The sequence below is a fragment of the Hippoglossus stenolepis genome, chromosome 7 (assembly GCF_022539355.2).
Source record: "Hippoglossus stenolepis isolate QCI-W04-F060 chromosome 7, HSTE1.2, whole genome shotgun sequence".
Classification (NCBI taxonomy): domain Eukaryota; kingdom Metazoa; phylum Chordata; class Actinopteri; order Pleuronectiformes; family Pleuronectidae; genus Hippoglossus; species Hippoglossus stenolepis.
Window position 1 is genome coordinate 16460581 of NC_061489.1, and position 122927 is coordinate 16583507.

At 41.4% G+C, this 122927-nt stretch overlaps 1 protein-coding gene across 1 annotated transcript; it reads left to right on the forward strand.

Annotated features, from left to right (window-relative positions):
* Positions 1–25570: 25570 nt before the first annotated feature.
* spock1 (SPARC (osteonectin), cwcv and kazal like domains proteoglycan 1) lies at positions 25571–120836 on the forward strand (the record flags this gene model as incomplete). Its single annotated transcript, XM_047340694.1, is given in 14 exon segments — positions 25571–25690; positions 25692–25769; positions 26327–26467; positions 69433–69441; positions 71994–72039; positions 83714–83794; positions 94724–94838; positions 97808–97940; positions 101514–101651; positions 114880–114982; positions 115291–115512; positions 116296–116358; positions 116904–117041; positions 119335–120836. Coding segments are annotated over 14 exon segments (1584 nt in total), but the record flags the coding sequence as incomplete, so codon positions are not given.
* Positions 120837–122927: the final 2091 nt, after the last annotated feature.

Genomic DNA, 122927 nt, shown 5'->3' on the forward strand with positions numbered 1-122927 from the left:
TAGATTCACTCCAAAACCATGCATATATTTCAATTTAAACTGGGGGAGAGTTATTATGCACCAGGAGCTAAACCTGAGAATGCTCAAATGTGGGTCCAAACTAAATGTTACAATAACCACAACATTCACATCAATTCCTCCAATTAGCTGCAACTGTGTATTATAAGAAACTGTTGGGCATGTTGTACTTTAACACAAAGTTTTCTCGACATTACAGATCTGCCAACTCCCTCACTGCCATCTGTGCTCATCCACTCAGCCATTACATCACCGCAGGGCTGTCAATCACCTAATCAACCTGCTAAAGGACACTGGTCAAAAAGCTGTGTGTGTGTGTGTGTGTGTGTGTGTGTGTGTGTGTGTGTGTGTGTGTGTGTGTGTGTGTGTGTGTGTGTGTGTGTGTGTGTGTGTGTGTGTGTCATACCATCATGTGATGATGTGTCTTTCACACAGACACATACTTTTCAGTCCACATCATTGACACTGTGTTTCTTCACCAAAAACTCATCATATTCATTACACACGTTCGCACATGAACAAATACACAAACACTCCACGGTTCAATTAAACACTCGGATATCGTAGCCAAGACAACCACAACTGAGAACACAAGGAGCTATGAAATCAATGTGAAGTAATGAAAATCGATTTTCGATCATTTGTGGGCTATTCTCAGATGTGTGCAAATTTGAACAATGCAATATTGTACATATCAGCTTGTACTTTAAATTATACCAGACAAGCATTTATTGACCTTTTTTGAGCAAACTTGAAGAAAAGCTGTCATAGGTACAGTATAAAACAACTCTAAATGAACATCCCAGTTCAGTGGTGAAACATTATATGACTCTTTGACTCTCTACACATCCGGGAATAACAATTCCAACACCTGGACTTTGTGTAATGGCCAATATCAGGTACTGATGCGGTACCAGTGCATTTAAAGAATATGTAGAAATGTATTTTAACAGCTGTATGCTACTAATCCTGTAAGAAAGTGGTTCTTCAAATGCTTTATGAGATCACTCGTGTTGCATTATGCAACACTAGTGCTACCCCTTGAAACTTAACTCGTGCATATGGTACATGTTGTTGTTTTACTTGTGAGGCTGCTCAGCATGAATTATTGCCTAATTTCTGACAGTTTAGTGAGCTCTGGCGAACACTACACTACTGGAAAATCACTTCCTGTTTGCCGCTCTAAAAACAGTACTGGCCAGTTTTTGTAGAGCGCGACTGCGGTTTTGGAGCAGTGAAGAAGAAGTGAATTGCTGCTCTATCTGGGAGAAACTGATACACTTTAAAGGTGTGATGTCAGACTCGCGGATTCCCGACCCGGCAATTCCCGAGGCTGGTGTCAGTGTTTGGGAGATCTCTTGAAGTGTTCCCATAAACCAACTGATCAACACTGATTTCCCTGCATGACATTTTAGAATGAATTCAGGACCAGTCTATTCCTTCATAACCTCTCTCTGTCAATTATAAATAGTGATTTACAATATCTTAAAATTTCAGCATTAGGGATTTTAACCTTGTTTAATAGTAAAAGTAAATTCTCTGAGTTAAACTGAAAGTCTAATCCCTAACTTTACTTCATGTGGAAGAACTGCCACTTCTTTCTTCTTTCACTCAATTTCACTTGTGAGCGAAAGAAACACCATCTCTGTGATTCTATTACATACCATCTACACAAGACATCTTCTTCTTTGTTCGGTTTATTGGGGGGTGGCAACAAACATCAAGCTGCATTACGGCCATCTACTGCAGCAGATGGCTTTTACACCAGTATATAGAGGCTTGATTAAATTTGACTTTGAGGTTGTTTTTAAACCTTTTATAGTAAAGTAATCTGTGCACACAGACAGATCTGATTGTCTTTAAAGTTTCATGATGCCATCTTGACTCTGTGTTTTTTTTTTTTTTTAATGGAGATGTCTTTCCTTTCCCTCTCACACTTGACTTAGCCCTTGAAACTGACATGTTCACCAGAACCAGCGATCCAATGCTCACCGCCTGACGTCTGCTTCATCTCCAGCTCCAGTTCTCTTTTCATGTTACCATCATCTGTAGTAGTTGTACTATTGTCTTACGCTCACTCTCGAGTTTGTGTTCTCAGCCTCTGGTGAAATGACACAATGCTCAAAGTCAATAAGCGGCTTTGAACTCTCTTTGGATACCTGCCAGTGGTGCCAAAGAGAAAATAAAGTCATTAAGCTGTTCCTACTTAAAAAGTGACATGCCCCCCCTTTCAGATACTTGTTTCTGTCCTCTTCATTGTGTGCGATCGACAATAAGAGTGAACTCTACTGGGAAAAAACTGAGAATTGGCCTCATCTAAAAGTGGAAGCTTAAATGACATGTTTACCTTGTGAATGAGAGTAGATGGTCCCTCTCCTGCAGTGTGATTTAATAAAGCCCTCCCCATCCTTAGCATTTCATTAAGTGTGACACCATTTACCTAAATGAACAAAGTGTTCTACATAAGGAGACAGAGTTAGGGGAGAAGATGTAAAGTTTTAAGGTTGTAAGGATTGACGTTGCTACCTTCACCAAAGAGGTTTGTGGTTAGTTTGTTGGTTAGTTTATTTGGTGGAAGACCGGAACATGTGGCAAAAGAAATAAAAACAATTTTTAGGGCAGATGCAGGATTTCATTTTTAAACCTTGTTAAAAATTACGTTGTTTGATGTTTTCACCGATTTACAAAGGAATAATTAATGGATCTTAATGGAAATATGAAGCGATATTAAGGGGACATCTGCTAGTGAGTGAAATTTGGTGCCGATCCAATTAAAAAAGCCAGATCTAGCGTATTTAAATGTGGTTTCATAGGGGGACTATTAGGCCATGGCAGATATATGGGCTCTACTGAGTGCCATTATATTTTATAATATCATACGGGACAGGGACATCAATATTATTATAGAATTTGTTTGTATACTCTCATTCAGCTATTTGAGGACTTTTTTCCAGCTGACAGGGTTGCTTGAGCTTTTTAATTTCTTGCTTAGTCTTTTGTGTAATTACTTACAATCTTGTAAATGCATTGATTCAGAACAGATGTTTAACATTTTAACTGTTTTTCTTTGGATTATTCAAGTCACAGCTTAATGACTTCTTATTCATTTTGACATTCATTTAAACTGAGCTCTCTTTGCTGATAATTCCAACAAATAAATGATTCGCTTGGAAACTTTCTTTCCCACCTATATCACACACACTCAGGCTTTTTAGAAATGAAGAACAACGATTCACTGAATGACTCTCAGATGGAAGGTTGTATCTAATTAAATCTGTAAACTAATGTAGAAGTATTTTTCTAACCGGATCTTTAAAAATCCTATTTATAAAATAAATGTGGATCCAACAGTGAGTAAAGGGTAAAACCTGTTAAATAATTCTGTTAGATTTATTTGCTACCTAGTTGAAATAGCCCTAAAATAACCTTACTGTAGTATTTGAAGGGGCAGTGTGTAGAATTTAGGGGGATCTTTTGGCACAAATAGTATATATATATAATTATGTTTTCATTACTGTATATTCACATGAAACTAAGAATTTGTTTGTTTTCGCTAGATTGGAATGAGCCTTTCATATCTGCATCATATACGTAAATCATATCTACATCATATACGTACATCTAGAGAGGGACCTTTGATGTTTTTACGTCACCTGAAGGTCATTCTCCAACATATTTGGAAGAGAGGGTGAGGCGAGGGGGGGATTCAGTTGGTTGCAATTTCCCACCTCAACACTAGAAGCCACTAAATCCTTCACACTGGTCCATTAATAACCCAGGAGACTTGCACGATAGCACAGAATGGTTTTCATCAAAGAAATCAGTCAAATTGGAATTTAAAGTGGTAAAAATATGCCAGGAGTTTCTCAGTGAAAGTGGCAGCTGGTTTTGACAGCCACACAGCATGGTAGCATTTAACACATGACTAATATAGTGCAGAGTTATATACACAAAGGGTGATACGAAAGCCTTATGCAGCTTTTGACTGTGATGTATGTGTGTATCTATTAAAGTTCTTCTGCTGGTATTGATTAAACCCATAAAAAAATGAATCTCTCTTCTTCACAATTATATATATATAAAAAAATGGTGAGAAATCTTCCCATTGAGAAAATGGCCTTGAGGGAACTTTTGATCAGTTGCCGCTTGGACTCAAAGATGAACTGATTAGATTGAAGTGGTCAAAGGTAAAGGTCACAGTGACCTGATATGAATCTACAAAAAATAAATCTATAGACGGAAACTGCACTGGTTGGCGGAGGCATACAACCACGGTGAAGTATTTCTAGTTGCAAATTACTTTGTTTGATTGCTTAATTCCAATATTTTTGAAGATCAAGTTTTAGGATCCATTGACACGTGCTAAAAACTGCTGCTCATGGGAAATTTAGGTCATTTTATTCTCTAGCCAACACCCCCCTCCTCATTTCTCTTTCCATGCCTCTCATTTTGTCTTGTCTCATTGCACAAAGCTCCTGTGCTGCTGCCCACTTACTTTCCCCTTGTGTCACTTTTATTATGATAAAATGACAGAGGAATCTCAGCCCAACAGTAAATGTGCCTCCTCTCTTACCAGGACAATCCCTCATATATCTTAACATGACCTCGTCCATTCTGGGAGGGGAAAGTCAAATGCAGTTTAATTGTATATTACGAATTGATTGTAATTATCTGTGTCGGTTGGTTGTTGCTTTGCCTCTGAAGATATAATGTTTGAAGGACGAGTTCAATCATTTTGCTGTTCGTAAAACCATCATGATATTAAAATGGGAATATATTGAACCTTTTTGTTCATTTTCTTCATTCAAACACAAAGACTGCTGTTTTCTATGCACTTTTCAAAAACAGTTGACGTAAGACACCAATCCATGTAAAAACCAATCCATGTCAAGTATAGGTAGATGCACCCTGTGTAGGTGATGATGAAAGTATAGGCGTATACCATAAAAAACTATTGGTTCCGCTCCCTAAATTGCAATGTGAAACCAAAACTAACGGAATCAAATGTAACAAACAAATGATCCATGGTCTGGATATTTAGATGTGAAAGAAGTCTGTATTCCCCTCAATGCCAAAGCTTCTTTGTTCAGTTCACTGGTGTTTCCTCGTGCTTGTATCTTCTTTAACCTTGGTTTCTGTTATCTTTTGATCTTTTTCTAGAGTTTTAGATTTCCTTTTCTTTTATTCCCTTGACTGGAGTTCTTTGCCTTTTCATGCCCTCATCATTAAGTCTGGTTTTGACCCTTGTTGTGAATAAATCTTTGAACTGCTGTCTGCTGTTTGTGGTAATAACAACCTGGTGATTCAGTCTCTTATTACTTCCCTTTACCAGTTAAAACAAAGATGGGCAGCAGGACGAGGGTCACTGTGGTATTACAGTATTCTCGTGGAATCGTCAGTGGGGAAAAGCAAAAGAATAAATAGCGCAAGAAGGGTCGAGAGTCTAACCAACGATAAAAGCCTTAATCAATGCAAATCCAATGGAGGGGTTCAGTTCCCCTCTATACTAATGAGTCCCTCTGGCCCAGACTAAAATCACATGTGGACTCACTAGCAAGCTGTTCCTTATGAATTAGTCAAAGACGGACCAAGATTTATTTTAACATCTTTGATTATATACACACACATGACCTTGACCCTTTCTGCTCCAGATCTTATTAGCATCAAAGTGCTCCCATCTCATGAGAGTTGATGGACTGGGTCCAGTGCCTTCCTCCTCCTTTTTAACCATCATTCTTTCCCTCTCCCCTCCTCCTCCCCTTTGTCCTGAACAATTCTACTTTTTATTTGATGCTTTCCCAAACCATTTCGACCGGATCTCTCTCTGGTGCTTTCTCTCAAAGTTTATTCTCCAGTCCTAGTCCCCCCCACCCCCATTCTTGCTGTTTCTATCTCTCACATCCTTGCCTCATATTTCATTCTTAATCTGCTTCTCATTAGGGCCTCTCTCTCTCTCTCTCCCCATTTCTCACTCTCCTCTTCCTCTTTCCCTTCACCCCCCTTCTGTTTTCACTGTTTATCCACTGCCTATCCCCAGTGCCCTCTCTCACACTCACCTCTTCCCCCTCTTTCTTCACTCTTCCATTTTCATGCAGCATTAAGTCAGTGAGCAGCACATAGAAACCATATTAACCAAGAAAAGAGGGAGGGCTGGGGAGAGTAAGATTGAGGCAGGGGGACCTTAAGAGATTGTAAGAAGTTTTCTGTGTGCCGACAGTGAGGGGAGGAAGTCATCTATCTCTTGGGTTCTCTCGCTCTCTCTCTCGCCTCCTCCCTCCCCAGACAGATAATTCAATATGTTGAGAACAGGACAGAGCGCTGTTCCTTTGTCAACAAATTTCATTAAGCAACATTAGCAGTGCTATCAGTGAGGTGACAGGGAGGAAATGATGGATTCAGATTAGAATATGGAAAATGAAAGTGTTGGAGAAGCAAAACGGCTAATGTGCGTCTGTGTGCATGTGCACAGCCTCGTACTTGCCACACTTGTCCCCAGCCACTTAACAGGCAGAATTTACATAACCCATTTGAATTTTCATTATTTCTCTTGGAGGGACTTTGTAATTGGATTTTCTTCCCGCAGAATTTCTTAGCCCACACCCACACACAGGCACCATCAGAGAGGAGAGGAACACTATTAAATTACCGTACCTTTTGAAGTAGTTAAAGCTGGGTGTGGTTTCCAAATTCCCCGGCTTGATAGTGGTATTAAAATTTTGTGTGTAACCAATTTTGTAATACTTTCCTTACAGTCACTTCTGGAAATTAATTCATCGGGGGGGGGGGGAACGTAAAATTGAAATGATTTGCCGTCACATTTGTCATATGAAAATGTGGATTTACAATCCATTAAACGATTGTTGGAAAAGGCGCGCAGAGGGATGGATGTCATGGTGAGTAATGTTTAACATTTTTTATTCTGTATTGTAGAGAAAATAAGTTTCTGTCTGAGATGAGTAGGTCACAATGAGCCATCTCAGCAGGAGATTAATTTTGTATGATTATGCTTGTTCTTTTTTCGGGAAGTGAGCTGACACAGCGGCTCAAAAAAGGGAAGAGGCATCAGAAGAAGGCGATGGAGAGGAAACTTAAGAGGAGTTCATCTAAGAAATCGGTTCAATACTCAAAGGCATCATCACAGATTCGGTAAAAATGTCATGAAAGTGCCGACTCAAGAGGAAATCAGATCCACGAACTGTCACGTTGCGGATAATTGAGGACAAAGAGGCACAAACTATAAAAACATATTTTCTTAGTCTGATTAAATGCAGTCACTGTGAGAGGAGGAAGAAAAAAACAGCAGAACTCATTAGAGGCAGCAACATCTGCTGACACTTTTCCACAGACTTGGATTAATTATTTGAAACCAGCCATTAAGTTTATCCGAGTCCAATTTTATAGTCAAGTGGGCGAGGTTTGACTTTTGGAACATTTTCTTAGAAACGGGGCCATTTTTAAAAGCTCTCAGACAATCACTCTCTCAATTGGAACCAGAGACTAATATAAAATCAGACCGACTAAATTCAACTGTTTGAATAATGATGGCAGAATAAAGGGTTAGTTAAAACAATGCATCCGTTCTGCAACTTAAATGCCACTTAATGCTGTATGCATACATTATTTCATCAGGCCTCATATTAAATCATTTGGACAGCATCTATGACAAGTAATCAGTTTCTGTAACAGGCTTTTTTGTCCATGACAACCTGAAGGTGTCTGTTGGGAAACTATTCGACCTATTGCACTGATTCTCTCCCAGTGAATTCAGAAATACACTTCACCTTCAAAAACCCTAAACAGAGGATATGTAACACTAATAAAAGAGAAGCGAGAAAGAACGAGGACATGTAGTTGTTGAATAATGACCTTGTTTTTATAACCTATTACAATATTGGAATATTTTTTTAACTGACTAGAAATGTTTACCCGTGATATACAGTTAAACTCAAAGTTGTTTGCACACTTGATTAGAATTAATTGAATGTTTCCGCTCAACATGGAGCTTATGTAAACTTGACCTTTAAGGAGCAGAGGTGTTGGCAGCCTGCGCCACAGGAGTGCTCTACTGCAGCCACCTTCTGCTTAACTGTTTCCTAGCCATAGCAACAGAAAGGGACAAAAAAGAAAAGTCTGACCCAATTAGGCTTGGGCCGACATTTTCTGTGGACATCCGTCCGACCCAAACCCAACAGGCGTCTGTTTTTTGATTCCAAACTCGATCCAACAATGTTTTCCACCAATACAGGCACACATAAATAAAAATGACATAACCCAAATATAATATCTAAATTTTTATCCAAGCCCGGCTTAACTCGTCCCGGCAGGCTGGCCATACACTGGGCCACACACATTTGCACTCGTACAGGTAAGTTTTAATTCAAACACAAATAGACAGAAACACCGGAACAATGTGTCATCGACACTTGCATGTGCACACACAAAGAGTTAGTTAGGTGGATTCTGATCCCAATTCTGAACCCAATGATCAAATACAGTCCACTGAAGTATAGACTAGTTGGCGGATCAACATTACATTATATTATAGTTAAACCTACTAAGCTACTCATACATGCAGTACCTCAAATTGTCGTGATTCAAATGGTGTCTTGTGATATCCAAACGTTTCACTCCCCCCTCCCTCCTTTCTGAGCTGCAGCTGGTGAGTGGTGAAGCGATGGAGTGACTGCAGGCGCCTTATTGTTCGTCATTAAAATAGAATTTCAGCAGATTCTGGAGGAGAAACACAATCTGAGAGAACGTATGCAAAGACAGAATGGATTGTTCCTTTGCGTGTTGTGTGTGTGTGTGTGTTGTGTGTGTGTGTGTGTGTGTGTGTGTGTGTGTGTGTGTGTGTGAGGTGAAATTGGGTGACAGAAGAAATTCATTCCTGTATCGACAAAGGAAAATAAGAACATGTGCAGGAATTAACCTTAATCTGATATTTGCAATCAAATGCACCCTGCTCTGCCTACACACTAATGCTGATGGACTATATTGTTTAGTGGATGCACAACTGATTTGCATTCCACCCTCTGAATGTAAGATATTTAAACCGACTTTCAGTGACAGGCAGGGAATTACAGAGTATGTTTCTTATATTAATGCTCCTCTCCCCTGAGTGATGCAGAGATGTCGAGCCAAAGTCCCCCCCGGGGGATTATGAACAATTCATTGTATTTTATCTATATTCATATTATTTCATCTTTTCTTATTATGAGTCCATGAATATGGATGATATTTTGATAGGGATGTTTTATGTCTTCTTTCTATTTGTCTATCCATCCATCCATCTATGGTGGGTTTTTGTATTGTGGAATAATCAAAGGAATTCGTGGAATTATTTGCGATAAAGCTAATTACCCAGAGGTAGTGGTGTCATATGTGAGAGATGGGTGAGGTCGGAAAAGACTTGTGATTGGAAAATGTAGAAGTTCAGGAGACAGAAGTTCAAGCGGCTGTTCTTGTCTCATCATCCAATGGAATCTGCCCCATTAGGTCCAATCACACTTTTTGATTGGACAACGTGTTCTTCAACTGGCAAAATGTCAGCCATACCTGCTGATGGCAAATTGAGGTCATGAGCAAGCGATGGAACTACTTCATGTTCAGGACACCGATCCTCTCCTGTGAAAAAGGTCTATGTGGATCTAAAGCTTGGAGATGTTGTTAAAAAGCAAACCTTGGTTAAGATGTTAAGTTATATTTTTGTCTTGCCCTGGTTCCTTCCAGGGATTAGTCCGTCCATCCATTATCTATACCGCTTATCCTTTGAGGGCTTGATTTACACCTACAGACAATTTAGAGTCTCCAACCCCAACCTGCATGTCTTTGGACTGCGGGAGGAAACCAGAGAACCCTGTGGAAAACCCTTGCAGACATTGGGAGAGATTTGCATACAGTGCTAACCACTGCACCACCGTGCCGCCCTTTTGATGAACTGAATAAGTGATGAACTGACTTGCGTCTGTCTCATGAGTACTCGGGAGTACAAGCATGAAACAGGCGCACCCCTACAGCGACAATATAGCACAAACACACATCATTTATCAATGGACTTGTATTTTAGTCTTGAATGAGATCTGTCATTCTGGATAAATAGAGACTCTGTTTGTGTCTTCGAAACAATAGAATGTCTGACAAAACCCTCTCAGACATTTTGATCCATTATCTTGAATAGATACATCGTCAATATTTCAATGAAGATGTGCAGTGTTTACACAATAAACTGTGACTCTGAGCTGTTTCAGTATGATTGTGCGTTTGTCATTAACTGGTTCACTATTACCTAACTCTGATGTGTCAATACTTCTGATGTTCAGGGAAAGTGATATTGATTCAGAAACACAGCACTGAGGTTATTAAAACCTGTTAATGGTGTGGTAAAGTAATTATAATCCAACACCATGTTTGGCTCAGATTCCAAACACCATACATATACACATAATGGCAAACTGCACACAAAGCTCTTTTTCTAATAACTCTCTGATAAGAAAGGGTTTCTATGGATCCTGAAGTTCGTCAGATATGTTTAATACAAAAGAAAAACTTTAAAAATGAATGAGTGTCTCTTGATCTAATCCACTCCTTCATTAGTTGAAGACTGATTGATAATGGGAACAGAGCGATGCTGTTAAAGTGTTTTACCAACTCGACTGCTGCCTCACAGATGTTCCTGAGCCCTGTTCTACAGAGTTTTCATTTTCGAACGTTTCCTTTTTGAAACACATTCAATGATGGGGTCAAAGCTACAGATGCATCAGCAAACAAGGAATCACCTTCCACACAAAGAAATTTGCATGGATTTGCGGCCCCCTGTGTGAAATGTGCCCCCTTGATCCGTCCCTGTTTCACCTATAACATCATCTGACTTGTTGTCAAATAATAGCCTTCCAAACAAATACAAACAAGGCACGGCGCTAAATTATGACATATTGTTTGTTGTATTGTTCTGTGCCCTGAATTCCATTTAACTTCTTCCTCAAAATGGAATTGTTCAACATATGCAATTCAATGTTGGCCACAAACACACACACACACACACACACACACACACACACACAAAACCTTGAAAATACACCGATGCATGAGAAGTAGAAAGTTGCAGGAAACAGCAACAGAACAATGAAGGTATCCACAAACCTAATGAAGCTGTAACACAGACAGAGCCAGAGGTGCGGAGGCAAGAACATGCTGGATCAATGAAGGACACTGTGGGACAACATGGCAGGAAAATGAAGTCAGTGGCTGGTTAGGCTTTGGCTGCCATGCCGGATTGACTCCTAAATGTAGAGTGATGGCCACCAGTATTTGATATGAACTGCCTCCACTTACAGTCACAGCCTACACTGACCAAACAACCATTACAGCATATACAGTTAAGTTATGCTGAATGAAAGCCAACGGTCTGAATCATTGACAGAACTGTCACAGAAACAGCAAGAGAAGGAGAAGAAATACAAAACACAACATGATCCACTGACCTGCTCCACACACACACCAGTAGGTAACTCAGGTCCTCTAACTGGGCTAACTGGTCATCACACATACCCCTTTGAAAACTCTGAAGCCACAGTTTGTCTCAACAGCAGCTGAGTAGCCACAGACGCACATCTACTGACACACAGCCACACAACCACAGACACACAGCTACTGACACACACCCACAGCCACACAGCCACACAGCTACTGACACAGCCACATCCATACAGACACACAGCTACTGACACACAGCCACAGACACAGCCACTGACACACAGCTACAGACACATAGACAGCCACTGACACACAGCTACAGACACAGAGACAGCCACAGACACACATCTACAGACACACAGCGCCTGACACACAGCTACAGACACAGAGACAGCCACAGACACACATCTACAGACACAGTCACTGAAACACAGCCACAGACACACATCTACAGACACAGCTACAGACACTGACACACAGCTACTGACACACACAGCTACAGACACACAGCCAGATGGAGCAACAACACCGCAGCAGCACAACACGTGGATGAAGAGTGATCAGCTCTCACCGTCTGTCTGTCTGTCGGTCGGTCGGTCGGTCCGTGTGTGTGCGTCCTTCACCGTCCACACTCCAGCGGTGAGGAATCACACACGTGTCCAGCTGTTTTGGCCACGTGTGTTTGTCCGCGGAGCAACACTGCGAGGTAAGAGCTCATATATGAAATTCACGCTTGCTTCTTCTTCTTCGTCACCTCTTTTCCTGCTCGTCGTGTTGTTCTCTTCACGAACTTGTGAAAAAAGTAGTTTTTTGTTAGTTGAAGTGTGTTTCCACGCGGAGGAGCCTCGTGGAACTGCAGTTAGTTTGTGTGAGTGGTTCGGTTTGGTTTTACAAATACATCCATGTTTTCTCGTAGCTGGTCCGTGGACTCATTCAGAAACAGTGGGGCCCCGCAGGCACGGACAAAGCTGTCCGGACGAGGTTTGGATCAGTGAAGGCAACACACGTCAGCTGCGTTTCCACGTAACTTTTTTAGAAGTTGCAAAAAATACAAAATGAATGCTAATGATATGCGTTTTCATCAAGTGGTTTGAATATGAAACTTCAATAATAATCATCACCTTTTCATCACTTGTAACGAGACAGAGAGATGCTGACCGTTGGATGATGCTGGAATTCTTTGCAATGATTTGACAGGTTATCAGGTTACTCTTCCCAAAAGGCAGTAAAAGGTATCACCCTAAAACATCTGATTTCAGCTACTTCAATACTGTAGATCGGTAATATTGTAGAATCAATTCACAAGTAATATCAGCACATATGTACGAACTACTTGTTTGACACCCAGTCAACTATAAAAGTATTTTTTGATGTATGTACAAAAAAAGGTAGTGTACATTTTTTATTTATCGATATGTCACATGGCATACGTCCCTAAACATGTTGTGTGCAGCCAGATTGCCTTACGAGATTTAATACAACATGATAACTGACTGTTTCCCCCGTAGAGGCATCTCAACAGGCTACAACACTCGCGGTACAACATAAATAAATGCACATAGTCCTGTTGCTGTGGGTCAAAAGTTGTTGTGCTCCAGGTCGACATAATAAATCATCGTAATCCAACGAGGGTTGTTGAGTTGTAACAGTTGTAACAGTTGTCACGTCTTCTCAGCAGAATTCCCAGGTGACACAGTCTTCATTATAAGTCTGCCTGGAGAACAAAGCAACACGTCATAATAAATCGGAGTCATGCACGAGCATAATTAGATGCACCTCACCTCAGTTGATATCATTATCTTTGCTGTCACTTCAGTGTTTTCTGAGTGTCTCGGAAACACCGATGGCCATTATGTGTTTTTTTCTCTACTGTCATTTTAAATTGATTTCAGTTAAACATGATCAAGTGTTTGATATTTGACCGATGGCTCGGATCAATAAAGTCTCTCCTGAGCTGTTCCTTGTGAGCACACACACACACACACACTCACACACACACGTACCAGGACTTTAGATGTAATTTCGCAGCCTTGCGCTCTGTCTATCACATCAACGATAAAGAATTGACTGAAGATCATATTGTTTTCAAAGTCCGAATTCAACCCTCAGCCCCAATCCATTTACGCTGACTTGTTCAGTGCCATCCAATAGATCCACTTTTAATGGTTTACCATGTATTCAAGTTTGGCCATGACTGGCTAAGGTGCCCTGCCATCACCAATCTTATATTGGTTTAAAAAAGATCAGACTCTTTTCTCCCTTGACAAGGCCAGAAACAATTTGATCGAGGATGACTCAATTCAAATCCTTCAAAAGAGATTTCATCCACTACTGTGGTCTGGATTTCTTCACCTCCTTGTCAGTCATTTGGTAGACCTCTGCTGCACTTTCCCCTGACGCTGCAGCCGGACCCTTTTCCACTAATGCATACTTGTGGGTGCAGTAGCAGCCTCCCTGTGAGAAGCTTGTTTTTTGTCCTTAGTGCTAATTGCTCTTTATTACCCACTTTATGGCCACTGCCTTCATGGGTGTAAACACTGTTTAATTTGAGTTACAGAAACGCCCCCACCGCATGTTGCGATTTTATATTTCTTCTAACTTTCCAGTTACCAACTTGTGTCTTCAGTTCTTCACATTCTTGACATTTATGTTGTAACATTGATTATATTTTCAACTTTAGGTTATAAGCTGTTTTACTGCAGTTTGAGCTCTAGAAGGGCCATAACCCCACCTTTTACTTGTGTTGTAACCACAGTGGTCGCAAGTGAGTTGTCATAGTGGAGCAGCTACTTTCAGACATGCACTGAACTCCGGAGAATATCCTGAAATTTTACATATTTCAGGTATGTCAGAACACAAATGACCAATCACTTTGCAGATATTCTCCAGAGTTTGTGCTCCCATCCACCGATTTAAAAACTCTGGAGAATGTCGCTGTGAGCCTTTGTGAGTGTACAGAGGATTCACCCCAAGTGAGTGGACATTTCTAACACAATGGGAAAAAAACTAAAAGATTACAAATATCTCAGGATGAGATGCTTAATTTATTTACTAGATTCTGATGAGCTCCCAGCATGACACACCTACTGATGTTTCTTTTGTTTTCCTCCGTTTCCCTCCTCTAATTTCTCCTCCCTTTGCCAGTGATTCATTTGTTTCTCTGCTGAAAGAGCTGAGGACAGGAGGAAGGCGTCTTCACAGGTGGCTGCTGTGGCAACAGAAGGTGTGGATTACATTTCACACTGTCTGTGTTTGCACGCGTACAGAAAGTTATTTCCAAGTGTGTGACAGGGGAATAAAGTCAGCACCCCAGATAGAGCAAATGATAGCAGGAGGGGTGTGTTTGTGTGGCCTGCATCGTTGCAGCTGGACACTTCACTGACACTGACGGAGAGATGAAGCTGCCGTGTCAGTTGATGCACATGTGAGCTCTGTGTACTGTCCTCACTCCAGAAACATTTGAACGCTACCTGTTTTCTTTTTTGTTCTTGTCTGACAAAATGGCTTCATAGGCTTGTTTGGCTCAATAAGCAAAGGTTTGTGATTAGGATCGGGCGTATCAGCTATTTTACAGTTGTGACCCCTCGAGAATCTCCATCCCAACTTTTTGCTGATTCTTTTATCCTTTCGATAACATATTAAACATGATATTCTGTGTTTCAGGATCCCTCAAGATCCTGTTGTTTTCTCATTTTAAAATAATGAGAAAAGTAGTTGAGCTTTTTTCAGTATTATTCAGGGATGTTTCAAACCCTGACAACAGCAGCATCCGTGTTTCCCACAGGCTGAGAATTTATTTGTGGTGGTGGGTGCCGCAGCGTGTGATGGATGGGGCATGCAGGGACTCATGCAGTTAAGAGGGGGGGAGTGTAAACCAGGCTGTTTTCTGTAGCTACATTTCACAGATGTCGCCTCACATGCAGGCTATTGTTAGACCCTCGGGAGTCGCACACAGAGTCGCCTGTTGTTCCCGCGCTGCTGCAACACACACGACTCAGACAGGTGTGTGGCCAGAATGGGTTGATTTGGGCTGAAATGAATGGATTATACCTGTGTGGGTGTCACCGCTCTGTTTTGATTGGCCATTGTGCTGGTTCTATCGCACAGACCTGGCCGCCTGGCGTAATGGAAATGCTTCTGTAACTGTGCAACCCATTTAACCTCTCCACTGCCCTTGGAGAGGCTTTGATGTTGTTTGTGTACCTGACGTCTGATGTATAAACCTGCCTGCCCCGGCCTCAGAGCTCCAGGAGAGATGGTTAACAGTCCACGTTGTCTCCCTGTGTTGTATCCTCCTAGCTGCGTACTTCTCAGTGCATGACTGAAGCATTCTGAGTCATTGCCCGACATAAGGACCTCTGGCACAGGCAGCTAAGTTGTGTGTGTCCTAAACAATTTGGAGAGGGGGCACGCTAACACTCATCCTGAGCCATGATGCAAAGTCTACAGGGAGTAGAGGGGCTGCGATTGAGAGACGGGGGGCAGCAGGGGCGATGTAAAGTCAGAGGATGAAAAAGTGCAGGCTACCTAAAGCTGTAGGGAAAGAGAGGAGATTGATGGGAGAGGAAGTGTGCAGTCAGAACTGTTTTAGGTTGCGGGAGCAGGAAAAAATGAGAAAGACTGACAAAGACAGAAAAAGCCAAACAAAGTAAAAGAAAAGCGAGAGGGAGGATGACAAGACGGATGATGAGAGTTTTCAGAGAATTGAGTCCAAGTAAGACAGAGTGAGGAGTTTTAGAAAAAGTGATGTTTGTGTGGGAATAGTTCACAGTTATTGATGTGACGCTGCAGTCGCAATAAACCCAGGACCATTGCTCCTCAATAGAACCACCATGACCCAATGGTTTTAGTTTTGAACAAAGAGAGAACAGTCTGACATCTTGGAGGGAATCTTAACCTTAATGCAGTGCATTATGGGAAGTGTATTTAAATTCTAACTAAGCTTTTTTCCCCCCAAAATTAAAAGCTCGTAAACACAGAAGTAAATTCGATCTGTTGTGTTAAATTAGAAGAACGTAGATTGAGCATGTTATTCTGAAGACGGCATCAGAAACGATGCTGAGCTGTGGATATATGTTTAAAACAAGGAAGATGAGATTCTTCTAACAGAAACTCTGTTACATTGAAAACAAGCTGAGTTTTACACACAACAGAAGTTGTTTTTAATTACTGTTATTACAAATAGAAATAACAGTGACGAAAGTTAGAATATCTCTTATTTATTGATTCTAAAGTCTGAAAATAAGAAAGTCTAAATTTAATTTATTTTAAATGAGCAAAACAAATTACATATTCACATGAAGCTAGAAGGAAGAGACAAGTTGATTTCACTAAATCTCCGTATGATTAGTTTTTTTCCCTTTTTTACAAATTTAAAGACAATCAGTAAAGTATAATAACAAAGCTGAGCCAATGTTTAATCACTAAAACTGTTCCTTTCCTGCTTCCAACTTAATCAGCTGACATGACACGGCTTTCCAAGAGCCCTATAACATGAATCATCAATCATCAAAGATTCCTTACATATCACAATTCCGACTGTGCACACTACGACAGATGTATTAATTTAACTGCCCCCTCTTGGTGTATCCTAATTGATTGTATGGTGAGAAAACTCAAGCCCACAGACTAATTTGCCAGAATTATCTTCAATAAGAAGCTGCTGAGTCGGCAGCAGAGACAACTGAATACCCTGTGGTTCAAATTTATGCAGCAAAACTCAGACATTAATCAATAACACTTACACGAACAAGTTTTCCCCTCTCCTGCTCATTGTCTGCAAATTACAAAGAGGAAGCAGAAGGTCCCTTATCCCTCGTGCAAAAGAGCTCCTCAAGGAAACTGAGATCTTTAACAGTTTTACATGCTGAATTTACTTTGGGTGTTGTATTTAGTGTCAATCGTCATTTTCAAACCTGGTCAACCACCAAAAAGGGGATCAATCTCCTCTGTACTAATTCAATTAAAGTACTCGCATACTGATTGCCTGTTGCCTCCTTCGTCGCTTCAGAGCCAATCATTCCTCTTATATTGTGTTCTTTTATTTCACACGTTCTGCCGATTGATTGATGTGTCAGGCTGCACTTGAACTTTACGGAAGCCGTCAGTTGAATGTTAAATGCCTTCTTGTGGAATGTTAATACATTTTTTTCGATCAGGCATGTCAAGAATCTCGGTCTCGGTATGAGGCGGAGCGCGGTCTTCGGGAATTAGCTTGACCTGCCTGAAAGAGAATGAAGGAAACACAGGTGAAGATAGATTGATAGACAGTGAGGGAGAAAAGTCTTCGTAATTGGCAGTCAGACCCTGTCAGAGTCAAATGTTTTTGAAGTGACGAGTGATTTGTTCAGGGGCGAGAGAGATTGATTCGGACTGACAGGATCCACAAACATGAGACAGGTCTGAGGGAGTTGAGGGAGCCGTTTCCGAGCATTAATTTGATCATGGTAAAGCGTCTCTCTGCAGGGATAATGTGTGGACAAAACTGTCTTGTCACACACTGGGAACCTCCTTCACCTCCTCGTCTTCCTTCAGTCTCCATGGGTGGTAAGAGCTCTGAATCCACAATAACACCCCTACATCCTTGGCCTGAAGCAGAATTTGCAGGGAAGAAATAGTGAATAGACTGTCACACAATATACGGTTACACAAAAAACATAGAATGCTGAGTAAGAATCTGCGCACAAATACCTCACAGCAAAGTTCAGAGATAATAAAATGTGAGGGATCAGTGGGCTTTATTATAGCTGTTCTCCGCAGATCCAGAGTGTAATTAGCTTTCACGGCTGCAACTTTCCTTTGGAGAAAACCGTGATAAGGGTAATCTATTTCCTCCCACTCTGAGGCAGCTGCCGGCCCACCGCCGTGGTCATTTACAGCATTTCCTTTCTGTCGCTGTGGGTAAAGAAGGCCCTGTATCTTTTCAACCTGGGAAGCAGGAAATATGGCCGAGGACATGTTCACATGTACCATTTTTTTTCTAGATCATCCTCCAGAACAAAAAATCACTGTGGCATCATTTGTGTCCTCGTCTGTTTGCACAGACTCGTTACAAAAGAAAGGCTGGGATTTATTCACGACCGGATTGGTGTCAGTGACCCATCATCCTTCCTCATCAGCACCAAAAACTCAGCAGCGAAGTGTTTTCTTTTTTAATTCTGCAAAAACAGGACTGTGATTTTTCTTCTCTGATGGTCTGCGGAGCAAAAAATAAAGATTCAAGGCTGAATCTTCTTCTATCAGAGACAAGGACAACTCTGAAGGTTTTCATATCATTTGAAGTTTTGGCCATTGCTGTTAGAAAAATCTGACAAACATTGCCAATTTAGTGCTGAATTCAAGTAGCTTGTGTCCGTGTGACATAACCCGGGGACTGATCAAGGCTGTGTTCACACCTTAAAGACCACGGGTCGCTGCTTGGTTAGCATCTCAGTATAAATGGCATCATCCACAATACTGTTTATGGACAAACAAATCTGGCCACATGTGGACGTCCTTAATCTAAGCCCACAACTAGCTATGGTTGGGCATCGTTTGGGTTTTTGTTGATACCTGTGAGAAATTGATACTTTTAAAATGGTACCGCTGCCAGAACAGGTTTTTCTTAAAAAAAGCACAAAACGATGGTCAACGATAAAAACTTCTTTTTTTATTGCTAAGGCAAATTGGAAGTTAAAATTTCACACGGATGCATATATATAAGTTAGTGAAAACACTTTTAACAAACTAAATAACATAATAGATTAAATCTAACCCAACGTCAACAATTTAATAACAGTTTCAGTGCTTAGTACAGCCAAACTAATGCAGCTCCAGACTCATCAACCCCAGACAGCCGGCTGACGTGCTCAGCATGGGGTCTCGCAAGCAGTCAAAAACGGAGCATCCTTCTGCTTTCAAATGTATCCTGTGCTAACATTAAGATTGTCTTGTCCCTTCCTCCCTCTGCTTCTCTCGGTTTATTGGCAGACCGCAAAATACAAGGTGCATACACCCACCAACTATACAAGCTAATGCAGCAGCTAGGTCCAAGCTCTCGACTCCCTGCTCTTGGCTATTGCTCAGACATTTGCTGCATGTCATGGTGTCTTTTCACGTGAAATACAGCCACACTTTTTACCATTGAGTTTTAGGTCATTTGTTGTCATGTCCACTTTAGGTTGAGGTAACTACTAGCTAATTGTATACTAACGTTAGGTGCTGCCAGACCCATGTAGAGAGTGTGTTGCCACCTGTACTATGTTTAATGTTAACTACACACATGTGGTGATGTTTATGTTGCCTGTAAGCAGGGAAACTTGTTCAGTACAGAGCTCAGGCACGGAAATATGGAAATTTGGTCTGCTAGGTATTGGCCGTGTAGGAACTAGAACCTGATTGGCCCTGGATTCTGGTACCCAACCCTACCATTACATTACATATTACATTTAGCTGACGCTTTTATCCAAAGCGACTAACAATAAGTGCATTCAACCATGAGGGTATAAACCCACAACAACAAGAATCAAGAAAGTACAATTTTCTGCAAGAAAGCCAAACTACAAAGTGCTATATGTAAGTGCCATATAAGTGCTACGAAAGTGCAATTAAGCAGGTTTTGCTCATTTATCTCTTACTTAATGCCTTCCCTTGTTGTTTCATTGTCTGTGACACACAAACCATAAAACACACAGGAGTATGATCTTACGAAGTAAACTCAAATAGTACAATTAGCAGAAGTGCTTTCCCTGATGGGAGAAAATAGCCCGCAAAGTTGTGGACATGAGAAGCAGGTGAGGCGAAGGGACTCTGCTCTGCTTCATTGCAGATAATTGCCCTGACATCGTGTCGAGCATCCCTCCCTGGGTTTCTGTTATTTTTGGTGAGAAACTCCGCCTGAGAAAGCCTCTCCTACACCTGCACGAGTCCAGAAACCTCGGCGACCTTGCATGTTGCCTCTTCACTGCTGCCCTGGAGGGAGGCGCAGCAGCTTTTGGTGCTATATGCTGCATTGCAGTGCGTTGCTCTTTTTTGTTGTGTGTCCTCTCTAACAGTGGGCTGCTGTAAGAAGATAACCTCTCAGTGGTGTTGCTGGTTTATAACAGTGAACTGTTTTCTCCTCTTCTGTATCCTCCGCTCTTCTGGAATATCGACTCTAACACTTGGGCAGCAGAGTGCAGAGCTCCCTGAAATGCTTTCCTGTGTTGCTGATCTACACCATCATGTAGGCTAACTCCTTTTCAAAATATATCTATTCACAGCTGTCCTTGGCTGTAACCACGCTGTCTACCTTACTGTGTCTGTGTCTCGTCTGCAAAGGAAGAGATGACGTCAACTGTATGAAAATATATCAAACTTAGTTTTACTGCTGACTATACTTTGTATTTTGCTTCCCTCTCCTTGTCTTTATTTACAATGTATCTGTAAATGTCAGAGACTTTGCTCAGTATGTTGGGCCCCAGACTTTGTCTATTTTGCTTTATGTACAAAGCTCATATTCGGAATTATGCTCCTTGTGTTTTTCTATCAAAGGTCCAATTTAATCCTGTGTGTTCAATTGCTGGGTTTTTCCCTAAAGCTTTTTCGAGGTTTCAAGGTGTAGAGAAGAAGGAGTGTACATTATTTACCTAAAGATCTTTGATGATTAGAAAGTAGAGGATATTCTGACGTATCTGGGAAGTTTTGCTGCTCCCCATTGTTTTCCTAGCAGAGAGATGTGAGAGTGGTTTCCTGCTTTCGGGTATGAATGTTCTGCCTCCTCATTTCAAGTCAAAGGTCAGACAAAAGTCACTCTGTTTCTCAATTGTTAGTTAACTGCCTTTCAGTTTTTGAAATGTGGCAAGTAGCAAAACTTTCAGCTCCGTGAATAGCTCCTGTGCCTGGAGTGTTTACTTGCTTCATTAAACCTCACAGGCCTGCAGGGAGGGGGATCCTGATTTGTATATTTTAAAAGCTCAGACACCAAAATACTGACAAAGCTTCTACTGCGATGCAGGTTAAGAGTAAGAAATAGCACGTCGCTTTGTGGATATTTGAATAGTTTCATTCAAGTGAGCACATCACCACTCAAATACACTCCACTAAGTGCAGCCACTGTGCAACAGCATTATGACACCATAGAAGTATATGTGGCTCAACAGGGGGTATTCATGGCTGAGTAGATCGCTCAGCTCCGTCAGCATTGAGAAGCCGAACTGCTAAAACCTGCAGATTCATTCTGACAGTGGAGATTGGATGTATTTCATTCTGTTTGTTTGTACGGTGACACCTTTACTACAAATACTGGTAACTCAGGCCTTTCCTGATGATACTCCTGTCGTTGAGGGTCAAACAAAAAATCGGTTATGTCACCGGGTCAACTTATCCAGACATGACCTTTCCGACAAGCACTTTGCCTTTTACTTATGAAGAATGCAGCAGCAGATTTTCTGGGTCAGATGTGTTCACAAAGTAGAAAAATGTCCGGAACATTTGGGCGATGGGTTGTGCCTGAGTTGAGCATGCAGGAGGCAGGACATTACATATATATTACGCTGCAGAAATCACAAGTTTTGGTTTTCTTGACATCGAATCTGGCCTCGGCCCTTAAAGCTCTTAAATCAAATCTCGTCTTTCCAAGTCGACATTTTTGTCTGGTTCTCCTACGTGTTCCTCATTTTGATCCTGAGATGTTCTTTTTCTCCAGTTTGCATTCGTCTTATGTTAGAAATGTCATCAGCACGCCCACTCACATTGGCTCTCTCAGTTCAGTGCATGTCTGAAAACAGCCCCTGTAACATATATCTCATTTAAAAAAATATATATTGGGCTTGTATATCATCTGTGGCTGTAACAGCATCACATATGCCAATGATGTCTCGGTGGAAGGAAAATCAAGACCTAGTTGACACACTTTGAAAGTAATAAGTAATTCCCTTTTATATCATTTTATTTAGGGCAGGTTCATACTTTGTTTGTCTGTGTCATTTTTTTATTCTAAAACTTGGTCTTTAGCTCAACAAAGAAAAGCTATGATGATTTCAAACTTTACCAAACATTGACAAACCTGCTTTTTACATAAACATTAAGGAAATGACAAAAAACAATGCTGTAGTGCCCGAACCACAGAGAAAACATCAAAACCCATTGACGTCAGAGATCTGTCATGATTTAATGTGTTTACATGCTCAGCATCATCCCGGTATTATTCAGATACTAAATTCGCCCCTTTTTTCAGATCGGGCATGTCAATAACATTTTCTGTTTCCTGCCACTGAGGTCCTTGATGAGGAACTGATTAGGATATGTACCCTGCGTATAGAGCCATCTGTCGGGATGCTGCGACATTTATACACTTTATCCCATTTGCTGGTGGGTTTCATGCTCTCTGACTTTTCTCTTTTCATCCTATGTGGAACGTCAGAGGTGTGATTGGATTTGCAAATGCCCCCAAGAGCACCGAGCAGTAATGTGAATTGTTGTGTGATGGAAATGGTACATTTTGCATCATTTTGCATCATTTCGCAGCGGTGGGACAGCCCGGGCAGATATCATCTCAGATGCTGATGTGGTTTATGCTCGTGGTCGGCTCTTAGGCAGACTGAGTGAGCTGTTGGAGCCGCTCAAGTGGAACTGAAGTTCTCATGCACAAGTTAAGTTGGAGATAAGCTCATTGGGAAACAGTCTATCACACCCTCGCTGCTCACTTTCAAACATCTCCCTCACACTTCCCTCTTTCACACCTGCCTCACACACCTACACACACACACGCAGGCACACACAACTTTCATTAGGCTTCTTCATTACTTTTTCCCCCCTTCATTCCCACTTCCCTCTTTTCATTTCACCATCTGCTCCTGTAAAGCAGGGGAGGCCTGAATGTACATTTACTGCCAAGACAAAGAACAGAAATATATATATATATATATATATATATATATATATTTGTTTTGAATTCTCAAGTTTGAGCTATTTGATTAATTGATTTACACCTAAAATAAGGTTTTAAATTATACTCGAAAGGATATGTCATTGAAGAGTCAGCCATATTGAAAATATTTGTTTTGAATTCTCCTGTTTGAGCTATTTGATTAATTAATTTACTCTTAAAATAATGTTTTAAATTATACTCGATAGGATATGTGGTTACATCCCACCAGCTGCCTGAAGAAATTAATTGAAATTATATATCAGCTGGTGTTATCCACATGGATCTCTCTCTAAATTTCATTGTAAATGTAAAGACGTCATTCGGCAGCAGCTGAAGGACAAACGCTTGATCTCCTTTTCCAACCGTCCTAACCTTATCCAGGTTTACTGTAAATGTCACAGGACCCGTTTAACACAGGCTGCAAAACTATTTACATATGCTGCATATAAATGTCATGTCAGCACTCCTGAATGTCAAAATCAAGTGTCTCATAATCACTCAGAGTATAAGCTGCTCATGAGCTTAATTCCACCACTTACCCAGCACTTCCTCTACAAGATGGCACAGTGAGAAATATCCTCATCAGGTCTCATCATAGCCGATGTTGTGCAGACTTCAAACTCCATCCTGTAAATATGAAGTTGATGTGTGTTGTGTATTTCACGACACAACGGGGGAATTGTTCTATCTTTCTTCGATTAAAAATGTCATGTTGGTTGTAAAAACTGCAAACACACGCTAAAGTCCAAATGAAACCTAAATACTTTTCTTATTAAATGACAGATTGGGACATGCAAAGCCAGTTTATTATACAATACTTAAATTTCAGAATTTCTCAAAGTCCAATCTGCAAGACTTTTACAATGTGAGTTAAAGTATATAACTGAAACTACATCATATAACTTATCGTTGGCTTAATTTGTTTTGATTCTCTCAGTCTCATTTTATGTTGACCAATGACCAAAGAAAATGTGTATTGTATGAAAACATATACAGAAAATGTATATTGTGTTTGCTGCAATACCCATAGTTTAAGTACAATTACTACAAAGCTAATAATTATATTGTTTTTGATCCAGTAGATAAAGTGTCAGCCATCGTGATACTGAAAAGAAAAGTGGTGCCATCGGTGAATCATCAGGAAAAAAGTCTTTTCACTTATTCTTTTATTATTATTATTTTTACTCAATAAAACCTGGACCTCACATTTCCCCACTAAAAAAACCACACTTACAAACTAGTGTGTATAACTTTTCTTTGTGTTTACCCTGTTACATTATTAATGAGATTTGACTCTGGCTTGAAATCTATAGGGTTTAATTTTCTTGCACGAAATACCACTCAAAAAGCACAGAACTATGACTGAAAGAAAGAATTCAGGTTCATTAAATTATGAGGAAAATATAAATGTACAATAAAATGTTGGCAAAAACAAAAACCAACAGTGCTCATGCAGTGCGAGCTGTCTTCATATCACTCCTGGTGAAACTTCCCAAAAGTGCAAGCGGTACTAAAGGGAATTGTCTTTATTAGAATAGAGAAGCATTTTAATGAGAAACTGTGGGAGATAAGGAGCCGTATCGGTCTCCTGGCTGCTTTTGTGCCAAAACAGGTCAATAAAACAGACTTGAACTGTACCACACAGGCGCCAAAGCAGAAAGTATCTTCTCCACTCCGCTCTCATCCAGACACACACCCTGCAAAGAGAAGGGGGAGGAAAAGACTGAGACAAGAGTGTTGCCAAGGCCAACAAAAAAAAAAACAGTGAGAGTCAAAGCAGAGAGTCACAGATTAAATATTTAAACAAACTGCATATAGTTATAACCCCCCCCCAAGAAAAATGAACGGCCTACTTACACGGCCCATTTAAGAAATGTGTTTTCATATAAATACAAGAACAGCCTGTCTCTGTCCATGGTGCTGAAAAAGACCAACATCTCACTGAGGCACCAAAACAAAACATATAATATAACTTCATTGTATTCACCATGATGGACACACAACAGCAGAGATGTGTGACTAAAATGATTTGTGTTGTGCACCCTGAACAACACGACTTTCTCTGACACGGCTCCCGAATGTGTGCACCCTGGTGTGAACGTAAAAGAAACATGCATAAACCCCCCTGCTGAAAATCAATGACACGGTTAGTGCGTTGGTAGGAGAGAGAGAGAGGGAAGTGGAGGGAGGGAAGGAGAGAGAGAGGCGGTGTCTGGTGACCGAGGAGGAGGAGGAGGAGGAGGAGGAGAAAACTCCCGGTCCGCTCTTCGTCCTCTCAGCTCCCTCACGCCGTCAGTCCTATAAGCAGTCGGGTGAAACCGGACGGAGTGCCCGGGGCCGTGGGTTTATTTTCCCCCGGGAATCGGAATAGGACACAGACGAACTATCCCAGGTAAGTACACGCACTCGTATTAACCGTGCGCGCGCTTTGTCCGAAAAGGAGAAAGAATTAGAAATTGGAAATGAAAGTCAATAGTCGACTCTTGCGGTGCTGGTGCTTTTGCTGGATGGATGAGTGGATGGAGAAGAAGAAGAAGAAGAATAAGCCAAGACAATGCTCCGTCTCCGTGGGGGTTGAAATTAGTGCTGACGCCGCTAATTGCTTTTTAAATTGGAGGATGGGGAAGCTCGTGAGCCGGTGGTTTCGCCTGCGCCCCATCTGCCGCGGTGACAACTCTCCAATGTTTATAATCCGATTAGAAGACGGATGAGCCGTTCGGTAAAGTGAGCGCTCTCCACACACTCCGAACGTAAACAGCGTGTGTTGTGTTTTCGGCTCGTGTTCGGTGGTGACATCCTGACCCGCTCTGCGTCACAGCGCGCAGAGTTCTGTGTTTCTGCAAAGTGCTCACTTCATCCAACACTTTGCTGCAGCAGCAGCAGCAGCAGCATCCTCTGTTCTCCTCTCCTCTGTCCACTCTCACGCCCTCTCTCCGTCTTTACTTCCAGAAGATGTTCCTCTCTCTGCTCCTACCGGCCGTGGCTCTCTTGCTGAGCGGAGAAACGGCGGTCTCCGGTGACAGTAACGACAAATGGCTGAGCACCGTGGCTCAATTCAACAAGGACAGATCCTGGAACAGATTCAGAGACGTGAGTTGCGCTGAGCGACACAACATCCACAGCCAAAAGGGACATTATAATTAGCTTCATAGTGTGTGTTGTGTGTGTGTGTCCGTGTGCGTGTGTGTGACGGTGTGGGAGCGCACTACGCCCTTGCTACAACACCCTGTGAGTACTTGAGCACTTGCCAGCAGGCTTAATCCACCTTGTAGAAACTCAGCAGGTTCTAAACCTGGTGGAAACAAAGTCAGACTCAGAGAATCAAATCTCTGCATGAGATGGAAAATGTTTTTCTTATGATTTGACTTTGGCTTTTTTTCTCTGATTACTCATTCTGTCTATTTGAGTCAGGTGTTTGGTGTTTCTACTTTTAAGCCTGCAGTACTTTTTGATGTTTTTGAAAAAGAATGAACATGTTAATCTACTTACCTACTGTGTCTGGAGGTATGTGTGTAGTTCACTGTCAATCCATTGTCCAGATTCACCAAGGCTCATTTCTTCAGATGACTGTGAACCAGCGTGGCTCCATGTGCGGTCAGATGCAAACAGATGCATTTATGTACAACTCTGTATAAATTGCCTCGATTGATTGACCCAGATTTGGTTCATGCTTTGAAACTCAGACTTTGAAACTGTTTAAACGATTAAATGCTCTTATGAATCACTTTAAGCCTTGACCGATGAATGACTTGTAGAATAAAGTATCTGCTTTAGAGGAGGACACTCTAATTCAGAAGTGCTGCAGTGGTACTGAAACACAGGATCAGCCTGTTGCTGCAGCCTCATTGTTCAAACCCCACACAGCTGTGAATATTTGGAGAGATTGTAGAGATCCGCAAGTTTTCCAAGTCTCACGCTGAGTTTTGAGGAAAGGTGTTCAAAATGCTGCACAGAGTCTTTCCATTTGAAGGAACAGTGCAGCCATAAAACCATTCTGTCATGGGTTGGATATTTCACTCTGTATAAACATCATACAGATTTAATAAAGACCTGGGGAAAACTTTGAGGTGCTCCTTGACGATGTGACCTACTTTAAGAGGTTCTGCGTGTGGTGTGTTGCTACATAAGCGACATTAGCATTAGCTATTACCATTCTAGCAGAAACATTGCATGGTCTCCGTGTAACTCGCTAAGAGATGTCTTCTACCATGGAAGATGACTGTTTGTCTGTCTTTCTTCTATTTCTATCACTTTTTGCCTTTTTGTGTAACATCATGCTAACCGGCTAGCTGCAAGTCTTCGTAGGGTCAATTCTGCCCATTAGAAGTAGCACTGCAGAGGGGACATAGAATAACCTCTCATTGTTGTCATTGCAAAAATGGCTGAAGCTCCTGGCAAGAGACCATCACAACCAAATTAAATGAACTGTTTTCATTTATTCCAACATGTCATGAAGATGGTGACTTAGAAAGTCTCTATTTTACAATATAGGACTAGATGGTGAATATCTCTTTTCCATTTGAAGGTCTTCTGCACGATTTAGGTTAATTGTACAGGTTAATTGTTAAGGTTACCGAAATGCTAACGTCCGCTAGCTTAGCCACTTCCTGTGGACTTTTGTGAATTGAACATTTGCATAGTGATTTAGAGGAGATTTCATAATATTGCGATATATTTTGTGTATATATCGATATAGCCTAAAAATATTGCGATATTTGTTTTAGGCCATATCGCCCAGCCCTTCCTCTATGCCTTTTTAAACTAAACGCTGTCCCATAGGAACATAGGACGAGATGGAGAATATCCCTTGTAGGTTCTACTGCGCTAATTAATGCCTACCGCCAGTTGATGTTAGCGGATGTGCGTGACCACCAGCGGATGTTAGGGACATGTCTTAATACAACACATATAACGACATATTTAATCTACTTTGTGTGATCGTTCACTTCCAAAACTGCTCTCCATTTTTGCAAAGTGAAACAGCCATCTGCTGGTGACTTGTAAATGGGTTAGGATACCTCAAGAGCTCTCTTAAGTACGTTGAGACAAAATGTGACCAAATCTTGACACCCAGAAACTTTTATAGATGTCAGAATTAGGACAAGCTCGTGTTCTTCATATGTAGAGTATTCTCAACACCAAGATATCACTCCAGGAGCTTTAGTACCAGAGCTAACACACTCTCTAGTCTGACCAGTTGTTTCCAGGCCTATGCTGACAGTTGTGTTACCACTGGCATTGCATTTGATATCGTCTTCGATGTCTTTTGTTGCCTGCTAACGTATTCGCCAGGGATTTCAGCAGACAGCAGGCTAACGTCAGCCTAATTAGCCGAACTGGTCTTCCCTGTACAGCACTGAAGCCATGATTTGAAAGCTAGTATTAGTCATCTCTCTATACACTCGGCCAGGGCTTGACTACCTGCAGTGTGTGTGTGTGTGTGTGTGTGTGTGTGTGTGTGTGTGTGTGTGTGTGTGTGTGTGTGTGTGTGTGTGTGTGTGTGTGTGTGTGTGTGTGTGTGTGTGTGTGTGTGTGTGTGTGTCCACTCTTTACTCCTCTTCGTGGTCTGCTGTGCAAATGAAACTCATTAACAGGAAACTGTCAGTGGAGGATGGAGGACAGGAGCGGAGTGGAGGGAGGTGGGAGGAGGAGGAGCAATAGATAGAGGGAAAGGTGGTGACATTTATGTTTAATATTTCAAGCCATGCTACCAACCAAACGCAGGTGCTGCTGTTGTGTGCGTGTGTTGTTCACACAGGAAAACCCGCTGGTCGTAATTTGTCTGCTGAGACATTTGCTGTCTTTTGTCCCACTGTGTCTTTTTTTTTTCCTATGCCAACCTTTCCCTGTTATTTCTTTCCTCGTCTCTCCGGCGCCACACAGTTTAATATCCCAGATAGCTCAACCTTAGATTAGGAAAATGTGTCTCTGTATCAATATCAAACAGGGAAACTGTTCTTGCAACCAGCTTAATGTGACGAGTCAGGGAAAGCGTGATCTTGATGTACTGCCAGTTTGATCATGGTGTGTTCAAAGCCACATTTAAACTGTGAAGAATTTAATTTTCTGAAACCAAAAAACTGTTGGCCAAGTCGTGGTGGTTGGAGCTGACCTAGACATTTGGTGACCAATGTTGAGCAGTTTCAGACTCATTAAAATCTATGTCCGATAATGTGACCGCTGCTATGATCCACGTTTAGTAATTTAGTAAATGTAAATTAGTATCAGTGTCATCATTATAGGTTTTCATGTTGGGATGAAAAAGCTTCCAGTTTCATGGTTTACTCTGGTAAAATGTCTGATGGTTATTTGTACCGTTTCTATTGAGTTGGTTGGTAAAGTAACAGCATGAGTTGCTAGTGCTTTGTCCATAGCTAGCAACTGTTAGCATCCAGTGTCCACCTGACATCAGATTTGTTGACATATGGTTGTATTGTTCTTACATGCACATACTCTTGTCTTAATGGTTGTTTTTATACACATATTTTATTTTATTATTTAAGGTTTAATTTAAACCTGCATTTCGGGAAGTTTTCATCGTAAGCCCTCCCTTCTTTGATGTTAATGTTGCATATTTGATATGGTATTGGTGCTATATTATTATTTTTATTGATAGTAAATATACTATTTAAATCTAAACCTTGCGGAAATTACTTCAGTTTGTATGTCAGTACTTTTGAACATTTTCGGCACAGTCTAAAAATACAGCGGTAATACTCATCATGATAATTTTGGTTACTGTAATCGTGGTACGAAATTTTCACACTCTTTCATCTTTATCGTCAACTAAATGATTTGATGTCATAGTTTTAATCCTTTATTCTCCTCCACAAACATGTGAAGTACAGTAGCAGCGTCGAACAATCAGCCCCGCCCCCTCCTGTCCCTCCTCAGAGTCATGAACTCCACGTTTTCTCCTCTTTTTCCTCTTTCTTATTTTGTTCCTCTGTTGCCTCTGAGCAGCGAATGACCCTGTGCTTCCTCAACCATGGCCCCTCTCTATCTCCTCCTCCCGCTCCCTCTGCCCTCACCCATGACTCCTCCTCTCTGCCGCTCGCCTCTGCCTGCCATGTTTCACTTCGCATCCCTGCTGATGAGCCACTTGCTCCCTCCTGCATAATGTATGAGCGTCCGTATGTTGGCAGGGGAGCCGGTGCAATAGTTTAGCCGTCAGAGTTCAGGTGGCCTCATCTAGAAAAACATAAGGAAAAATGGGATGTGATTTATATGTTTACCCATATTTTCTAGTAAGTGAGCTTTAATGTGTTGGGACATTAGTGCAATGCAGATTGATGCAGTTTTATTCTACTTCGACTGAGGAAGGTCTGCAGCTGAAATTGAAACAATCCTCTCAGTTTAAAAACATAAAGCCAATGTCTTTGTCTGTTTTTGCTTATAAACCATCTGCAGGTGAATTCCAGCGGATTTTGTATTATATGACACACTATACTGGCATCACATTGAGGTGCATGGACAGGTTTGCTGGTTGAGCTGGTCCAATTGTTTACACCCCACGCCGCTGTGTAAATGTCTGGGTATAATTAGCTGAGTTGTCTTAGCAGAAAAGAGGTTTATCTTGGGTTCTAGCGCAGTGCCTTTGTTTCCGTAATGCTTCGTGAATGGCTCGGAGCCTGCTCAGCGTGTCTGTGGATACGCTAATGTTTACGACCAATTAAATTGTTTCTTAATCCTGAAACATTTTCTCCACCACATTTGTTTCCCATTTGCCAAATCACTTGTGATTTATGCCAGCGGTATTTCAGTTTTCCTTAGGATGCAATCAACACTTCAACTTTCATGAGCTTTCGTGGAAATAAAATGCAACTGAAGACACACACACACACACACACACACACACACACACACACACACACACACACACACACACACACACACACACACACACACACACACACACATTTGTATGCAGCAGTGAGTTTGACTGTGTTTTTGTTTCAGGCAGGGGTCAACTCTTGTTGTGAGCCTCGTGTTGTCGGTTACATCAAAGTTTTCCGGTCTTGACAGAAGTGGATATGAGGGCCCCAGCTGGAGCATTGATACAAGTAGCTTCATGGGGAATAACACAAAATCTTAATAATAGATCTAATCTCACAGGGCCGCACACTAACCCATGTAGCATGTAGCTCCAGTTCATTGTCTCTGGTTCTCTGAAGACAACTTTCTTAAGTGTTCTTAATAAACAGTCTATAATTATGGCCCTCCACTGTTTCTTAGTGATGTTTTTATCACTGCAGAGTTTGTGGAAAAGTAAAGTCATAACATTTGAGTGATGTAACACCGGTATTTATAGTTTCATATCCTGAGTGTATAATTGTGGAAAAGCTGTTTCCACTCCTCTCTGTACCTTGTTTGTTTATCTTAAAAGAAGCTTTCCCCTGTTTTCATCCTCCTTCCCCTGCTCTCCCTCTCTTTTCCCTCTTAAATCCCGTCTTCCTTCCTGTTTTCACGCTGTGAAGTGAACAAAATCGGATCATTTCCTCGTGTGTTTTGTGGAAATGCATGTCATCGCCAGGGTGTCTATTCATTAGCTGGTGATCCTGTTGGCAAGTCGAAAATCTTAAGAGGATGAAAACTGCTGTGTGTGTGTGTGTTGTGTGTATGCAGAGGCCTGTGTCAGCTCTGTCTGATGGTGAGAATTAAATGTTGTCATCTTTTAACGGTCTCTCTGGGGCCGCCAGTCACACACACCCCAGAACTCTGCATGTGTGTATGTGCAATCACTTTTTAGGGGCTACTACGTGGTCTTCACCATCATCTGCACTGACACTGTTATTTCCAATTCAAAGGTGGTTGGTCGGGTCGCTTGTACCACATGTTTTCCCATCTATAAAGGAAATGCTTTCGCTGACGGTGCATGTTCTTTTTCAGCTCCACTCCGCCTCACAGTATAAGCTTTCACACCTGGGAGCTTCCAACTGCATCCAAATTAACTGGCCGTCTTCTGTTATATCGGTGTGTCTGTGTGTCTGTGTGTGTGTGTGTGTGTGTTCTGATTGGTTGGTTGTACAGTCGAGGGGGAAGGGTGGGGTGTGGTTTAGAGAAGCAGCTTAGACAAGACGAACCCTAGAGTCACCTTCGTCTACCAACACACACACACACACAACCACACACACACACACAGTATACAGTTAAGACTTGACCAGACAGCCATCAGTCTTACTTATCATTCTTCTCCTACATTTCTCTTCCTCCTCTCAATGTCCCTCTATACCTCCTATTCATCCCTTTTTTGTATCGCCTTTTCTTTCTTCTGGCTCTTTCATCTCTCATTTTATACCTAATGAAAAAGTGCCCTTCAAAATAAACCTCCTCTCTCACGCTGTCTGCCCCTTTCATCCCTTTTGTCTTTTGCATGCTCTCCTCCTGCCTGCACATTTCTCACTGGGCTATTGATCTCAAATGAGAAAATGCTGATTCTAATCTCTGCGCTGAAGGATTGTGGTTGTATGTGTGAAGAGGGACAAGTGCATTTTTCTGTGTCAGGTAGTTCTCTTTAAACTGTGTATTGAACAATTTTCACATCTCTTCGCTGTTTTCTCTCCATGTGTATATGCTCACACTAGTACACACACACACACACACACACACACACACACACACACACACACACACACACACACACACACACACACACACACACACACAGAGACACACAGCTGCCCATCCACCCAGAGGCTCTTGCAGGTATCGATCAGTAAATTTACAGGGCCTGGTAACCCTGATTGGAGCCTTGGTATAATCAATGAGAGTGTGAAAAGGCAGGAAGACCCATGCCAACACACACACAAGCCCACACACAAACACAAATACACTAGAGGACAATTTGGTTGCAGGGTAGACAAAGGTCAGTGTCTCCTATGACCAGGATAAATACGTTGTGTGTGTGTGCGTGTGTGTGTGTGTGTGCATGCATGTGGGTGTGTGTTTGGCTGACGATATGAAACAGGAAAGGAAAAAAAGAGAGATGTAAGAGAAGGGAGGAAGAGGAGGAGCTTTAATGTGAAGCCCATAGAGACTGTGGACAGAACAGATAGACAGATGGAGAAATGTCGACTCCATCATCAATAGGTGTGTGTGTGTGTGTGTGTGTGTGTGTGTGTGTGTGTGTGTGTGTGTGTGTGTGTGTGTGTGTGTGTGTGTGTGTGTGTGTGTGTGTGTGTGTGTGTGTGTGTGTGTGTGTGTGTGTGTGTGTGTGTGTGTCAGCCAGCTTTGTCATGTCAGCCCCTGCACACTCCCTGCTCTCTCTCTGTGGGGAGAGTATTTGTATTAAATTGTCCTGTACATAAATTGTCCTGCTCAGCTGTCGATCCTTTTGAAGAGATGCTGTTGGATTTCGATTTGCCCAGACGCAGAAACCAACGATGGTCCTGAGAGCTCAACACACTGCAGCTGAAGAATCCACATTTAAATACACAAGTCACAAGCAAATTAAGAAAACACCTTCATTTTAATAAAATGTGCCACATTCATTAAAAAATGCTGCAAAGTAAAACACAAGTTCATTCACAGAAAACAACTAAATCAAGAAACAGTAGCTACAGAATCACTGCAGCGTTAACAGCAGATATCAGGAATAATGTCTGAATGGTGCAATCCCAATGTTTAATCTTAATGAATCACCATGGCAACAACAAGCATGTATTGTCCTATGTATTTGGTTGTGTGTCCAGGCATATGCTGTTAAGTTAATGAGTTTTTTGTTTGCTTGTGTTTTGTCTATTTGCAAAGAAATTTCAGTTTCAGTGAATTGAGCTCTCCCAGCCACCGTAGAAACACCTTCAGACTTATCACTATACTGTATCTGGACATCATTGCATTGCAGTAGTCAAACATATTCTTGAGAAACATACTCGACTACTATTAGTACTAAAATGCAACATGACAAATTCTTGTGGATAAAGCAGGATTGCATTAGATCACCTATGCTGCATATGGCTTCAGAAACCTACAGATGGTGAGATGACATATGCTATCACATCATTTAATGTGTTTTAGATTTGCCCATCAGTTGAGATTTTCACAAAATGTCGACAAATAGTGATAAAGAGCTCAGGGTGACATGTACAGGATTCTTTATTTGTCCCAATAACGGCCTCATACCAAAGATATTCATTTTACAATGATGTTAAACAAAACAAATCTTTACATTTTAAATTGTGGAACCTGCATCGAAAGTAAATGTCTGTCAATCATCTCTGATTAAACGACTAATCATTGCAGCAGAGTCACTCTAAATTTAATTTGCAGGTTTTATGTGCCATTACGCTGCACGTGGTTTTGATCCATATGGCTTCAAGCTGTCCTCGCTGCGTTTACACCATATTTCATCTTCATGGATGTCTGCCACCGTTGTTAGAAAATCTATTTATACTAATGACAGGCAGCCAGCTTTCTGCCAACATATGTCAATAATGTCGGATTTTTCGCTCGTGTCTGTAGCAGCTGGTTTTCAAGGAAGGGGGAGGAAAATATGTGTGAAGAAAACTGGAAAGTATTACATTATGCATGGCATGTTTTGTGCCTTAAAATATAGATGGATGTAATCATTTTGTATGTATTTGTTGTTTGCGTTGAGCCGTCCTCCCCACAGTGTGCAGGGTCTTGTGTGTGATCAGATGTTTCCTCCGGGGTTTTGGCTCCTTCCACTTCTCTCCATATGCCAGTGCTGGATTTGTCTTCCCCTAATCAGGTTTCTAAGTTGAATCCATGAGTGGAGATGAGCCATAGCAGCCTTATTTGCCTGCTTGTTGGGCTGCCAAATGTAAAGTCCCTGTACTGTTGGCACACACAAAGTATTGTTGTGCTGGGAGTGTGAGGTCTTGGGAGTGTGTGAGCTCATCTGAAATTAAAGCACATATATTTATTCAGCAATGAAGATAAACTCTCTAACTGTGATATCAAGGGGAAAGAGTGCAGGCCACATTTTTTTTGGAGTGTAGAATAATATCTTTGGGATGTAGATGCCATGATATGATTTTTTTTTTTACTGCAAAAAGAGATTAGTGCGGCTTATAATTTAGTGAACATAGAACTGGGACATGCAAAAAAATATATTTTCTTTGTTTATTGTTATCACATCTCCGCCTTTGATTCTTCCAGCTAAATTTGAACATCAGCTTGCTAACATGCTTTCGATGCGAACATGCTAATGTTTAGCACGTATACTGTTAAATATGTGTAAGTCTGCACAGTGTAAGTTAATGTCCTCAGTTTTTAATCCGTTATATTGCTCCATCATTGTCTTGTCGGTCCACTCGCCTCCCGTCATGTGATTAGACTCCACTTCTCTATGATGTGACTCTGCTCTGCAGGTCGGAGCAGACACCTTCTCTTTAGGTTTATAGCGTTCGACTAAGTACTCACTAGTTTTTCACAAATTGGGGTTTGTTGTTCGATGAACATGGGGGCTTCTGCTGATGCACAAAAGATCAGGTTTGTTGTCTATAGAAAAATGAATAGATGATGGGGCTTTCTACAACTCTAAAGTATTGGATAAAATGTTCAGCAAATGATGATGTTAGATTCAAAGTCAGGAGAAATAATGAATCCTTTGGGCACCATGGATGTCTGTGCCAATTCTCATCACAACCCACTCAATAGCTGTCAATACATTTTGCTCGAAACAAGATGGTGGCGCTAGCAGTAAAGTCAGGAGATCACCAACAAACCCAAGACTTATCCATGATGATGACTGTGATGTATTCAAAACTGGATAGAATTCCATTCAATGATTGATAAACTACAACATTCATGCGCTGCCTTTCACTCATCCTTCCTCTCTTTGAATAAAGTTTAATAAGTTGATAAGTAGTCAAGGCAGGTCTGTTAGTGTGTTAACCCAAACAGTTCTTTAAAAGAAGAACTAGTCATTGCTTGCTCTCTATTGATCAAACTGAACACATAGACACAACTATACACACACTGGACATTGTAAAAAGTAATGGTTTCGTCAATATAAATGTGGACATGAGATATAATCAGATATTTATTGGTGGTGTTCATTTTGTTTCGGTCACAATAGTTATTTCATTCCCTTTCGTGTCTTGTAACATGTTGCCTCCACACTCTTTGCTGGTTTCGCTGCCGTGTAATGAGGTTATATCTTTTGATTTATAAAGCAGCCTTGTGTTGTGATTGATTGCATGTGTCTGCCTCTGCTTGTTCCCTGTAATCAAAGCAGTTGTTATTGAGATGATGGACGCGGTCATCGCTTCATGCCCACGGGGATAGCCGATGCAGATGATCATACGAACAGCATTCAATTTACACAGTGTGCTTTGTCATAAATTATCTGGCAACGCATTTTGTTTTGGAGGCAGCTTAATCAATGATGTAATGCCGCTGATTTTATTTACAGGCGGGCCCTCTTGCTCCCATCACATGGGAAAGTAGCCTCCCCAGCCCAGAGTGTCACCATGTGAAATAAATCATGGGCATTCTGTTTCTCCTTTTCACACCTCTCCAGCCCTCCTTTCCATCAGTGTCAGCATCTCTCCCCTCCCCCTTCTGTTCCTCTCCTTCTCTCACTCTGATGTTTATGGTCTCTAAAACCATGTCAGATTGAATTCGTCATTATCGCATTTTCCCCCTGAGGGCAGATATACAGTTACTGTTTGTGTGCGAGTGTGTGTGTGTGTGTGGGTTTGAGAGATGTCTTGTCGGCTTCAATAATTCAGGGGTTTTTTGCTGCTGCAGCTCATGTGATGCTCCTGGGAGAGGAGGGAGAGAGAGGAGGGAGAGATTGACACAAAGATGTGTCAGATCTGTTCCATGTAACTTTTAGTGCCTTTCCATATTCCTTGCTGCATCATTTTGTCATTGTCTGCAGTTGAGTAACTCCCCTGTTGCACTCTTGTGTACGACATTCAAACATCTGGGAATTGTTGGTAATGGCAACGAATAGTTGAGTCCTGAGGGAATACAGCATAACAGCAACATAAGTTTTTATCAACTATTCTGAGGGACACATGAATGGCAGTGGCGTGTCACTAAAGAAGAAAAATGTCAACCTGCTGGTGGCAGTGGAATGATAATAAAAAAATTAATATAGGTCAGTTATTTTTTAGTGACAGTTAGAACTGCATTGTATTCACTGTTCAGTTTGCTCATCTCTTGAGCCACACCGGGTGCGTGCGCAGCTTCTTTGATAATCTGGTGCTTCTTGTTCACGTCTTTTGTTCACATGGGGAGTTTGTCCACTGTGGGGCCACTGCAGAGCTGCTACGTGAGGTTTCTGGTATATCTACTGTGTTTCCTTGAATAAAAGTAGCCTATGTACTAAATGCTAGGATTCTACTCTATGAAGCCATGCATCTTCCGGTCCTGCAATAACAATTAAAAACCTTGTTAAATCAAATGAATGGATTCAGTAAATAGAAATGCCAGAGTGCTTTTACTTTGAAATGGGTACAGGAATGTTTTCAAATATTTAGGTTGCACTGTAGCTGTTACTGGGAAGGAAGCAGGCTGTGATAAAAGCTAACCCAGCTTGGGCCGGAGAGAGTGAGGAAAGAGATGCATCAACTAACTGCCTGTCTGAGTAAGTCACCATGGTGTTGGAGTTGAGATTTTATTTCAGCAGAAATATTAATAAAATACTGGCAATGTGCTGCCACAGTTAGTGCATACTACAAGGTTTAGCTCTAAAAAGTCCCTGGCACCAAAAATGGCATCACAACTAGTTTTGTCTTGTGTTGAGATATAGTGAAATCAATCGAGTAGTGAAATAGGCTTATTTCAAATACTCACAAATGTTGACTGACATTATTTATTCGATTAAATTTGACAAGTGTCAGGTGCAAATGTTCGACTCTGGGGCAGTGTATAAAATGTTTTTCTTCTCCACCCCCACTGTACGAGTCCTTCAGCTATAATCCAGACTCTAGAATTCAGCACCACGGTCAGCACCACAGTGTTGCTCTCCACTTGTAGTGGAGAAGAATCCCGGTCACTGTGCGGCTCTGTGTTGGTGTGTCTCTGCTGTCAGGGTGTAGTTGGGAGAGTGAGTAATTTCTGCGGAGTGTTGAAGGTCAGAAAAGAAAAGTTCAAGTGGATAAAAACAGCATTGGACAGGGTGTTTTGCTTTCAGGACAGACTGCTGCTGAGCCCGAATGACGGTGCTGGGTGATGTTAGACTTGGTTGTAGCCCGTCATTGCCAACTTTGCACCCATTTTCTCTGGCGCTGCAACCGCTCTCCAATCAGATGCCACAGTGTTGTCAGGGTAACAGCTGGCTGGACGTCCTGTTTCAGGCTGACTTTCAAACACAAGAGAGACACGAGAATCAATCCAGATGGTGTTTTTATCCCTTTTATTCTGTTTAAAGTTTTTCTTTTAAAGTTTGAACACAAACAGGATATAAGTAGCTGGAAGGAGAAACTCTAATTTGAAAGTCAAATTCTAATAGCATTTCTATAGTAAATGTAGAAACAGTTGAATTTATGTACGAAAGTAATATTCAGAAATGGACTTAAAGCACAGTTTGCCTGGGCTTCTGTCTTGTGTACCTCAATAACACATGCATGGTGATCCACCAGCATCAGCTACTTCAGTATCCTCCACTGATACTAAGCCTGTATTTCCATTCAGCTGCAGAAGCTTTCACAACACAGTCTGCAAGGCAAACATTCACAAATCTCAGAGGATTTGGAAACTGATGAGGTTTGTTTTATTCAGAGTCATAATCCAGATAAATGATATTACACACGAGGGGATTGCAGATGGTTTGTTCACAGGTAAATGACAAACTCGTAAAAACAACAAACAGGATGAGATTACCTGAATCATATGAAATGTGTAATAACACAACCTAATTATATACAGTTCCTGCTACAAAGTGCCCCTGTTTGCACTTGGCACACATCTCAGCAAAGCCTGACATCAGATCAGATCATGCTTTACAAAAGATTTTTTTTTCTCCTTACTATACTAAATATGAAAGGATGTAATCACTAAACTCTTTACAGCAACACAAACAAGGTACCCTTTGTACTGTATGTGCTTTTTAGTTTTGAATGAATGATAATCTTGGAACATGGTGCTTGGCGCTGCTTACAGGGCACCCACGTGTGATTACAGTGATCTGACTACTGTATATTTCCTGCTGCAAATGTGGTTCGTTAAAAATAAAGGTGGAATCTTTCACTGTTGAGTTAAAGCTAGGGTTGGTAATCCTGGAAAGCAAGTGAAGGCCCCCATTGGACCTCGCGTCACAGTCACACCCCCAAAACACATGGGCGTGCACTGCCTGAGAACTGCTAGAACTTTCGGTGGCTCGCTCGCCAGCTTCTGACGCCTCTGCTCTCGTGGTGCCTTTAGATAGGTCTGTTAGTAAGAAACCGGTACGTCGGCCAATCATTTCATCCGGTCAGAATCAAATGATTGGTCACGTTTATTACAGACCTGCGACGGCTACCGACGGTGGCATTTTTTTTCTTCACGGCTATCTGGATGAGAAATGGATTTCAACAAATAAGACAAACCACGTTTCAGAAACACTGACCAACCTGACCTTTTAAGGGCCAAAAGCTTGATACTGTATTCAGTATACAATACTACAGTAAGTTTTATTCGAATAAGGTCCTTTGTCAACATAAGGCCTGGAAAACAGAAATTAAAACTTGTATTATAATAACAGTTGTATGTTAATAATATAAGTTACTGCGTCAATAACACATGCTACATCTATATAATCTGTACATGTCTAGGAGGAATGCATTGTATTTTTATGTCAAAGGTCTGGAGCAGAAATCCTCCCACTTAATGACAATCACTGATGGACTCACCCTCCTCATTTTCTCTGCTCTCCACGTTTCTGTGCTTTTGTAGCAATACGTGCACGTTTGCGTGTGTTGGCAAGGCCAGTCCCTGTGATCAGGCGGGGCGGGGGCGAAGGACACGGATTGAATAATGAAACCAAATGGCCAGTCATGTCTTTGCGATGAATAAAGGGAGATCGGTTATGCGAATGTTCCATTTTAATTGACGGGCGAGAGACGGAGGGAGATGGGAGTGGGTGTGGAAATGAATACATTTATGGATATGCATGTTGGAGGGTGACACAAGAATTGTTTGACAGCTTTAATTAAACTCCGCTGAGTCAGCCTCTGAGCCGCAGCTTCAATCACATTTTAATGAGCTACACCCCCAGCAGGCCACATGGAATAAAGTCCGTCTCTTTAAGCCTCTCTGCTTCTTTCTGTCTGCCTCTGCTTCCTGTGGGTTGTGTGTGGGGGGTTCTCTCTCTCTCTCTCTCTGTAAATATACCTCTAACCTTGAAAGAAGGGGTCAGCCTTTGACACATTCCCAGTAACTTTCTCATGGATCTTGAGTTGGATAATAAGGTGAACTGGGATGGTGCTGATCAATAGTAAAAGCTTCTTTTATCTGGAACTGACAGATAAAACTGTTCCTTCTCTGACAGCACTGACAGACCTGGCTTAACTTTGGATTCCGCCATTTCAAGGAGTTTACCAACATGTTTTTTCTTCAGGTCAAATACAGATACCGATTAATAGCAAGACTTTATCTAAATCACTAAAAGTTGGGTCGCAGTCTTTAGTTGGTTTTAATTATTCAAATGTTATATATAAGCAGCATGTGATAGCAGGTAACCAGACATTCAAAACTGAAGTAATAGTGATGACTATCACTGAATATTGGATATAAATAGTAATACAGGATAAAAAAAAGTCACTATTCAGCTGTACAACTGTCCATCTATGCAGTACATTGGGTGAACACAGACTCTTAGATGCAGTTCTAGTGTATCTAAACTCTCTAACAACAATATCCTGCACCTCTCTGCCAGAAACAGTCAAAGACAGCCTCAGGACAAACGTCAGTAATGTTACTTTTAGGGCTGCTGTGATTAGTGGTTTTAATCAAGTCCGTTTTTTTTACGGCTCCAGTCATTGGCTGCTACATTTTAAGAAGATGGTTGCTGCTGCAAAGGCCATCTTGGTCCAGTGTAAGAGTTTCCAAAGACTTTTAATGTTTGGGAGTTCTTCCAATTACATCAAAATGAGGGTTTTTTGGTAAACTGTGCAAAGTTCTGATGGCATCTGCAGCACTGTTGGACTATGCATGAGCGCAAGAAGAGGAAAAACAAGCGGTGCTATTGTTGATGATGGGAAAGGCAAAACCACCATCGTTCTCCTTGTAGATGCTAAATACACTCATAAAGAAATTACATTGAATAAGTATTTGCGTTGATCTCAGAAAATTGTACTCGGCGTCTCCTCATCCAGTCACATGGCCTGTTTGATACCAGAGGCAACAAGTGTCATCACTGAGCCATGTTACCTGTCATTATATCAACGATGACTGGGAGCTCATAAAATGTAGTTTGACTAAAGCGCCACTTGAAGAGCGACGCACTGCTATCAATATTGCATCGTAAAGTAGTGCTGCCCTCAGGTAGAGGAAAAATGTTAAACATATTTTATTTATTTTTCTTTATACAAACACACATCTGAAGAAGTTCATGACCCCTTGTATTAGCTCTTACTTTTATTGCAGCAGCTTTTCATACTGAACAGCACATACCAACCAACTCTGACTATCTCTGCCTGGCTTCTCTGAAAGAGAGAGTGGGTGAGAGTGTCTGCGCCTCACTTCCAGTGAAAGTATGTTTTTATCATTGTGTGTGTGTGTGTGTCTGTGTCTGTGTGTGTGCGTGCACCCGTATGGCACCCAGCATGCTGTTTGCCAGAGCTGAAATTCTGTTAGCTGAGCTTCAGTTGTTTCACTTCCTGGGATACAGGAACTACTCTACCTTCCCATAATGATGTGGGATCCCCGGAGAGTAATTTCGTTATAGACTTCGAGTCGTCCTGGCGATACCTGGGACCCTGCTTCCACTGAACCACCGTAACATACGCCATGTTTGCTCCAGTCTGGCAGAGTAATTAATGATCATTAATTAATTTGTTCAAAGAAACAGGAGGGTAATGGCTAATTCTAATGTTCGCACTGTGTCACTGACACCAAGAAAGTTTCTACTTGTTCAAACCCGATTGGGTTGATGAGAGTTGTGCGATAGATCTTAGAGCGAAGGTTTTCTGTCCTCGGAAAGTTACAGAAGTCCTAACTGCTTGTTTTAAGGCAGTGCTTTTATACAGTACAGAGAGCTTCCCTATTTATCTCTGTGTGTGTGCGTGTGCGTGTGTGTGCGTGTGCGTGTGTGTGTCTGTGCGTGTGTGTGTGCGCCTTATTGACATTTCTTACACTTCCTCCCCCATCCTGTTTCAACAAGGACACGCAGCAAGGGAGTGAGAAAGGGTCAGAATATCCAGGCTGTGATATTCCTGACTCAGATTTTAAGACTGGCCTCGTTTCATACTTTTGCAGCAAAGGTCAAAATAGAAGACAACATTTTGCGAAGTTGTGTGTGTGTGTACATTATACGTGTGAGAGTGGAATATACTTTTCCCTGACTGACATTTTCAATAGAGAATGTTCTGGATGAATAGAATGAGGTGTGGTGTGGAACGCGAGCCCAATAACTTTGGCAACAAAGTCTTTTGGGACACACACATAGCTGGAGCGAGACATACACACAAACTGAGCCTTTCCAGTTGGGTTTTAAGAGTTTTGAACAGAGCGTAAAAGTAAACATAACACTTTGGAATTTCTATTTATTCATGTTTTTATGTTTGAGCACTTTTTACAGCCGCGTCTCAGCAGCTCAATGCTTCTCTCTGGAACATAATCTGAACCAGCAGCCTATAAAGTTTATTTCTGAAGTGGAGCCTCTTTATTTTGCTCCTGTAAAAACCTCATCTTTGTATCATGGACGGATGCTATCTGTGTAATAGAAAGTCGCTGCTGATGCTCCGGGTGACTCTGGGTGCATAAAGTAGTAGTTTTCATGCAGTCCTGCTGTATAACAGAAACATCTGCTGCTGCGTTCTTGACACAGAATATAATAATATAGAGCAAATTTCCAACGTATTGATATGATTATTTCTTATTCAATATTACTCCTGCTGCAGAGGGGAGGATTTTTAAATCTTAGTTGATACTAAAATGTGAGCGCAATCATAATGAGAGACGATTTTCTTTTACTAGCGAGAACGCACACACTAGATGATCCAGCCAGGACGCAGGACCACACACTTTGGGCACAGAAAAAATAAACTCTCTGTGGTAAGTCCAGAGATGTGAGCCCACAGAAACTTGCATGATCAAATGTGTCTTCAGAATAGAAACAAACATTGAGGTGAACTACCGACCTTCGTCGGCTAGTTGCTCTTGTTTGTGTGAGTTTCTACTGTCCAACTGGTGCGGGACACAAAAGTTGTATTATCGCTGTAGGCAGCCACGTTTCGGTCCGGTTGGCGACACTTCCCGGTCAGCTCACTTGCTTTGGCTATGGCAATTTTCTCTATCAAACATATGATATTTCCAATTCAAAATCAGGGAGGCTCTGATTCATTCTGTGGTGTTAAGATTGTGTCTTTGAACCCCTCACACTACAGGATCATTTGGTCCTGATCAGTTCTGATTGTCAGGAGGCTTCAATCTGACCCGTAATCGGGCCGATCGTCCTCTCGTGTGCAGCCGGTGTTAGATAGCTCAAGTGGTTCAGTAATAATAGCTAGTTTTGTTGTTTGCTCCACATCAGTTATGATAACTGACCTCCAAAGTTCTTGAAAAATATAGTGGTTAAAACACAAGCTGTTTAGAGTGCGTGCCAGATAAATGGGTTGTAAACTGAAAGTGTCCTCTTAGCTGTACACCAGCACTGTCCCTAGTGTTTCTCACTGATTATGCTCAATTAAATATGGTTTGTTTACCTAACTCGGAAACAGCTTTATATTTAGCTCTGACAAAGGTTAACATCTGTAGCAAATGGCTGCTGCACAAACAAACCCATGCACCTCATTATTTTATTTTTTTACTAACTCCATCTTTTCAGTACAACGACTTCAGCAATAACACACATGTCAACACAGGTCTTTGATACAAACACTTTAAAGCTCACGCACATTCACCGAGGTTTGATGGAGATTTTCAAACCTGAAGCAAATATAGATGGTTGTCATGACGAAACCACAGTGTAAAGTTGCAGCCTCGTTGGTCTGATGCACCACAGGAAGTCATACTCGGTTTATGTGCTTGTTTAAGACAGTGTCTGATACAGGAAAAGGCCCAGCTATACATGAGTATAGTAGCAAAGAAGGAGTGAAATATTGATCTGACCATTTTCATTAAAGTGCACAAAGGAGCGGCAGGTACAGAAGTGAAGAGAACAGGAGGAAGTGAGAGAAGGAGCTAAACAGAAGAGTGTGAGTTTTGAAAGTGACAGCTCCATTACTACTATCATCCATTAATAAGCTGCCAGATCATTAGTGTGAGAAATGAATCCGGGCGCCGGCGGAGACAAACAAACACAATGCTAATCTGTGCTCTCAAACAGAGTGTCAACAGCCTGACATGAACGAGGGGAATGGAAAGTGAGCGGAGAGGTCAGGGCGGCGAGGAGGAGCGGAGGAGACGGCGAGGATGACACGGGGAAGAGAGATTGCGGCAGACAAATGAAAAGCTGACGGGGGAGGTTGACAGTGTTTGGTAGATGTGATGAATGGAAATTGATCCGCGAGATATCGAAATGGGGTAATGAAAGTAAGAGGGATGAGGGAGGAAGAAAGATTTCTCTTGGACGACTCTCTCTCTCTCTCTCTCTTTAAGTTTTGGGGGCAATGACAGCTCCATTATTTCCATCATCTGTGGAGAGCCTGCGCAGTCATTAAGTGCCAGAAGTGAGCAGCGCCGAGACAAACAAACGCCGCGCCGATCTCCAGCCTTCAACAGAATGCCAATCAACAGCCATTTGTGTTTGTAATGAATGGCAATTACAGTGCGAGAGGGCCAGAAAGAGAAAGAAGTGGTGTGTTCCACGAGTCTTATTGCTGCATCATTGCCACAGTGGAGTCAGCAAATTACATCTCAGGGAGAAAAGCCTGCTCTCTCTCTCTCTCTCTCTTCTTACTTTATAGCCTTTCGTTCAGTTGTGCACCTGCTTTTTTTTTTTTTAATCCATTCCTCTTTTTATATCTGCCTGTCACTGGCTTTTCTATTATATTAGTCCCATTCTATATAATTCCTCCATTATCAGCTCAGCCATGCTTACACACATCTCACAGGTCTGTCTTCCCTTTGAAAAGCAGCCTCATGGGATGGTTTTGATGTTTTTTTTGAAGTACAATAACAGATTTCCCGCTGATGGGCGAGGACACCATCTACAAATAGGCGTGTGTGTGTGTGTGTGTGTGTGTGTGTGTGTGTGTGTGTGTGTGTGTGTGTGTGTGTGTGTGTGTGTGTGTGTGTGTGTGTGTGTGTGTGTGTGTGTGTGTGTGTGTGTGTGTGTGTGTGTGTGTGTGTGTGTGGTTGTGCGTCTGCAGGCGAGCTATTTGGTTGGGTCGACGTGTACGTGGGAAGACGACAGTAAAATGGACAATGGCTCTGAGCTGAGTCCGCAGATGTCGCTTTATTAGACGAGATGAGACAAAATGAAACTTTATTGATCCTCGTGGCGACATTGCCTCTTTGCGGTATCTAAAGTAATATACCGTGGGATAGGGTTTAACCACACACGTTAAGATATAAAGCAATAAATACAGCAATATAATACATAAACAAAATTGAATATAAAATTTCATGTGAGAATTCATGCAAATGCAGCCAAGATATTCACCACATGTGAGTCAACTGTGTCCCTGCAGGGAATTCTGTTTAGATTGTACATTTTAGTTTGGGCTTATTGCTTGTTTTGCTGCCCAGAAAAATCCCCAATTCTAAGCCTGTAATTATTCTGTTTGTTAAAAATAAGAAATCCCTATAATTTCCTGCCATGATGCACATGCAGCATCGCAATAGTTAGCGTGCAGATTTGTCTAAAGGACCAGCTGAATGTGGCTAGTTGATAGCTTCAGACTAATTAGAGTCCCGGATTTGAAGATTTCCATACGACAGGGAGTGTTTAAAGACCCCAGGGCTTTAGAATGAATCTTCGACTTTATCCCTGGTATTATCAGTTGTTGACAGAATATGTAGGAGAACAAATTAAAATGTGTCTGAAAATTTTGACCTTGGATTTTGCAGTTTAATGAGTTTAGCTTTAATATATGATGTAAAAATGTCTTACGTGTTTGTGATCGTTAACATGAGAGGCCTACTACACACACACACACACACACACACACACACACACACACACACACACACACACACACACACACACACACACACAGCACACACAGCACAGACAAGAACAGAACGGCCTTTTTTGATATGATCAATTCTAATTTGTGGTGCAGAGTAGGTATTGGATTTGTGTTTGGAGCCAGCCGGCTGCCTTATTACTGCTTTGTCATCACACACACACACACACACACACATCATTTTAATTTTGGTGGGCAGAGTAAGAAGTATCTGAAGTCCTGCAGGATTAACTCAGAAAAACTTCTCCAGAAACAATGAGACTCAATTGCAGTAAACTGTGTGGATTTTTATTTTAAGACTATAAATATTCTCACTGACGATTTGAGTCTTTCACCCTCAATCGACATGGAAGCGCTTCCCAGCCTCTTGTGCAGAAATGCACAGCAGTTATTGAACCTATTTCATTCGATGTTGATCAGTGTTTACATGCTGTTTGACCCGTGTGCACTCGAGTACAAACTGCAGAGGGAAATGTCTCACTGCAGTATAATGGCTGCAGTATTCTACAGTATTTGAACAACTGAAAGAAAACCTGATAACAAAACTATGGATTCAATTATTTGTGAGAATAAATCATGAATCATAATCTGGCTAAGACTATCTGATCTTTGGACTTGTACCTTGCTGCCTAAAGTTTTGTATACATTTTTAACTATGATGGAAGAAGCAAAAGTTGAATTTTATATTATATCTATAAAAGTCTTCAAAACGTTTACTTTCAATCAATATTTCTCTCTGATCAACCAAGCCTGCGATGACCACATGCTGTTGGGGCCACTGCAGAAACACAACCTCCATCTACTCCTCTGTACTTTCCTGAGTTAGTGGTTTAGGAAATTCCGCAGTAAAACCCGGAACGGCTCATTTTTGTTGTATCTGTTTTTCGTTGTTTGAACTGGATTGAACTGAACTGTTGGGGAGAGTGAAACGGACTTTGTATATATAGGGATTGAACTCTGGGTGTTGGGACCCTTATCTCTTTAAAATTCTTTTGTTATTTTGTTTACGCAGTTTCATGTGAAGTCAAGTCCAACATGTTCTTTAGTGTTCTTCTCTTTATTGTTCCACATGTTTTGGAATGTATTTTCTTATGCACCCACTACTAAACAAAGAACCAGTGGATTCTGCGTATCGTTACAGCCCTAAAACCGACACATGCACAAAAGAACTGACTTTCATCCAATGAAACAGCAATGAATTTTACCTGGCTTTAGCCACTGCTACTCTCCAGTCCCAGTCTGCAGCTGTTCCTCTTTGAATGTATCACAGAGGCGCTTCAATCTGCTGCATTTCTTTATCCCGCTGTATATCTATTAGACAGGTGTTATCTGGATCTACGCCTTCTTGCTGTGATGCTCCCAGATTGAACTGCAGTTTCACTGGGGAGCCTGAGGTCCTGATGAAAAAATGATTTAATCGTGTTCTTCACTATGTGGGAGTGTGTGTGTGTGTGTGTGTGTGTGTGTGTGTGTGTGTGTGTGTGTGTGCGTGTGTGCGCATACCAGTGTCCTTTTCCGTCCTTTATTTTCAGTGGGAATGGGTATTGCTTCAATTTGAAATTCACAAATGGAAATAGATGGGTGGAAAATGGTGGGAAAAAAACTACCGTGAATAAAGGAACCTTGAAATTACAGTATTACTCAGTAAGATTCCCCTTTCAGCCCCTCCAGGCATTGTTCCTGCTCTCTTTCACTGGGAGAGCAGTTTTTTAACGTTGCCTTGATCTCTGACCTCATTTGACATTTTGCCGTGAGCCTCACTTTGATTTGTTTACTGTTCGTCTCTCGCTCTGTTCTTTCACGTGGAAAACTACAGCGCTGAAACACAACCACTCTGGTAGATCTGAGAAGGGAAGGAACATAGAGTCAAACATCTAAATTAGTGGATTACAGGGTTTGCAATCCTGCCTGTGTTTTGTCTAACTGGTGAATGTTTCCAGATGTGTTTCTTATTAACAACATGTAAAATGTCAGTTTGGTGATTATTTTCAGTTTCCATTTGCCCTTTTCTGACACTCGCACCAAATAAGGTTCTGGTATCATAGTGATTTGTTCTCCGGGCGGGTCAACATCTCGCCACCTTCGCGTCTCTTTCCTCTCACACCATCAGCCCCCCTGATTGGCTCGTATCGGCCTTCTTGACATCTGGCGGCCAATCAAAGTTACATATGACAACCTGTGATCATGACATTACTGCGACACGGTGTCTACACAGGCTGCATAATGAAATCAGCCCATTAGCAGCAGCAGCAGCAGCTTCAGTCCTCTGTCAGTGTCTAGACGGGATGCGTTCAGGCGCAGAGTTGAGTGTAGGTCGCCTTTTGGCAGCAATCAAAGACCAACACGGAATCACTGTAATTATGTCACGCAGCCTCTGCAGACAGCGATATTGGTTACAATGGTAGATTATCTGTTAAATCAGCTGCGCGGGAGATGGACGATTAGAAAAATGTGGCTTAAACGCCTCCTGTAGACACGAGCCTTGAGTTACAATGAGCTGGGCTGCCTCGGCTATAGAATTGCAAATGCACTTCAAGTACAAAACACATTGGTGGAAAGAAACACACTCATCATGTCGGCCTACTGTGAGGTCAGATGTAACATCCTATGCATGAGTCTCACAAGAAAGGTTGCAGACATGACAACAAACACTTTGTGCCGTCGTGACCACCGGCACCTACTTTGCTCCTTTTCTGTTACAAAAGATGAACTTGTTGTCATGGCAACGATTCTTGGCCACACTGCCCAAAGACATTAGTTTAGAAATATTAGGAGCATATTAGAAGAGGCAAGTAAAAGCATTTGTCATCATGATTGACGTTTTAAACTGAGTCGTTTCTACCAGTAGTTAATAATAACAGAGCTCAATGACTTTTAACAAGTGCACTCCAGAGAAATTACAAGCTTCCTTTTTGTCCCCACACAATTATCTCTCTCTCACACACACAATATACACTTACTGACAAAAACGGACTCTTTTCTTCCCCGCTCTTTGTTATTCAATAATTTAGTAGTTTCTTTACTTTGTAAAACAGACTGCCTGTGTATCTTTAACCTCTGTTTGCTGTTCTGATCCAAAGTCCTGTCTACAGTCAGGTTCAGGCAGCAGGAGCCTTTTTGTTAAAGATAAATAAAAGCGTTCTGAAGTTATACTCCCCACAGTAACCTTAACCAAACTGGATATTGACCCACAAAATCCTATATTTTGGCAGGAAACAATGATGTTGTATGTGAACATATGTGCAACTTGCCCAAAATGTACAATACCAGGCTTTAAAGTCAGCCTGTGACTGGGGTTGAACTGCGGTTTGGCAGCGAGTGAGGAATTACATTACTCTGGACTGGACATGGTGCGAGCTTCCATATGTCAGCTGTAGGCTGTGTAACATCACACCGATACACTTGGCAGCCTGGCCTGGACTCACCGTCGTGTTGTCAGCGGTGATGGAAAGGTCTTGAAGAATATGAGGCCCACCTGGGAAAAGAGCGATACTCTGTTCTGGCAGTCCAGTTCGGGAAGCCGTCCAGCCCAGCTCAAAATGTCACCCTAAGAGTGGGAGTCTACCTCATGAGCCAGAGAGTCTGGAGCAAAAATTAGGAAGACGTGCGTACCTCTTCCAAGGGCCTAACTTTCCCTTAAACTCATTCAAGCTGCAGCACATTTCACACACTCATAGATATCAGTTCTCAAAATGTGCTAGATTTTTTTTTTTTCATCTAGATCCATGCAATATCCCTCCGCCAACAAGGTTGTGTTATTGTTAGAAACCTCAAAATGTTGTTCTCCCATACAGAATCCTCCCACCAGGTTTTCTGGTCAATCAGTAGAAATTTAAAATGCAAAAAACTGATCATAGATTAATTGTATTTAGTAGAAAACTTAAAAAAAGCTTTTATCAAAAAAGCTTGTAAAATTAAAATCTTTCTGTGACAGTGTTGACTCATTAATGTTTTTATCATAGTGCCGTCACAATCGTCACACATCCCATCAATGCAGCAACACCTCTCCTCCCTCCCTCTTCCGACCTTTAACTTCCCTCTTTATTTCCAGCTCCTCACCCGCTTTTTTCTCAGCTCAGTGTGATAATTGACCCCCCCATCCCTCCTTACATCATATCTCCCCCTCCCATCCCCTGTGGAACCTTTCAGTCATAGCAATTTCCAACACCCGCTCTCGTTATTGACAACGTTTCTCTCCCTGCTGCACTGACACATATACTCACACACACATGCTCAGATGCACGTTACAAAGACGACAGCGTCGAGTCTCGCAGGTGCACAAAATGTAAAACAGGCTCCTTCCCTCGCTTCAGTCATGATTATATGTCCTGAAGTCGAGAAAACAAAACAAGCTTCCGCCTTTTAAAATGGAGATAAATATCTATGCATCCATTTCAATTACATTTCCACTTCACTGTCAGTATTTTGATTAGCGCCCCTGTCAGCTTTATGATTATGATGCAGATTACAGTGATCATAACTGTTGTGATGATGGTGATGATGATTGTGTTTGTAATTACTCTGCTTATTGACTGTGGCCATGTTACCGATGCAATCTTTCATCCGCTCAACGTGTTCTGTGTGGAATTTTCTGTCTGGGGTAGAGAAGGACGAGCGTTAACTGATCCAGAGAGAGAGAGAGAGAGAGAAGACGACATCTGTGTGAGAGACTTAAAACCAAAGAAAAATAAAATATTTTCATTTTGTAAGCGGTGGATAGATATGGAGGAGTTACAATTTAGTATAAACGTGATTTTTTTAAATTATAATAATATAAATTGAACACTGTTTATGCATAAATAGTATGAAAAACTTGAAAGTTGTACGTAAATAATTCTTGAAAAAATCATATCACTAATGAAAAGCATTTTTCAAAATATAAAATGCAATATACAATGGTATTAGAATTGCCTTGTTATATTTGTACCATAGAAGATATTAAGTAACATCCTCAACATCATCACTTTTTGTCCCTAATTTCCAGAAGAGGCATTGATTTTTTTTTTTCTGCTCTGCTCAGAAAGTTTGTTATTATAATTTAGCTGATATTTATATTTGAAAGTTTTACCGAACTATAGCAGAATCGATAATGTGATGAAATGCGCAAGTGGAGAAAAGTACGTTTTCATTGCTTTTGAATTTAACATTAAATATATATGTGCTATTACCTGTTGCACGTCCATGCAGGTTTTAATTCTTCAAAGCACGTTCACCATCATGCATAGTGTTCGGTGTAGAGGGAGTGACTCAGAAATAACAAAAGGCAAAGACAGAAAGGAAAGAGGAAAACGGAGAGAGTAGGAAAAAGAAAACTGCTCTTCTACAGAAAATGTCCCTCTTGCCTTGTGAATTGGCTGTGAATAGAAAAACACACACTTGCAGTCACACAGAGGTTAAGACCTATAATCACATCAGTAATTTATTGAGGAAAAAATAAAGCGTGTTGGAGGAAAACAAAGAAGAAAAAATCCATCCGTTTTTAATTGTCGCCTGCTGGGAAGAAATGGAAAGAAACAAAGGTTGAAAGGAAGCAATGATGACGAGATAATTCGATACTCCTGGAGTTTTACAGGTCAACTGGTTTTCCAGAAGGGAAAAGAGAAGAAAAATCACTAACAAATGGGGGGAAAATTGACAGTAATGACAACTATTAGCAGTAATGTGTCTCAGGTCGTTTTCTTTTTTGTTGCTGAATGGCGTAATAATTGAAAATGATGAAAAAAAAGTCTGTATCTCATCATGCATTCCTTATGCAGTAGATTGTATTTGATGAAGAGTCTGCAGAGGAACCACCTGACAGGCCTTTGCAGCATGTTTCAGTTCTTGTACTGAACTGCAAACCCTCCTTCTGTCTGTATGAGTGAATGATGTAGCTCTCAGTTGTTCACTGCAGCTCTGTGAGCACAGAGGAGCTGCTGACTTACGGAGCTTCAACCAACACAAATCTGCATTGACAACAGTATGTCTAGAAATGTTATTAGAATCCTCCGTCATCAGGGTTCATGTTTAAACTGATGCAGTAGAACTTTACACTCTCTGTAGCTGTAAATCTTGCATTTTGTTGTTGTTGTCTCTTGTAGCTCAGTGCAAACTAATATATCCCTGTAAATAGGATCCAAGTTATTTACCATTGGTTTTATATGAAAGTTTCAGACATACTGAAATATCTAAATTGAATTTGGGGATTTTGCCCGTCGATGAGGGATGTCTGATGCTAGCAAAACTGCCTAAGTCCCCGACTGGCTAATTAATTACCTGAAGATTGTGACAAAGTTCTTGATTAAATAAAAATATCTTAAATGCTGCCATCTTGCATATTTAGTGCCCAAAGTCTGTTCAGTAGCTATCGTGGGATGGAACTGCGGATCCACATGCTCAACCAATCATAAGTCACTCCTAGTGGTCAATCATGATGTTTCATGTCCCATCCGTTATCATGGAGGAGACAGGATTTCTGACCGACGCTATAGATTGAGGAGCTGTCATGTCATCCATCTTCATATATAGTGTATGGGTTCAGGCGTTTTGCTCTGGCCAGCTTTGCAATGAACATCACAAACATTGTTGCGACATTTGAAATTTTAACCACATTTGTGACTGCTTTCAGTTCACAATGGCCCTGACTTACTGTTTAGTTATGTTTGGAGTGTATACTCTGTTACCGTCATGTGGTTTATTTTAGGATAAATCTCCACTCTGTATATGGTATTCAGTTGGTACCCTTACGCGAACAGGTACCCAGTCCTATCTGTCACCCTGACTGAATCGCTGTGTCCACAGGATGACAGGAGGTTTGTTTGAAGGGCATGCGAGTTCTCCACGTCTCAGTCCAGGGAGACGTATTAAAGCTTAAAGCACAGATGACTGGAGCTGTCCCCTCAGTGTTCCTCGGAAGAGTCATTGTTGTTTTAAGAGCGGATTGCTTCTACCCTCCCATCTCCTCAGCATCTTAAGCATCGCTCTCATGTTTTCAGCCTAATTGGACTGATCTCATAATTACACAGCGATCAAGAGGGATTTTAATAAAAAGACATTAGGGCTGACTCTACTAATTTAAGTGAATCTAAAGTGGTGAGTAATCCACAGAACTCTGCTGCCGTCGAGTGTGGAAACACAAGGTTTTCCACTGAGCAGCTGGAGAGACTCAAATTGATAGTGCATGTGAAAGTATCTCCTCTGGAGCATGGCCGAAAGACAAGTTAAGAGAGTTTAGAACTAAGTAGAGAGAGAGAGAGAGAGAGAGAGAGAGAGCTTTTACAACTTCACTGTCCCTGTTTGAGAGCGCATGTAACATCCAGACTAATAATCATCACGAGTGACGGAATTAAAACAAGGATTTACAGATGAGAGCTTGTGGTTTGGCTGTTAAAATACCAGCTGGAGAAAGTGTGAAGGCGACTTCTGAGTTTGAAATCAATGTGTGACATCACTGTCAGACACCATTATCCAATAGAGCAGTCATGAGGAATCATAACAGAATGTTTTTTTTTTAATGAATCTGCTGAATCAGAGCTATTACTGAAGCAACCCTCCTGCACTTTGCAAGGATAACGAAAAGAAACCCCATTACAGTTATTTAAGGTGAATACTGTATAAACTGTAGATAGCCTGTCATCATCTGCAAAGAGCCAATCACCTGGGGATGCCTCCTGCCAAGGAACCAATCATCCAACCAGTCAGTCTTCAGTTTGCATTATATCCCACTCTCACACTCCTGTCATACCATCTGTTGGAGCTCAAGACAGGTTTTATAAAAAATAATCCCACACCTAAGCCTTTTGTCTGTCTTTTGGGTCTTTTCACCTCTGTGCATGTTTACGGACGATAACCAGCAGCTACATATTCAATGTATAGAGGGAACGTGTGTCGTTTGACAGTCGGGTGACGTAACAGAGCAAGTGCTTGCAAACCATGTGCACAGACGATCTGTTCCCTGTTACTGGTTGACATGTACGACAACATTAAACAGGAGGCGTTCAGGGACCACTTTGCATCCCGTCCATTTTGCCCTATTTTTAGATACAAGTTTCTTTTATTCATATTTCTCCAGTTAAAGAGCGCAGATCACAATTAAACAAGAATATAATGGGACAACAATAAATGCATAATATTTAACATCACATTTTACTGTTAAGTCGACTGACCCACACTTTCAGGCCTGTTCTTCCTGCTTGTTTCAGGAGCTTTTTGCCTTCACTTTGGTGTTGAGCTTAAAGTTGAGTTTCTGTCAGGTGAGTGATGTGGCCAGTCAAAATCATTCAACTGTTTGGATTGCTTTGTATTTTTAGGGTTATGATCCTGAAACGGGGGGATACATGTATATAAAGAGCATGTTCTACCTTGGTCACCCACAGAACTGTAACCCCGTACTGATTGTTTCATCTAGAATCCAATGTGCTGCAGTCAAACCAGTACAATAAAAAACATACGAGTTCCTTAATGCGTTCTGACGGCGCTATGCATCATCATAAGTGGGTAAAGAACAGAAATGGAGCTTGTATAGAATCAGAAAATGTGGTAAATCCTTGTTTCACCTCTAAAGGGTAAAATCAAGCTTGCATCAACCAGTGGAATCAGTGGGAGGCCGCTTCTCCCCGGAGGGCTCATTAAATTTGATTTTGTTGTTTGTTAACTCAAAATAAAGAGGAGAGACTTATTCTCTGTGTTATTTCAGACAGATTGCTCGGATTGGGGTGGTAGTAATAAAATGCCTCCCACCAATACCAAAGAAGGTTGCGTCATTGAGGTTCTCATAGAATATAATAATTGTATTAGTGCTGAAGAGTGAAAGAAAATCTTTAGGCCAATCAGTGCAGTGATCACCCAGTTGGAAGGAGCATTCCCCATGTGGGGTTGTTAGGGACCCGGTGTTGTTTGTTTGTCTCGACGAGAGAGTTGAGATAACAGCAGGTTAGAATGATAAGTGATGAGGAAAATTGTGTGTGTGTGTGTGTGTGTGTGTGTGTGTGCAGGTTAGAATGATAAGTGATGAGGAAAAGTGTGTGTGTGTGTGTGTGCATATTCTCTCTGTGTCTTTCTCTATCATGATATCTGTGTAGGCACTTATACCGCAATGCTACACTACCAGGACCTCACTCTACTTACGTTCATCTTATCACCTTCATACCTGACATGTGTGCAGGTCCCTTTTACAGTTTCAGAAAGAAAGCTGCAACCAGCGTCACCACAGGCCAAACAAATAGCCCATTTGAAACATTCATGTTAGTTAAGGTAAAAGGATCTATATGAATTATAAATGACGATGTGGACTTGACATATTCAGCACCAGTTTAGACCAGTTTCCATTCTCACAGAGCAAAATCTTAAGGTTCGATGCCTAAATCTGAAACAGTTTACAGGATACTGTTTGTCATCAGGTGTGTGCTTGCAGCTCTGTTGTTGGTCAAGTGTGATGGGCAGGAAAGTGAAGAGTTGCGTGCTCTGCACTCGTCTTCAAAGTGGAGCCCGGGGCTATTGTGATCCAGTGGAGACTGGTCCCCGGAGAGAGATGTGACCGGATTAAACGTTCAAACACCATCTGGACTCGTGTGTCCCACTGATCCTAAAAAAGCTTTGGTGTCTCTCTCCTTAGCGAGAGTCTATAGACCATAATGTTGCCTCGGACATTCATGGTTTACACTGTCTATATGAAATAGATGGTTAAATGTTTCTCCTCACAACACTTAGACATCAACTACAACAGGGCAAATTAAATACTTTCTACTAAAAGAGTAATTAATGTGAAATATTCTTGACTTTTCTTCATCTTATTTTTCACGTTTGACATGTGGGTGATTATAACTTCATTTTGGTCGATTAATTGACAATGACAACGTGCAAATTCATCATCATTAGGGTTCTTTTAATGAATCATTTAAACATCCATTTTCATGCATAGTGGATCAATTCTTGAAAAAAGTCTTTAACTTGTAGTTTTTAGTAACAAAGGCATTATTTTGTGCAGCAACAGCTAGTGTCTTCTTAAATTGTATATTGTATGTTTATAGGTCTCATAAATTGAATAGTGCAATTTACAAACCTGTATGCACCCGGAAAAGAAACCCTGGCTTTTACAAAAGATGAAATTAAGACATTTCTGGGAAATAAAATGGCCACGTCGTATCTCAAATACCCAAGGTTGCACATTACTTTAACAACATTCAAAATACATATTATTTTATAGTTTTTTTTCACACAGTGTTGTGTATTGCTTTGTTGAAAACTCAAACAATGAAAAATGCATGTTTAATTTTTTTTTTCCATGCCGAGGGAGGAATAAAAACACAAAAATCCTGACAGAGTTTTTCATAACTCGAGCATAAAAGAAATATTGTGCTTTTATTTTGTCTGTTGTGAATTCCCAATGCTGGAGTATTATTTGTTGTTCTTGAAGTCATGTATCAGTGGATATAACAGATCAGCATATCTCACACCAGTATCGTATAAAGAGCCATAAATAAAACAACTTTCACAAACTTGGTTGTAATGTGACCAAACATTAACAGTATCTGTGCTGTTGATCTCTAAGCATAAAAAGGATCTAGTGCAGTGTGTTTATTTCGATAAAGACGTCTCTCCGCTAACCTGAGGTAGCGTTTCTCTGCTTCATCATCTTACATCCTGTCTCCTTTTCTCCTTCTCCATGGTTTTTTATCCTACATTGACCTTTCCAATTCATTCGCCTCCTTATTTTCCTACATCAGCACCTTTCCCTCTTTCCTCTTTGTTTCCCTCACTGACTCTGTTCCTGAGTAAGCACTTTAAACTCCCATGAGACTGTGCGAAATTAGCTGGTTGTTGTGTGTGGTAGATCTGTGTGTGGGGGGGGCGCGCATCAGTGAGAGGTCTTGGTCGTCTTCAAGACTAACTTTCAATCAGACATAATGCAGGTTGGTTCCAGAGTCATGTCCTGCTTTAAATCCTCGTTCTCAAGCAGCTGCAGTGCTGTTTTTGTCAAAGACCGTCCACATTGTGTGTGTGTGTGTGTGTGATGTGTCATTTTGGACAAGTAGTCTTACTTGGCTTTTGCCCTCTGCAGTGCTGTATCCTTCAACAACATGCGCCCTTAGGAGTGCATATTCCTGCCTCCAGCCTAGTATATAAAATACACTTGGATGCTGCTGCCTTTAGTACACAGAAGCCCTTACACAGTTCTTGTCTAGCTTCTGTGTTTGCCTCAGAGAGATGAAACGGGAAACTAATTGGGCATTCTCAGCATAAAGGGGTCAGTACGCTTCAACAGAAGTGCTTTTCAGGTTATCCAGCAGTGACATGTTTGTTGCAGAGTAAAAAAAAAACAAAAGCTTAAGAAGTTATACGTCTATTTTACTTCAATTCAACTGAGAGGGTCAGAGATAATCAACAAAGAATGTGAGTAAACCTGCTTGAGCAAAAAGGATCAGTCAATTACTCAAAAAGTAATCGACATCCATTCTGATTAATTGCTAAATGCTTTACATTTGTAGGTTTCAGGTTCTCCATTTTGAGGATTTGCTGCTTTTCCTCATCTTTCACTGAAGGGAATTGAATGTGAACTTTGTTTGTTGTTGCTTTATTTGTATTTTCTAATCGATTACTTGGCAGACAAGGTGCTGTACAGAGACATTAAAAACAGTTAAAGACATCAACTCAAAGTCAAAAAGCACAATTCAAAATTAAAGACAGCAAAATAAAAATAAGAATTAAGAAAATAATAAATCTTTATAATTATTTTTAAAATAGTTAAGACTGGTTTTCACCCTGAATTTAAAAGCTGCAATGGATGGAGAAGTCCTAACACCAAGGCAGTTCCCACACGGTGGATATTAAGATGAATCAATTAATTGATTAGGTTAGGGTTAGGGTTATCTCTTTGATACCCTCACATATACTGTACGGTGTGGGTGTCAGACTCATTTGGATACATGGGATCTCACCAGGAGTTTTTAGATTTAAAATGAATATCACCCCCACCCACTACCACCACTAAACACCCCCCCACCCCCACTATACACACACACACACACACACATTGACCTGCAGTGTTATCCTAGTTTCTGTGCATGAGACACACTGTAGGCTCTAACAATAAATCACTGTCTGTAAAGTGAGGGATATATAAACATTTTAGACTTTAGCTGAGTGCAGCCTTTACTGTAAAGAATAGTTTGAGTGACGTCCAGAAAAACTCCCTTGGTGGAGGGAAAAAAAACGTGTAATTTTATCGCTGCAAAAAACAAATTTTCCTTTCACATATCAAAACACTTTTTGAAAACCTTAGTACGAGAGCTTGTCTCGGGCCCGGAGCGGTGTGTGTTTTGTCTGCATTCATGTTACTTACGTTTAGTTTGACAAAGCCTGGGAGACAGGTAGGTATCAGCACACACGCATAAACGCACGCCAACAGTAAGATATGAAAGCCCTTCTTCCCACGGGCTTCCTTTCTGCTGGCATTTACTCTGCGAACAGACAAGCAAACAAGAAGAAAGACAGAAAGTACCAGAGCAGAATGAACGCCAACGAGAAGGAGTTGGCGGGCGGGGAAAGTGGAAGTGAAGAGACGCTGCGGCGCAAGACTGCTCCGACTGTTTCAGGGAGACTCGAGGAAGCCGTAAACCTCGTGAGGGGAACTGAGGTGAAGGAAAGAGAGGAGGTGGAGGAGTAAAAGGATTAAACCGAGCAGAGTAATGTACTTGGGGTAAAGAAAGGACATTTATCTCTCCGTCCTCCCGAGGTCTATCCTTGTTTCATCAGCGGAGGAGATGGATAAAAGAGCCTGCATATGATTGGCTTAACACTTGGCCCGTCGCCACAGACGCACTACCACCGTGGGAGAAGGACAGGAGCTGAGGGATTCTATCAGACAGAATGTGTTTTTTCTACAGAAGTTTGTGACTGACATCAAATCGTGCATTTGAATTCTGCATGTGAATTGGACCATGCAGCTGTAATCCCACTATCATGGTCCTCTTCACACTCTATCTGCATAATTTCCCCCGATTGTCATGTATTTTCACAGTGAGACTCAATAGATCTCTGTTTAGGGCACTTTACTCACACCGAGAGAAAAACCTCTGCTGTCAAATGAATATATTACACATGTCTTTTGTGAACTGTTGCATCCTTTCTGCGCTTTACTCATCTGCTCCTTTATTTATCTCCATGCTGGAGCTTTCTCGCAGCTCATCAATGCAAATATATGGATTCGGCTACAGCCAATGAGTGTTTTTCATCACCATAGGTTCCCTCTAATGCGACAAATTGAAGATGTAGTCATCGGTTTGAAAGCAGGAAGAGGGGAGCTCGGCCGCATTGTCTTCCACCCTGTGATTTCCATTGTTTGATTCCAAATATCACCTGATGCGGCACTTTCACGTGCAATTATTCCGCCCGGCATGTATGTAGGGCAGCACGAGCAGAATACAGCAGAAGCAGGTGGGCTGTTAACGCTTCACAGTTTTCACTCTGAAGCTCTGCTGTACATCCTGTGCCACGGTGACAGTGGAGCAGCATCTGTCAGCTAACGCAAAGAGAGAAGAGAGAGAGTGAAAAGGAAACTGAAATGTTTAGAGCAAGCTGTTGGCTTTGCTTCCAGGAGCACATGATAATATAATTTTTTTTTAAAAAGACGACTTTGTTTTTCACACCAAGGAGAGGTTATGGAAGCATGGCAGCCACAGGAAAGCAATGTGTGAGAGCCGAGGCTGTGAGCAGCCAGCAGCAGCAGCACAGTCTATTCATCATCATCGAGCTCATGGCTGCACACTCACTGGTGGAGCTCACCTCACAGATACCAAAATCAAGGACCCACATTCAGAGAAGACCAGTACAGACAGACCTGTAGTAGAGCCGGGCACTACATCGATAAAGATATTTAACACAAAATAATAAAGTGCAATCTATTTTTATTTTTTTTCACCGTTTTTATATATATATATATATTGCTGTTTATCAAGTGCTTGTCAATCTCTGCTCATAAAACCCCAACCCCTGCTTGGATCTGCATCAGATAGCACACACTCGGGTATCAGTCCCCTAATTATGTTTTTTTTTTGATTTTTTTTTATCAAGATCCATGAATTATTCTCTGAGAAATCACCAAAAATGTTGAAAACAAATCTCCTTTCTAGAGACAATGAAAAAAAACTATTCCTGGATCTGCACCAAAATGTAATGGGTTCTTTCCTGTCCCATAATGCATCCTTCCATTAGGTTTCGTGGTAATCCATCCAGTTTTGCAAAATCCTGCCAACTAACATACAGACAAACACAGATGAAAACAGCAGGAGGTTACTTTGATAATGTGATAATTGTGATTATTATCAAGATCGACAGGTTTTTATCTTGATAACATTTAAGCCGTATCACTCAGACCTGACCTGTTGTCAGCTACACACAGAGACAACACATTATGCTTCTTTGCTGCCTGTGTCCTCTGCCGATCAAACAGCCAGAAGGCAGGAGACGTCACATGTCCAGCTAATCTAGTGACATCTTATCTGTTAGTTATCACTGTGTCCACCAGATCCTGTCTGTGTTGACCTTGACACGCCTGTGAGCTACTGTCAGACTGACTGAAACACTGATCTGACAGCCAAAAGAGACTCGGGCACAGTTTTCTAACATGAGACGTAGAAAATGTCTCACATATGACTTTGTTTAGTTTTTTGTCTTTGTCAGTTTCCTCCTGCTTTCGCTTGGATCTCGTTCTCCTCAGTTCTTTCTTTCTCTGCCGCTGTGTTTGGCGCAAACGGTTTTGAAGTTTTTTCTTCCATATTTTTCTTTCCCTTCATCCTTATCACTTACAGACCTTTTCACTTTTTCAGGCAGTCACTCAGGTGTTCAATCATTCGCTAAACACTATCCACATTTCTCACTGCGGACGTGTACATGACATATCTATAAGTACAGGAAATAGCTGACACAGATCACTATGATGGTATCCATAGCAACAGTTTATCTTCTGCTGAAATAATGAGAGGAAATTAGACGATGATCGCTTACATCATTCATTCAGCATAAAGTTAATTTACTGTTTCTGAAATGAGAATGAGTGAGAATATGCTGCTTTTCTTTGTTTTGTATGATTATAATGAAATAAATCAGGACATAAATCTTTGTGTTTTGATTAGACAACATGAATCTTATTGAAGATTGAAGATTTGCTGGAAAATGTTGGCAGTTTTCAGCATTTTCTGGCATTTCATACACTCAAGTTTTAATTAATTGATGCAACAAAAACAACTCATTGACAGACATTGACAATCAATAACAAAAAGTTTTTTTACAGACTTTAGTTTATCCTCAGATTTCATTTTTCGCCACGTTAATTTTTTATGTATGAATCCACAAACTGGCAGAAGAAGAATATTTTTTATTAAGCCTCATTAACAATGAGCCTTTTTATTTCTCATTGTCTTCTTTCTTTCATTAGCTGCTTTCCGTCCGTATACTATAACGTTTGTAATAATTGTTTTTTATTAAACTGCATCAACATCTGGATGGCAGTATAACCGCAGATGCTCTGACAACTGGTCCAAAGTCTTATTCATGTTCACCGAACACGCTGCAACCATCGTTCCTCTCACTGGGAATGTGCAAAGATCGGTGTTTTTCAGAGCACCCTTTATCGTCGCTCTCCTCCTTTGTCCCTTCTCTTTTCTCCCCAGCTTCCCCTCTCAACTAACTAACCAACTCCAAACCATTTCTCACCTCTTTCCACTGCGCCTCTTCTCTCGTCAACGACTCATTTTCATGTGCAATATCCTCAAACTGAGAGGAAATAAAAGGAGAAGCAAAGGAAGCCAGTTTGGAGAGGGTATTAAAAAGAGAAAGAATACAGAGGAGTGTGAAGATGGTGAGATATTTTGAATAACTGACTCGTCAGTGAAGGTTTTTCCCTCATTAACATGAAAAGAAAGGGAAGAATGAAGAGGAAGCCGATTTTTAATGTTCAGCTTTTGAGTCACATTGTTCAGTTTCTGGATTAGTTGAGGGATGTTTTCAGCAGTGGGGGGGGAGGGGGAGTGGGAGTGGGGGAAAAGAGGAATAGAGAAGTGAGGAAGAGAGTTGATGAATGAGGGGGACTATAAAAATAGAAAGCCGAGGGGAGAAGGGGGAAGTAAGCAGAAAGAAGTCGTTTGTCTCCGTTTAGAGCAGCTGGATTGGCTGTGAATGCAAATGTTCTCGTTGGTTAGCCAGATCCTTACGTAACTTTACAGTCTAGATGGAAATCAGTGTTGTAATGATCCGTCCATGTTTATTTTAAGCCTATTTAGTGTGTGCGTGTGTGTGTGTGTCAGTGTGTTTGTGTATGCATGCGTGTGTGTTTGTGCGTGTGACAAAGTGACAGATGGAAAGCAGGTGAGAAAGTTTGATTACCTTCCAATTATTAATTCGAGTTTATGCAGCTAGAAGAAGGTCCAATGTGTTGTGTGTGTGTGTGTGTGTGTGTGTGTGTGTGTGTGTGTGTGTGTGTGTGTGTGTGTGTGTGTGTGTGTGTGTGTGTGTGTGTGTGTGTGTGTGTGTGTGTGTGTGTGTGCGCAGTAGCATGCTTCTTCATTATCTCAGCACCATATGTAATTTTCACTGTTTCCTCTCTGTTCATATGAATGAGATGCTGCCTGTCAGTCTCCAGGATATAGACATGAGTCTGCCAGAGCAGCTTCAGACTTGCATCTCTTTTCTTCTCTCTCTCTCTCTCTCTCTTTCTTACCCCCGCCCCCTCTGTGTCCTCTCGTCATCTCCTCTTCTCTCCCTTACTCTTCTCCCTTCTTTACATTCTCTCTCTGCTCTGCCTCTGCAAGACATCCCTTTGCTTCCATCTCCTCTCTCTATCCACTGTGACTCAATATTTCATATTTCGTAGTTGCATTGTTCCACTAATCAGGGCTGGAATGTGTAAGTAAATAAGCCAGCATTACAGTAGTGACATTTTGTGACCCTCCAACCTCCAATACCATGTTGCAAATATAGCCATTCAAATGCCATTGAAATAAAGGTTAATATACAAAAACTATACTAAAGTTGTACAGATGCCGACACATCTAACCTTTTCATCAGTAAATCAACAACACCAGACCCACTGTTCTGTGCAACTATTGAAAAATATATATATAAATAAGGCGGTAAAATCCACAGTTCCCTGCTCCACCAAGTCCATTTGATAGTAATAATAATACATTTTATTCCTTAGAGACGCCTAACAATATGCCATAAAGAAACACATGAATAATTCAAGTAAAACCATCAAAATCCCATTAGAGAACACAAACACCTTTCAACATATGTGACACAAAAGGTTAAGATCAGGTTACAGGGCAAAGACACACAGTACAGCATATGTGAAAACAAGACTTTTAATAATCTCCATTAAACCTCACCTCTATGCTTACAACAGGCTTACGTTCCGACGTTCCCCTTTTAGCTTGGGTGTTTCCAATTGTACTTAAATCTTCCATCTGAATATGGGCTCAGGGTTTTCAGATTCACATTCATGGTGTGGAGGCCAGGCTAAAAAAAAAAAGTTCTCATAACGCTCAGTCGGTTGAGGCTAACCTGCACGACCTCACATTGCTGTGGGTTGAGCTCTGGTCATAACGTTAATAGCATGTAATGTCCTCGACGTCACTTATAAAACTACTGATCCGAGTCATTTGTCAAGTGTTTGACAGTTAATGAGTTTTCATATTAAACTCATCCTATTAGGACAACGGAGGAAGTCTGCGTAAGCCCTAATAATCCCGTTACCTTCATCAGTATAATGGCTGTAATTGCGCTTGTAAAAGCTGTGTAAATTTCCAACAGAGGTTCATGTGACATTCACTTCCAAGGAAACGTTTTCTTTTTTTATATAATACTTGACAAGTGATAGGCCTGAGCTCTGGAATAGTTTGGTTTTTCTGGGGTCAAACTATTTTAAGGTTGTTGCAAGGTTTTGCTAAATTTTGGGAACATGATGGGCTCGGTTGACTTCATAGAAATGTGCAGATTCCTACTAATGAGGACAGAGTTTCTTGGGAGAACAGGATCATCGAGCTAAATCTCTCTGTGTGTGTGTGTGTGTGTGTGTGTGTGTGTGTGTGTGTGTGTGTGTGTGTGTGTGTGTGTGTGTGTGTGTGTGTGTGTGTCATTCCTGAACAACTCAATACTGGTGCCCAAGCGAAGCTGCATCCACTTAGCATTCTTCACTTCTGCAGAGGCCTAACTGTAATCTGATGCAGTGTATCGCTGAGATCCACTCACTGCTCTGTTCTGCTATCTGCTCACGAAGCTCATATATCAGCTTCACCGGGCGCCGATCAGGCCCCAGACTGGTGCTTTGCCTATAAGTAGGATGTAGCCTTAAGGTAGGACTTGGCGGAGAGGGAAGGAAGGAGAGGAGGAAGAGGAGGAGGAGGAAGAAGAGAGGGGAATGAATTAGAGACTATGGGGTAAAATATGAGGGTGGGAAAGAATTTGGCATGGTTCCAGTCCCATGAATAAAATGCATAAAGTACACAGTAAATTTTTAATACTGTTTAGTTTCCACCAAGAGGCTAGATTTGCATCCTCATCCCCTGATTATGACATCCTCAGTCAGCACTCCAGGCATGGCTTTACACACACACATACACACACACACACACACGTTTTCAGTAGAGGTTACTTCTGCTGAGAGAAGCTAATCAGGCTGAAGCCATTCCCTCTTCCCCTCTGAATCTATTCTGTTCCTTCTCTACCTCGTCCTGTCACACACTTCCTCAGGGATCTGCTATCAGATGAAATCTCAGGTCCATCACTTTAAAGTGAAAAGCTGACCTGCTGGTGCCTCGCACAGAATGTGAACACAGGTCACAGCAGAAATGGAAGACTTCTTGAGACTGTTCTCACAGTGAAATAAATGTTCTGTATTTATATAGAACTTCTCGAGTCTTAATGACCTCTCAAAGTGCTTTACAGTTCACTTTTGCCATTCACCCTTTCACACACACATTCATACAGTACATGTATTTGCAGTACTTTCTTTGACACAGCAATCAATGTAGCGGCACAGCCATCAGGCTCAATTTGGGGTTTAGTATCTTGCCCAGGACACATTGAATGGGGAGAGTTTTTCAGGAAGTGACCTTTTGCTACTATAGGGTCCCTTTTTTAATCTTATTATGGTTCTAATCTTGTTTGGGATATTCTGTCTGAACTCAGTAAGATAAGATAAAATAAGATAACCCTTTATTATACCTACAACAAGGTGGTTTGGCATCAAATGGGACAATAACAACAAGAAGCACCAGTACAAAGTAATAAGTAAACAAACAAACAAACAATAAATAGCAAATAAGTAAACAGGATTGCACATGGAGAGATTTTTAAATTGCACAGACGTATTGAAGTGACTGAAGTTACACCTGCTTAAATTAGAAGTGCATTAGACTGAGCTGGTCCTTCTCATCATTCCGTCCAGTCTCTTCCTGTTGGCTGTTGAGATGCTGCTGCCAGTTTGCCGGTGCCCAGTAAACCACTCAAATGATAGATTACCTCCCCATCTCTGCTGTGATGGGTGGGGATACTAATACTAATGAAGAGAGTAAGAGCTAGAAGCAGGTTATGAATCGTTTTGTAAACTGGTTACCAGGCCATGTAAAGGTGCTAGAGCTCCCTGGATCTGTCTCCATCAGATCAACAGTAATGGGAGATGAAAGCTATAACATTTAGCATTAGGGTGTTTTCCGATACAGAATAACCATTCCAGCTTTTTTCCTTTCTCAAAATCTATAAACATCACTTCGTGGAATCATTTACATGAGCACCGGGGTTCCACTGGCACTAAAAACAGTTCTGCGGCCCACCATGATGGAATGAATGTAACTGAATTTTATAGGGAGTCGACAAAGAAACTCAATTTTAATGTGGATCGTCACATCTGGTGGTTACCCAGTCCAATTAACGGAGTCGATAACGGACTGCGATTCAGCCTATCAGACCACTGCACCCCTAATTATCACCATCAGACTTTTATCTCAGCATGTGCACCATCGCTACATCATTTATCATCATTTACCACAGGACTGGAGATGGGGCTGCACCTGCTCGTATGACAGAGAATAATTAGATATGGCGTGTACAAGCCATAGTGCCTTGGTTTTTCTAATAAGGTTCTCTAGCAAATATGTCAGCTTTCCGAAACTGGGATAGTACGTTTGCATGTGTTGATAACTCAGTAATTGCCCTCTTGAGAAAAACAAGATCTTTGCTTGATATAAAACTATACTACTTTATGTTGTTTTTTGTTGTTTACTTCAGCAAAAATCTTATTTCTAATTGTAAGTTTGACACCGAAAGGGTTCACAATGAGCAAAACATGGCCAAGTGACTAAAAGTTTACAGAATACGCTGAGGAAGTAATTAAATATTTTTCTTCAAATTCCCTCATTGAGACGTCTGCCCCCTTTCTCCCTCTGGGGTGACTGTCTGAACACTGCAGCCCAGTTTAAATGTTATCATTTAGCTGCTAAACAGCAACTTCCAATGGGAGAAGTCACTGCCACATGACTCTGTTTACACATGCATGCAGTCACTTAACCGTAATTAAAGAAGGCTCTGCTAAATAAACTGCATCAGGTACAATTTTATAACAAAGGAATCCCATTTTCACCGACAGCTGTTGTGTTACATTTTAAAAGAAATTTTAATTAAGCCCCCCTTAAAAAAACTACTTAATTAATCCATTGACATTTTCGCCAGCGAGTTCCTGCCATACACAAATACACACGGTTGAGAAATTTAATTCACCGCGATTCACCAGTCGACTGAAAATCCCAGCACCACCTCCAACAAAGATGATATGATAATAGCGACACACTTTTATCTCCTTGTAATCACTTTGAAGGGTTTGAATGACATTGGGGCAGTGTCGCAGTGAGCTAAACAGCCAGTTAATGCTTTTGAGATGAGCACACTAAAATATTAATGGGGGCCCTGGGCAAGGAAAGGTCATCGCTGAGACATAGACGGAATAACAAGAGGGCTGGCGGTTACTGCTGCAAACCTTAAGCTACACCAGTAAAAGCAACAACAACAACAAAAAGCCACAGCTGAAGACTTTCGCAGGCAGCAGCTCCTCAGCCGCAGTCCTCGGGTGGACACAGTAAATGTTGATGAGAACAGATGAAACACTTTCTCTTGTACACACAACATGTTTGTAGCTGCAGGTCAAACTGAACTCAGCAGAAAACACCAGCCAAGTGGAAAATTGTCCAGATGGTACAAACAAGACAACAAATAGTTTTTATTTTTATTTTATAACAGCTTTTTTATTCACAGTTGATTCTAAAGAGGACCTCAAATCAGCTGTTTCACAACAGACAACAGTAAATTTCATAAGGATTCATATTTTTCTTTCTCAGTGTCTTTCATCCAATATTATACTTTTCGCTATCTGCCGGACTTCTGCTCCATAAAAGTGTTGTTTTTCCTATAAAACACACCAACAGAAAGCTGGTGTTATAATAAAGCCGTGGAGGGCGAGAGTGCATCAATCTGGTTAAAGTAAGTAAGTCCCTTACGGTATTCTTAAAGTCGTAAAGCCAACACACCCACAATGGGTGCGGAGCAGTTTCATGTCTCAACACTACACCTGGCATACTGTGTTTTGATTTTGATAGACTTGTTGCACAAAAAAATCCAAGCGCAGAGGAAAAAATCTGAGAGCAGATGTTTCCCGCATGCACAGAAGCAGCGTGAGCAGAAGAGCTGAAGCTGGAGCGGAAATCTGTCCAAGCAATCTGAGTGTAAGCACATAGATTGAGCGCAAGCAGCAAAAAATCTAAGCACAAGCGACAGGGAAAGAAAGGGAAAAATCCATACAATATCCAAACATTGAAAAATGTATTTACTAAATCAATACATTTACACCAAATTGCATGAATCGCATATACAGTCAAAAGCTGAGATAAAGGTAACTACTCTCCTAAGCTAATGGTAGTTAGCCTATAATTAGCAAGGATTCGATACTTCAAAAGGATAAACGTACCTATCTATAGCTACGACCTAATTAGTGTAGGGGAAATAATAAACTGCACTTTTATGTTGAAATGTGCGTGAAAATGTTTATGAGAGCTTCAGAAATTCTTCTTTGAGTTTTAATTATTTTATTCGTACACAAATTATACTTTTTTTATTGATTGGTTGTCTTGATTATTGTGAAGCACTTTGTAATAATGTTTTGAAAAGTGCTATTTAAATCAAGTTTATTATTACTATTTTTATAAGGCTAGGTTTTTCGTAGTAAAGACTCGAAGATTCCCAAAAAACTCGTAGTACCTCAATTTTGTCCAAACTATTTCTGTGTTTGACTTTGGACTGATTACTATCATCCACTTTACCAGCGCCCACTCGCTCAGATCATAAAAACCTCCACCTCCACCCTCTCTCCTCTTTTCCATCCTATTTAAGCACTAAATTATAAGCCTGATTTCCTCCTGCCTCTGCATTTGCACCACTCGCCCTCTTTCTTCCTGCCCTCTCTCTCTCTCGCCTCCCTATGTGCTGTGCTTTTGCTCAAGCCTGTAGAGCTTGCCCTCGCTGTGTTTCAAATTACATGCCACATCAAATAAGGCTTATAATGCTGTTAGCGAAGGTGCGAGTGTGTGTGAGTGCCTTGGTATTCCACCTCCTTCAGATTCCTTTTAAATGAATCTCTAGGGTTGAGCTCAGTATTCTGAATGAGTAACACCGAGCTGTAATAGATCTGATTGACACAGCATACTGTGCCATTATCACTGACCTTTCTTTCTTTCTCTCTTCTTCTCTCCCCTCTATTCCTCTGCCTGGCTCCTGTGCAAACATCTAAAGGAAGTGGAGGTGAGTAAATCCATTGTGCTCGTAACCTGATAATACTGCGAAGAAGCATACTGCAGAAATGGTATGTGTTTGTCTGACACTTGCTTCGAGGCATTGTTGCAGAGCTGGAGAGGTGTTGCTAATTTATATGCACAGCAGGTTGGGTGGCTGGTCAGCTATAACGTGGTATAGTTCAGCACATTAAAATGCTGCAGCAGTGGTTTGATACTTTCCTCACTTTAAAGCAATTTATGCAGGTTGCACAAGTTTTATCTGTCAGTGCACAGCAGCTTTCAGTGACGTGAACCTCACAGAAGCTCCCTTTTAACTAGACATGACCACAAGTATATAGACATGGTAACATTACACCCGTATTTGATTGGGTTGTGGTCCGGGCTATGTGCAAGCTAGTCAAGTTATTCTGCTCCAAACCGGAAAAATGAGGGCCACCATCATCTTTAAACAGGAAGAAGCCTGATATAATATGTCTATAATGTAAAAGAGTTCCATGCTAGTAAGACATCAGCCCAAACAAGAACAAAAGTACACAGAATCTGCTTTGGTAATGTTATATTTCCTATTTGAACTGTACAATGTGATCACTTGCTAGCCATATTTTACTTGCTACAAAGAAAAACTATATAAAAATACATATAAAACATTATTTGATCAGAACTCCTATAACAACTCATATATAGTTCTGGTACAGTTAAAAGGATATATATTTATATCAGAAAATTTAGTGCGTAAAGCAGATAAACATTATGGTCTGTCATTTCTCTACAGGCTGTAGAAGTCTACAGAAATGACTGCTGCGACAGTAACATCCTACGTTCCACTCTCACAGCCATAAAGTTAATTTTATAATAGAGCCAGGGCTTGAGAGATGGACATTAAAGAAGAGAAAAAAGAAGTGAGGACATGAATGAAATAAGGACCTGAGGGAGAAGCTAATTAGGTTTTAGCTCCTCATTTGAAACCTTTGTGTCGGCTCAAGCGTTGGCAGTTGTCATTAATAGAACAAGGACTGCAGGAGTGGGTCAACTGTCCACTTTCTGTGGACTGTTTCTGCCTAATTTAACTTGTCTTTCTATCTATCTCTCCTTCCTTCTTTCTCCCTCTCTCTTTATAAAATAATGACGGAGGTATAGATCCTGCTCTCTAATGCAGCAGGTTCTCTCTGCCTGGTTCATTTAGTGTCACTGACACAGGCTCACTCCCTGCTGGCACACATATGGTTTGCTTTGGGTTCTGCTTCAGATGCAGAATCCACCACTGTGTGTGTGTGTGTGTGTGTGTGTGTGTGTGTGTGTGTGTGTGTGTGTGTGTGTGTGTGTGTGTGTGTGTGTGTGTGTGTGTGTGTGTGTGTGTGTGTGTGTGTGTGTGTGAACACTTTACCTCCCCATGTTTAACATTTATAAGCACTATAAAAACATTTTATAAAGGGTATAGAACAAACTTAAAGAGGTTGTATAAGTAGATTTTATTTATTTATTTGTCAATAGCATTAGAACTCATGTTCAGGTAATGGATGACAGTATATTAAAACACTGATGCAATAATCTACGTACTTATATGTGCTTACAACTACATTATAGTATGTTATAAACCATGTATACTGCTTTTAGATGCTAAAAACCTCGGAGCTGATATAAACAGGGAAAATAAAGGAGCATAAATAGTGGTCTATTGAAATGCACAGCTGTGTTTCCTGTTTCTTTTCCTACCAGTAGCTGCTGCTGCACCGAAAAACAACAACTCTCCACCTGGACCACTCCTGCCTTCTTAGATATCGTAGTTTTACAGGGTGATTTATGGATAAATAACCTTATTCTCACCTATATACTTAATTTAAATGGTGTTTGAGCCTTGGTTCTTTCCATAATGGGTTTTTTAATTGCTTTACACAATAGAAGATGTCTCTAGAATCTGCTCTGAATGGAGCCACTGAATCAAAGTGTATTTAACAAATCCAAATCTTCTCTCAACTGAGGAAAGCCAATTATTTTCAGTTTAAATATTTTCATTTGATGAGATTTTCCTCATGACTGAGGATTTTAGTGTATCTGAGCAGTAGGAATAATTTGCACTTCTTCAAATATGATTATGAACGTCCTCACAGCTTAAAGACCTAATAGAAATGATGTAGTAATACTGTTCTACACCAATCCTGCCCTCAAATAACCACCAGTGCACTGTGTTCTGAATTATTTTTGGTGTTAAAGTCCATGTTGACCCTGACATCAAATATTTTTGTCCAAGTTCAGCTCATCTTTACTGAAGCCTACAACTTACTTCACTCCCCTGTGTGTCTCCTGCAGTTTTCTCTATACATTTGTCCTTTTTTTTAAATACCCAAACAATCGTTTACCTCTCGTCTTTTAACTATCTTCTACAATCCTTACAAAAGTCGAGGAAAAAACACAAGGAGAGAAGAATGAGGACAAGGTTTTTCGGTTTAGTTTAGTATTTGAGCTGTTTCCTCTCTGGTCTACAAAATAATTCAAAGATCTCCTCGGCCGGGCGTTATGGTTTTTTTATAACCCAGTTTCTTGTGTTGTGTTTCCATTCAGGATGACTACTTCAAGAGTTGGGCTCCTGCCAAGTCTGCAGACCAAGGTGAGTCCTGTTTCTTTGTGTGACTCTTATGTTTATATTCATGCTAACTGTAGTATCTGAATCTGGGTGGTACTTTTGAGTACCAAACAAAACGGGTCTGGAGCATTGAAAAGGTGTGTACAGAAAAGACATGAATCCCCTAACAACCTGTTAACAAACTACGATTTTGGTGTCAAAATGCAAATTGAGTTGATCTGTAAGTCTCTCAAGAAGTCTACAAAAACTCTTATAACCATCTTTCACAGCACGGATCCTTACTTAAGCAAGAAGAGCAATTTGCGCTAGAAAACCAGAGGCCAATAAGATAAGATAGGATGTACCTTTATTTATCCTCCTTAGAGGAAATTCACAAAATAACACAGCAGCACAACAAAGTAGCAGCGCAAGGGGGAACAATAGTAAGAATAATAGTATGAATAAAAATAGAGATATTATACAAAAAAGTAGAACAAAAATATATATATTTATATATATATATATATATACACAAGGCCATCATCACCACAAAGTCCCTAAAGGATTGTTTGCATCTTTTTAAGTTAATTGTTGCAGTCTTTAAACATGTGTTAAAACTAAAGGCAAAAATGTATTAATATTAATTATATTGACATTTATAACCATGTGTAATAAACCTTGTACCCTCTGTTGTCTCACTCTCACAACCAAAGTCAACTACAAACTCAATCAAGAATGTAACACATATCATTAAACAAAAAATAATGCAAGATTCTCACAGTTACATTCAAACTGCATCCTCTTGCATTAAAGAGAGTTAATCATATGCAGGCAGTGTTATATTAATCAGTGTTATGTATCTCATGGTAGAAGTAGTGCTAAACCATTTACTGTATTAATTAAGTTACTGTAGAAAATACACAGAAACCTAAAATGAATTTTCAGATCATATTTAATGAAACATGCTGAGTGTGTTGATGCGTATAGTTATTTATTTAGCTGGCATTAATGGTACAGTTGTACTCATAATTAACTAATTTTGCTTTCTCGACACTGTGTGTGTGTGTGTGTGTGTGTGTGTGTGTGTGTGTGTGTGTGTGTGTGTGTGTGTGTGTGTGTGTGTGTGTGTGTGTGTGTGTGTGTGTGTGTGTGTGTGTGTCTGTTTTCCAAGGCCAAAATGCTGCTACTTTTCACAGTATACTGCTTATAGATGTTTGCAATCACTCAGAATCAGTCACACTCAGTCTCACCGTCTCACATCAGGGCTCCATATTAACTTTCCTCCAACATCCCAGAACCATTAGCGGAAACAAACTGCCCCAAAGTAAATTAAAATTGTGTTTGCCGCTCAAAGAAATACGTTTAAAACAAAGCAGTATCGTCATCGGTAAAGATTAGAGATGCTGCTCAGTAAACGTTTCCTTGATGAACTGTGCCTTTGCAACACAGTTTCATATTTATGTTCTCTTCAGTGCACGCCATGTGAATTTGCTTCACTCTGAGTGTAAAGTTCTCCCTGTTGTCTCACGACATACAGCTCCGCCCCGTTGCTGCAGAACTGAGCAGATTACGTGTTTATTCAAAGTTTATTAATACTACATGTGTTGCGTGCCCAAAAATGATCAAACAACTGTACTTCCTTTGGGTCCACATGCAGCAACACATCCGCAAAGCGTCAAGTCGATAGGATTGAACGTTTTTAGAGATATGCTGTGGACACATGCATAGAGACAGATAGATAAACAGCTAGAGATTCATACTTTAAATTGGATTAGATTAGATGGTAAGATGTGTGCTTCCTGCTCCTGATAATTCACCGTTAAGTTCGTTGAGTTGTGTCGGAGCAGCGGACCGCAGCTCTGCTCACATATTAGAGAAGGTAATTAATATTTGCCTGATTAAAAATGTATTATTTCACCTCTCAGGACCCGTCCGCTATTAATCAGAGTTCATTTTTATGACTTGACCTGCCTGATCCGTGGATAAAACTTCAGTCACTCCTGTACGTGTGCATGCCATGTTTACTAAATGTCTAAGGCTCAGCTAATGAACACAGAAAACCATAGAAGGCCTTTTTCACAGCAGACAGAATTTTTTTAGTCATTAGTCATTGCTTGGTTCAGTTTGTCATTTGCTAAGAAATATAGATCTTAATAAATAAATAAATAAAAAACTACACATAAAATCTTTTTTGTCTCTGGAGCCGTCTTGAGGAAGATCTCTGTTCATCTCAAACACCATTCCTATCATAGCCCACGGGAGGAGATGAGATGCCGTGCGTCATGAGCACAGTCTCTCACTCACTCTCTCCCGGGGGCTTGATTGGTCTGCAGCTTTCTGAACAGCAAATCTCTCTACCGCCAAGTTTGTTCTGCTCTGTTCTGTTCTGGCTTGGTTTTGCATATCTAGCGCAGGAACAGTAAGTCTTCAGGGAAAGAATTGCTGAGCAGGTTTATCTGGGCCAGCTCCTCGTGGATACTGAGCCTAACAAAAAACAGTCTCCCCTCAGCGCATCAAATTTGAGCTGCTCTCTGGTTTCTCAGAGACGACTGAAAGACAAAAAGTAAACAGAGCTTCATTTCCTTATAACTACGGACTAAATACATGAAAAGTTATGGAGGAATCCTCTGTGCCAAAATCCAGGGGAAGTACATGTACATGCTGGATTCAGATGCTGAAACAGTGTTCTGTGCTACATCTGTGCTCTGTTCTCCAAACATGGAGGCTCTACTTTGATTCCCATCAAAGGGGATTTCTGGTATTTTTAGTTTAAATGAATTGTACTTACAAAAAACTATTGCAATCAGTCCAGTAGATCGCCTCTGCCGGCAGATGCCACATGGTGACAGCGGCTGCAATGTAATCTTATGGGGCAACTGCGACAATCAAGGCTAAAACTATAATTCTAGGTCTTTGTTAAGAATCTGGTAACAATCTAACTCTCAAGTATCATTAAACTTTGCTTTGGTTTTTGCATGAAGACGGAGGAAAAACGTGAGAGAGATGAAGAGAGAAGTTTGGATTTTACTGAGGAAAACTATGATGGCTAAATCTTTTTTTCTGTGGTGAACAATGTTTATAAAGCCTTTTACTTGAATGGCCGCCCCTTCTTGTTTGAGCATGGGTATATCAGCAAAGGGTTCCTACAAACTGAAGACTGAATAAGCTAGAGACAAGCTGAGGACAATTAGCTGATGCACAGTCTCGAAGTTCTGGAAACCTGTCATGTTCCTTACAGTGTTGTGACCTTTTGGTGGACATTTTGTGGACTGATGCAGTTGTCCCATAAGATTACAATATAGCCACTGCTGGTGGCCACGATCTTCCAATTCCAAAAGTTGTTCTAAGTAGCATTCATTTACGCAGCCACATTTATAAACATATGACCCAGGTTGAAAACTAAAGAAATTCCCCTTTAAAACCAATCTGACTGTGGTGTCCATTTTGAATGTACTGTAAACTGTGGTTGTATATTAAGGGTGGCTGTGGCCCAGACAGTGGAGCAGCTATAGCTAGAAAAGAGTTTATGAATGTGTGTGTAAATGTTAACTGCGATGTAAAGGACTTTGAAAGGTCAAGAAGAATAGAAAAGTTCACTGTCCATTAGTCCTTAATTTACTAATATTTCATTCAGTTATAGGCCAGAGTCAAACCTAGTGTCTCACTGTTGATGCCATCAGCAGCTGCTTGGAATAATCAGAAGGAAAAACTACATACTGCCTCGGTTTACTGTGCAGTAGGCAGGAAGCAGCACCCTTAATTTGCCAGTTTGCTTCTTTTTTTTTTTGCTCTTTCATTCTGTCACTATGGTATGAGCCAGATTGTGCTTCCAAAGACTTGGTGACTAATGACTAGTGACTCGTGATGTGACGTCATGATATCTGATCCGGTCAGATTACAGAAAATCGTATTGAAATGATAAGTGTGACCACCAAACATGGTTGGTGGTCACAACGAGCGAAAGGAGAGCAGCATCAATCAGCACCTGCTGATCTCAGTTTGACTAATGAATTGCTGGGCGCCCTTGGAGACTAATCAGCAGCAGAAAGGTTGATGGGGGTGGTGGGGGTATCCAGTCCCCTGATGAATCACTCTGTGGTTAATGTGTCTCCATCACCAATGAAGGAAATCAGCTGGATCGCAAATGACTTGTTGGTAAAACTGAAAGTTAGACGATCAAATCCCCCAGTGGTAAAGCTGTTTTCCCCGCGTCTTGTGGCATAATGAGGACAGTTGTTGTGGAGCTGCCACATAAACTAATCCACCTGTCTGCTTTGTCTCATTGAAACAAACATATGACCCAGCTCATCCGTGTATTTTAAACATGATAGGATTTTACTGTTGCCTTAGTTTTGCATGTAATACTGGTTTCTGTGGAAATCTGTTTTCTGTTTTGGTAACAGAAGGCCAGGAAAAAACTTATAATTACATCTTTCCCAAAATCCAGATTTTACTCATTAATCAATTTAACTATTGTTTTCTTTCTTTTAGCTCGGTAAAAAATCTCACGACAGAAATTCTGTTTTTTTTCAGCACAAAACATCATGACGATAACAATATTACAAACACTGGCCATCTAGATATTTTTGTGTGTGGGATTACTGTGTGGCGTAGGAAGGAATTCATGCATGGCACTACCAAAGGTGAAGATTCATTTGAGAAAAGTTTTTGGGCTAAAACCAGCAGTCTTTATAATCATGATCATCACTACCATCTGACATCAGACACTTTGAAGTTAGGATGATATAGATGTTCAATAATTTAGTTTTGTTGCCAAGGATGCTACAACATTTATATGACAGAAAAAAGGTTTCCTGCCCCGGATATAGGTTACTGCATAATTAAGTAGACTAGTAACTGTCTGACACAAACAGTTATGGTGGTTTACAGTGTTGTGGTCGGTTGAAGCTTTGATACAATGCGGCCAGGAACCTAGTTCACCACCTTCCCGCTACTCCCTCTCCCTTTTCTTTTATTGTTACCCTCATTTTCACTAAACTCTCTCATCATTTTTAATTTGTTTTTCATTTTTTCAGGTCATCTAACTCTCACCACCCCTTCACCTCACACACCAGTTTCTGCTCATTGTTTTCTATTGTTTCTGACGTATTTAGTTCATCGGATGGAAATTACATAATTATGAACAATGGATGACTGTGAATCAACATACCACAATGAAGTAAACACACACACAGAGAGAGAGAGAGAGAGAGAGAGAGAGAGAGAGCCTGTGAGATTTTGTTGTTGGAGGTTTTCAAAAAAATGAATTATTATGAATATTGATTAATATTTTAAGAGGTTTGGTTATTACTGTCACATTCCTATTGTGTATTTGTACTTCTCTTCTCTCTTTGCTTGTTTTGCCCTGCAGACATTTTTTTGCTGAAACAGTCTTGGTACATACATTACCAACAGAGATACCAACATTCTTCATGTTGGTATCTCTGCGTCTTTAATGCATGTGATCATTTTAGCTCTGGTCATAATCTTCAGTTGTTCCATGTTCCGACATCTCAGTAGAGAACTTGTCCTAGTTGTCATTTTCACAGTACAAACTATATCTCGCCTCATTCAGATGGATTCATGATGGAAAGTCTGTGTGAAAATTAATGAAATTAATGTTTCATTGAAGTATTTTGCACTGGATTAACACATTCCTTTCTTTTCAAAATCTGTATTTTTAAAATGATCAATAAATAGTGATGATCACGTATAGATTAAATATTTATCAATCTGTACTAATCTACCTTGAAACACAACTCTTGAGATGAGAAATTTAAATATTCATCTGTATTCCAGATGTTAATTTAGTAAAAATGCACAGTGTGATATTAGTTGAGAGAAATATGTGGTATTGAGCTGAGAGAGTTCTTAAAATCCCACATCACAACCCCTCTTGTCTCCATCATGCATGTGGACCAAGGAGACTCCTCTTAAGTGCAGCATGTACTTGTTTCCCTGGTGACAGCTCACTTACCTGTCGGTTTTCCAGTCATGGATGGTTAACCTGCTGCGGCTCTGTACATGTAAGGCTTAAAATTCTATAGCTCTGTGAGTAGGTGCAGGTGTGTGGCTTGGGTTGTGTATGTGGGTGACATTGGCCTGCATCCCGGACAGCCCGGCTCCCCCTGTGAGTGGATTACACGGACATCTGCTGTCCTCAGATCAGAGCTTCATGCTTTCATAGTGAGTGCCCGGGGGCCAGTAGGAATGTAAGGGGACATAATTTGCAACAAAATAAAAGATAAAGCAGCACTTGAGGGTGATGTCACTAATACAATAGAAGCTATTCAATAAAAATAATCTCAATGCATGGTCCTTCAGATATTTTTTCCCGGAGCTTTAAACCAATTCAACAAGTTTCCTCTCTTCATTTATGATTAATCTGCTGATTTTTTTAATGAACAGGATGTCAGATTGATGTTTTATTAAATAAATCCAACATGGAAAATATATCCCAGGAGGTGACAACAATTCAAAGATATTCTGTTTACTATGTCTGATAAAAATGCATCAAATCCTTCAAAAAAAATAATTTAAACTAACTTAATTAGACTTTGGAGATTTCTCATTAATATTCAAGTGACAGGTTCATTAACATTTATATCAAATATATGATCAATAGTATTTTACAGGTAAGGACACCAACGCTTTGCATCCTTCAGAGGCTGCAATTGAAGACTGATTGCATCATAGTCTAACCCACTTGGATTAATTGCACTGTGACAAAGCTAAAGAGCTAGCCTAGCAGAGGATCTTTGTCAGGAGTGGAGTAAGTGTGCAGGCCCCTCTTTGTTTTTGTTGAAGACAATTGTCAAACATTGTCCGACCATGATTTCCGTTGTCAAGAATGAAGTTTTACACTCAACAATAGCCACATTTTTAAGAGTCAGGGATTTGAGTCTCATGAGGAGGATAAAGATACCTGAGATGCGTCTCCCTAGTGATATCTCAGAAAACAGCCCCTGGAAAACTTTCACATTTTACAAAAGAACCAGTTTTTGCATTAATTTGTAACTACCAAAGTTAGTCCCATTGTTTAGGCAAAACCCAATATCCTGTGACTTTCTGCCATCATAAAAAGTCCAAGGAATATGAGCATACACACCCACATAGTTCTCTTTTGTTCACACAATATACACAATGGGCTTATACACTCAGCTGCACAGGCACGCTCTTAGCTTGTTGCTTTTACTCTCCGCCCACCCGTGACTGACTGTAGCGGTAGAGGCTGCCTCGTAGTCATTCAAACATCAGCCATGTTTTCAGTCTTGTCTGAAAACTTTTCTCATTTACAAAAGAAAAACAGAATTACCTCCCGTTAAACAATCTCATAGTCACACACACACACAAAGCTTCCGACTTGAGCCATAACAGTGAGTGGAAGACACATTCTCTTATTTAGATTTAGTGGCCTGAGGATTTATGTTTACGGGTTGTCTGTCCATCTTTCCCATTCTTGTGAACACGTTATCTCAAGAATTTCTTACATTTTTTGTACAAATGTTCAGTTGGACTCAGAAATGAACTGATAGTATTTCGGCGGTCAAAGGTCAATGGTAAGTGTGACCTCACAAAGCACTTTTTAACCCTGTGGACACGATATCTCAAGAATGCCGCAAAGGAACCTCTTAAAATTTGTGGCAAACATTCAGTTGGACTCATGGATGAACTGATTGGAGTTTGAAGGTCAATGTCACTCTGACCTCATGTTCTTGTGAACGTGATACATCAGCTACACCAATAGGGAATTTTTGAATTGGTTGTAAAGGGTCAAAGGTCAAGATCTCAGTGGCCTCACCAAACATGGTTTTAGCCTCTTGAACAGTATATGTCAAGTCTGCCTTTTGGGAATTTCTTCACATTTTGGCCAGTTGGACACAAAGATTAATTGATTAGATTCCAGTGGTCAAAGGTCATGTTGACCGCGTAAGAGCCTGGAAATAAAACGTATGTTGACTTAAATGGCACTTTTTTTGTCTGAGGCATACATCCGTGGGGAAGTAATTCAACTTTATTGATTGTTGTAAAATTATAAAGCTCTGTTATCAAATGCAAATTGATAGAGAAAATAGAATATAAAAGAAATGAATAATAATAATTAAGATAATAATTAACTACCTGATTACCTAAGTATCAAAAAATTTGAATAAACATATATATGTTTAATTAATAGGATCAATTCTACCAAGATAGAAATACAATAGTGGATATGGTTTTTCTTTAACTTAATTGTGATATAACGGCTGACTTCTCCAGCTTCTTTAACCATGGTAACACACACTGTACATGCCACAACATCTCCTCTTTTATGGCCACCCAGCACAGCTCCTGTCTAGCTTTCAGCATTCAGCTCAACCGTAAATCCATCATGTCCCCTCCAGGTCAGCTCAGCCTTCCTCCAAAAGTCAAACTGAATTTTTTATTTATTACTGCTTTTTCTGCATCTGCATTATTTTTCCGCTCGGTCCCATCTGAAATGATTGGAGAGCTGCCCTGAAAAAAGACCTTTAAGCTTGTAGCAGAGAGACAGAGAGGCAGAAGGAGAGGAAGAGTCCTTGGCGGCTGTTGTACTGTCAGCAAGACCAATGTCAGAAGCAGAATTCAGCCTATTTCTCTCTGGGCTCTTGTATGTAGGCAGGCTCCGCAGATTTGCGAGGCTGTGATTGCAATGCATTATCCCGAGATGGGGAGTCAAAGGGAGGATTTACAAATGGCAGGCGGTGCTCCTTTATCACAGCCAGTGCAGAGGAGCACAGGAGAGTCAAACTGGCAGCGAGACGCGAGCAGAGAACACACAACACACACCAAGACAGACAAAAAGACAATACAAGTTCAGAATTTTCAGGTGTTCACTACTCCTGCCTGTGCGCTTAATTAGATTATACAGTGAATAAGTGGTTGCCATGGGAACTGTTTTGGCAGCAAAAGGAGAAGTCATTTGTGATGCTCCCTGGTTTGGCAGTAGCAGCCATAAACAAAGCCTCGAAAAATCTGGAACTTCCAAATTGCCAATCAGCCTGATTAGACGTGACATTGTGTTTTCCCAGCAGAGTGCGCGTCGCTGTTATATATTTCATCAGCCCTTTCTTCATCTCACTAAGCCTCTGTCTTTGTGAAGATATGATTTCTGTCTGCTCCCATTCCTCATCGGTCCATCTTTAATCACCCCCAACTCTGTCACCCGCGTCTCAATACATTCTCATACAGCCATCTCTGATCTGTGCCTGCAGGAGCTGAAAGAATTAGAAAGAGAGAAACCGATAAGAGAAGAGACGGATAGGACAACAAACAATGGGTGGCACCTCAGGTCTGTGCATTAAATGGAGTGTGAGCCGGAGAAAGAACAAATATCTCATTTCAGTTTAATGTGCTAAGGGTTTGTAGCTCGCTCTCCAGGCGTTCTTTAAACATTGTTTACCGCTCAGATTTTAATGGCTTGTTGGCCACATCATAAAAAGTGACTCGCTATCCGCGACCCTCGGCTCGGCTCTTATCTCGCTCTTTCAGCGGGGTGAGCGCTCGCAGTGTCGAGTCCTAACACATAAATGGGACTATCAGCCGGAACACACTCGTACATGCTACAGTGATTTCAGGCGTGTGCGGTAAATTAACCAGTCACACACACACACACCCACACATACACACTGTGAGGTGGTAATCAATGATACCTGGAGCCTGCGGACACACAGAGGAAGGAGAGATACACAGTCACGCCAAGGGTATTGGGTAATTCAATGCACACATGAAGCAATCATATCAGCAAAGCAGTTACATTTCTGTTTAGGAAGGAAAAGAAGGGATGGTGTGGAAGAAGAGGTGCAGATGAGCTTGCGGCTAAGAAGAGAAATGGTGATTAAGAAAGGCAGACACCGCCACAGTGAGTCCGGTGAATTGTTACTGCTCCTGCACTTCCAGTTAACAAAGGCAGAGCCAAAACCAACAACAAACTCGAAGCAAAATGAAGTTGTGAATCAATGGACTGCAGTGTTCGAGCACTGCTGAACAGGCTGTTTTCAAGGGGAGATACACACAGCAGTAAATCACACAGAGGGAAGACGAGGTGTGTATGTTTGTGTGCGTGTGTGTGTGTGTGTGTGTTTTCATTTTGCCCTTTGTGCCCAGTAGGCAATAGAGCCTCCAATGATCATCATAAATTAGGATAAATAAACTTCAGAGGATGTGAGCAGGCTGTTGGTAGCGATCACAGCGGCAGCCCTCAGGCTAAATGCCAGCGTGCGAAAGTGACAGCAGCATCGAGAGAGTCTCCCGGGAGGCAGACGGCGGGAGAAACAAAGATATACAGACACGGGGCCTACAGAGAGCACTTGAGAGAGATTGCCTGCAGAGAGGATAAGTCAGAGATAAGAAAGGCATCTCGTAATGAGGAGAACGGGGCTTTGGCAAAGAGGGGAGAAGGCAAAGTGTGGAGGAATAATGAGTACAGGGTGTATTGACCAAAAAGTTGGGGTTTTGTCTCCCATAGTCACATGTCACTACCTTTTTCTGGTGATTATGTTCAGCCCTCCTTCAAAGGCGTCACTCGCTGATAAACCCAGGAGATGGATGAGTCTGAGAGTTAATCATCTCAGGGTGTTGATGTCACAGCCTACAGACAGACATGACAAACTCCTTGTACCTCAGTGTTTGGCGGCTCCGCTGCCTCCCCGAGGCGCCGCCATCACTGGCCTGCCTCCATATGGGACGCTGTACTGCAGTGCCGGTGTAGGAGAGAAGGTGGATCCGCGTACAACCTAGATGAAGAGATTTAGATGCTTTGCTTTGCTTTTCCAGGGGACGTGTTTACATGATTTTATGTCTCAGTAATGAAGGTGTAATGCTATTATGCTTCCAGCAGGTTGGAAATCTGAGTCTATGTACCCCAGGAGATGCATTGGAGAGCCTCTTCTAAGAGTTCACGCTTAGCGATTAACGACTGCACATTCAACGCCGATCGGGGGCTTTTATCTGCGACTTGCAGAACTCATCAGCAAATCGAGATGAAAACCATGTAGAGAGAACTAGGCGTTAGTGGCACTTTACAGCGACACAGCAATATATTAATTAAGATGTCCTTTCTCATTTGTTTAACCCGTGTAGCGCCCGTTCAAAACGCCTAACCCTAACACACTGTGATTCAGGGGAGAAAAGAGACCCGATTGGTGGCTATTCACAGTGAGAAACCCCGGTGAAACACACAGGGGGAAAAGTTTTGTCGTTAGGCAAGTTAGATACGTTTTTGTGGGTCACCCAAAGTCCAAACAAGCTTATTAGTCACTTGCTGTGCCATAACAATAGCAGTTATAGAGTCTAGCATTTGACCGGAGCCTGCAGTATAACTTAGTATGGTAAATTTACACAGTTTGACCTCAATGGCAGAGTGGCGCTGTCCCTGTAGGCGATTGTGGTCGTGGAGTGTTATTGTGTTACCACAGTGGTGCCGGGCTACCAGCAGAGATGTTAAGTTGTAGATTTTTCTTTAGTTCCTGTCAATATATGAAATAAAAGACATGTATCTTGTTAATTAATGCTGGCATGTGTATTTTTGTACCTTGGATGGAGACAGACCACCTGTTTTTCTCTGCCTCTCAGCTCATTGACTGATTTGAAGTACTATTGATCTTCTCTTCCAACATCAAACAAGTATATTATGTTTCACAAAATGTTGAAAAATACGAACTACTCTCACATGTCTTTTGCTTCTTCTTGGTTTCTGTAGAGCGAGAGGCCCGACCTGGTCGAAGTGGAGACCCAGGCAGTAAAGCCCACCCTGGCTCGACCAAGAAGACAGTGAAGGATGGTGAGTTCAATGGGATCATCATTTTCATCAGGGTGGAGAGTGTTTTTTTTTTAAAAATCATTTCCACTGGCTGAAAAACTAGTTTCAGCCAACATGCAGTTAAAAGTCGGTTGAGACTCTTAACCACTATGTTCTTGGTGTTACAGCCGACTTAGCTAATACAGGGCATGTGATTTACTCCTCCTATAAAAGTGAGATCTGTATAGTAAGCGTGATCAGGTATCAGGTGTAATGAGAAATAAATGCAGACTGAGGCATTGTGTTGCGTTGAGCCTAAATTGTTCCGCTCCGCTGTCTCGGTTACAGTTCCCGTTAAACAGTGGAGATAATGCAACAGCGTTTAATACAATTAGTTCTCCTCCCCGTCTCAGGTTGTGTGCAGAGATGTCGGTGCGGAGGAGAGAGATAACCGAGCTCACACTGAGCATTTCACACACAGGAAGATCAAAGTCGGGCCCTTTAGACACATGGAGCTATTTCCAGGGTTAGCTTCAGTTCTAACATATACAGTGCAGGCTAACATTGTAATTTAAAATTCTGTAAGTGGGTGGTAATGTACTGGGATTCCAGTGGCATGCTGCTCTGGTGTTTGTGCTTGTGGCTTGACAAGCTAATGTGGGTGTAGTGCGCCAAAATGCTTTATAATGGTGTGTGTTTGAGATTTCCATGGGTAACAGCCAACATTTTTAATATGCTTATTCCTACTAGCCAGCAAGTGTGACACAGCTTTAAAGGCCATATTGGAGGAAAAAATTTAGATTTTGAGAACAATGTTGTAATATTGTGAGAATAAGGTCATAATTTAACGAGAAAAAAGTCACAACATTGTGAGATGTAGGTCATAATTTATCTCACTCTCACTGTAAAAACTACAAAAGCCCTTTGAATATCAGGCAGATGTAACAAACGATGGTCTCGGAGTCTATTACGACCAAACTATACTAAAGTTTAACGTAACAAGATGCTGCACATTCCTATTTCAATGCAAGCAACTGGCTGATCCCCAGTAAAATGAGATGTAGCCCAAATAATATAAGGACTTAATTCTCATAAAATTAAGAATTTACTCTTGTAACGTTTTTTATTACTTATTACAAGAATAAAGTGGTATTACAGCTTTTAACATTTGAATTTGATGGAGGTGAACTGTAGTCAACTAATTTGTTAGACCACCGTGTGTGTTACTGAAAACAAACTTGCTTATTTACAAAACAACGTGTGATCTCATTCATAAAACAGTTGGTGACTATACGTAATCAAATATCTCACGTCCATCTGCCCTGAAGCTGGAGACGCAGTGCAACCACGAAACGTTAAAGATGGCTCGACTGAGTAATTCAGTTCAAGAGCATAAACACGCAAGTCAGTCGCTCCACTTCACGGCAGATTAGTTTTGCCACGAATAGGCTCCAGAGAACAAAAGTTAGCGAATGGAAATCTAAATGGGGAACCAATTGGCAAATCAAAATGCAAATAGAAATGTCACCGATGCAGCGACACACTGAGCTCTGTTCGTTAGGTAATTAAAAAAACAATTACACATGTTTTGATTGAATTCACTGTGAGATAAGCTGCATGGTAACATATGTAATCCACGGTATCAAAACCCAAGATAAATCTACAAAAAGAGCATCAGACACATTCTTCTACTGATGTGAGAGCTTGGATAAATATGTCTCTGTGTGTTTGAGTCAGTTCAAATACAGATGTTTGGGTCTGTGGTGAAATGTCTGCTTATTTTTTACAGTTCTTCTCTCTTGATGTCGTGTCACTGATGTTGACCCCTCATGTTCTATATGGGCAAACAAACCGTAGTCGTTTTGCCTTTAAATGGAGCAAAGTGGGAGCGTTTTGAATCACATGTCGCCTCATCAGAATCTCCGTTTTCCTCTCGTCTGGTGTTTGCTGTGAGTTACTGTGTGGTGTAGTAATCTGGCTGGAGGCATAATGTGTTCAGTTCAGCGCACAGGCTTTGTCTTCTAGATGGTGTTTAAAGAAAGGAGAGATTGAAGAGGGTTTTCAAACACAGACAAATTGAACTGTCTATTGCTGTTGCTTTAGATTCAACACATGCTTTGGGTAACGCTGTGATCTAATGGACACTCACAACTTTTGCATGTCAGGGTAGGTATTTCTGTTTTGAATATTTATATGCCTCCATGCTGTTGGCAGCCATGTGGCCTGAGGCATTCTCAGTTTTCAGGGTTGTCTATCTGCATCTGTTCGCCCCAGCCTTGTGAACGCAATATCTCAAGAATGTCTTGAGGAAATGTTTTCACATTTTGTAGAAACCTTCACTTTGACTCACCGGTGAACTGATTAGAGTTTGTTGTTCAAAGATCAAATGTCAAGGTCACGGTGGCAAAAGTGTGAGAGTGTGGAACAAACTTTACATAGGCTGAAACTACACTGGTAGAGGAGGCATGCAAACAGAGTGCGGTATTTCTAGTTTAGAGTAAAATTGATAAAATGGTGAACATAAGTGGATAATAACAGGAGAGAAGACTAGATGGAGGTAGAGGAGACAGAAGGCTGATCCACACACACACACACACACACACACACGCACACACCTTTCAGATTTAGATTAATGAATGCCTCCGTCTAGGACAGTGCAAAAACATTTAATTATCCCTGACACTAAAGGTGAGGCAACAGGCCAGATGCCTGTCATCCACCTGTGCAAGTGTGTGTGTGCATGTGATGGTGTGTGAGGACAGAGGAAAAAGTCACAGTGGGTCAATGAGAAACCAGGCACAAGTCAAGAGCGTGGTCTTCATTGTGACCTCTCCTGACATCGACTGAAGGTCAAACTGACACTAACTTTGAGTCTGGCAGCAACATGTGTCCAGTTTAGAGTCGAGGGGATTTTTTTTCTAAAGCAAACGAAAAAAAAGACCAGCTGACGTTGTACAAATTTAAAAGAAGAAGTGAGTGAATAAAAGGAAAACCTTCCCTTCGTGCACAGCTGACGCGCACTTCTAACCCTGCCACAATCGACAAAACAGATACAAAGAGAAAATAGATATTACAAAATTCAGCCAAAGCAGATCCTCTCAGATTTTTTAACAAAAAGGTTGATAAATATTGTTCCAGTGTTCTCTGCAGAGAAAAAAACATAATGTGATTTGCTGGCTGAGGTCGGAAAGAGACGACCTGCTCACAAAATCTGCTGCTCCGGTGACGTCCTCTGTGTCTAAACACACTGAGCAGACTTATTTCTTTTGTGTTTAGAATAAAAAGAACGACTCTATTATAGAGGTGTTCCTTCAGACCATTTATACTCTGCAGTGCAGGATCATAAGCCTGGGAAAACTGGCGAATGTGAAATATTATTTGGGGGCAGCGGTGAGTGACTGGGTTCAGACACTGAGGTTGGAAAGATAAACAGGTTCACTGAGCTTCAGTTCTAATAACCATCAGTAAATCAGGGCGGAAAACATTCGGCTGCAGTTTCTTATAACATCTTATTGGAGTTTTCACAGCATTTTGTGACTTCAACAAGCAGTTAACATCTGCTTGACGACGCATGGCCTGGATGTAAACAAGATGGGAAAATAAAAAGGAGTTGTAGCTTTTGTAAAATCAGATAGAAGTCTCCCTCAATGGTTAACAGGAGCATTGTGCATTAAACTATTTCATCTTGGGGTTTTATAAATGGCGGAATAAAGTCTCTAGGCTCTAAATATTAGCAACTCATCACTAAAATCGAATTTATATAATAAGGTCAATAGTTGGAATATTGGTGTCCATCACTGTCAGAGGTGACATCTCCCAACTGACCTTTCAAACTATAGATTTTCAGTATTTGGCTAAAGAAGCTTTTAAAAGAATAACATGTGGGAGATGTACTAGTCTGCAGCTGTGTTATTTCAGTGTGTCGGATACACAGGCTCTTTAATTAAATATAAAAAATCAGATTCCGTGTCAGTAGGTCCCCAATATTAAAGATTAATAAATGATAAATACAATTTGAAGCTAGTGATTAAAATCCTAGTTTATTTTCTTATAAATGTCTCCGTGTATTGAGGAAAAAAATTAAATTTGATACATTTTCATTACAGCTCTAAACTTCTTTATGCGCTCCTTTAAATAAAAGTATAAACGTCAAGCCCCGAGCTCGAACCAAATATCTGTTTGTGTTTCTCTGAGCGTGTCCGTGTTCCCTCAAACCAAACACATTTCATGCATGTTTTATTTTCATCCTCTCAGTTCTCCTTGATGATGCTAAGGATCGTAAATGCAAATTAAACAGGTCGTGTATAAAATAAAAACAAAATGTGGATTGTTAGTTGCAAATTCCACTTAAAATGAATTCTTGGGTAGGTTTCGCATGCTCCTTCACTTTGAAGCTGTCTTCAAACACCAAGAGATTATTTGCTTTCACCTTGTTCTTATAGAAATGTTTTTTAGCTGCAAGTTAAGAGACAGAGGTGTTTTTCCAATACAATGTGTAAGTTTGCATTATGTGTTGGAATATGTGTGTATAATGTTAATGGCCAGCGATGATTATTCATTGTGTAGGTGATAGTCCTCAGCCTCCCTCAGTCTCCTGGTATTTTGCGGTTTCTTCTGGCGGCCTGTTTATCTTCTCCATTCCACAGCCACATCCGCAATAATATGATTTACCCATGTTTTCAATAATTAATTTTCTGGATGGTGAATCCATTCTATCTCCGTCTTCTCCCAGAGGCCCTCTCTGTGCTTTCATGCCTCCGTCATTCCTCTCTGTCATCCCTCGCTCCGACGCCTCTCACAGCCCAAACAGTCGGACCCGGAGGAACGTTCACGAAGCAGAGACAGACGGAGATTTTATCTCCTCCTGATCGGTTTTCTCTCTCTCTCTCTCTCTCTCTCTCTTCTCTCTTCTCCTCTGCAGACCCCCAGGTGAAAGAGAAGAAACACCTTTTTAATTAGTTTATCAGGGCCTGAATGTGATGCTCATTTTTCTAATAACAGAAACATGTCCTTTGGGAATGGTTGTTGGAGCTCTTGTTTATTTAATTTTAAACTTGTTTATTTGCTATTAGAAACAGTAGCTGGGGAGAGCAAACAATGAGAGCAACAGAGCACACAGATGGAAAAGGAGCGCGCACACCCGTGCACACAGATTACAAAAACACCCCATTGACCCATGTACAGCACAGCAGCAATTCATTTAAGGTCACCCTCTAGTCTCTGACAGGGCTTGTTGGCAATGTGGCCTCTTCTATTGAACTATGACTATCTTTATTATCCAATCACTGCACTCTGTTCTGGCCACCGTCCAGTATTAGAGGACACGGGAACAGTGTTTTATCTCACCCCTCTCCTCCATCGCCACTTCTCCTGTCTCTTAAGAAACATTAGGTGGGAAAGAAAAGAGGATGGACAAAATCTTGCGGAGACAAAAAAGTGGACGAGTAGGGCAATTTACTGTCAAGTTTAATTGTAATAAAATTTTACTGCTTCAAGTGTAATGTGCTTTTCTGCCAGGAACCCACTTGGAAGTGTTGCAGCAATTAAATAGCTGGAAGACATGTTTAGGGTTGAATCATCCAGGAGCCTTTTAAAGGAGGACTTCTTGCACAGTGTAGACAATAAATTGCCATATTTGTGGCATGTCTGCGTGAATAACAGCGCAATGAAACAGCAACACTGTCCCGCTAATGCAGTTAACAATGATTCAGAGACTGTAGAACGATTCTACGTTTTCCATGTAAAAGGCTCGAATCAAAACCATGAGTATGTGTAGAAGAAAGTCGTGTACGCTTTGGAAGTGTTAGAAACAACTTGTTGTGGTTAAATATTTTATATATTCCAAATAACGACTTTTTAAATCTATACATCTTTAACCTTTAGTGGAGAAGAATGGATATTTTCAATAAAAAGTTCAAGTTTAACTTTTGGCTGAAGTGTCTCTCCCTGGAAATTCAAAAAACTACTTTTGGGGGAGGGGGGCACCTATGTTATATTATATATATATATATATACACACACACACACATATATATAAATGTCATGACATAAAGTCCCAAACAGTTAACTCAAGCTCCAAGACTGTAACACTGGGTGATGTTACTGCAGATGTGTTGTAACGCTGCCTCACACCACGATGATATAGGGATTGCTTGAAAAATGACATGTGAGACGTTGGGTAAAACTCCGGTGTGGCTAGAGACACAAAGGGATGAGAAAAATACACCAAACCTCTCATAGCTTCACGTATTTCTTTACATGTTCATAGATAAAATACAGGCATATTTTCTTTACACGGGCTTAATGAAAATTTCATTGATCTTCATGTTCAGTCAGTTGAAGCTTTTTTTTTTTTGTAACCAAATTTTTTTTTCTGTCTACGCTGCAGCACAACCTTTTTTTTTCCAGCAGGGATGGATTTTCTTTTATGTTCGTGCTGTGCTCTCTGAGCCTAAGCTACCAACCAAGGACTATATTGATCCTCCCCCCCCACCCCATTCCCCACCCCCTCGGCATACAACAGCAGATCTAACCAGATGGTAGCTGGGATGGTTCTGAGTTTGCAGCAACAGCCGAGCGTTCAAAGCAAACAGAAACACAGCAGTGAAACGTACAACAGCCACAAGGTGTCCACGTGAATGCATTTTTTTATTTAAGATTGTGAGAGTCTTAAGAACTTTGTTGCGTTTAGTAGAGGAGTATATTGGTTCCGAATATAACGAATATCATTGAGCCACAACTTAATTTTTCTCGTATTAATTACAATATATACATGTATATAACACAGAGATATGGGATCCCTTCAATTTAATACCAATTTTCTTAGAGATAGATTCATTTCAACTGGGAATTTCTGTCACAATGCAGAATACAGTTGGATCATGCTCTGAATTCACACTCCTGATTAGCATCAGCTTCTTCATTTATGCTTCACCAGCTGCCTGGCGATCAGCTGACTGGTAACATCCAATCACATTCATGCACCCACAATCACTCTGCACATACAGTCATGCCAACAACGGCGGCTGCAGCAGCTTCCTTCACCAACCCAGCCTCTCCCTTTTGGTCCCTTTACAATGTACAATTTCTGTTCCGCACCAGAGTTGACTCTGAGAGGAACATGATGAAACCACTGGTCATCAGTAAAAAAAATTATAAAACAGTGGTTTCTGCAGCAGATCAAACGCTGTGGGACAAAACCACTAGCAGCCAATTTAGTGCTTTTGCATCAAAAGGACCAAAGGAGGAATCAAATTTCTGACAGTGTCAGAAATAACGGACAAAATTTCAAAATGTGTCGGTTGTTACAGCCTCTGTTTATAAGCACAGATATGAATATACAACAGGAAATGACACCACTGCTTCTTTAGAGCAGAAGGGACAATGTTATGGACAGATGCGTTTTATTGAGTTTTCTGTATTAAAACTTGAGAGCAATGGTAGATTAAACAGTTTTTTTGTTCTATGTACATTGTATTTCTAAGAGTAACCTCCATCTTCAGAATCTCTCAATTAACATTAAACAAAACCCATATGGTTTGCGTTAGCTAGCGCTTCAGACTGTGCTTGCCTGACGCTGGATTTTTGCACATCATCATCATAATGACAACAATTGGTCATACTTTGGACACATAACATAGCCAGCTATAGTGCTAACATGCCATGCTAGCTATCAATGTAATACTAAAGAGACGTACACGAGAAACAACAACCAGATGAACATATACCAGGTTCACCAGCTGCCTCTGCAACCTCTTTCACATTGGGATTTGCTTGGCTAGTGCCTGTGTAGTTTGATTGGCTGGTCTTCCAGTGCAGCTGCCCAGCTTCCTCTCTGATACATCTAATAAAGTTAAGTGGGTCCATTGTTACATCCACATGTGACTTGAAATTAATATGTAAGATGATTAATGTGATAGTGTTGTTAATTTAAGTTAATTTGTAGGGTTATTTGCACAATAAGCATTGCATCTTGCATCATTTGAGAGTTTATTGTGCCAAGCATTTTCTACCTAATGTAACAATGTGGCCATTTGCCATAAATCCTCAGTAAATCTGACTGAAATACAAATTATTTTAGATATTTTACAGCACGATTTGGTCCCAGCAATTATTTGGAAATATCCGTCAGGAACACAATATGTCTGTGTCCGACTTAAATTAAAACTGAGGACATTTTTGGGGCCATTTGTGAATCATCTGCAGTTGTCTTGTGTCCTCGCTACCCTCCGCAACAGCTCTGCCAACCCCTCCATCTGTCTCACCCCTACAGTCTGGTAACTGGGCACCCGGGGGTCATCAGTCAGCTTTACAAATGGCCAAGGACAATCGCTAGACAAATTGGGAGCCGTGTCTGTGTGGGCAACTGTTGCTGTTGCTCAGAAACTGCATCTGTAACAGTACAGTGAATAACACACACGACTAAACTTCTCTTGTGTTGCGTCCTCCCTTATCAGCCTCCAATTTCAAAGCAATGTGTTTTCACAGTTCCTCCATTCAGCAGTGTCTGATGAAGAATCATAATGATTACTCACACACACACACACACATACCACACACTCACACTCACACCCATTGCACTTGTTCATTTGGCAAATTCTTATCAGCAACAGGCAACCTTGTTCATTTACATAAATCAATAACGTTTTCAAGGTAAAAATGTGGTTCAGTAGAGGAGTTTCACTTGGAATGAATGGATACGTAATAAGGCATTTCAAGTTTTATTGTTCATGCAAATTAACTTATTCACGGACAAGGATGAGAATAGAGTCATATTTTAAGATTAGAGAGAAGAAAAAAGGAATAAAAGGAGAAGAGAGACACGTACTGAGGAAAGTGAAGGAGAGGTGGCAAGAGTGTGCTGCAGTGCTCCTGCATTACAATTGATTGGCTGGTTTAACTGCCAATGCTGCTCACTCAAGCTTTTAATAGATGGATAAAACTCTCTTTCACCCAACAATCCTCCTCCTCTTCGCTCTGTCATTTTCTCCTCTCTTTTGTCTCCTTTTCTTTCCACTTCCCCCTCCCTCTTTTTCTTCTGTCTTTGCCTTTGCTCTCTGTTTACAGTGCCCCTCCTTTCCTCTCTTCTCCTCTCATCTTTTCTTGCCCCCCTCTCCTCCACCCTTCTTTTCTTTCTCCTCTCGTCTCTGCTCCTCTTGTCCCCTCTGTTATCCTCCCATCTCCTGTCTTTACATAGCATAAAAATTCAAATCACATAAGCTGAGAAAAACGATTCCACATTCAGCGCAGCGTTGTCTCTGCAAATTAACTGTTTTATTGTTGATGAGAACGTTTTATCGTAATGGTCTACATGCAATGCTTTGCATATTGGTGTGTGTAGGTGGATAAAGTGGCATTTGTACGTGTGTGTCTTACTTCCAATTTGGCCGCGAGTGGAGGTCACACTCTAATCCTAAATTGTTCTCCAATCCTCTGTTAACCAGAGACAATCCCCCATTTTTTTTTTCTTCTCCCCTCTCCTCGCTCCATCTCTCTTTTCCTCACTGTGATAAAGTCATTATGTAGCAAAGTGAAATAAAACAGGTTTCCTGCAGCACTGCGAGATGGAGGTCTCAAAAAGCAGGCAATAGAAACATGCTCTAGCACAGACGGCTATCTGTCTCTGCGATGTAGATTATGAGAGGGCACGCAGGCTTGTATATGTGCTTTTGCATGTGTGTGTGTGTGTGTTTTACAGGTTGTAAAGACATAAGTGCGTTGCTCATTAATGACAGATGTGTGCAGCGTACTATGAATCTCCTCCCCTGAGACTATCTCAGCTTCTCTGTCATTATTGAGTGTGTTTGTTCTTACACCTCAAAGATAAAGAGAGCTCTTTAATTTCCTCTGACAGAGTTAGGTATGTTTACAGTTGATATGGGTCGCTGCTCATTCATTCTTAAAGATGGTTGTGGAGATTATAGCGTTACCGCAAGCAGAGGAGTGAAAAACTGCCGAGTCTCTGGCTGATTTAACGCTGATAAACCAGCATGTAAACAGCAGCACAATGTACGATCGGGTCAGAAACTAGTTGATGTTCACATCAGACACCAGCTGTGGCTCAAGCATATCCCATTAGAGTCCCTAATGGAGACATGGCCACTCTTGTTTTATGATGTTAGCAGGCACATGCTAATGACTTGTACATAACGCGGGGCTTTGATCTGTACACTCTGCACTCAGTCTTAATTAACTTGGGATTTGAAATCATTTTTAGTCCCTTTACCATGGTGGTGCCATGTGGTCTCCACATGTGGTTTAAACCCCACTATGCCTTTGATCTCGTTTTATTGTCTTTGTTTTTTTCAGTTGGTTTTGTTCATTATTTTTTTTTTAAAAAGCGTTTTATCTTTCTTCAACCCACATCCAGCACAGCCTGTGTGACAGAGAGGGCCATCAGCCCAGAGTTTGCTGCCTGATGTGGGCTCGTCTCTCACTTCATTTTTACTCAAGGCTCTCCCCTCTCTCTCTTACCTCCTCCATCTTCTGTTTTCCTATTTTCTTCTGTCTGTCAAATGAGACTTTCTGTGTGCTGTTAGCCTAGTGTGAAACGACACAATGCTCGGAGTCAATGAGCTGCTGTGATCTTTTGTCACCTTGGACACCTGCCAGCTGTGCCTGGCGGCCACGGCGATAATGTCACTTTGGAGATTGATTTGGGAGAAGATGGGGTCGACGCTCAGGGAGAATAGTCCTCATTAAGAGCAACTCACACCGCGGAAAACTCAATGTTTACCTCGTGCCTTTCTCCATTTTTTTGTCTCCGTGTTTTTCCCCAACTCATTATTTCTCTGCCTGCTTCATTTAGTTGAATGTAAGAATTTACCAGCTGGAAAACAAAAAGAACAGCTTGATGTTTTGCTGCATCAACTTTCAAATGCAGCTCTATATCACCCCTGATGCTCTCGCTCTGCGTGTTATTTATTTTTGCACTTCGGGAGATGAAGGTTTTTCGTTGTCCTCTCCCCGTAGGCCCAGACACCACCAAGGACCCCTGTCTGAAGGTGCGCTGTCCTCCTCACAAGGTGTGTGTCAGCCGTGACTTCCAGACGGCCATCTGCACCAATCACAAGCCGCCAGCTCACAGGTAAGCACCAGTAATATCACATTTATTCCTCCGCATCTTATCTACAAAAAGAAAACAACAAAGCTGTCGAGTTGTGGCTGTTTTAATGCAAGAATCTCTCTCCCTCAAATATGAAATTTATATTAAGTTGGGGTAAATGCCTGTTATTCACAATTACTATGCAAAGTTGAACTTCAATACGCTAAAGACCCTCAGGGAAGGTTAGGCAAATTATACCAATGCAGCAGAAGCATGAATTGAAGTAGCATTTTGTGTGTCAGCAACGTGCGAGAATCTGTATTATAGTGACATACAAATACACTCTGAACACAAATGAATTGTGATCCAATCAGTTTGCCCTTTGGAGTCTGTCAGGACCCAATTTGTTTGTGTTTCCAACCTTGTCACGTTGCCAGTTTTAAGGTTTTTCAATTTTTCAGTTCAAGAATCATTTCCCCTAAAAGACACGTTGTGCTTTCTCCGTCTTGAGGTTTAATTGATTTCCTCAAGTCATTAGCTCCTAAGATACTCTGCTTTAATGCCTTTCCTTGTGTTGCATTAATTAAGTCCTATTTGCTGCTTAATATGTCAAACGATTCACCTGAAATCCACGTTTCCCCGACTGCATCGCTCATCGACTCTTTGGACCATGATATTGTTTATCTACGTGAGTTGAAGTAGCTGCAGTAATTCTCATAACGCAGATTCAGTGACCTCTCAGAGGACAAATTCAAACTTTGTTGCTCTCGAGATATTTGAAACCATATTGTGCAATGCAATTAATGTACACTGTGGTGCAGCATGCATAGTTTATCAGGGAGATGAGTCAAGATCATTATTCACTACTGCTAACAAAATACTTTCTTGAAAATGCCCTGTACACTCTTTGGTATCACTGCTGTTGTTTCCACAAGCAAATTAGTCTTGCTCTCCACTAGGCTGCTGTCAACAGAAACGTGCAAAGCAAAGTTTCTTCTTCTTTTTGAAATTGATTTAGTTCTTCGCAGACTTCCCTTATAGGTTGATAATAATGTTTAACTGGACATCTCCATTAGCAGCAAGAAAAACATTAACCTTTTTAAATTATGGAGGCTCGCTGTGTTAATCTGCGAGCGCCTCCATCCTGCTGTGTGGAGGCTGTAGCAACGTTAAATCCGAGCCACATGGAATCTCAGCAGGCGGCTGAAGTACAGTAGTATAACGGGGAGAGAGAGAGAGATCGCTGTCTAGTGTCTGTTTGAGGTTGTCTTTCCTCTCTGCTCTCTGAAAATGTCCTGAACATTGAATATTCACCATGCATATACACTAATTGCCCTCGCCAAGCTAATCCCGCCTTTCAAATCACACTATTAACTTGAGCACGCTCTCGCGCTACACGGCATTTATGCAGAGCGCTTAATCGCAGAGGATGATGAGCACTGGATTGGACGGCGAGGAAGATGAGTGGAAGCATCTCAGGCGACGTTTATCAACCTACAAATTTCCAGCTTAAAGCAGCCTTGCCTTATCTGCCAGCACGGTTTTTGTTTATCGGTGCAGTGTGCATGACTAATCTGCTGTGGCAATCACTGTGGCTCCGCCGATGAGTGTGACACTTCTAAAGAGGCAAGAAAGTGGTTGATGCTCTTCCTGGGATTTGAGTGTTGTAGTTTTGCAGATTGTTGACGTCTCTGGAGAGATTAAATGATGAGCTGTTGCTTAATGTGATTTCAAGCTTTTTGACTTTGGATTACTATTTAAGCTTTATGCTTTGGGTGGGGAAGCTTCAACGTGACAATACTGTTAGTCCTGACTTAGTTTTGGTCTTAAATTAGTCGGGAGCAAATCAGACAGGTTTTTTTTTTTTTGTGTCCGGATGACATTTTGGCTGATTCCAATAACAATCTGTTACAGCTAGGTCTGTATATCTCTATGGACTGCTCAAGCATCATTCGATAAACTTGAAACAGAAACCAGAAGGCTTCCGGCCCGGAAATCTTGTCCCTTGCCTGCAGAATCCCAGTCCCCTATGCAGAATCTGTTTATGGTGGTTAGTTAGATCTCAGCCTAGCTTTGTGATACAGCTCCTGCAGTTTGGGGCATTCTGCAGTCAGGTGTGAAGAGCAAACCAGTTGAATTACAAGATTTCTGTTTTGCCATTTAGCTATGGGATGGAAAAAATATATGCAGTTATTTATATTTAATGCATATTTACCTTTCAGCATTTTCTGACCTGGATGTCTGTTTGTCTTTCATTCACCTGGTCCTCTGTTTGGATAATTTAGCCAGCATATATGTAAATCTAGAACTGTTGTGATGCCCGGCCTTATACCTGATGAGGGTTCAGCAGACTTAAATGTTACATAATTATTACAGCAGGAAACAGGACAGAATTTGCTCAGAATCTATTATTTTTGTTCACAGTGTGCTTTTCTCTAGCGCTCCTGTTACAGATTCACACGTGCAGTGATTTTCTGCCTGTGACACAGGTTGCATGCGCCTGCGAATCTCCACCTGTTCACTTCGGTAGTTGATGTTCACTCTGCACCAATTGTCATCGTCACTCTCATTTTTTCTGCGACGACTTGCTCTGCCTCTAATTCCGTCTCTGCTCAAAGGATGTGGGCTGTGGGGTGTTCAATGAAAGCACTTGGATAGAAAATTGCTGCGAGATTTGGATCAAATGTAATTACACTGGTTATTGAAAAGGCCTCCGTGGACCAATCAGGATTCGCTCAGCTGACCCCGAAAACCAGAAGCGCTTCTAAAACTTTCCGCTCAGTGTGAAACAGACTCTGCTGGGTTTCGATAATATTCCTGACTGGAAAGTTATTGCTGTGCTTCAATTTACCCCCACACATTGATTTATGAGAGTAAAGTTTAAATATTCAACATACTGTCCCCTGGGAAGGGTTTTGCTTCACATACGCTGGGTGAGATGGTTTGTTTATGTCAAAATCCCAATTCGTGACTTAATGAAATGAATTGTTTCTCATTGTTCTCTTCCTCAGTGTGAAACCAAGAAAAGGCAGCGCAGGCCACAAGCGCAGGCTTGAAGCTGGTGCTCCTGGGAAATGTAGGCTCTGCTCGGCCCTGCACTCAACTCCTGTGTGTGGGTCTGATGGACACACCTACTCCTCCAAGGTGAGTCTCATCAATAATTACATTTTTTTGTATAATATCGACCATGTACAATATTAAACATAAATGTTACCCTACCCCATGTACTGATCTCATCATTTTCTCATAGTATGTTGGGCAAATGACTGAGAACAGGGTCAACCGTAAGCCAACCAATCAGCAGCTTAAACTCACCATTGTAAAACCATCATTACCATCTCCTCTGACTCTAAAGCCCCAGTTCCAACTATGCTCCCATCACCATCAAATCACACAGTGCTCACAGTGGCAGGTTTGTGGAGGAAAGAAAGACGAGGTTTAACCTTTAGTGATTAGTCAAGGAAGAAAGGAACAGACTGAGGAGCTGAAGAGTGAAACCAGGTGGAAAAGAAAGAAGTGAAGCGCTCTCCTTCTGTCCTTGATAAAGCAGACTGTGGCGTCTTATTAACACCCACATTCATATTATCTCCTTGTTGCTGTGTTCAACCTTTTGGTTTCCAGGGGTGAAGGACAATCCAATACACAGGAACCTCATACAAATAGACAATAGAAGGCGTCTCTCGAGTGTCTCGCAGGAGTGAATCGATGTGTTGGTGACAGGGATATTGGCAAAGTGGAGCAGCCTGTTGTCACTTGCTCTGTATTGTTTATTAATTCCAGCGTTTAAGCCAGCGACATTCCTTAAACAGTGTATGGAGAGAAGGGCTCATCAAAGCACAGTTTTCTTAGAGTGCTACTGCTGGAAAGCTTGGTATTCATCCACATACCAGCCATGTTTCTTAACTGCCGGAAATTAAACATGCAATACTTTAGCTGCTGGGGGTCCCACAATCAAAACGATAACACAAGACCTAGTTTGACGGCAGCGTGGGATCATGGTCGTTGTTTTCACCACCATTGCAGATGAAAATCTTCCTGGCGCAACTAAGGCGCAAATCATATTCACAGATCAGGGAATGTGTTAAAGTTTTATTCATGTCACGCAGCAAATGCCAGTGAATAATCGGGATCTGTTAAGAGTGACCAATGCAAACAGTGGGAGGAAAAAAACTGTTGACTGGCTGGCAGTGAGTTTTTCCTTCGTCATATCCCAGAAGTAATAGAAGAGATGAGCGGAGCCACAGGTTAATCTGGATATGATGCAATTAAATTGTGATGAAAATGAAACGTCCCGTTAACTTTGAACATTGTTGGAGACATTTTGGATAAAGTATGTAGACAAGTCAACAAAATGTATGACATATAGGTCTAGTTGTTTGTAGACATTTAATAAAGAGAATTATTCCATATTATTCTAAACGTTTGCCACAAGCTGAGACTGGGTTTCTCCTCATTGTGTATGAGGGAGTCTGTAGAATAAGATTTCTTAATAACCTGCCCCTGTGAGCTAGGCTGTGCTGAGGAGGAGAGGTGTTGAAGAGGAGGAACAAAAGGAGGAGGAGAGCTGGGGGAGTCCCTCTGGTCTCTGCGGTACTTTAGTTGGAGGGGTTCAGTTAGCTGGTGGAGTGATGGGTCCCTGTGGCCCAACTTAAATTCTGCTCACCAGTGAGCTGCTGGTCTCCAGATTATTCATGTTTTATTATTACATTACATGCCTCCCTCATCCCAACCGCACACACACTCACTCACACATACACACACACTCAATATCCTATTAAGAGGACTGTGCTCTTATCTCCTTAGAGGCTTCAGCCCACTGAGTTAAAATACTGGATGGCAAACAACTTTCTCCAACTAAACCTCTCCAAATCCAATGTAATTGTCTTTGGTCCCACCCCTCCAGCACAGATGATAGCACAGCATACCCTGGTGAACTAGCACCATTTACTGAGACCTCAGCATGAACCTGGCTGTGGCCTTAGACCAAGACCTGAGTTCGAACCCCACATTAAGAAGGTTGCTTAATCGTGTTTTTATCATTTGAGGAACATAGCCAAGGTTCAATCTCTCACATACAGACCTGGAAAAAATCCTTCACACCCTTAAATCCTCTCTCCTCGACTACTGTAACTACCTTTATAGTGGTCTTACTCAAAGTTCTCCAGTGTTTTAGCATCCTTGCACTGGCTGCCTGTTATTTTATTACTTTTAAAGCCAGCTATAATTCAGGCCTTTTATCTCCCTACGAGCCAGGACCCGGTCTGACATCCTCTGGTAAGACGTTCCTAGCTATTTTAAAATCTAGGCTGAAAACCTTTGGAAACAATCTGCCAGAAGAGATTAGACTAGCACTAACAGGTGACTATCGGTTACCTGCTTTATCTCTCTTCCTAAGACACGTCTCTGTAGAAAAGCTTTTATCGCATGATGTCTATGACTTTTATTATCTTTATCTTTATATTTATTATTTATTGCTCTGTTACGACTTTCATACGGTAAAGCACTTTGTTACTTGTATTGAAAAGTGCGATACAAATAAATGTATTATTATTATTATTATTATTGCAAGTCCATTACTTCCCTTCTCTTAAATCATCCTCTCTTCCTCTCCTCTCTTCTCCTCTCCTGTCCTTTCCTCTCCTCCTCTCCCCCTTCCTTACTTATAGTCAGGTGTTAAAACGCTATTTCATCAAAACCACATTAACCCCTGCAGAGAGACAAACATAAAGATTCATGGGGCCTCTCGCTGTGCTGACAGTGACTGGGGGAGGTCATCCATTTTCTGCGCTTTCTCTTCTTTTTCGCTCCCTCCGTCTGTGTGTCTCCCTCGCTCTATCTCTCTCTCTCCATCTCCCTCCCCAGACAACTAATTCAATATGCTGTGAAGCGGACGGAGCGCTATCCCTTTGTCAACAAATTTCATTAAGCAACATTAGCAGCGTTATCAAAGAGGTGATGGGGAGGATTCAAACGATAGATTTTGAATTATAACGTGGGAAATGAAAGTGCTGGCAGGATAAGGCTAAGCCTGGGTGTGATATGATGTGTGTGTAGTTGTGTAAATGCACTTTCCTGGTCTCACCTTGACAAAACGTCATCGTCTCGCAAACGGAATTTACATAACTCATCTCGGGTTTCATTATTCCTCTTGGAACGATCTTGTAATTGGATTTTTTCCCCCCAACTAGTCCGAACGATTTCTTACCCCTCACTTACCTGGAAAGAGATTTATACTGTTAAATTACTTTCTGAAGTAGCCCATCTTGTTTTTTGCATTGCATTAGGTTTGTAAGCTACTGCTGAATCCTGCTGGGCATCTCTGTGTCTAATTGTGTGTCTACATGGCAAGGGACACATCTGCATGTTAGTAGTCTGCAGGTCATGTTGATTTTGACATATTCTAGGTAGGACACATCCAAAATAATAGACTCAAGAATTTAATTTAATTTAATTTAAACCAATATTTAATGGATTCTTCCCTGACCCATACCACATCCTTTCACCAAGTTCTGGGGTAATCCATCCTGTAGTATTTGCTTGATCTTGCTCACAAACAAACTGACCAACAAACAAACAGACAGGGGCGAAAAACATAACCTCCCTGATGGAGGTTATGAAGAATCTACCTGATGGGGTTGTAATGTCGTTTTTGTCTGCTTCAGTAAAAACTCAAAGAAAACCTCCATTACCCATGTTTTTTGTCTTTTTTTTTTCCAGTGTAAGTTGGAGTTCCAGAGCTGCCTCGCTGGGAAGACAATCTCAGTCAAATGTGATGGGCTGTGTCCATGTTTGCCGGGTCAGGAGCTCATAAATCCAACACACAGGAGTGAGAAGGCTGGTGAGTACAACACTAAAGTTCTTTTGTTTAGATTACTTTGTTTAGAGAGCCTTAATATCTGTTTGCCTACAAACCCATCTTCATTTTGGGATTAAAGTCAAATAACTTATTTAGACTGTTACATACTTGGGAATGGCATTTGTTGTTGTGATTGACAAGCTCAGTCACTTGAAGTGCCCCTCTGGTGAAAATCAAGTTTCCCATTTGTGCAATCTATATGATAAGAGATTCTGAGGAAAAAGTTAAAAAAAAAAAAAACGAGTTAGACAGGCCGGGTCTGTGACATCACAAAGCTAAGAAACCAATCCTGTCAACCTGTGGGTGGGACTCAGTAGATGGAAAAGGCTCCTTTTCTCACTGCAGGTGAGCTGTGAGGGTGGAGAGAGGAGGAGAAGGGACGGGGTCATATTACATTTAAGTCATTTTAAGGCCATGAGGGAATTTTTCATGACGAACCATTTATATTTTGAATTTTGAGTAATTTTGAGTGTGATAACATAATATTGTGACTTTAATATATTAGCTTAATATGTGTGTACTGTATGGATGGGTATTTGCATGTAGTTGCTTGGATGGATAGACGGATGGAGGGACGAGCGCATCGACAAAGAGAAGAATGTGCAGACAGAGAGAAGGTTTTTTGACCCAACCAACTTAAAGTTCTGTTGGATGCCTTGGAATCGGACCAAGACTCTACACACACACACACACACACACACACACACACACACAGGCAAAAACTCTTTCTCCGGTAGTCCCTCAAATTCACTGGTGATTCACTGCGTTTCCATTCCTCTCCTGTCACCTCTCCCCTTACTCATGTTGTTTTCTTCCCTTACCCCCCCTTCCCACTCCCAGCCCCCAAACTATTCTCTGACAGCTACAGGCAGCAGTGATGGAGTGACTGTGTGTGTCTCATTGTTTGTCATGGAAATAGGATTTCAGCAGATGGATGGAGAGATTCTGGAGGAGAAATGCAATCTAAAAGGAAAGCAGCACAGAAAAGGATGGATTGTTATCGGTACAGGCTTCCTCTGTCCCAAATTGGGGGAGTAGTGAGATGGTTGTGCTTTGTGTTCCCATATCAATCGGTCTAGTTGGAATATTGAATATTTAGATATGCTTATACCCTCAATACGTTTGAACAACACACACAAACAGGCACACTCTGCCCTCACACGCTCTGATTAGACAGTATTTATAAGCCACGGTTCATCACGCATATTTAATGCAAAAGAAACGTACTAATTAATGATGGCTCTCTCTTTATCTCACACTCTCCTTTATTAGTTTAAAGCCGAATGATGGAGAGAACGGCGAGCGAAGTCGTAATGGAGAAGTATTTACCAGCTTGACTGCTGTCTAATTGATCCCCCTGCATCTCTTCTCAATAGAAACTATAATTATATGTTTGGTCTGCAGCGCTTGCCTTTGGGAGGGAAAGCATTGAACGAGAGTGTGTGAAGAGAAGAGAAATCTTTTACAAGATCTTGGACAGTGTCAAAACAAGCAGTGTACATCTTTTGATGGCTTATGGATACGGACATAACTGAGCAGTACCGCCAGAAGTCCTGTTGGGGGCCAGTGTAGCCAAGTGAGACAACAATAGGACACAAGGGAAAAATGAGAAAAGCTTTGCGAGTTGGTAAGAAACTATATGATGTTACTTCACTGAGACACAGGGATAAGGACTATCTCAAGAGGTACATATCACAACCAAGTCAGAACCTCGCTGCCCTCCAGTGGATGTATTGATTAACAACCATACCAACGTAAAGGATACAGAAGTACGTGGGCGGTGACGGTTGCATCGTTTGAAATGGATGCATCTGTTTTCCAACGTTAAGAAAGCATAAATTAGCATTTCCACTTATTTCCACGGTCTGGCTCTCTGCTTTGAAGCTTTTCTCTTTAAACTTTCGATTTCTGATCATTTTTTTTCTCCCTGGCTTCCTCCTGTCCTTCTTTTGAACTTTCCAGCACAGCTCCTCCGTACATCTTGTCCCCAGACCATCACTGAGGGTAGCGGTTTGTTCAGAGGTTCTAGGGATTAGCGAAGTGAGCATTTCCTCTCGTTGGATCAGCAACACAAAATGGTAAACAGATGAATGTGGCAGCAGGTTGAGGGGAACACTGTGTGTGTCAGATCCTGCTCCTATGGTAACAGTCCAAAGATTTGCAGCAGTTCAGTGCGTGCAATCACTCCTGCATGTTTACCACTGGTTCAAGCTGGGTTCGAACATTTGTACCACACTGATATAAATATCTCTGCTCACACAACACCTGCGCGTGAGACTGCGTCATCAGCATCACCTTTCCTGTGTTGTGTTTCCACACCTCAGTCGTGGTTTGAGGTGGTGGTGCTCTCACGTCACAGCCTCAGACTTTGGAGAGGAAGAGACGGCTGGTGTGGAAATTACTATATGTACATGTAAATGCATCTGGATGTAGAGGTGGATATGAATAACAGAAGCAAGATGCAGAAATATCCAGTGTGTTTGTCTCTGTTCCATCTGTGCGGAGCAGGTAAGTGTCATGGTGATCAGGAGAAGCTTGACAGGCGCAAAACGGAGCTAATTAAAGTGCTAATGAGCTCGACTTTTTAAATCAAGCGTTAGTAATCATATACATGAGGTTTTGCGAGACATCCATATATACAGGACCACACTGCCATACACTCGCAGCAATGTTAATGACTTTGCTGAGGCAACTGAGCTCACTGTGCTTTGATATTTTAATAAATGTAACCCACCTATTTCTATTTTAATCAGGTGAGGGCCCTGAGCTCTTCAAGCAAGTTAACTTCCTATATAAAGTTAACTTTTATGATAAAGAATAATTAAAGCAATGTTGGCCTGTATCTTTTATCCTGTATGAACTCCTGTGAACTGTGACACCCACCACTAATATTAAGTCAGGTTCACCTAATCTCCACTAAATAAACACAGTGTAATCCAAATAGCCAATTAGCATACTGTGATAGGATTGATTTATCCCACCTTTCACCACAAACAAACTGTTTACCTCCTGCACTTATGTACTCATAGGAAATACCCAAGATAACTCTAGGATCAGTTTGAGAAATACACTTTTTACCTACTTTACTTGCAATTTAATTTGTATCTCTCCTTTCGATAAATTGAATTCCACCCAAATCAAATAGCTCATGGAACTCTACTCCACTGAAGTAAAGGTGTTTGAAGTCATGATTTGAAGCTCTGAGCTTCTGCCTGTCTTTCTGTCACTGAAGAGCAGGTGTCCATAGATGTTGTTTTTTTCTTGCTTTGTCCAATGAGCATTTAGCATTGACCTAGTACTTTGCTTATGATGCTACCAAAATACACTCATGGTTGGTGGGTTTGCGGGTTGGTTAGTTGGTTGGTGGGTTGGTTGGTTAGTGGGTTGGTTGGTTGGTTGGTTGTTTGGCTTTACAATGAGGGCATCACCATATGTGATATTGTTACTAAGGAATGATTGTAGCCTTATGTGATTCCTTGATGAGACGGTTGGTTGGTAGGTGGTAGGTTGGTTGGTTGGTTGGTTGGTTGGTTGGTTGGTTGGTTGGTTCATTAGTTAGTATGTTCCACTACTGTGTCATAGAAAGCCAGAGTCTGAGTCAGTACGTATATGTCTACAAAGTCTATAGTCTGAACAGTCACTCGAAAACAATTTGACCTTGAAAAGAGCTTGAAAAAGAATTTAGGAAGAAGAATAAAAGACAGAATAGTTGTGAAGGTATCAAGCACCATGTAGCGCAGCCATTTCTCTTTCACTCACTTCCTTGATTTTGATTGATAACTGCAGATGAGGAGTGTGTGTGTGCTGCAGTGTAGGAGTGCAGAGCGAATATTGTTTCTTTATCTGACGAGGCAGAGTGGAAAGCTTCAAATACACTTTTTGAGTACCTTCGCCTCCACCACACCAATAACCTTTATTCTTCTCTGAGTGGTGTGTGTTTGTGTGTGTGTGTGTGTGTGTGTCAGTCACATTTCTTCTTCCACAGTGAAACTCTCCCATCTGCCTGCTGCTCATTTATTTTATGTCTCGAGTCCGAGCCAACATTCTGCAGAGTTAAACATTCGCCTCCACTTTCTGTCTCCTTCCTTTCATTTCATTCATCGTACAAAGGACTAAGAAAATGAAACATCTTTGTATATCACAAATAGATTTGGACCTTTTTACTTATCTTTAGACATTGGGTCAAGTTGGTGTCTGCTTGGCACAAATGGCTCATACACATGACAGAAGCTGTCTGGAACTGAAAGATTTGAAATTAAAATGTCTAGGCAACAGTTACAGGTTGTTGTAATTGTGTTTTTTTAAGACATATTTAAATGAACAATTAAACCTGATGTGCAGATATTCGTCCACTAAATGCAATACCTTCACCTGAAGCAGCACTGTCGTGACATTGAATTTTATCGCTCTCATATAAAACAATGTCTACATGGTCACCAATATTCTGACTATTGACCTCATTCTGAATAAGACGTTATTTAGATTATGGCATTTACACAAGTTGCTTATAGAATATTCCATTCATATTCCACTTTACATGTTAAAGAGTAAAGTTTGATCATGAGTCACATCATTACGTCCGACATTATTCTGCCAGTTGTAAAACCCTAACCTGAATTGTGTGATACCATGTGTATGTGTTTTCTGTCTGATTTTGCAAAAGCTCCAACTCCGTTTTACCTTTTCCATCTTGTTTACACCCAGGGCCATGCGTCTACATATTGCGACTAAGGTCGGAATACTCCATGTCTTATTATCATTATTGATTATTCAGAATATGACCTTATTCAGGTTAAGGTCATTTACATGGCAGTATCTAATACAGAATATTGGCTGAAACGGGTTAATATATCAATATTAGTGTCCATGTAAACGTAGTCAGTGTTTCGAGCTGACATAAAATGATCCTGCTCGTGATAAAGGCAGAAATGGTAATTTTTTTAAATGATGGTTAAATTTCTCGCCGCTGCTGCTGAACAAAGACATTGACAAAACAAAAAAAGCCTTTAGTGGATGAGTGGTGTAAATCATGTCGCTTAATTGAAATTTTCCTGCCGATTTTGTCTCACAGCTTCACAGAGAGCATGCAGGAGGACAGATTGTGTTCTCTCTCTTCTGCCTCCACACTTCCTATCCTCTCCAAACACATGCCAGTAGCGTGGGGATTTTAGACCCAGAGTGCTGACCAGTGTGTATGGTGCCTGCAGAGCGTTTTATAGTCGATCCTATTTAGACTGTCCTCACCAGGAAAAAAAAAGCTGCATCGGCCATTTGTTCCAACACTGAAGACAAATTATGTTTACGGCTTTCTGACAAGCTACTCGTGTGACTAGGATCTTGTTATGGTGAAGCAAAGCCTCTTGGGACGGATCTTAGGGGGATATACACAACCAGTCAATGGTTTTACCGCAGCACTGTTTTTCCTGCTTTTATTGACATTCAAGCTGTTAAAGTCAAGTGAATAACCTTAAATCGTACAAAGGGCCGCTATAAACTACCACGTGTGAAAAACAGAATTAGATCAGCCAACTTGAAAACATGTTAATTTCATAGAAAAACGGTTTTCTTTCCTGGATCAAGACATTGATCAAAGACTTTAATATTAATGCAAAGAATCAGATATTTCAGAGAATAATTACAAAAAAGGGGCAAGAATTTTTACACTACCAATATTACTAGGAGCTTAATAAAATCCAGGACCAACTCTGTACATTTTACCGAGGCTGTAATAAGCTGTTTGTTTGTATCTATTTTTTGGCAAACAGTTTCAAATATGTAACACAGCAGAAGTAGATCATGTTATTTATGTGGTGGGATTCACTGTCCTCTGAGGACTGCAGGAGTAGGTCAAACCTAGAGCAAATGATTTAGTAAATACTCACCTCCACCAAGGCCAAACAGTCTCCCTTAATTCAGCACCACATCCACCATGTTTGTTTGGACATAGTCTTTTGGGGGGATCTGCACCAAATTGCACACACTCGTAGATATTGGTCCCCTAAATGTGTTTTTTTCTGTCAAGATCAATGAATTACTCAAAATGATGATAACCCAAAACAGTCTTGACCCATGTCACATCCTTCCATCATGATTCATAGAAATCTGTGGAGTAGTTTTTGGGTAATCCTGCAACCAACAAACAGGGATGAAAACATAAAAAATATATAGTATGGCACTGTAGAGCGCAAACATCCGCCAAGGTCCAAGACTCCCCTTTTTAAAACATTTAAATTCACTAGATCTGGATCTGATCTGGACCTGCACCAAAAAATGTTGAAATCCATTCAATAGTTTTTGCGAAATCCTCCTGAGACACAAACAAATGGACAGGGGTGTAAATCTCCATGGTTAATGTAAAAATAATCTCACTCTTCAGTTAAAAAACGTGTGGTTCTCTCTCTCCGACTCCGTCTTCCTACCTGTCTCTCTTCCATCTGTAATTGTCTTCCTGTCCGTGCAGACAGTGTATTACTGATCATTATCTGGTCTAACCTTAACTCACTGCCAGTGCGATTGTTCTGGGGACCTGATAGCCCCGGGCAAAGAAAATCAAACAGACCCTTGTATCTTTTTAATGAATCTGACCTTCTTTCTTCCTCATATCTCCTCTCCGACTGTCTCAGTCCATTTCTTGCTCCTTCTGTTACCTTGTTAAGAAGTGTCACCTCACTCCGCTGCCTCCCGTTTCTTCTCCCTCTCTCTTCCCATCTGTCTTTCATCTTGATCCGATCTCACCACGCTCCTGTTGTCTCAAGGTGATCGCTACCCGCCGTTCCTCTGTCTGGATCTAATGTCAACGCCTTCTCTTTTATATGACAAACTCAGTTAATTATTTAAGAAAGATAAAGGAGACCTATGGGAGGATTCAAAGCCTAATGTGATAGTAGCAGTTGTATATTAAGAAGTCTGGAGGACACATTTATCTAATGACCTAAACCAGCCGGGATGAATCGACACCATGTTTAATTTGGGAAAAGGACAAGTCGATCACCTACTAATGTGGTAACCACAGCATCTATGGCACAAGACTGTGGCATGTTTGTGTGAAGCTAAAAGGGAACAAAGGAGATGAATCTCAAGTCCACAAAAAGCATGTTAATTAAACTGACATTTAATGGGATAAATGATGGTGTGTGTGTGGCTGCGTGTGGCAGATGTTTTCAAATGGGATGTTTTCATCACATAAGAGACATTTAATGTACCGGTTGGATAAAAAATAGATCACATAAGTGCAATGCTTCAGTGTAGATGTGTTCTGACTGTAGAAATTGTTTAGGTGAATGTGTAAGGTCTCTCTTTTTTTCAAGCCTGTGTATTTCACTGTCTGAGAGATTTGGATTTGAACAAATATCAATCTGATCATAGTCTAAATCCACTTAATGTCCATTAGATCCATTAGTATTCCAGAATTCCACCAAAGCTGTGATGAGGTGTGGCGGACAGGGACTTAAGGCAGAGGAAGAGCGTGAGGTGAAAAAGAGCTGGTTATTGTAGTTTCTCCCACTGACTTGAGCTGTTTACCGACACTGACAACAACTGGAGCAGCAGCAGTGTGTGTCACCGCTCAGGAAGGTAGTAAAGTTAATTTAAACCCTTGGCACTTATCGCCAAGTCATAACTCAGTCGAATCGGAACACGCTGATGTTATAGCTGCTCATATTTTTAGATTCTGAGGATATTATTATCTCCGATGTTCGTCACAATGCAGGTCCATAAATTCAGCGAGAAATCATACAAAATGATGCTACTTAAAACTTGCTTGAGAATCATCACGTGCTTGAGCTTTTTTCAGAATCATAAAACAGTAATCCACTTGTCTCCACATCTCTTGCTGCACATATTGAATGTAAGTAGTTTATTCAGCATTATATGAAAGGTTACCATTTACAAAATTAAAAAACAAACTTAAAAACACCTACAGCATAACTGATTAAATCAATGGCAACAGGGTGACTCATTCTTTATCTAATTTTGGCAATTTTTTTCTAACCTGCTGTCCAATAATAGCTTCTTCTTCATGGCATATTTTTTATTGATCTCAGTTTTGTGCTTTTTCTTTTAGAAGAAGTTCAGCAAATAGGAAGTCTCTCTCGGGTATTAACTTTATAAAAAAAGTTTAACCACATAACAACAGATGTCCAAGTTAGTCTGAAAAACTCATTAGAATTCACAGACATGTGAGACAGCAGAGACGAGGAAGTACTGGCTCAGAGGGAGGGGTGTATGAAGGAAGAAGGATAAGAAGGTATCCCCCCCAGTCATGAATCAGTGTTTGATATTTGACCTGCCGCTCTGATCGATAGCTTCTACTAAAAGCCGCCTGTGTGTCTGGTGGTGGGCTGTCTACTGCCTCTTCATCCTGGGTAAATGTCCACTGTCATCCAGTCTGTGGTGGGTTGGAAGTGGCGTCATCTTTGGCAAACCCCGGCCTACAGTTTATCTCTGTCTCTGTGAACACAAGTGCCTCCTCTGTAACTATTAGGAAGTAAGGATTAACTGTTTAGCAGCATTCTGATGGAGAAACTCTCCCTGCAGATCGGACGTGGAAACTTCTTAGCCAAAGTCATTTATCTATTCTGGCTGCTGCCAACATTATGTCACCATCTATTGTTACACCTGTTACATAGATCACATTTTCTAAGACAATAACATCCGCTCCTTTGAAGCTGATGAGTGATAACCTGAGAAAACAAAACTCTGTTGCTCTCTCTTCCTTATTTTGTGATACAGGACGCTGGAGTCATGAGGAGTGACAGGTGGTTGCCATGGCAAATTGTTCTGTATGCAGACTTACTTTCACACGGCAGTTGCACCTGTCGTGACTTCACAGGGACTGTTAACACTTCACTAGGACAGTCGGCTATCACATAAAAAACCTGAGGCTAACACCATATCTTGCTATGTTAAAGAAAGTGAAAAAATGTTATGGGTCCTTCCAAATAGCTGTTGCATCACCCCTCTACAAAATGTCATGGAAATCGATTCAGTAGTTTAGTAGTAATCCTGCCGAGGGTCATAACCTTCTTGGCAGAGTTTCAAAGGTGCACATATATTACAAAAAGCTGCTTGACATTGGAAACACATTTTGTCAAATGAATAGTGATAGAACCTTTGTGCAATCAGCCAGTCAAATGGTTCATTTAGTGCTGTGGTGTCCAACTCTTTGTCACATGACACCTTGTAACAAGGCGTAGTTTTTAAGGTCTGATGAAGTAAAATTATGTATTTTTAAAAAGCTGTGGGAGGAAGGAAAGAAAATAGTTTCTCGACAGTTTACAGAAAACCGCTGACTCACAACTTGAGGAGTTGGAGACTGCACTGGAGGAAGAGAACGAATCCTTATAACTAAATGTTGACGAGCTCCTCTTGCAAGTTTAATGGTTTGAGTATAGGGGCCGGGGGACTGGTGACCCAACAGGTTTAATGCAAGAGTCATATTTTTTATTTATTTGGAGAAGGAAAGTTCCTTCTCTATCTGCACACACTGCACATGCACCAACAGCGAGTCACAGTGTATGAGTTCTACACACTGTATAGATCAGTGACAGACTTAGGTTTGGCTGCAAGATCAGCATTTTCCCCCTGATCTTTCTCTGGAGATCATTCATTTATGAGCATGTAGATGTATTAATGTGGTCACATTAGTGTTTGGAGGGAAGGAAGAAAAAGGATTGAAAAAAAGTTTATTTTTATCAAGGAAATCAGGCCAATTCCAAAATATCTATCCTACTGCTAGGACTGATTTCTTTTTCTAATGACATTACTGCTCAAAATATTTCAGAGAAAGTACGTTGTCTAAACTACTTTTAAAAATGAGTGACCAAATTTCAATCTGTTTTTAGGTGAGTCCTTGGGTCCAGCTCTTAGAGAATCTACTCTCTGAGTCAAACTTTTTTTCTGTGAAGTGACCATGAGACAGTTTTTCAACTGACAGCTGCAACATCGGCTCCCACATGATGTCTTGTTCTGTCATCACAGGGTAATCTCTGCAACTCCTGTGGAAAGCCATTGATGATGGTTGTGTGCCCGCCTGACCACAATGTGGCTCGGAAAGAAAGGAACGGCCAGCGGGCCATTTGATCTGTGCGCTGTGCCCTTCAGTGCGTGAATGTTTTCAGTCCCAGCTTTCTGACTCATTGCCCAACAAAAGGGCTCCTAACACAGGCAGCAGTGTCGGGGCTGTCCAGAACAATTTGGGTCACACTGAGAAGAAGCGATAAGAAGGGTCCTCTGAGACTCGTTGTGGGTCGCAGTGTCCACACGAGACTGGCGAGAAAAAAATGGGGGCAGTGAAGTCAAAAGAAGGAAGAAGGGGTAAAGGGACAGATGGAGATTCGTGCAGGGATGGGAAACCGCCGGCCTCCCGCTAGACATTTCAAAAAGCGTTCAAGAAAAAAGCATTTTTTCTCTGTAATTAATGAAAATAAGTGAAATCAGTGGACTCACATGTTCCTCAGGTTGGTCCCGTGTGCCGGTGTGCCTGTCAGATCACGTTCAGTAGGAATACAACACACATCACTGACATACAGCATTATGATTGTCAAGAGAAGTTGTGGAAGGTCTCACTTTCCAAGAGAAATGGGCAAACAATATAGGCATGCACGTGTGTCTTTGGTTCATGGGACACACTGATGAAAAAGGCTAATCTTAAGCATCATTACAGCTGAAAAGAAGCAGATGTTCAGGATGAGTTACGAGGACAAATGCACTCGGATGAAGTTTTCCCTCTAAACCTCATTGAGAAGGAGAATCAGTGAAGAGATACAATTAACCATTCACTCTCATATTCACGCTTAGAGTCAATTTACAGTCTCCAATCAATTCTACCCCAATCTGCTCATTAAGACTCCAACCGAACCGGGATTTGAACCAGGAATCTTCTTGCTGTGCTAACCACTGCACCACCCTGGTAACAATAAAAAAAAACAACCTTGAATGTATCAAAGGTTAAAACCACAACACCAAACGATGAAGGACAGAGACACAAAAGAAGTCCAAAATATAATATAATGTATGTCTTCAATAATTTAGTATGGCTCGCAAAGGAGGTTATAAAAATTTAACTGGCCCTTGATAGGAGAAAGGTTCCCCCGCACGCCTGCTGTAGGGGGATGTTACAGGAGAGAAATGGGAAATGAAGCACTCAAAGCAATTTGAGTAAAGAGAAAGAAATAGGAGAGTGGGGCATTTCAAAGTGGGCTTCTCCATCTTAGAGAGGAAGTGAGTTAGGTAGAGTCAGGTGCGATGAGTCGCTTCAGCTGAAAGTCCGAAAACTGACAGAGTCGGAGCAGAGAGAGAGGAAATGAAGAGGTGATAACGGGGAATGAGCAAGAAGAGAAAGAATCCCTAATGCAGAGAGTGATTGAAAGGGCAATGTGTGAGAAGAGAAAGGAAGACGATGGAGGGGAAACCTGGTGGAATGAAGGACGGCCGAATAAATGAACAGAGGGATAAACCTTCCAGGAGTTTGTGTTCAGGAAAGTGTAACACGCCGCTGATCCACTTCTGCCTGTGGGAGTTTTATTTAGGAGGTGAAGACAGATAATGTTTAGCTGTTGGTATTTTTCGCTCCCTCTTTTCTTCTCTCCACACAGTGGGAATGAAGAGCAGGCTGAAATGTTATCTGTCTGGTCCTGGAGGGCTGTATCACACACACACACACACACACACACACACACGCGTGCACTCCTTGGGATTGCAGCTAATATCACACGGATGCCCGGCCAGATTAATGTTATTTTCTCCTCTTCTCCGCTCCGGTCTATTTACCTGCGGCGTCCACTGCTGTATAACAACTGTGATAATGACACAATCCCGCAAACTATAACTGTAAAATATGACCATTTGCATATATTTTGGGCTGCAGGATAGAATTCAACAACCGCATGACAGAGTGACTCACCAAACAACAAAACTCTTCCGACAGGAGAGACGCTGCAGACGTCTCTATCCACCGACAGCAAACTGTGATCCAGACTTTCAAAGACGACCGACCTGCTCTGTTCTCTTTTAGAATAAAGGAAGTGTGTATATCCACAAATTTGACGTTAGGAACAGACAAAATGTGATTTGTTTTTAGATGCAGCTCTTTGTTCGAACCTCGTCTCGCCACGTTTCTCAGCAGACTGCCTCAATTTTGCAAAGGGGGCTCCACAGGAATGTTAATGGCCTCCGCCTTGCGTTTCCCCCGTCCTCCACGACCAGGCAAGCTGGAGCGTTGGCATTGGCAGGCTCCGTGCACATTGTGAAGAATGACTCTTGTCCTTCAGCAGCATCATCAGGCTCTCAGAAGAAAATGAATGGGGGAAAAAAATATGTCAATCACATGCAGGGGAAAGGAATAGAAAGAAAGATGGAGATTGACAGACGGAGAGGCAGGCGGAGGCAGGAGTCGGCTTGAATTGCAGACAGACCCTGTCAGTTCTGCGGGAATTTGTTTGAGCAGCACCACAGGCTGGTTTATACTTTCAATTAGGGACGTCATTAAATATATTGTTCGGTTTGTTGCTCTCTCCGGGTAGCTGCATGGACAGCAGCGCTCAGTTGCTTGACGGCTTGACGGTGTTGGATCAGCTGTTGTTGTGGGTAAACAGTGTGATTCTGCATAAAAACACAAACACAGAGACAACTCCACCGCCACCACAAATTAAATGCAACGATCAAGTGGCCTCTCGCTGCGACACGTTCAGGAATGTTTCCAGGCAAGACTACATTCAGGATTACCAGCAGACCTTTGTTTTGTGTGTGTGTCTGTGTGTGTCTGTTATAGCATGTGTGAGTATGTGTATTTCCCACATGAAGATAAAATCCTTCATTTGAACTGGAACATTAAATGTAAACAGAGGGATGACAGCAGATGAGGAAACTCAAACTAAACTGAGTCTACTGTATTTTCATGTATGTGTGTGTGTGTGTGTGCGTGTGTCAGATTGGGTTCCTATGGTAACTGACGAGATAGCAGCAGTTCAGTATGTGTTATCGCTCCTCTGTGTTTAGTCAAGAAGAAGAGTTGGATGAGAAAAAGAAAAGAGGGAACACGGAGAGAAAAAGTACACAGCAGAAATTAAATGAAAGTTTGATAAGGAGCAAGAAAAGAATAGTTTTTTTTCTTTCTTTGATGACAGCAGCAGATTGACTGCTTTTCCCTCTCCTCATTATTTTGGTGTGCATGCGTGTGTGTGTGTGTGTGTTTGTGTGTGTGTGTGTGTCTAGCCTGCCTACGCAGAGCTTCACAGTCTGGCTGCCAGACTGAAGGACTGGTTCGGAGTTCTCCACCTCGACGCCAACAGAGATCTCAAATCCTCTGACAGCTTCGATTCTGCCACTGGACGTGAGTACATCCCCCCGCAGAGTGTGTGTGTGTGTGTGTGTGTGTGTGTGTGTGTGTGTGTGTGTGTGTGTGTGTGTGTGTGTGTGTGTGTGTGTGTGTGCAGCCCTTTCCCGTTGAACAGTCATGCTTCTCAGCTGTCATGTCGGCTGGCAGTGATGTTGACAGCGACCCCGCTCTGTTCTCTGTAATGTCAACATGCCTGAACACATCTCAGTGTGACATGGACGTGTTCCCTGGTTTCAAAAGTGTTCACATCAATGATGTTTTCTCTTTCTCGTTTTTTTTTTTTTTTTTCTTTCCTCCTCTAGACTTCGACACCAGCATCTTGCCCATCTGTAAGGACTCACTGGGCTGGATGTTCAACAAGCTGGACATGAACTTTGACCTCCTGCTGGACCAATCGGAGCTGAGCGCCATCTACCTGGACAAGTATGAGCTGTGCATGAAGCCCCTCTTCAACTCGTGCGACTCCTTTAAGGACGGCAAGCTGTCAAACAACGAGTGGTGTTACTGCTTCCAGAAACCAGTGGGTGAGGAAGGGGAAGCTGGGGATAAGGGGTTAAAAAACAGTTTTTGTTACTTAACTGTGCTTTTAACCTGAATGTTGTATCGCACTAAAACAGGTAAGAAATTCAGGTTTTCAGTGAGTGATGAAGTGACTGGGAACAAACTGATAACTGAAGAATTGGACATTTTACTTCAAGAAAAGGGTTAGGGTTGTTCATGTGTAAAAGGTAAACACTGGAGAAAGTCCAGAGCTAAATCTGTGGACATCCTCCAGAGTCTGAAAAACGGCTTAAATTAGATGTTATAGGACGGTATGAAATTGGAGTAACCAGAGCAAAGTAGATGGTAAGACAGAGGAAGAGACATGGCCGGGAACCAACGTGCCGGGAACCAACGTGCCGGGAACCTTGCCATCTTGCATCTTGCATGATACGTAGAAAAAATAACAGTTTCACATTTTTCCTTTTCAACAAGCACCTTTTCAATTGTCCAGTGCGTGTCACAACAGGGACACGCACTGGACAATTGAAAAGGTGCAGAGCCAAGGTCTAAACTGACAAAATAAAGAAGAAAAAGAAATTAGCACGATCACCCAGGTTTCATGTTTCCACTGCGGATTGGAACCGGAGCCGATAAAAACCTGTGTCCACTGGAGAGTGATTTATCCAGGGAGTGATTGGTAACTTCCATCCCCAGTGGAGACAAAAGCCAGATGTTAGTGGGTGTTTGTGTGTTTTTGACCAGTTGAATAGGAAACTAAAGAAAGCATTTTAAATTCAAATGTTTTGTATGTTCTCTGGTTGCAGGGCTGCCTTGCCAAACTGAAAAGAGCAGGATCCAGAATCAGAGTCGAAGGAAGAGCCTCATAGGTCAGTCTGTATGATTAACGGCTTTTGATGCTAACAAGCACACACAACACACACACACGCGACAAAGAATGTCCCTTTTCACTTGACTCACACAGGCAGAAACACACACGTACAATAAAACACATCCTGACATTTTGTACACGTGTCGTTTGTTCCCTACGGGCAGAACATTCACTGATCCAGCTCACAACAACAGCATGAAAAAAAAAAAAAGCTTGAAAAATGAGCTCGGACTGGGTCAAATGAAGGTAACAGAAAATTGGTGTGTGTATGTGTGTGTGTGTGCGTGTTCTATTGAAAGTGATTGCTTCCCCTTAAACAGGATGTATTGTCGTTGCCTTTCAACCTTCGAAGCAGTAATTGATTGTTGATCTCCCTCCGTGAACACACAACTTCGGGTTGCAGCCACAGGACTCGTGCAGTGCATGTCACCTGACCTGGCATCAGATTTGACCCCTTTACCTTTGTCGGTTTGATCTTCCCAAAGGTTCCTGTCTCTTTTTATCGCTGCTTACTTGTCATTCCCTTCCTCCCTTTGATTCTAGGCGCTTATATTCCTCGCTGTACCGAGGAGGGCTACTTTAAACCAACCCAGTGCCATGGCAGCACCGGCCAGTGTTGGTGTGTGGACAAATATGGCAACGAGATCGCTGGCTCCAGAAAACAGGGCAACCCCAACTGCGGTATAAAACCACAACACACACACACACACACATAAAAGGAAGCACAACAATACGTGCAAACACCCACAGATAATTCAGTTCAACAACAGTGAGCATTGGCTGTGTTGTGTTTGCCCAAATTGGCTCCCAATAACGGTCTTTCACAGGCAGAGCTTTGATTCTCTTCTCTCCCTTTGTTATCTGTTCTATCTGACGAGAATCAAGTTTGCTCTATTTCTTCGCTCGGTATCTCTCCTCGTCTTTATCCGTGCTGGCTTCTGTGCAACAGTGATCATTTAAGAAATAGATAACATTAGGCATGCCTCTGGAGAGAGTCGTGCTGGTTTACCATCAGTCATATGTCTTATTCTATCTCCCTGATATTTAGCACGTGTAGCTTTGATAAAAGACCAGCGTCTTACAAGTCAAGTAGGAGAATCTGTCACGCTTGTCAGCAGAGAGCAATGTCAGAAGATTTGTAATAAATATGAATTTGGAGCAGTGTCTGAGTTGCACCTTGTAGAAAAGAATAAACACTTTAACTGCTGTAGATGTTGCATTCAGACTAAGACCTTGTCAACACTACTGCACTACTGCACTACACTACTTTTTTTTTTTAAACAGATATTTTCCCCTGCATTTAAAAAAAAAATATTCGTCCTAACGACCTTCATTTTACAAAATGTCTCTGTCCAGAGAAGAACACTCGGTAAAATCTCCATCAAAGATCCGTCAAATGCCACAGAGGAACATGACAATGCTCAGTGAGGTTATTCTCCTGTCAACTGTCATATTTACACCATGGTTGCCGTTGTTTCTGGCGCATTGCTCATTACACAAAGCAAAAACTGGCAAGCGTGAAGTGACCCGTGACATCCTTGTTTCCCCTAAGGCTTCATTTTGACATGTTTTCGCACGGACACAGAAAGCATTTGAAAAAAATATCTGTTTTAGTGACTTAAAAAGGTTCAGGGGAAAGTTTATTTTGCAAAAAAATTTACATTAGTGTGGACAGGGCAAAAAGAGTGTCACGTTAAAGTTACAGTTCACCAGCAAACAGTGGACATTCAAAGGAAACGGTCAAAAAGTCAATGGACGCACAAACCAATGACTTGGGATTTAATAGTGGGGAAAAAAGAACAATAATTAGCAAGAATGAATCCAGGGAGACATACTGATTACCAATCACACGGCCGACTCAAAGTCATAGATTACGCCCTGCTCGAATGCCAGTCTAGTCCGAAGCCAGTAATTGCAGCTTCCAGTATTGATGAAGTGTCTCTCTGGCCATCACACACACACACACACACACACACACACACACACACACACACACACACACACACACACACACACACACACACAGCAGCAGCTCTCTGTCTCCGGTCTAACAAGCTCAAGTCTAACTCTGAGTGGCCTCAGGCTGCAGCAGGTTGGACGTGTCCCATTTGGCCCTGCACAGAGCCAACAGGTAGCAGAGGCTCTCCATTGACTTGTCCAAAATACATCAAACCGATTTTAACACTGCGAGTGCCACTCAACCAGAGCACGCTAACACCCAGGTGAAAACAGGTTATTTTGAACAGAAGGATTTCAGGGTCCAGGTTTCCGAAAAAGCTGGAGGCAGCAGCAGAGTCAGCGGCTCCTGTTTGGTCTGCAGCGGCACCAGATTCAACCGGATTAGGTATAACTTGATGGATCTGGGCTGAGCCAGGCACCGCTGAGAAAGCTACTTAATCAACCACTTGACTCTGTGTTATGTTGTGTTGAGGTTTGATAGACAGGAGCTTTGTGTTTGTTTTTTGTGCTGCCAACAAACAGATTTTATATTCTGGTCAGTCACACAGGGCACTTATCAATATCAGTTTAATACATTCGTACAGGGCCCATTCTAACCCTGCAAGTTTGAAATGAGCTGTTTGTTTGGCCTGTGGTGATGCTGGTCATATATTTGTTTCTGAAGCTGTAAGAGAGATGTCTTTTCAGTGCAACCCTTAAATAAACAAGAAATTATTGTTGCCATTCCATTTATCAAATGTGAAGCCGATAAAATGAACGGTTCTCAAGGTATGCGAGCCACATACAGACAAAGATTTCTGGAATTAGTCGATAGGTTTGTCCAGTATTTAGCTTAAAATTCAGACATACAGAATCGCTCAGGATCTACCAGATTAGAAAGCCACTGGCGGCAAAGAGAGCAACCACAAGCTGCCGTACATTACCTGTTTTTATGGAGGGAGGAATCGCACACTGTACAAGCTCTGTTACTCAGAGATCTTCCTGTTTGTCTATGATTTTGTGAACTTCCCCACAGACGAGGACCAGGAGACATCGGGGGATTTTGGCAGCGGCGGAGCAGTCATCCTCCTCGATGACCAGGAGGAGGAGCCATCACCGAGCGCCCGGAGCCGGCAGAAGAAGAGACGGGGCCGGATCCACCCCAGAGGCGCCATCTGGGACGACGAGGACGAGGAAGACGACAAGGATGACGAGGTCGGCTACGTTTGGTAGCTCCGCTTCATTTTACTCTGCCATCAGCCCGACCAGGAAACTCCGTTAACTCAGCACAGATCTGAAGCCATTCCAATGTCTCCTCCTCCTCCTCCTGTTACCTTGGCAGCAGTCCATCGTTTGGCTCCTGAACTTGCTCCTGTAATGCCCATCCCTTATTCAAATCTCTCTCTTCGGTGAAACTCAACCGACCTCTTCCTTTTCAAGTGTTTCCTCAGACAGCAAACAGAGAGCCTATTAGATTTCATCAACAACTGTCAAGCCCCCTGTTAGATTCTGTCCACGTTCTGCTTCCCCCCAACCCGTCATCTTTAACCTCTTCTAACAAGGACTCTTCTCTGTTCTCTCTATTACTCCCTCTATCTCCTTTAGCCGCTTCTATCCCTCCTTCTTCCATCTCTGTGTGTCCATGTCGGGGCCTCTGGTCAGTCTGTGAGCCCACATATATTAGCTGATGTATTGGATGTAAATATGTTTCCTCCAGGAAAGGCCAGAACGGGGATTTCTTTCCCCGTTCCTCCATCAGCAGTTCATTCTTCACTCATTCATGTTCTGTGTCCCACTGTTGGGCTCCTTCATGTGTCCATTAATGTTTCCACAATTCAACGCCACACTCCCAGGCTCTGAGATGCCACCCCCCACGCCCCCTCTCTCTCTCTCTCTCTCTCTCTCTCTCTCTCTCTCTCTGTCTCTCCCTCTCTGTTATTTCATGGAGGATTGTAAATTATTTAATCGTTGATCCTGAATGTCCAAGAAAGCCCGGGAAGCAATGAGATTAATGATGTATTGTCGTTGTTGTTGCATGTTCCTCATCGTGTTTCTGTAAAAGAGAGATTCCCTGGCCAGGTCTAGCTCTATGCATCTCAAACAGAAAGTGATGCCTCTTTGGCTGCTACAATACTTTGTTGCTATGTTGATGCTGTCTAGTGTCTCTTTGGTTCTTCTCCCAATCTCAGGAGGTAGGAAGTTGCATTGCAGAGGGATAGCGGTGTAGAAAAGCGAACTGCACGGCCTACAGTCCAAAATCTGCAGCATCTCAGCCATCTATACTTTTACTGAGTGGTCAGTCGGGGCTGCTGAGGCTGTTTGACTGTGCATGGACACTAGAGGAAAAAAAAAAGCTGCTCCTGAGCTGGGAGGACACATGAAGTCGGGCGAGCAGAGGAGAGGCTCTGTTCTGCCTCCCAACATCGGATATGTTCAGTAATTTGAAATTGAAATCTCCACCATGTCAACTAAGTGAACTTTTATTTGTAACTTTGAAAATTTAAGTAAAGTGGCACTTTGGGTGTCTTTTGAACCTTACAGCTCTGTGTCCATGTGTCTGCTGTTCTACCGTTTTACAACACCTCTCGAATTTCATATCATTTCGCCAAACCGTGATTGAATAAAAACACGTCTTTTCCTCACTGAAACCACAAACACATTTATATGACTTTCCAGTGCTTTGGGTTTTATATTTTTCTGAAGCCAAGATTTCTCTGAAATAGAGCAGTCAAAGCCCTCCATCAATTCTGACCTTTACCAACCTTGGGAACGCAGGCTCCCCAGTTTGAAGCAGATTTAAATGGTCGCTGCAGAAACTACCCTTATCATTTGCCTTTGAGAGTGTAGACCCACAAAGCGAGCAGTGCAAGCAAAAGAACATGAAAAGCTTAATGAGTGTTTTTGTAAAATCACCGGCTAATGGGACAGCTGACCCCATTGGCTTGAAACGGCGCGCTCAGCACTTTGAAAACACACTGTAACAACAACCAGACGCTGTGAGGACAACTGAGTCCTCTGGTTGGAAACAGCCTAATAAGCAGGACACAACACACTCTGTCAGACACAATAGACGACGGGTTTAACTATGTGCATCGAATTAGGACAAAATGTGGAGGGAGGTGTATAATCACCCAATTCTGCAGCGTCTTCTGCTTTCCTCAGGCTACATGACAAATGCTGTAAAGAAAATGTCTCAATTCTGCTGCTTTTTCCTGCATCTACATTATTCTAAGTCCCATAATGCCTTGTGTGAATTATGGATGCGACTTCTGCTTATTCCACTGCATCTCCAAGGTTTAGCATAATCCTACAGGTGTCGTCCCTTTTACCATTTAACCATTTTCTCTTCTTTTCCACACTAATGCAGAACAAATGACTTAAAAAGTGCAAGATGGCTGCACCCAAATGTGGGATATTTTGGCTTAATTTTTGTACGATAGGAGGAAGTGGATATGCATATACCGGTTGACAGGAGAATAAGCTGACGGATGTAGACTTCATCGCCACCTACTGGCCCGGCATGCTTTTTGAGCATTTGTAGTGTTTTTTTATTTCTCGTCCGGACAAAGATAATTTGTAAAACAAAGGTCATGTGGGGAACAAAGGGGAAAATATCAGTTAAAAAAAATATCAGCAGTCGTGGAGACAAGGCCTGAGGCTCTGACTTGGCTCTTTGTTTGCTTTGAGATAAACAAGGTTTTATTTCAGCTCCTTTGATAAAACATACTCGACTTTATTACTTTATCATCTCCCAAGCTTTTCAAATTGTTCATTGCTTGACTTGGATCGTGCATAAAGATGGTCAATGGATCTGCACTTCCTCTTATTGTAAAAAAGTAAGGCCAAAATATCCCGGATAGAGGCACCGCGCTCTTTTGAAGTAATTTGGAGAAATAACCAAATAAAACCATACATTCTAGAAAAATAAACACTTGGTGTGACAATGCGTACTTTGACTTTGTAGTTTGGCCCATGTCCCATCTGCTAAAATGGAGTAGGCAGAGTTTATGACCTATACCACAGTCAGGTGGCAGTCAAGATGATTTGGTTTAACATTTGGTTAGCTGACATGTCATCGATCTTTATATACAATCTGTGGTCTGTAGAAATGTTCTACTCTATGTTATTTCGATGACACTTCTTCAGGTCGTCCTCTCATCCTTCAGTAGTTGGAGGCAGAGGTGGAACTGGCTGTGTTCCCACATTATTTACTTCCCCCAAATCTCTTTTCTTTTCTTTCTTACTTACTTAGCATGCTCCCAACTGTCGCAACAGAAAGCAACAACCAGAAGTCACGTTCATTTTACTCGAAAAGCTATCATGAGCAAGACAAGGATATATTCAAGTAATCACAAGCCTAAAATATTCACATTTTTAATCACATGGCAGTTCATTTCGCCTCCTAACCACAAAACACATCTATCACACACCAGCGCTAACTTTCAACCCTCGCTGGCTTCACAAACACACACACACACACACACACACAGTCTCATTATTGTTAATCCTGGAGTGAGTTCTATCTTTATCTCAGTAAGGAAGTTGCGTGGTTGTGTTATATCCTCAGGGCACTTTATTCCTCTCTTTCATGTCTTTATTGGCTGCATTTCCACTGTCTACAGATGGATT